This window comes from Maniola jurtina, chromosome 25 (assembly GCF_905333055.1).
Source record: "Maniola jurtina chromosome 25, ilManJurt1.1, whole genome shotgun sequence".
NCBI classification, from domain to species: Eukaryota; Metazoa; Arthropoda; class Insecta; order Lepidoptera; family Nymphalidae; genus Maniola; species Maniola jurtina.
The window spans coordinates 5,705,500-5,833,166 of NC_060053.1; the positions used below are offsets into that span (position 1 = coordinate 5,705,500).

At 36.8% G+C, this 127,667-nt stretch overlaps 8 protein-coding genes and 1 long non-coding RNA gene across 18 annotated transcripts in view; 4 read left to right on the forward strand and 5 right to left on the reverse strand.

Moving 5' to 3' along the window:
* LOC123878227 (homeobox protein 4-like) overlaps positions 1–4,510 on the reverse strand; it is an 8,989-nt gene extending 4,479 nt beyond the window's left edge. The window contains exons 1-5 of one of the 3 annotated variants that reach the window (XM_045925372.1): positions 4,348–4,510; positions 3,229–3,239; positions 1,751–2,409; positions 873–1,030; positions 280–409 (exon numbers count right to left, since the gene is read on the reverse strand). In XM_045925372.1, coding sequence (XP_045781328.1) covers positions 280–409; positions 873–1,030; positions 1,751–2,379 — 917 coding nt within the window. In that variant the 5' untranslated portion in view covers positions 2,380–2,409; positions 3,229–3,239; positions 4,348–4,510. Of the gene's footprint in view, positions 1–279; positions 410–872; positions 1,031–1,750; positions 2,410–3,228; positions 3,240–4,337 lie in introns of all 3 variants that reach the window. The other 2 variants (XM_045925373.1, XM_045925371.1) reach the window with 2 other exon arrangements.
* Positions 4,511–35,818: 31,308 nt separating this feature from the next.
* On the reverse strand, positions 35,819–54,428 carry LOC123878233. Of its 2 annotated transcripts, XM_045925384.1 has the most exons (7): positions 42,017–42,034; positions 41,922–41,964; positions 41,752–41,861; positions 39,978–40,109; positions 38,409–38,525; positions 37,388–37,590; positions 35,819–36,610 (listed from the first exon to the last, which is right to left on the reverse strand). In XM_045925384.1, the coding sequence occupies exons 2-7, from the start codon at positions 41,947–41,949 to the stop codon at positions 36,364–36,366; spliced, it is 837 nt and encodes a 278-aa protein (XP_045781340.1). In that variant the 5' UTR covers positions 41,950–41,964; positions 42,017–42,034; the 3' UTR covers positions 35,819–36,363. The 2 variants fall into 2 exon arrangements, with proteins under 2 accessions (XP_045781340.1, XP_045781339.1); XM_045925383.1 differs by lacking the exons at positions 41,922–41,964; positions 42,017–42,034 and adding an exon at positions 54,102–54,428 and having other exon boundaries at positions 35,821–36,610.
* Positions 54,429–56,156: 1,728 nt separating this feature from the next.
* Positions 56,157–69,558, forward strand: LOC123878215. Of its 2 annotated transcripts, XM_045925336.1 has the most exons (11): positions 56,157–56,289; positions 56,860–57,095; positions 58,048–59,392; positions 59,897–60,078; positions 61,101–61,286; positions 62,194–63,408; positions 65,300–65,617; positions 66,723–67,091; positions 67,661–67,848; positions 68,362–68,487; positions 69,248–69,558. In XM_045925336.1, the coding sequence occupies exons 1-11, from the start codon at positions 56,268–56,270 to the stop codon at positions 69,519–69,521; spliced, it is 4,461 nt and encodes a 1,486-aa protein (XP_045781292.1). In that variant the 5' UTR covers positions 56,157–56,267; the 3' UTR covers positions 69,522–69,558. The 2 variants fall into 2 exon arrangements, with proteins under 2 accessions (XP_045781292.1, XP_045781293.1); XM_045925337.1 differs by lacking the exons at positions 68,362–68,487; positions 69,248–69,558 and having other exon boundaries at positions 66,723–67,089; positions 67,658–67,828.
* A 2,342-nt stretch (positions 69,559–71,900) lies between these two features.
* On the forward strand, positions 71,901–89,817 carry LOC123878237 (cofilin/actin-depolymerizing factor homolog). Its single transcript, XM_045925388.1, has 4 exons — positions 71,901–72,396; positions 86,444–86,634; positions 87,246–87,377; positions 87,918–89,817. Exons 1-4 carry the CDS (start codon positions 72,394–72,396, stop codon positions 88,036–88,038), a joined length of 447 nt encoding a protein of 148 aa, XP_045781344.1. The 5' UTR covers positions 71,901–72,393; the 3' UTR covers positions 88,039–89,817.
* Positions 75,840–90,220, reverse strand: LOC123878241. Its single transcript, XR_006798799.1, has 3 exons — positions 90,210–90,220; positions 87,016–87,017; positions 75,840–76,081 (listed from the first exon to the last, which is right to left on the reverse strand). It is a non-coding gene; the product is annotated as an uncharacterized LOC123878241 (long non-coding RNA).
* A 4,953-nt stretch (positions 90,221–95,173) lies between these two features.
* Positions 95,174–101,151, reverse strand: LOC123878225. 2 transcript variants are annotated; one of them, XM_045925365.1, is made up of 9 exons: positions 100,825–101,151; positions 100,473–100,763; positions 99,893–100,059; positions 99,331–99,501; positions 98,734–98,916; positions 98,189–98,599; positions 97,479–97,715; positions 95,924–96,039; positions 95,174–95,271 (listed from the first exon to the last, which is right to left on the reverse strand). In XM_045925365.1, exons 1-9 carry the CDS (start codon positions 100,895–100,897, stop codon positions 95,178–95,180), a joined length of 1,743 nt encoding a protein of 580 aa, XP_045781321.1. In that variant the 5' UTR covers positions 100,898–101,151; the 3' UTR covers positions 95,174–95,177. The 2 variants fall into 2 exon arrangements, with proteins under 2 accessions (XP_045781321.1, XP_045781322.1); XM_045925366.1 differs by having other exon boundaries at positions 100,473–100,748; positions 100,825–101,149.
* Positions 101,152–101,309: 158 nt separating this feature from the next.
* LOC123878230 (leucine-rich repeat protein soc-2) lies at positions 101,310–105,343 on the forward strand. 4 transcript variants are annotated; one of them, XM_045925376.1, is made up of 6 exons: positions 101,310–101,882; positions 102,393–102,555; positions 103,042–103,137; positions 103,652–103,820; positions 104,336–104,448; positions 104,671–105,343. In XM_045925376.1, exons 1-6 carry the CDS (start codon positions 101,392–101,394, stop codon positions 104,740–104,742), a joined length of 1,104 nt encoding a protein of 367 aa, XP_045781332.1. In that variant the 5' UTR covers positions 101,310–101,391; the 3' UTR covers positions 104,743–105,343. The 4 variants fall into 4 exon arrangements, with proteins under 4 accessions (XP_045781332.1, XP_045781335.1, XP_045781331.1 ...); XM_045925379.1 differs by having other exon boundaries at positions 104,689–105,343; XM_045925375.1 differs by having other exon boundaries at positions 101,311–101,882; positions 104,333–104,448.
* A 5,201-nt stretch (positions 105,344–110,544) lies between these two features.
* LOC123878231 (seipin) lies at positions 110,545–118,146 on the reverse strand. Of its 2 annotated transcripts, XM_045925381.1 has the most exons (9): positions 118,000–118,146; positions 117,486–117,670; positions 116,731–116,876; positions 116,182–116,266; positions 115,158–115,275; positions 114,705–114,843; positions 113,092–113,177; positions 112,758–112,836; positions 110,545–111,733 (listed from the first exon to the last, which is right to left on the reverse strand). In XM_045925381.1, the coding sequence occupies exons 1-9, from the start codon at positions 118,033–118,035 to the stop codon at positions 111,666–111,668; spliced, it is 942 nt and encodes a 313-aa protein (XP_045781337.1). In that variant the 5' UTR covers positions 118,036–118,146; the 3' UTR covers positions 110,545–111,665. The 2 variants fall into 2 exon arrangements, with proteins under 2 accessions (XP_045781337.1, XP_045781336.1); XM_045925380.1 differs by having other exon boundaries at positions 117,486–118,135.
* Positions 118,147–118,753: 607 nt separating this feature from the next.
* On the forward strand, positions 118,754–125,274 carry LOC123878220 (valine--tRNA ligase-like). The gene is made up of 5 exons (XM_045925353.1): positions 118,754–119,100; positions 119,463–119,572; positions 121,346–121,691; positions 121,770–121,914; positions 122,801–125,274. The coding sequence occupies exons 1-5, from the start codon at positions 118,860–118,862 to the stop codon at positions 124,914–124,916; spliced, it is 2,958 nt and encodes a 985-aa protein (XP_045781309.1). The 5' UTR covers positions 118,754–118,859; the 3' UTR covers positions 124,917–125,274.
* The last annotated feature ends 2,393 nt before the right edge of the window (positions 125,275–127,667 follow it).

Consider the following 127,667-nt stretch of genomic DNA (forward strand, 5'->3'; position numbering starts at 1 on the left):
CGAACGTTACATAAATAGGCCACTCGGAGTCAATGCCACGTCGCGTCGCTTTGTAGGTTAGGTATAGATTCGAGTTTTGCACTCTATACATTGCGGGTTTGAAAAATACTAAATAACTAAAATTACAAGATAAGGCAAATGGTTATTGGCATTGTATTGTGTTTACATATAATAATAACTAGTAATTGGCGTTCTGGTTACACTTTGTCTTATTACTAGCTGATGCCCAAAACTTGTCTGTTGCCTCGCTGTTCGCTTAGTATGGACCCCGCTACTCACCTATTCCTATAGTAACAGTCTCGGAGCGCAGTCCTACTCTTCTCTTTGAAGCAATAAACAGTCTCTTCTCCGTCCCATATTGTCTTTGGTAAGGGATACTTCTTGCGCAGTCTGTATTTATCTACCGCACCTATGAATAAAAAAAAACAAAAAATATAATTGCATAATATACAATGACTATGAATATGAATATGAAACACCTATGAATATTTATAATTAAAAAAAATACAAAAAAAAATACAAGACTTTTTTATACTTATAAAATTGGTTAAGTGCGAGTTGGACTCGTACACGAAGGGTTTTGTACCATCGTACAAAAAATGACACTTTCAGGGTTCCGTACCTCAAAAGGAAAAACGATACCCTTAAAGGATCACTTTGCTGTCTGTCTATCTGTCTATCTGTCTATCTGTCCATCTGTCCATCTGTCCATCTGTTTGTCTGTCGTATCTGTCGAGAAAACCTATACTTAGGGTACCTACTTCCTGTTAACCTAGAATCATGAAATTTAGCAGGTAGGTTACTTAAAGCATAAGTAAAGGAAAAAATTTTAAAACCGTGAATCATAATATTTAGAATAGATAGATACGTACCTAAAGGCCTTCCCCGAACTTTCTCAGCCTCCTTATAATGAGCTTCCATCCATAAACTCTGTAGCTCTTTATGGTGATTCATAGAGAACTTATGGGTTTCCAATATGGCGTATAGTTCTTGATAGATGCCGCGGTGGTACGCCACTAACGCGCGAGCTCTGAAATTATCTATGGTTTCAGAAAATGTGAAAAAAATTGAAATCGAGAAAAGTGTGTTACATCTGTGCTGCGAATTCAAGCCTTTTTCCAAAAAAAAAAAAAGGTTTTTTTTAGCCTCTGTACCTACTGTTAAAGTATACCTAATAATGTCGAATGTTTTCAGGAAGGTCCTTCCGACGTCCGTGTTTAGTGCCACGTACCTATGGTCTATAACTCTATAACCTAAATATCTTCAAGACAAGACGCTCCAACCTAAACCTCATCGTTGTTTTTTATTATTATTCTTTCATTAAAAAAAACGTGATTGTCGGCAAACACAAGCCTCGCATCTCGCAAAAGATATCAAGTCAAGAGTGAATAAGCATCTTCTAGTCTGCATCATCACTTGCCAGCAAGTGTGATAGGAGCCAAGAGCTTGTGTATTAATTTAAAAAAAACATTGAAAAATGTTTGTGATAAATGAGGAAATAATAAAGTGTCAGTTTTAGGGGAAGTGCCTATGATTTCGCAAAATAACTGTACATTATACCTTTACCTTTATGAACCGAATTTTCAAATATTCACCTTCAATCAATCAATCGTTTATTTGCTCTAAATCGGGGCTTCTGCTTTTCGGGACTAACCTTCGAAAAGGCTGAACCGATTTTGACGGATCTTTTGCTGGCAATTAGAAGCCTATTCAAAGGGTGATGTAGGCTAATCGCGGAACAAAAATTTACCTCAATAATGTTTCATTTCCTCTAAGTAGCTCACTTTCAGGCAGCCTCCATAAAAAAGTGGTCAACTTTTCAATGTCACCCTTTTGCAACAAAGCCTCACAAACGCACAAAACCTGTTCCGAATTGAAATTCAGAAACCTCCTCATATTCGTATTGTCATCAGCAAAATACGACTGCCTCGCTCTCTCATTAACATTTTCGAACTGATTATTTATTTCTATCTCAACTAAATTCGGATTGTTTTCGTTCTGAATACAATTTTTTGTCGCTTCATTAAAGTATGGACGCGTTCGGTCTTCGTTCACAATTTGGGAGAAAAAATTCGGGTCATTGATAGGCGGGAGTTTGAGTTCGAAATTCAAATATTTCTTGCTTCGCGGACACAGATACGAGTAAGTTTCGAAGGAGTTTTTATTGCTTTCCTGTAAATAAACCTCTTTTCTGTCATCGCTACGGGGCGACTTTTGCTTGTTGCACGAAAAATATTGTTTTTCGCTGATTTCTGGTTGGTAGAAGTTGCCGTTTTGCTGTTCGTATGTAAATGATGGTAAGGAGGTTTCAGATTCGCTTGTGAGGTCGCTTGAAGGGCTCAGGCGGTCCGAACATGACTCCATGTTAGTGGATTTCATTTTTGAAACTTATTAGGCGGCTCCTGAAAAGAAAAACTTGCATAGGACAGGGACGCAAAACAAATACAGTGCCTCGGTACCTACTTACCTACCTACTGTTTTGCGATCTTATTTTATGCTTAATCTTAGTCTTAATCTAAGCTTAATCTAAGCTTAGAGATCCTATATCCAAACTTACAACTGGGAGGTTCGATTCCCGGCAGGCGCAATTTGGGACTTTATAATCTACTAAATTGTCTCTGGTCTAGTCTGGTGGCAGGCTTCGGCAGTGACTAGTTACCACCCCACCAGCCATCCCTATCATCCTATTCCTAAGCCGTGGTCCGAGCATCACAGGAGGCCCCCGACCGCTCCAATTATTTCTTCGAGGCCTAGGGCTCAGTCCCAGTTGAATCTTTGCGCTAACCCTACCCGGTGACGCTGCAGCGGCCAGGCCTACCTAGGGCTTACGAAGCATACTTACTCAATACGAAAAAACCTAAGTACTAAGGATGATATTATAAAAGCTTAATTTGCTATAATCCGCCAAACCAACGAAATCTGTATGTTACGCAGCACCACACAAATTCCAACACCACTCGACGCGCGTTTCGCCCCGACACCGGGGCATCCTCAGGAGATGTAGACCTTACAATAGACCTCACAATGTCTAACTGAAATTGTACATTGTGAGGTCTACATCTCCTGAGGATGCTCCGGTGTCGGGGCGAAACGCGCGTCGAGTGGTGTTGGAATTTGTGTGGTGCTGCGTACCATACAGATTTCGTTGGTTTGGCGGATTATAGCAAATTAAGCTTTTATATCATCCTTGTATATCATGGACTTCCGCAAAATAACGCCTGCTTCTATAATACCTAAGTACTGGTTAAGTATTCTTAAGCCACTCAGAAGGTGTGTAGGTAATTCATTTGTTTTTAAAGTGTGTCCGGCACAGAATTCGAGTGTCATAGGATGTTTTGTAAACAATCTAAGTATATTTTCACTTTTTCGCTGGAACATTTTTTAAATAATGATTGCTTTTACTTAAATAATATAAGTAAAGGATATCCGATACCTAAATATGTATCATAAAAGGAAAAGGTGACTGAATGACTATTCTATCAACGCACAGCTCAAACTACTGGACGAATTAGGCTGAAAATCATGCAGATAAGTAGGTATAGCTATTAGGTAGGTACCATTATGACGAAGACATCAGCTAAGAAAGGATTTTGAAAATTAAACTCCTAAGGGCGTTTGTGCACTCACTCCTATTCGGTTCGTTTTCGTGATTCGTGAAAAATTGATAATTATATAATCAATAAAAAATTGATAATACAATCGACTCAATGTGAAAAAATACAAAAAATCATAAACACACGAATAAAAACACGAACAGTACTTAACAGGTACCTATAGCAGCAAGTTTTCAATACAAAAATTATAATATTATTATAATTCTATATTCTCTACTCTCACGCTTGTGTACAAGATAATTATTATTAACTAGCTGATGCCCGCGACTTCATCCGCGTGGATTGGATTAGGACTCTTTGATTTTCCAGAGTACCCTAAAAACCTAAATCCTAAAAGTCGCGAACATCATCTAGTATAGAATAAATCACATTTTACTACTAATAGATATACGAACAGATCATGAAATAAATTGACACAACCAGGACTAGATCCCGTTACATCTTATGAGAGTAACAGCTCTTACATCGCTGTGCCAGAGGAGTCCATATAAAAATCTATCTACCAAGGCATTTTGGGTTAGGTATAAGTACCTATACCTACTAACAACCTACTTTGTAATAAGTATTCTTGTTTTTAAAGGTGATATAGGTAAGTATAAAGTTATCTAAATCACCGAACCAGTGATAGTTATGCATTGACGATTCAAAAGTTAGTTACTTGTAAAAGTATTTTGCATAAAAATATTTTGATTTAGATTTTTTTGAATTACATAATTATCTTACCTTAAGAAACACTAATAAATTCACTACACTGTAAAAAAACAATCACTAAATGTTCTAGTTTTCATTCACAAAAAAACAAAATAAATCACTGAAAAAATACACCTATCTTAAAATATATAATAGCACATCCTCCCTGAATGGAGTCAAGGGGTCAAATAACAAATTATTTCAAACTTCGAACGATCGGGGAGGCGGTGTGTGGGAGAGAGATAGAGAATGGGCGGCGCTTAGAGCCCGGTGTTGGGTATAATTTTCTTTTTGTTATTTTTCTTTAATAAAGGTATGCGACCTTTTTGGTGGACCGCCTTTTTACGACCAGGTGTTGCTATTTTTCTTATATTTTTTGTGATATTTACTATTCTAGCAGACTTAGTAAAAAAAACCGGCCAGGTGCGAGTCAAACTCGCGCACCGAGGGTTCCGTACTCTACTCGCGTATTTTTTTCGACATTTTCCACAATAAATCAAAAAAGTTCCTTTTGTGTATAAAAATAAATAAAAATCTGTTTTTGAATGTACAGGGAAAACCCTTTCATATGATATCCCATTTGGTATAGTTATCTCACTTTGATTTAAACACGTTTTTAATTTTTTTTAATGATCTAACCACAAATTCATGGTTTTCAGATTTATTCCTTTACTTGTGCTGTAAGCAACGGGAAGTATCTTATAGGTTTTCTTGACGGACAGACAGACAGACAGACAACAAAGTGATCCTATATGGGTTCCGTTTTTCCTTTTGAGGTACGGAACCCTAAAAATAAAAAAATAAGTATACCTAGTATATATTATAGTATCACAGTTTTAATAATTACAGTGGAATGCATGCACTAAAATAATGTTAGGTTGTGAATGTTAATGAAGGTTACAGTAACTAGAAAAGAGCTGATAACTTTCAAACGGCTGTACCGATTTTTTTGGATTATAGCTAAGAACACTCTCGATCAAGCCACCTTTCAAATAAAAAAAAACTAAATTAAAATAGGTTCATTGGTTTAGGAGCTACGATGCCACAGACAGATACACAGATACACACTTCAAACTTATAACACCCCTCTTTTTGAGTCGGGGGTTAATAAAATGAAGAAATGGGATAGTCAGAAATAAGATTTATTTCTGACTATCCCATTAGCAAATATTAAGTATATAATTAGCAAATAGCGCCTAAAGACAGTCATCTTTCAGATGCAATGCATTATGCAAAGTATACCTGAAAGTTTTTCCGGATTTTTCCTTTACTTGTGCTATAAGACCTGGCTAATACCTGCTAACGTGATTCTAGGTCAACGGGAAGTACCCTATAGGTTTTCTTGACAGACACGACAGACGGACAGACAGACAGACAACAAAGTGATCCTATAAGGGTTCCAGAGCGGAGGAGACGGGTTTTTTAGTCAGTAAGCTTAGACCCACCACGTCGCTCCACGGAAGCGCGCCAGGCGTATAAAAGTACCCACAAATTGCATAATTTCGCATAAAAATAAAGTTCTGTGTACAATTACAGTATCAGGTGTCGAATCGGACACTTTTCCTTAGAAATGTATTCGTGAGAACAAAACAACGCGTGTACCGCGAAACTGATTCTTATGTTGATGTTGACGCCGACAAACGAGCATTAGCTGGTTGACTGCTTTGATACCTTGGGGCTCGATTATGGTATGAAAGAGCACCTCTGATTGGTCGACCCTCGCTCACTATAGGCTATAATACATTGTTACAACAAGAATACCAAGTTTTTTTGCGCAACGGATCAGCTTGGCTGTCCAACGCGGAAATGCAGCCAGTATTCTTGGCAAAATGTGAAAATTAAATAAATGAGCGATAAAAAAAAGAATACCATAAATTCAACCAACCACCTACCACCATGCGTTAAGTTCATGATATACAAGGATAATTAATCCATATCCATACTTAATATAATAATTTGTGTCTGCCTGTCTGTTCGTCTGTCTGCTAGCTTTTCACGGGCCATCTGTTTAACTGATTTTGACGAAATTTAGTACAGACATACTCGTAGTTTGCATCCCGGGGAAGGTCATAGGCTACTTTTTGACCCGGGAAATCAAAGAGTTCCCATAAAATCTAAATTCGGAAGTGGGGGGTTCGATCCCGGGCACGCACCACTAACTTTTCAGTCATGTGCATTTGAAGCGATTAAAATATCACTTGCTTTAACCACTTAACTGTGAAGGAAAACATCGCGAGGAATCCTGCATGCCTGAGAGTTCTCCATGTTGTCAAAGGTGTGTGAAGTCTGCCAATCCGCATTTGGGCCAGCGTGACAGACATTGTCTATGGCCGCCTATAAACCCTTCTCACTGTGAGAAGAGACCCGTTCTTAGTAGTGGGCCAGCAATGATCATAGAGTACATAGGTAGAGAGTAGAGACGATGCCAGCAACTTCGTTCATGTGGATTTCGGTTTTTAAAATCTCGCGGGAAAGACACACTTTCGAATTTATTATTAGGTATAAAATAATACTTATTAAAGTACATATTTACACTACCTATGGATATTAGTGAGGGTGAAGGAAAACATCTTGGGGAAACCTGCATGCCTGAGAGCTCTCCATGTTTTCAAAGGTGTGTAAAGTCTGCCAATCTGCACTTGGCTAGCGTGGTGGACCATGACCTTAGTCCAAACCCTTCTCATTCTTAGAAGAGACTCGTGCTCAGTAGTGAGACGGCGATGGGGAGAGCCATGGTGATGATGGATGTTAATCGGGATCTGTATAGTCCAGTCATTTGGTATAGTTTTAGATGGAAAGTTTTCCGGGAGTTCTGAAAATTGGTGGTTTTATAGACTTCGACGTGCTCTTTCCCAATTTTTACCAAATGACTGGACTATTTATGAATCACACTAATATTATAAAGGCAAAAGTTTGTATGTGTGTGTGTGTGTGTGTGTGTGTGTGTGTGTGTGCTGTGTATGTTTGTTACTCCTTCACGCAAAAACTACTGGACGGATTTGGCTGAAATTTGGAATGGAGATAGATAATATCCTGGATTAGCACATAGACTACTTTTTATCCCGGAAAATCAAAGAGTTCCCACGAGATTTCAAAAACCTAAATCCACGCGGGCGAAGTCGCGGGCATCAGCTAGTTTTATCTACTTTGTTCGATTTATTATAAGTGCTTAGGTACTTAGAGCTTATTTTTTCGCTACTGTGGGAATTAAAGTTGTTATCGCAGAAAGCAAGCTAACCTGGTGACGACTGCGATTTTTTATAAAAAACAAAGATAGGTAAATTTCATAATAGGCATCTTTGCCGTGAGAAGAAACTTGATACAGATTATAGTAAGTATCTCCAGAGAAAAAAAAAAGCCCTATAAGTAGAATCACTTCGTTGTGTATCTATCTGTCTGTATATCTGTCTAAAAGTAGGTACCTATCTGTATATCTGTCTATACTCTATAAGTACTTAGTGTCTATCAAGATCCGTCAAGGGAATCAAAAGCTACGTAAGTACTTTTTTTCTCTCTCTCGTCTGGCTTTACAAAGATTAGCCAATGTCAAGTTTGTAGTTATTTGTAACAAGTTAAACTAAGTATACAAGTGTGGACCCCGTCTGTGCCGGCGCTCGCCGACATACCCACGGCACCCCCTTAGAGCGCTTTCCAGTCAGTTTTAACAAAAAAAACACTCCAAAAAAGCAGAGCACGCTCGCCAGCTAACACCAACACAGACGAAGTCAGGTAAGTACTTCTCGTTAATCTAGTTTTTTTTTTTTTTTAAAGAATATTAGTCATTTTTTAATCATGACTAACATTCCCCTTTCCCCTCCAACTAAGCGTTAAGCTTGTGCTAGGAGTGGGTACGACAATAGTGCAACGGTTTGAACCTGCAACCGTTCGGTTTTCAGTCCGCTCCTATAACCGTTGAGCTATTGAGGCTACGAATACGAGACTAAGGCTGAAATCTATAGAGCGCACTTTGACTTTGCTTAGACTTAAGTTTCAGTTAAAACGAGACAGATTCATGCAAGCGGTATAGCGCTGTCTCGTTTTAACAGTGTCTTAAGTCTGAGCAAAGTCAAAGTGCGCTCTATAGATTTCAACCAAAGGCTGAAATCTATAAAGCGCACTTTGACTTTGCTCTGACTTAAGATTGAGTTAAAACGAGACAGATTTATTTGACAAAGACAAAGGCAGAGCGCGCTCTATAGATCTCACATCTCACCCTAAGGGTGAGATCTATAGAGCGCGCTCTGCCTTTGCTTAGACTTAAGACAGAGTTAAAACGAGACAGAGCTATATCTCTCACATAAATCTGTCTCGTTTTAACTCAATCTTAAGTCAGAGCAAAGTCAAAGTGCGCTTTATAGATTTCAGCCTAAGAATCGTGAAATTGGGCAGGTAGCAATGTCATATTTGGTATAGCACAATTACCTACTACTAAAGGGGAAAATCCGAAAATCGTGAATTTGTGGTTTTATATCACAACAAAGAAGAACAAGTGTAGGTAAATTAAAAATTTATAACACTCCCGACAAGTGATAGTTACAGTAGGTAACTAGAAAAGAGCTGATAACTTTCAAACGGCTGAACCGATTTTCTTGAATTATAGCTAAGAAAACTCTCAATCAAGCCACCTTTCAAACAAAAAAACTAAATTAAAATCGGTTCATTAGTTTAGGAGCTACCGTCGTAGCTCCTAAACTAATGAACACACAGACAGATACACAGATACACACGTCAAACTTATAACACCCCTCTTTTTGGGTCGGGGGTTAAAAAAAAATTTAATACCTAAGTACATAAGTAGGTACTAGGTACCTATCTTAGAGCGCAACTGTTTTGTAACAGGATCCGATAAATACAAAACGCAAGCTAACAAAACAATTATTGTTTAATTACAAAACGTCTTTGATATTCGATGCATGTGAAACTCGCATATTGGTTTTACAAGAAATGGGGCGAAAATGCTTGTTTATGGTTATTTTTCATTATTTTTACATGGTCATGGCGTACGTGCTTATATTATATTCCATCGACTAAAGCACTTTTTTTACCTAAATACCTAGTAGTTGTTGTTTACGCCTTATTACAGTTTATTCAACTTTTTTTGAATCCCGCACTTTTAAGTTTTCTGATAAAATAAAACAATGATTATTATTATCTAATAATAAATAATTAAAGTATGAAATAATCACTTTGTTTTCAAAGTAAATAGTTAGGCGGTCTTTTGTAGAATTTTCTTTCCGAATTCAATGGTAGAGTAAGATAGAACTTTTACTTGAAAACGGAAAGTCGAAACAAAATTTGGATTACCCTCATATCATAACTACCTACGGAATCCTATCTCATGAACGTTCAAACTCGCACTTGACGATTTTTTTTCTTTATCCTTTCTTTAATTCTTAACATAGAGGGGTCTCTCCGTCACTCGCTCCATACAAACGTAGTTCCAATTTCATTTGAATGAAAGCAACCAAAGTCCATGAAATGCAGACCTATTCTAGAAACTAATATCTATGTCTGTGGTTTTCCAGATTTCCGTTAAAATATTCGGTTTCAAAGTTACGTGGTCTTATAAATTCACTTACAAATCTTTGAGCCCTTGTTATTTTATAACTACATATTTAAAAAAAAATCTAAAACACCACAGACACAGATATAAGACATTAACTCGGTATGCGATTTGGTGTTTGACTGTAAGCATGTGTATTCTGCATCAATAAATCAATAAATCAATAAGTTTCTAGAATATGTTTGCAAAATTTCATGGACTGTGGTTGCTTAATATTAAAATGAAATGGGAACTACGATTGTATGGAGTAAGTGACGGAGAGAGCCCTGTTAATAAATAATAAGATAATCTTAAATCTTCATAATATTATAAAACCTAAAAGTCAATGCCAGTCAATGCAATGCAAACAGATTGTACCTACCTAGATAAAATAAAATAGTCATCAATGAAAACCATGAATTGCAAAATGGCGGAAATGATTTAATGAGAGTGTGAATGAACGATAGATTCGTTGTCCTAGATATAGTTTGCTGAATCAGTTTTGGTAGAGTAAATGGATTTTTTCTGATACTGGACTAAAATATTTATTATCATTTTTCATTCAGATACAAGTTAGCCCTTGACTGCAATCCACTTGGTGGTAAGTGATGATGCAGTCTAAGATGGGAGCGGGCTAACCTGGAAGGGGTACGGCAGTTTTTCATTAAACCCATACTCCTTTGGTTTCTACACGGCATCGTACCGGAACGCGGCGGCATGGCTTTACCGGTAAGCTCCCAGCAGACCAGACCAAAGAGAAAAATCTCAAATGTCCCCTGCCTGGAATCGAACCCGGGATCTTCCACTAATAAGACCACAGCGCTCACCACTGCGCCAGAGTGGTCATCAAACGCACTATTCGAAGACTGGTCTTCAAGCACTGAGGAATCCTGGACGAGAAGACATTATTCCCAAACTAATATTATAAATGCGAAAGTGTGTCTGTCTGTCTGTCTGCTACCTTTTCACGGCCCAACAGTTTAACCGATTCTGACGAAATTTGGTACAGGGTTAGCTTATATCCCGGGGACGGACATAGGCTGCTTTTTATATCGGAAAATCAAAGAGTTCCCACGGGATTCCTAACCATCCGCTCAACCGATTTGTATGGGTACCGAGGTACTAAGCTTGCATGCATGTTATTGACATAGACAACCTTTTATCCCGGAAAACGAAACAGTTCTCACGGGATCTTCAAAAACCTACATCCACGCGGACGAATTTGAATTCACAAATGAATTAAATCTGGATTGATAAAATATAAACATTTAAAAATTCGACAAACACATTACGGTTCCGCACTGACATCCGACATCTATAATTGTATTTAAGACTAAGCTGAAGCCGGCAGCTTCGCCCGCGTGGATTGGTCAGATCCCCTGCAGCATCAGAATTGAGGAGTTGGAATCCAAATTTTTTTATGGAACAATGTCGCAAAGTTCCCCTAACGATAAAAAAAAATTACGCAAATCGGTTTAGAAATCTCGGAGATATTTATCAGTGTACATAGGTAGAAAAACACAACTCCATTATTCAAAGTCGGTTAAAAAAGTAGCCTCTGTTACTCCTTGGTTAATCCTCTACTTGTCTGTGAAAGTCCCGTCAAAATAGGTTTAGCCATTCCGAAGATTAGCCCGTTCAAACAGACACGACACTCCAATTTTATTTATTAGTATAGATATAGATATAGTATAGAGTAAGTTGGTATTATTAGATGTCGGTGGTTCCTTATTTCAAATTCAAATACACATATTTTTATTCAATTAAACTTTTACAAGTAAGTGAAATCGAACTTTTGAATCGTCAAATGCATCTACCAATGCACATTTCACTATGGGACCCTAAAAAAAATGTAGAGCTACTTAACCAAATCAAATTTCATTGAACTTTGCACTAAATGAGATCATTTGATAACAATACATAGTTTGCGATGCCGTTTCGCCTTATTCGACATAATGTGTACACAAACACTATGCTATGTTTACAATTGTACAATTTAATATGGCGGGCGGTCCCTTTGACGATTGCAATCGCTATGGGAGGTCATTTTGACCTGGCGCCATTAGTAATTGAACCACTGAACCTATAGTAGTTTTAATGCCGATTCACACCAATTGCGTACACGTGACACGTGCGTAGTGACGCGCGTAAACCCCTAACACACCGGGTTACACATACTTCCACGGTTTACGCAAGCGGTGTGCCATGTCTCATACAGTTCCATACATTACAACGCAATGGTACGCGCTACATCAACGCTTACGCAGCCTGTAGGAACGAGCTATTAATCTGTAGGTGTATTAAACCGATTAGTGATGCCTGCGACTTTGTCCACGTGGATTTAGGTTTTCTACAAATCCCATGGGATCTCTTTGATTTTCCGGGATAAAAAGTAAAGTATGCTGTCCCCGGGATGCAAACATCTCTATATTACCAGTCAAAATCGGTTAAATCGGAACGGAATTCTTTAATTTTTCGGGATGAAACGTACGTAGCCTATGCCATCCCCGGGATGCAAGCTATCTCTGTATCATGTATCGTCAAAAAAGTCAGCAGACAGACAGACAGAAAATATAATGTAAATAGTATAATTAATATTAATATATAATACCTATAGAGTAAGTATAATTAATGATTTAGATAGAATCATATTTTATGCATGGGTTTTCTCTAACTTGTAATTAATAACTAACCTGATATTATTGGCTAATCTGTGTAAAGCCAGATGAGAGATAAAAAAAGTATAATTAATATAATATAGTATCAGAATAATATTAGTAGGTATGGATGGATGGGAGTATGATTTGTAACAAGATTCCAGTGGTGTAGCGGTGATAACTTAGTGGTTAAGAAGTCAGCCTCCGATTCAGCCGGTCGGGGGTTCGATCCCGGGCATGCACCTCTAACTTTACAGAGTTAAGTGCGTTATTACTTTTAAGTAAGTAATAACGCATAATATAAATAAGTAATATCACTTGCTGTAAAGGTGAAGGAAAACATCGTGAGGAAACCTGCATGTCCGAGAGTTCTCCATAATGACCTCAAAGGTGTGTGAAGTCTGCCTATCCGCACTTGGCCAGCGTGGCAGACTATGGCCAAAACCCTTCTCATTCTGAGAGCCCGTGCTCTGTAGTGAGCCGGCCGTGGTGGGTTTGATCGCTGTTCGCAAGATAGGTACAGCCCGCTTACAGACGGACGGACGGACGGACGGATAGACAGCTGAGGCCTAGTAATAGGGTATTAGGGTATAGGGCCTAATAACCAGGACCCTATCCTTAGGATACGGAACCCTGAAAATGATATATAAATAATTCAATAATAAAATAACAAAGTGCGTTTATCCCTCAAACGGTGCCATCATCCCTAAATCACTGGCTTTAATAAGCACCAAGTAACTTGAAACCAAAAGCAATGAGCTCCTCCTCATAATGAGGAGTAGACATACTTAACAATCCCTACTGCCAGAGTACCGGACCACTGGGTCCAATAATATAAACGGTGTGATCGTTCTCAAATAAACTGAAAGTAATTTGAAATCAGAAATCAACGTACTCTCTGAAAGCGAAAAGACATAAATGATCTGGATCCTTTCCAGCGAGAAAGGTCGAGAGTTTAAATATCCTGCAATACAAACCCTGTAAATGTTTTTTTTCGAAATGAAATGAAATTATTTAATAGTTTGAATATCGCAAATTCATTACATGCTTTTTTAAAAAAAGACTTTACGAGCTGCTTAAACTGCAGTCAATCAATCAAATATATATAGATACCTTTACTATATTGAAATGTTATTCATATCTATATGAAAACTTAAAACTACGACAAGTGTCGTACGACCAAACGATGAAATGTCATCGTTTCCTCTTCTACTCTCGTGCGTTTTGTATCTTCCATCTAACTTATCAGCACGCACGTAACTTGCCATACAATGCCATTGATTCTAAAGCTTCATGTATCAGCCAAGAGCGCTATGTCTACTCCTAGGTAAAATCCCAAGCGTGCTACTTAACGAGCAGTGGTAACGTGAAACCTAGATTCACATCCATAGAGATAATATAACTCGGTCTGCGACGTTTGCATTGATCGATACAATCACACTAATCACACTAATATTATAAAGGCGAAAGTTTATATGTGTGTGTGTGTATATATGTTTGTTACTCCTTCACGTAAAAACTACGGGACGGATTTGGCTGAAATTTAGAATGGAGATAGATAATATCCTGGATTAGCACATAGGCTACTTTTTATCCCGGAAAATCAAAGAGTTCCCACGGGATTTCGAAAAACCTAAATCCACGCGGGCGAAGTCGCGGGTATCGGCTAGTATAATATCTACCTAAATGAAAGGAATGGCGAATGGGGATGACTATTAGTCAAATCAGTGACTTCTTATCAAACGTCAAAACGCTTGCGTAAAGGGAGCGTGTGTGAAATTCACAGATGTAACGTCATAGACATTTGACATAATTTATGTATTTTTTTAGTTAAATCGGTAATTTAAAATGGTTAGCATACTCAAAACAAGCAGCGGACGTGGATTTTACGAATTTTGGAAGAGCCTCTATTTAATCATACTTAAGAAATAACTTATTTTTGACATACCTAGGCATCATCCCGTGATTGATGCAGTATTTCTGTAATCGATTAGACTACTTTTTATAAGAAGCTATTGTGGCCGGTATTTTTAATCGATTAGGGCAACAAGAAGGGCAAGCCAACCCATGCTGGAGAAAAAATTTCAGTTTGCCTTAAGCCTGCTTTATGGTGGACCATGGTAGTGTTTGGCTGCAATCAGATCTGCCAGCAAGCAGATATTGTGGCCGAAGGTGGAACGCGCTTGAAAAAATCTGTCTCTTTCCAACATTACCTGTAACAAATTCGACAAATTTCCGAGTCCATACTATAAACGTGGATACACCCCTAGATTGAATTAACCAATCAAAAGATAGCCCTCTCACCCTCGTTGAGATTTCCACCAATCAGACGCCAGTTAGACTGTCAGGTGTGATCAATATAGGTGTTAAATTACAAAGGATGTGCTAAAAAGGAAATTTCGGTTAGTTCAATGAGATACTATTTTATTAACCGACTTCAAAAAAGGAGGAGGTTCTCAATCTTCGGAATCTTTTTTTTTTTTTTTTTGGTCTAGTATAATTGTAAACTAGTTTTTTTACCAGGCTCTACCTACTTAAAATACATATCTACTATAAGTGTAAATTAAAAATTTATAACACCCCCGACAAGTGAAGGTTACAGTAACTAGAAAAGAGCTGATAACTTTCGAACGGCTGAACTGATTTTCTTGGATTATAGCTAAGAACACTCTCGATCAAGCAACCTTTCAAACAAAAAAACTAAAATAAAATCGGTTCATTAGTTTAGGAGCTGCGATGCCACAGACAGATACACAGATACACACTTCAAACTTATAACACCCCTCTTTTTGGGTCGGAGGTTAAAAAACGGCAAACACAACATGCCTAATATCGTATCGAAACGCTCTAAGCGTATTTAAAGTAAGTACCTACTTGCGTTATAGGTAAGTAGTAGGTAGGTATAACTACTAAGTTAGAATTCTGGAGAAAGAGAGATGGGATAACTCTAAAATACTTCCAATTCTGTGAGGAGACCCGTGCTCTGTAGTGACCCGGCCAGTGTTCCGTACCTCTACAAAAAAGTCGAAAGTCTTAGGCTGTTTTTTTATATCACAGATGTTAGATATATTTAAGGATTATGGATTATCAGAATCTGATAAGAAAACACCTAGTCCTATTGTCAAAACTCAAAATGGTCCGTTCTCACGAATTTTTTTTTAGTTTAAGTTTTTGTAAGCTTTGCAAAGTTATACTACCTACCTACCTACCTTTTTTTCTTTTTTTTCGTGAGGAAAATCCGTCATGGATACCACCGACCACGCTCCCCACAGTGGTTATGTCGGACTCCTACCGACTAAAAACTTCACGAAGTTCCATCCCACCGCTGACGACGGAGCACAAGGGACCGACAACGCCTCGTTACTCCGCCAACGGATGTCCACCTCAGCAGACCCACCACTTGGACATTACGTGCGCCTTAACACCGTTAGGGGCATTCTGGAACCACAGCACGCCAACCAACCCGAGATGTATCTAGCTAGCTAATGTCCGCGACTTCGTTCGCGTGGTTTAGGTATTCTAAAACTCTTGTGGAAACTCTTTGATTTTCCGAAATGAAAAATAGCCTATGCCACTCTCCCCAGGTCTCCAGGTCTTTAACTTTTCATATACACAAAAGGTTGAAAACTAAAACCCGACTGCGATCGTCTTAGTAAAAGCTGAAATACCATTGAAATACCTATTAGAGTAAAATTATTGTTATCCGTCGCTTGGTATAATATAATGTTGTTGTTATACCTATTCATGAGCTCAGAATTTTCTCCTCTTTCATTTGACATCCAACTCGATACAATAGCAAAAATAATTTTGGAGACCTCATTTTTGGAGACCTTTTCATATAAGTAAAATATAACCATGTCACTCGGATCTGTACAACGAATCAATTGACACCTCATTCATCAAAATCGGCTCAGTAGATAGTTTAGGCACTACGGCGGAACACACAGAATCTGGATACAAACATACATAGACTGCTAAAATCATAACCCTTCCTTTTGGCTTTGCCGCAGTCGGGTAAAAAAATCCCGGTAGATTAAATTGTAATTATTTTATGTAGTCTACAGTACCAGTACAATGCGCAACGCTCAATAGGAGCTGTGATGGGTATCAAAGCTCACATTGAGCGTTGCACATTATTATTCAACTGTGTAGTGCACAAGCCGCAGGGGATTAAATGCGCAATAGATGTATTGTTGTAACCAGATTGTGCGACAAAATTCACGCCATTGATGGCATGAGAGCCGATGAGCTGTAACTTGTAAACTTCGTAGTAAACTACTATAAAGTCTGATTACACTGGAGGGTTTTCAAGTCGCGTTTCAATTTACCTTAGACGCGTTTGCTAACTAGCAAAAGCAGACGTCTGGGTAATCAGCTCACGCCTCTAAATAAATAAAATAAAACGAAAATAAAAAAGCCTTTTATTTCTTCTCTATCTTACAATGGCACTATTATACTACGTAAAATACTAAACATTAAAGTAATTAAGTACATAAATTTTTATTATAATAATATTTTATAAAGAACCCTTTTCAGGTCAAGGCCTCTTCCAGAGAAACCCACTTCCTCCTGTCTTTGGCTTTGAGCACCCAGTTTGTTTATGCCACTTTTTTATGTCGTTGTCCCAATGATAATGCGGCATTTCTCTACAACGTGTGCCTTTTGGACCCGGCCAGCAACATAGCCGGCCAATTTCCATTTCAATTTAAGTGTAGTAAATGCATCAATCAGTTGGGTCTGTTTTCTGATGACAGAATGGCGAATTTTATGTGTTCTTTTAATTTTCAGTATACTTCGTCCCATTGCTCTACTAGCGCACACCTCTAATGCAAATTAAATGCTAGTTGGAAGCACACCAGTCTAATCAAACCTGTTCATCCACTAAAGACGTAAAGACGTTTCACTTCAAAAATAATAAATCTCAAAACGAGCTGCAACGCTACTGCAATCATTCAACCAAGTGTGGCCAAAAATTCGATTGCGTATGCGCACAGTGTCAACCAACAATGGACGCTGTTCATTTTGCTCTCGAACCATTGTGTCCTTTGTTCGAATCCTCGTAACTGAGGATTAATGTTGTCACGCCTTTGCCGTCGCTCCTTCACTTTATTAAAAAAAAAAACACATGTTCCAAATTCAAACTTATATCTAGAGCGTGTAGTTTCTACTTTGAAATAATTTTGAATTTCGAGTGCTTATCTCTTTAGGGTTCCATATCTCCAGAGAAAATAGGAACCCCACTTCGTTGTCTGTCTGTCTGTCGTGTCTGTCAAGATCCGTCAAGAGAATCAAAACCTATAAGTTACTTCTCCTACTTCTCGTTGACATAGAATTAAGAAAGGCAGGTAGCTATAGCACAAGTAAAGTGAAAAAATTTAAAATTCAAAATATTTTTATTCGATTACACTTTTAGAAGTACTTTTGAATCGTCAAGAGCATCTACCACTGGTTCGGAATGCCTTTCCTACCGAGAAGAACCAGCTAGAAACTCGGCGGCGGGCGCGGTCGGAAAAATCCGAAAAGCGTGAATTTGTGGTTACATCACAAAAAAACTGAAAAGAGTTATTTCTTGTACGATTGTACAGAACCCTTCGTGTGCGAGTCTGTCGCGCATTTGACCGATTTTTTTTCTACATAGATGTAACAACGTAGAAAATAAGGTTGGATTTGAAATGAGTTTCCAATCAGACACATAATAATACCACTCATCGTTATTTAAAACTAAACTGTATGTCAAAGCAAAAAGGTGGATTTTGAAATGAGTTCTCTTTTTATTTCAATTGAAGTTTTTTTTTATTAAAAAAAAAAGGTTTTAAGGATAATTTTGTCGGGATTAGCGAACTTTTGTGTAATCCAGCGTGGAATTTGTTTATTTTGAGAAGATTTTGAGATAATGAAGTGTAGATAATGTGATCAGTTTTAAACTTTTAACACCATGCAAACATTCTTTAGAATACTTTTCTTTTTATTAATATTATGTACATTAGTCCTATTCTGCCGAGCTTTAGCTCTAGCAACCGCCGAGTTTCTGGCTGGTTCTTCTCGGTAGGAACGGCATTCCGAACCAGTGGTAAATTATTTTGACGATTCAAAAGCACTTGTAAAATTTTATTTGAATAAAAATATATTCTATACTGTCTATACTATTCTATTCTGTGTATTAGTCAAGTAAAAGCACTGATTAGGCCCTGTGCATATCCAAAAATAGTTATTTTTTGAAGTAAAAAGGCGCAATTTTGTGATAGGAATCAAAGTTTTGTACTCAAAAGTACAAAAATTCTTGACTCACATATTTTCTATTTCTATAGCGGTATGATTTCATAACTTTGACCTTTCCATGAAAAAAAATTAAAAAAAATGTGTTGGAGTTCAAGTGCGAGTTGGATTCGCACACGAAGGGTTCTGTACCACTGCACAAGATTAGGTACTTCTTAAAACATGGCGACATTTTGAATTTTATATTATTTGTTTTTATAGCGGCAATAGAAATACACACTGTAAAAAATTCTACTCTCTGAGTCTCTACCTACTTATAGTTCATGAGATACAGCTGACAGACAGACATACTGACTGAAAGAGGACGAGGATGGACAGCGGCGGCTTAGTTATAAGGTCCCATTGTCAGGTCAGGTATGTTTGCGATGCACAGGGTTGACGATTTCTACGCTATACATAATGCGTACAAGGCCAGGGCGAGGTTCTTGTCCCGACTGAATTATATAAACATAATACTACAATCTTTAAAATGTTATCATCATAATAACACAAAAAAAATTCACATCTGATAATTTTATTTTATTTTGTTTTATTTTTTGGTGCAATTATATACAAAACTTTTACTATAATAATTATTTTAATTTTAAATTTTAATTATTACATTTTAATATTACTTTTAATTTACGTAATTTAATTTGTATAAAATTATGGACACAATTCATTATTGTCTGAAATAAAATATTTTTATTTTTATTTAGTATTTTATTTAGGTATTTATTGACACCCTTCATGTACGGAATCAAGTTCCTAAAGTTACCTAAAAAGTGAATCGCTTCTAAGAATACCTTACCTTGAAACAATACCCGCGGTGTTCCACTTCAGGGTACCGACGGCCCGTGAAATACAACTGTCACAAGATTCTATTTGTTATATGAAACGCCTATTTATGAGGGCTCTCTCCGTCACTCGTTTCATACAATCGTAGTTCCAATTTCATTTGAATACTAAGCAACCAAAGTCCATGAAATTTTGCAGACATGTTCTAGAAACTAATATCTATGTCTGTGGTTTTCCAGATTTCTGTTAAAATATTCTGTTTCAAAGTTACGCGGTCTTTAAATTTTCATACAAATTTTTGAGGCCCTGTAATTTTAATACTACATATTTTTAGAAAAATCTAAAACACCACAGACACAGATATTAGTTTCTAGAATATGTCTGCAAAATTTCATGGACTTTGGTTGCTTAATATTCAAATGAAATTGGAACTACGATTGTATGAAACGAGTGAAGGAGAGAGCCCTCTTAAAACTCATTTAGCAGTCATCATACTATAAATAATACTATGTATGTAGGTTACTATGTAGTATACTCGTACCTAATGCAAATCCGTGATAGAACCACAGAATATGGATAGTTGGTTCTGAGTTTGTTGTGGGCTCTTCTCAGACTTGGGCGCGTTTGAAACCCTCGTAACTTTAGTTTTAAGTTACGTAATTAATTATCACTACTATATAGTATATCGTACAAATTTAACAATTTCGACCATCAAAAGGCGTACAATTGTACCTACTTTGAATAAATGATTTTGACTTTGACTTTGATATCTACTCATGTGATAGAACCACAGTAAAACCAAAGGTATCAAAGAATTCGTTTGTAACTCATTTTGTCTACGAGCTAAAAACCCGTGACACGCAGACAGACAGACAGGCAGGCAGCAGAGTGACATTAATATGGGATTCGCTCCATACAAACAGTTTTTTTTTAAATAGCGAGCAAAGCAAACGTTTACGTAACGTGGGTCACCTGATGTTAAGTGATTATCGCCGCCCATGAACATTAACAGCACAAGAACACAACACAATTTGTTGGTCCGCCCCTTGAATAACCACATTCGTATTTTTGAATAAGTTACAACCAATCAAACTCTACATTTCATTGAGTTTGGTTAGTATTCAAATGAGGGCTAAACTACGCTTGTATGGAGCGAGTAACAGAGAGATTAGGTATGGAACCGTGAAAAGACTACGCCTCGACTTAGCTCCTCTCTGCAGGTGTGCGCTGCGCCTAGGGTTCCCTAGTAAACAAGGAACTCATATAGATTTCCAAGTTAGTTACTTCAGTAGGTGTTCCTCAAAATGTCAATTAAACGCGTCATATGACACAATCGCATACCGATCTCATCACTAATAGGTACTATCTCAGTAACCTGATGCGGACAGATAAGAAATATACCTATAGGTTAGTACTTATATAGGTAGGTATACTTGGTAACAACCAGGTAATGAGAGACAACGCTTTGCTTACCTTACAGGCAACTAGCTGATGCCCGCGATTTCGTCGGCGTGGATATAGGTAGGTTTTTTAAAAATCCCGTGGTAACTATAATTTTCCGGAATAAAAAGTAGCTTATGTGCTAATCGAGGGTTTAATATGTCTCCATTCTAAATTTCAGTCAAATCCATCGAATAGTTTTTGGGGAAAGAGTAACAAACATACACACATACACACAAACTTTCGCCTTTATAATATTAAGTGTGATGAATACGATTTAATTTATTTATTGTAATTGTTTATACGTTTTTTAGGGCTCCGTACCTCAAAAGGAAGAACGGAACCCTTATAAGATCATTTTGTTCTCTGTCTGTCTGTCTATCTGTCTGTCTGTCCGTCCATCCGTCGTGTCTATCAAGAAAACCTATATAGGGTAGTTCCCGTAGACCTAGAATCACAAAATTTGGTAGGTAAGTGTGTCTTATAGCACAAGTAAAGGAATAAATCCGAAAACAGAGAATTTGTGGTTACATAACAAAAAAAAATCTGTTCACGAAAAAATAACTATATCACATATAGATGGCGCTGTTGTCATTAACTAATTGCTGTGTTGCATAAAAAAAATTTAAATATCTTGCACGACGGTACGGAACCCTTCGTATGCGGGTCCGACTCGCACTTGACCAGTTATTTTGTGTCTTATTGTGGAGTTCGTCATAAATTCAAATTCAAAATATTTTTATTCAATTACACTTTTATAGTGCTTTTGAATCGTCAAAATAATTTACCACTGGTTCGGGATGCCGTTCCTACCGAGAAGAACCACCAAGAAACTCGGCGGTTGCTCGTTTTAAGTATTCAATTTACAATAATATGCCATACTGTACTATACAAGCAATTGCAGCCCGTGTATTGCTGGAGATACCAGATGATCCACTCGGTCGAAACGCGGGCATCATCTAGTTACTATAGTGTGTTCATAAAAACGTCAGTAGGTAACTCCTTTATCCAGTAGCTATTTTTTACCAAAAAAGAACACTAATTAACCCTCGGGTTAATGTAGCGAGCGCGCGTGTGACAGCGTGACGCCCATGACAGATTTATTGACACAAAAACTGCTCATCCGCTATTGAGGAGCACTTACCTAACAAACTCCTTCACTAGTGTTCGGTTGGAAAGAATTGGCAGGATATCTGCTCTGCGCTCTTATTTCTAAGTAGCCACAATCACACCTGATGGGAAGTGATGATGTGGCCTAAGATGAGAAACGATTACCTTGAAAATGCCTTGAATAGGATTGGATCTATTCCTTTATTCGTACTATAAGACTCACCTACCTACCTCGTGATTCTAGGTCTACGGGAAGTACCCTATAGGTTTTTTGAGAGACACGACAGACGGACAGACAGACAGACCGACGGACAGACAAACAGACAGACATACCTACATACAGACAACGAAGTGATCCTATAACGGTTCCGTTTTACGGAACTCTAAAAGTAGCAATAGCCAATAATGAGGTGTCATGTGACCTTAAAAATATGAAGAAAAAAATCTGAAAATAATTTTCAAAATATTCCCGGCACAAAAAGGTGTCACGAAAAGGAATGTCGGTGTTTGTTTTTTGGATACTTTTTGATGGCAATTTGTTATGTTTTTATCTCGCTTAAATTTTATAGATTTTTATTTCATGGGTTCTGTTACAGTTATGATTTTTGCTCTTTATTTTTCACTAGCGACCCGCCCCGGCTTCGCACGGGTGGACATTTATTTTTTCTATTTTCCGGGATAAAATATAGCCTATACGGATTCGGAAGAATCCCTCTAAGTAGGTAATGGTAAAAGAAATTTTGAAATCGGTCCAGTAGTTTTTGAGCCTATTCAATACAAACATACAAAAATACAAAGGTTTCCTCTTTATAATATTAGTATAGATAGATTAATTATAGATAGAGTTTCATTATTTTTATATTTTACTAGCTGTGCCCGCGACTTCGTTCGCGTGGAATAGTGACTTTTCGCTCTTTATACATATAGCCACGGACGCTCAGGCGCGAGGCGCCGTGATTCTTTAAATTGACATAACTTTTTTATTTATGAACCGATTGACATGAAATAAACACTAAATGCTAAGTGAAGCTTACTACAATATATTAGTGAAAACCGTATCTAAATCGAATAAGCCGTTTCTGATATTAGCGTGCACAAACACACAGACAAACAGACAAAAAAAAATTAATTACAATTTCGGGTTCGGCATCGATATAATAACAACCCCTGCTACTTTTTTTTATATATTTCCATTGTACAGACACCACTTTTCTACAATTTTATTATATGTATAGATAGCATTATATTTTAAAGCATGTTTCATACCATCGTTTGCTGGATAAATGAGCTATAAAGAATAACAAGCAAATTATAAGATAAAAAGTTTATCTAAAGATCAAAAGATATTAAAGTTAATTAAGTTCTCAAATCCGCAAAATAACACTTGATTGGAACACCCCCTCAATTATTTTAATAAGCTGCGAAGAAGGGTGCAAACCTAATAAAGGGTGAACATATGTCTGGAGAGGGGTGTAATGCCAAATTATCTGTAAAATTCCTCTCAATTATATCAATTTGATGCTGCGATTTAGATGGTTGTTTATTTTGTAGAGACAGAAGTTTCAAAAAGTCCTGAACGACGTAATTCTGCATTATTGTCCGAAAACCCAAATATCTTCATATAGATAGGTATAACTGGATTTTTTTTATTCAGATAAAAATTGACTGCAATCTCACCAGGTGGCAGCACGGCTTTACCGGTACGGTGGTAACTAGCCACGGCCGAAGCCTCCCACCAGACCAAACTCTCTCTCAAGGTAACTCTGCCTACAGATATCTACCTAAATAATAAATAGTGTAGCCAGGCCACCCTTTGAATTTGTGCTTATAATTGGTCCCTCTGGGAGAAGAGGTAGGTACCTAGCTGGTATCGGATTTTATTATAAAGACATTCGTTGAACAGTTGGAATCGTTGTTATTTTTAATGACTGTCAAACTGTGCATTTCTGGACTTTTCTGCTTAATTTCATGTAAATGTGTCATGTCATACCTACAGTTCTAGGATCCAGGTTATGAATGTTCGTAGTTTTTTCAATTTCTGTGAAATATTTACTGTCAAAGTCACTTGGGCTCAAGGATTTAGGTACCTATACAAATCTTTAAACCTGTGTAACTATATACACATTACATATCATAATCTATCTATACATATAATAAAATTGTAGAAAAGTGGTGTCTGTACAATGGAAATATATAAAAAAATGTAGCAGGGGTTGTTATTATATCGATGCCGAACCCGAAATTGTAATTAATTTTTTTTGTCTGTTTGTCTGTTTGTCTGTGTGTTTGTGCACGCTAATATCAAAAACGGCTTATTCGATTTAGATACGGTTTTCACTAATATATTGTAGTAAGCTTCACTTAACATTTAGTGTTTATTTCATGTCAATCGGTTCATAAATAAAAAAGTTATGTCAATTTAAAGAATCACGGCGACCATTTTTAACGTACATGCTGCCCGAAAAGTCACTATTCCACGCGAACGAAGTCGCGGGCACAGCTAGTCATATCTAAATTTGACAAACCACAGACGGTGTAACTAGGACGCAATGGACCCAGAACGCTAGCAAAAGCGGAGACAGGTGGTACCTACCTACTGATGATTACAGAGATACCATATAAAAACTACGAAAAAATACTTAAAAATCCTGTATGTTTTAAAAGTTCACACTTTATTGCAAATATAACATCTGACTGACGCCAGAGGTCAATGACGTTTCGCAAGAGGTCATTTGAAGTCAATTCCGCGTCGTAGGTGGCCATTGACCCGAGTTTTGCACGCTATAAAATGCGGGTTTGAAAAATAATAAAGCACTAAAACTACAAGATATGGCCAATGGTTATTGGCATTGGATTGTGTTACAGTAATATAATAACGTTAAGTTTTAGCTAGCGTTCTAGTAAAAACCTCTAGATAATATATTAGTTCCTAAAACGTAACTACAAAAATTAACTTAGTTCAAATGAGAACAAAACTACGTTTGTATGGAGATACTGAAGAGCGTGCTATGCAAACTTCTCTTGAGGGAATTGATAAGTGCAGAACCTATTGTCTTATACACACTTTCAGTGATTTTTTAACCCCCGACCCAAAAAGAGGGGTGTTATAAGTTTGACGTGTGTATCTGTGTATCTGTCTGTGGCATCGTAGCTTCTAAACTAATGAACTGATTTTAATTTAGTTTTTTTTTTGTTTGAAAGATGGCTTGATCGAGAGTTCTTAGTTATAATCCAAGAAAATCGATTCAGCCGTTTGAAAGTTATCAGCTCTTTTCTAGTTACTGTAAACTTCACTTGTCGGGGGTGTTATAAATTTTTAATTTACACTTGTCAGGTAAATAAGATGAGGAAATAAAATAGACCAGCTCATTTTGACGTCATTTATTCATAAAGACAATTGTTAATAAATGAACGCACTAAATTACAATAATTTGAGATATGTCTTACATAGTACTCGGTGGTGGCATTATGTACTCACTCAAATATATAGTTAAGTATATTATATATCAATTGGTGTTACCATTCTTAATTTTACCTATATATCGTTGTATAAATAAATCAAAGTCTTACATACTTGTAACTAACTCCAGTACGGTCAGAATTAATAAATGGGTAAGAAATATTTTCTATTCCATTCCATTCAATGAGCCTGTATGCGTCCACAGCTGGACATAGGCCTTTCCAAGAAAGCGCCACCAAACACGATCCTCTTGAAAACCTGAATTACTGATCGGTAGGAAATGTTGTTATAAGTATTATGTCAAAAATAGTATGGTATGGGTTTTTGTGACAAATAACAACGTTGCTTATTAACCTATCAGCAGATTACAAATACCTAGGTTGTTTAACGGCCAAAATAATACTCAATCTATCTTTAACTTGTCGATAAATCACCAACGCTGTTATTTGTCAAAAAGACTTTTAACGAATAACAACATTGCTAAGCAACTTATCGACAGATTACAGATAGATTGATTTTAATTTTCGCCGTAAATGATTAAACCCGTGAAAGATTTGAGATAAAGTAAAGACAATTAAATAAGATATCACAAAAGTTTTAATGCAAAGTTCCAGAATCCACAATAAGTACTTAAAGATTAATTAATTTAAGGTGATTGATTTCTTACCCAAATCGATCTTACAAAACGTGTTTTTCGCAATAATCAGAAATAATTAATTACAGCGAAAAAAATAACAATATTCCATCAAATTATTATTATTATGTGGCCATGCAAAATTAGTACCTAATTTAGCCGAACATGGTGGTAGGGAAAAAATAATTTTCTGCTGTAATATCCATACCTCATTCTTCATTCATCTTTCTCCAATAATCTCCAATTGGGTGCTGAATTTGGGATAGGATCCCAAGGTACTGGAATTGCGACCTTATACCACTGGAAAAGTTAGCATTGGTGGAGCCCCCAAATAGACCTTGATCAATGTATCATAGAAGCAGGCGTTAATGCCTGATTGCAAAGACTTATTCGGATTTGTGTGGTACTGCGTGGTGGTGGTGCGTGTGGCTTGCTTGGTAGCTGGCTTTTCCTGCATGTTTATCAGTGGGAGGGAGGGCGGTGCATGTCGCATGCTGCATGTTGCACCATACAGATTTCGTTGGTTGGCGGATTATAGCAAATTAAGCTTTTGGTTCCTTGTAGACCTTGATCATATAAGTAGATACGTATTAAAAGTTTCTTACATACAAAAATCACATTCAACGATATACAGATAAGTATTTGGCTGTACATCGACGTCACATTAAATCACATTCATTTTAACAAACATTTACAAACATAACGCCACCACCTTTTATTTTGGGCGCGCATAACCGATTTTGTAATCAGCCGATTTCATTAGTACGCTGAAAGTGCAGTCCGACAAGGCTCTCTTGGCACTTGAGTGAGGACGCTGTTGCAGCTTATAGTTACCTTCAAACTACGGAAATATAATATAATATACAAGTATCGCACACTTAGATGTAATATAATATTACATCTAAGTGTGAACAGTGACATTTCAAAGTAGGGTGAGCGATATTTACCTATATATTATATTATATTTTCGTAGTTTGAAGGAAACTTCTATGGGCAACTTTATGCCGACACAGCGAACTATCAACAAGTGCACAGAAGTGCACTTCTCAAGATGGCGGCTTTAGTTCCGATTTTGGGCAAGCGCCAAAGAGCCTTGTCGGACTGTACCTGTTTTTGGCTTTACTTCTTCGTAAAAAAAGCGTAAATGTAAGACAGTATTTTCGCATTTGGTAAACTCTGTTTTACAATAATTAATTTATGTTTTACATTTTTCTTTCTTAATTTACAATAACCATAATTGCAATTGCAATTGTACGCGCAAAATGAATGCCACCCTGAATGCGTTAGTGATGTACCTACCTGTGACTAAGTTATGACGAATTATCGATAAATTCACTCAGTTAATATATTGCGATAACTCGTGCCAATAAAGAAACGAAACGAAAAAAGCGGCGTTAATCATTCCCTCTCACCTAAACACTATGTTTGTGTATAGTGTGCGAGTGAGAAGGAGGTAATAACCGCTTTTTGTTTTCGTTTCTTTATTGGCACGAGCTTTAGTTAGCTCAATAATTGTTCGAAATTTGGATTACCCTTTGCTAACATATTAACAGGGCTACGATTATACGAACTACGATTGTATGAAACGAGTGACGGAGAGCCGTCACTCGTTTCATACAATCGTAGTTAGTTCCAATTTCATTTGAATATTAAGCAACCAAAGTCCATGAAATTTTGCAGACATATTCTAGAAACTAATATCTGTATCTGTAGTGTTTTAGATTTTTCTAAAAATATGTAGTTTTAAAATTACAGAGGCTCAAAGATTTGTATGAAAATTTTTAAGACCTCGTAACTTTGAAACCGAACATTTTAACAGAAATCTGGAAAACCACAGACATAGATATTAGTTTCTAAAATATGTCTGCAAAATTTCATGGACTTTGGTTGCTTAATATTCAAATGAAATTGGAACTAACTACGATTGTATGAAACGAGTGACGGCTCTCCGTCACTCGTTTCATACAATCGTACCCTCTTAATATTAATTTTACGATGGCAACCTTTTCACGCGGCAACAGTAGGTATGAATGCTGAATCGGCCGATTGCAAAATCAACCGTACGCGCCGATTTCTATGACCATAATTATGTATAATTATAATAAGCTACAATACTTTACGCTATTGTTACAAGACCAATGTTACTGGAAGACAAATCGTATGGCATATAATATTAGAGTATAAAGTATAAGTAAGCTATAGAGCACTTACATCATTCAATGAGACATTAATTTGTAAGCAGATGTTCCATAAATGCTGACTAAGTGCATCCTTTCATCAAGATTTGCAACAATTATATCCGTGCCTACAACTCATACTCTCTAAGCCGCGCTATATAGCTAACTTATACATACTCTAAGCATATAATAATTTTTTAGTACATTATTTTTAATACGAATGCACCGATATGTACGTAAAGGTGATCGCATACCAAGAGACGAACTAGATTCGCGCGAGCCGCAAAAAGCCGCAACGCCCTTTGTAATACTGAAAATGCGTGTGAAAGCTTCAATTGCATCGAGCGGATCAAAATACTAATAACATCAGTACTTTTAGTACGAGTTTGCACATCTTGACATCGCTGAAACATAATCGATCATTGAAACACAATGACGTCGAAGTAAAATAAAACTAACTGACTGTTTTAAAGTTGGTTGTGCAGTACTATCGAATTTTTATTTCTGCATGCATGGACGATATGTGTGGACGAATATGAGCCTTAAAGCAAGGATTTTAGGTCCGTTTTATTTTAACGTTATAGTCTTTCGTGACTATCTATCAACTTTGTAGAGAAATCAAACTTGTACAACGACACACGCGTTTTTCTTGCGCGTCCTATGTTGCTGACATTTCTAGTAGGTACCTTTTGCGGCTCTAACGGATCTTGCGACCGTGTGCGATCCCTTTAAACTACCAAACTATTGAGGAAGAAAACTACGGGAGTTCCAATACAAAATATTAGGAAAATAGAACTTTTTATCATCTAACTACAAAACTTTTCAGAAATATTCAGAATTCTTTTCGAAAAAACGACTTTTATAGTCCAAGAACTCGTGGGGAGTTTTGCGTAGGTGCTTGAAACAGCTTAAAGTTTGTAACAATCTCCAACTTTCTTACCTCGACGCCTATTTCGTACCTCAGCTCAGTATCTATGTAATTCAATAATGGTACACTATGAAAGGAATCATGAAAGAAATAACAGTTAAAACTTTATTCGTCGTTGGCTCACTTCAAACCGAGATAACATCATAATATTCATATTATCATAAGCAATTACATTCTTTGATGTTATGCATACCGATTGAAATGATATGGGTACCGTAAAACATTGATTTTTTGGACACTTTTTATATAATTATAAACCATGATCAGGCAGATAATATGATCTATAATTCACTAATTGATTACCCTTATCCACCTAGATTTAGATTTTTTTAAATCCTATGGAAACTCCTTGATTTTCCCGAATAAAACATAGCCCGTGTAACTCTCTATGTCTTTAAGTATATTCATTCAGAAAATCACGTCGATCCATTGCTCCTGTGTGGCGAGATTGAAGGACAGACCAACAAACAAACATATGGGTAGTGATTATTTTTCATAGAACTTAGATATAAATGAAAGACTATTAACAATTCACGTCGTTCGAGTTTTCGAACCGAACATGCATTTTAACTACCAAGGTCAAATTGTTTACTAAGTTTTCGATCGCAAACCATAAACTTGTACCTAATGTAATAATATATTCCCGTCAGTCGCTTATAATATTTCATACTTAAGTAACCTGTAATATGATGAACTGTTAGGTTTGATCAAGCGCCTACTCAAAATCTCCCACCGCTTCTTTGACCATCATAATTAATTACAAATACATTAGATTGAAAAATCGAAACAATAGTGCAAGACATATTGAAAAATTTTCGTCTGAGGTGGCACGAATCACGATACAAGAAATATTTACATTTAGATAAAAACATTACCCTCCTGGCGCAGTCGGGTAAATAGTGCGAATTCACTCGTTCCAATCCAATTAACCGATTAAACAACTGTATGGTTAGTAATTGCTGAAATTAATTCTTAAACAATCTATTTGTAATGTGTGGATAAGTTGCTTAGCAACATAATGTTATTTGTCTAAAAACTCATGCAATTTTTGACAAATAACAACGTTGCTAAGTAACTTATCGACAGATTACAGATAGGTAGGTTTAATTATTATTAATTTCGGCCGTAAGTTAGCTCAACAAAAATAGATTGTAAGTTACATAATGCAAAAGTGATTTTCACATTTATTAAAGTACGTTTGCTCTTTATTGTAATTTTTAATGTAATTTGCTAACGTCCATTTTTTATATTCAAATTTGAGTTAGGTTCAGAGAAGTACCTATCTAAGTTAGATTTATTCCTTAGAAAAGTTGTTATTGTCAAAAAACGTCCATACAATTTTTGACAAAATAATTTTTAACAGATTCATAGTCGAAATTAATAATGATCAATCTATACCTATCCGTTACCTTGTTTGTTGATAAATTTTATTTAGCGGCGTTGTTAACAGGGCTCTCTCCGTCACTCGCTTCATACAATCGTAGTTCCAATTTCATTTGAATATTAAGCAACCAAAGTCCATGAAATTTTGCAGACATATTCTAGAAACTATCTGTGTCTGTGGTGTTTTAGATTTTTCTAAAAATATGTAGTTTTAAAATTACAGGGGCTCAAAGATTTGTCTGTAAACTTTTAAGACCGCGTAACTTTGAAACCGAATATTTTAACAGAAATCTGGATAACCACAGACAAAGATATTAGTTTCTAGAATATGTCTGCAAAATTTCATGCACTTTGGTTGCTTAATATTCAAATGAAATTGGAACTACGTTTGTATGAAGCGAGTGACGGAGAGACCCCTCCTAACTGTCGAAAAAGGCCATACAATTTTTGACAAATAAAATTGCTATTAGTAACCTATCCTAGATCTATCTAGATCCTATCGACAAATTACAGACAGGATTGATTATTAACTTCGGCCTTCAGTGTAAATAAATTGAATATAGAAAACGGACGTCAGAAACATAAAGAAAAACAATAAGTATATCAATGTAGAAAATGTGTGAAAATATATTTTTCTGTATATCTTCAAAATCTAAATCGGGGTTGCCAAAATACGCCATCATTCTCAAAATTGGACTAGAATCGATAATACGCATGCAAAAAGTATGCCTCCAAGTTAAGTGCCATTCGGAGGCTTGTGGAATGCGCTAGTGATGTGACTGTGACTTAGCGAGCAAATTGTCGATAAACAAAGCTCCTTAGATTCAGCTATGATTGTTTTTCCAGGACATTTGTTTCTGAAATATTATACAAACAAGTTTCACTGTGCAAGCAGCTGCCGTGAAAAGACTGTTATCATTCATTTAAACGCGAATATTCCAGAATAAAAAGGTGAAAAAAAAACTAATAATAAGGCGTAAACAAAATATTCCAGAAATCAAAGAAAAATCTAATAGTTAAATATTGATTTTTTTTTAGATTTCTGGAATATTTAGTTTACGAAACATTTTCTTCACATACTGTAGTTTACATGGGAGCCATCGAATTTTTTTTCTTGGCTGAAATATAACAAACCTTCAGTCCCGATGGCACAGAACCGGCGCTTCAATAGTAAATGTATCGAAAAATCCAAGTACATAAAGTAAAAAATATTTGAACAAACGCTTTCCTATATCACTCGGCAAAAACATAGCCATACTATATACAGCGCAAGCGAGTTAGAAGATGAAGGACTATATAACTAACTTAGGCTAAATTCAGCTTTTTTTGTAACTGAGCGCACGTGACCGTTTTTATAAACGACCGATTTTAAACCGGACCGGTGACCGAATTAAAATCGATTCAACACATCTTGTCGGCTGCATAAACACGTTTTGACTCAATTATGCTCAGTTTAGCCAGTTTTCTCAGCTAATAATTGGATCGGGTTGGCGGATGTTGACTACATTTACTCCGATTTTATTGGAGAACCATTTTTTTATAGTTATTTGCGCTAAAGTAAGCTAGTGAACGTGTTCTATTTTCGACAGACCGATTTTTGTAAAACCGATTTTTATTAGTCGTTCGAAAAAGCAGTCATGTACGCAAAGTCGAATCACTTAAAAATGATAATAATAATATAAACTTACGAATAAACCATGATCACATAACGCATTTTCACATTTTTAATAACAAGATGTTCTATTTGGAATGGTATGGGAAAATGTTAAACCTTACCAAGAAAACTGACTTTAGTAACCGATTTTGTTCCACAAAAAATAGATGTTTAATAATCGAGATAATTAAACTCTATTTTCGATCGAGAAATAAAATAACTTGTTAGAAAAAAAAATTGTGCATAGTATTACTTTTGTCTAAGGATGTATTAAACAGATAAGATAAGATAGCAAAGATAAATTATGAAAGCAAAAGAATCAACCAGAAACAGTTTCTTTGTATCTCTGGTTTAACATTTTGTCCATACTGTTTCAAACAAAAACATCCTGTATTTATTAACTTATTATTTACTTAAAACGATATGTAATAGTAATTGATGAGTATTAGATACATTTGAAACAAATCGAAAGCCTTGACTTATGAAAGCGTTAACACACAGCATCTTAACTAGCAAAACTTGGACACTAGTGTTGCGCACACAACTCACTTATCGGTATCGATGCTGTACAAAATAAATATATGAATGAATGAATTAATATACTTTTATCGTACACCACAAAATTAATACAGAGAAAACACATACAAACCAAAAAAATATATAGAGGCAGGTAGATACAATTTGGCGGTCTTTACGCTACCTAGCGATCTCTTTCAGGCACCAAATTGTACCAACCAAAATATATGTATTTAATTAAATTACTCTATTAAAATGGAATGAAATTCAAACTTATTCACCGACAAAATATATTGTATAAAACTAAGCTCTCAAACCACGATAATTACTATTTTTCTTCAGATTTTTTGGTTATAATTTTTTTTGTAACTTAAACCCCAGTAATAACGATCATGCTACTCTAACTTTTATATTTATCAAAATTATGATACAGAATAAAAAGTGACTGCTGGAAGTAAGAGGTATTGCATTAAAATAGGATTTCAGTGAATGTAGAGAAGAATGCTATACCTACTTAGAAACGTGTCAAGGACGCACGCACACTTTAAAATTTGTTTTTTTTTTAAATCCTTAAGTATATCAAAATGTAAAAAAAGGAATAATTACTTAAAATACTAACTTAATTAAAGGATACCAAAATACGGTTAGTTAAAACTCGGAAGCGTCTAAAAGTGGAAAATATATTACAACTTAGTCTGTGTTACTTATTAAAATATAATAGTTTACTTAACCTTATTACGAAAAAGATAAATAAGACAAACAGGACATTGTATTTGAAAATAACTAACAATATTTTATGTTATACATCCACACAGATCAACATTTAACATTAACATAGCAAGATACAAGATGACTGGTATACTGAAAAATACGTTATGGATGTACTAGGTGTGTCCTAATGAGTAGTAAAGAAGACATTGCTGGTTAGTTATTCACACTAAGTTCACCTGGTTAAATGGTTTGTATCATTTAATTCTTGGCTGAAATAACAGTATTACGCAGGTCCAGGTGGCATTTAAAACATGGCATTTATGAGTATTAAATGTCTAGCGATAATATCTGTAAATATATAAGGCTAAATTGACTAGTAAAATATCAACGGACAAGCACAAACCACTGAGTCTAGAGAATAGAGAGTTTGCAACTAGGTTCTTTCTATAACGTAGACCGATATTAAGAAAAAAAATTGATAAATTTGAAAGAAATCTTTTAAAACCCCTATATCCACGCAAATGAAGTCGTGGAAAAAGCTAGTATTTTATCATGTCGTAAATTAACCTAATTTGTAAAGAGTAAATTCTATATAATAAATGAACACTAGTTGCTCCAAGTTTTGCGCACAATACAACATCAAATTCTGCCATAATTGTCGTTACGACGGCTTCCAATAAAAAAGTACTTATTGCTTGTACACGTAATATCTTCATTATGTCCGCTATACCGCAAACAATTTAAAAATAAATTATATTATTCACTTCTCCCATATAATTACATATAAACTTCCATTTAATAAGTACATATAAATAATTAGTAGTCAATAAATTATATTATTATCATCTGATATGTTATGATTAGTCAACGACGAGAGTAATAATTTGTAATGTGTACATGGAAAATCATACATACATTTTCCCATTTTCTCCAAACTTCCACTCTTACAAGTAAAACCCAACACACAGTCTAGCCTACGGGATTAATGGGGGATTAAATACATTTTTTACATAATTTTCAACCTTCAACAACATTATGAAACAATTACATTTTTGTTACATGAAATTGGTTATTTATCATATACTTACCAACTCACAGATCACTTTTTATAAGTAACATTTTGATGTAATCATTCTCAAATAGATTAGCATAAAGATGTACTCTTTTCGCCGTACTTATATACATTTTCAAACATCATCAACAATTCCGAGTAACTTCTATTCATCGATACAATATATCGACATCATACACCACTATAATGGCCACTCTTCCACATATTATCTGATTGGAGAATACTTCAAACGACTCGCTATAAATAACAAATTAATCAAACTATAATAATACTTATCTTAATTAACACACTCTTTTCGCATGCATACTACGTGCATGAGTAACTATTTAAAATAATAATTTAAAAAAAGTTTTAAAGCTAATATCAATAATATTCTGTTGCAAGTCGTTTAAAGATAATTTTTAATGAAAACAATAGTACAGTAGATACCGGACTTATTAAAATTGTAGGTAGATCTTATTTTTATGTTCACGTCCAACAAATCAATGTTCATTCAATTATACTTAATTTAAAATGATATCTTATCTGAGTCGTTGATCCCACTGTCAAAAATCTTTCCGAGTTAATAGCAATATTATTTCCAAGAAAACCTTCACCATTAGGTTATTAATGGTAGGAGTTACGACTTTCAACAATGGGGAAAGAGGTGAGGTCTGCACACACAACACTTTTGTCACTTAATCGTTTGTTGTAGGAACGACAGGTCATTTTTAAAAAACTTGAACTTCTTTGCTCTTCCATTATTATTTTTATGTATTAGATAAGTCCGGAAATTACTGTAGTTCATTATATATCATTATGTACATTTTTAATGTACTGATTTCATTAAAATTATATACCTAAAGTATATAATATTCAACAACTTTTTGGGACTACCGCGCAGTTAATTTTATCGAAATTGGCAACACACGATTTTTTCAATATCTCGTTCCATTTAGGTACATGTGAAAATGCGTTCTAAACTATAAAACATAATAATGTGAAATTGATATTTTTTTGCTATAAGTTTTATAATTTTTTTAATTAAGCTTAGCTCTAGATCTAAGCTTGATTAAAAAAATCACTATTTAGTACGAAATCTATAAATTGGAATGGAAATAAAACGTTTCTGTAAAAAAAACAATTTCAATCAAAAAATATAATGAACTTCAATTATGGCATTACATTAAAATAAAAAATGAGTTTTCGAAAACGGACCTTCTACGGCATTTAATATTATATTTTTCGTATATTTTCGCAAAAACAAATAAATTAAAAATCTATCGATACCTTTTTTTCATACATCATCTTTTCTCTACCTCAACGTGAATTTTAAAAACGCAAATTGAATCTATACAATATTATTTTTTTGAACTCCAAGCAAATCAGCACAAAATTTAATTTTCCCACATTTTAGAGCTGCTAGAAGAAATCTCTCCAGTAGATATAAGTTACTTACATATAAGACGTCTGTCACGTCTTTGCGTTGCATTTTTTTCTCTATTTTACTTAAAAACATAATGACTAGGTTAGTAATATTTTTTCAATGATGACTGAGGAAGAATCAAATAATAATAATAGGTACACGGTGTAGTTTGTTAAATGAAAAATTAACCAGTATAGATGCATTTGAGGATTCTATACTTGTGAAAGTTTATTTGAATAAAAATCTTCCTGTTTTGTGTCTATTAAAATGTAATGCCACTAAAAAAAAAAAACAAAGTTCAGAACGCTTTAACCCTTTCATTCCATCGTGTCGTATTGCACCTTTTTCACTTTCAAATAACGCCAAATGGCATAACCTACGAGTGTGATGGCGGTTGCAATCGCCAGTGCGGCGCCCACCGCTACTGGTGCAGTTTCTGAACGGACGCGGTTGGAATCGGAGCAATGCCACGGTGGACCAAATTCACCATCGCGTTTGAACATGAACGCTTGTAAGCGCATTTGACGGAGGTAGAGTTTCGCGCGGTGGGCAAGTGTTGGGTTGCTGAAACAAAAATTAGCCATCGATAAAAACAATTAGCCAATCTATGTAAAAAGACTTATCTATACACGTTAAAAGCCACAGCCGTCACAGCCGAAACTCCTCGGAGAATCATGAAATGACGTTAAACTCCTTTTATGACGTACCTAGGTACCTACTCACTAAGCAAGTATTGTTAGAAATTCCACACAGAAAAGAGTTAAATAGTTGGTGAAATGTATGGAAGTCCACCAAGTTATGCCAGAAGGTATAACCTACGGGGCTACGAGTATGATAGCGGAGTTCCACACCCACCGCTATGGTTACAATTTCTGAACGAACGCGTGGAGTAAGAGCAATGCCACGGTGGACCAAATTCACCATCACATTTGAACATGAATGCTTGTACGTGTATTTCATAGAGGTAGAGTTTCGCGTGGTGGGCTAGTGTTGGGTTACTGAAAGAAAAGTTATGTTATCATTAAAAAGATTTAGCCAATCTATATAAAAAGACTTGACTTTATCAGGACAAACGGATGACTTGTCCACTGGAGTAGGGAAGAGTAAGGGTCCAGAGTACTCAACATCACCCATATTCCCTGTTTGGTTGCGTTTTGTTTGTTGACTCAGTGAACTAGAGAGAAGCTTAGCTCTCACAAAGAGATGCCACTCATACCTGTCTTAGCACTTCATTCCAGTTCTGTAGTAGTTCCAAGCAGGTAGGCCTTTACAAGTTTTTCAATCTATCGATACCAAGAACGAGGCTGGAAAGAACTACAAATAACTAAAAAAATGGCTAACCTGGGTTCGTCCTCCAGTATTTCTACGATAGTTTCGTCAGGGCAAGCGTAGGACTTGCCCACAGGAGTAGGGAAGAGTAAGGCTCTGGGTCCAGTAGTCAAGGTCACCCGTCTTCCCTGTTTGGCTGCGTGTTCCAGGATCCTTGCACTGGAGTTGTAGGTGATTCTTATGCTGTCCACGTACCAGCGCTCGCCGCCTGGTGTCTGAAATCGGATAATGGAATATTTTATTTAAGTCTTCTCTTTATCCTTGTAAGTACTTATATCTTACAAGGACAACCACTCCTTGTCCAGTCCAGTCAGTTATCGTGTGGTGGCGCGCTCTTGGGAAGGCCTATGTTCAGCAATGGACGCAAACAGGCTGATTGATTGATTGATTGATCATATTCTTATCTTGATCTTTTTGTTGGATACATAATTGTGGGGAATTTCTTGGGATACCTCATATGCAACTCGTAGGTCGACTCAACTAGAGTCGTTAACGATTCCAGCACACATCGGACCAATTATTACCTATTACAATAATAAGTATGAACTTATCAAGACGATAGCTTATAGTTATTCGTAATATTTTTTGTAGTTAATTACTTAATGCAATAATCCAGCATAGTAATTTGATGTAATATTTTGATGTCTAAAGAGCCAAACCGTTTAAACCAGCAGCTCTATTGCGGTAGAATGACAGCCACAATGTCACAATCGCAATCGCCTCTGATTGGTTGACGCTCGCTCACTATTGGCTACAATGCATTGTTGAAATTAAAAAAAAAATGAAATTTATTTATTTATTTGCTAAATATGTGTGGTTAACAAAGGTCTTATAATCTAAAATAGTCCCTGCATATTTACTGAAACTTCAGTATGCAAATATTAATAATATACTCTACAGGTATTTTTTACAAGAAGAATAGTATTTTACTCAATAACAACAATTGCGATTGTAATAATGATTGTAGAGGTTTTACGAAATCGAGCTAAGGTTTAGAACCTAGTTATCTAAAGAGTTTCAAGATTTCACTCACCTTAGCAAAGGTCCATTCTAATGCGAATTCCTTAAAAGATAGAACCAAAGTCTCCAAGTCATTCTCCTTACACGTACCCGCCACGTTTGCGTTATTGGGAACGAAAGTATTGGCATCCTGAAAAGTGAAAAAGGTGCTGATATAAGCCCGTTGGGATAGGTACAGTCAAAGGCCGTAAATCGTTTAGCACCTTAATGATCATATTCGGCTGGCACGATTATGTACACACCTAAGTGTGTGGTGTGTTTCTATCTTTATCTTGTTAAAACTTATACAAAACTAGCTGACACCCGCGACTTTGTCCGCGTGGATTTAAGTTTTTCGAAATCTCGTAAGAGTTCTTTGATTTTCCGGGGTAAAAATTAGCCTTTGTTTTAATCCAGGGTATATTCTATCTCCATTTCGAATTTCAGCCAAATCCGTTCGGTAGTTTTTGCGTGAAAGAGTAACAAATATACACACATATATATACAAAAACTTTAGCCTTTTTAAACCTTCCAATATCACATTTCACATCACACTATCACACTAATTCTTACAAAGGCGAAAGTTTGTGTGTATGTATGTGTGTGTGTGTGTATGTTTGTTACTCCTTCACGCAAAAACTACTCGACGGATTTGGCTGAAATTTAGAATGGTGATAGATTAGCCTGGATTAACAGATAGGCTACTTTTCATCTCGTAAAATTAAAGAGTTCCCGCGGGATTTTCAAGAAACTTTATATCCACGCGAACGAAGTCGCGGGCATCAGATAGTTTTTTTTTCTCTCTCGTCTGGCTTTACAAAGATTAGCCAATGTCAAGTTTGTAGTTATTTGTAACAAGTTAGGGAAACTATACAAGTATGGACCCCGTCTGTGCCGGCGCTTGCCGACATACGCACGGCACCCCCTCAGAGCGCTTTCCAGTCAGTTTTTAAAAAAAAAAAACACTCTAAAAAGGCAGAGCACGCCCGCCAGCCAACACCAACACAGACGAAGTCCCATCAGATAGTTATAATATAATAATAATCTTTATTCCAGATATTACATCCACTTTGTTAGTAATACAAACAATTGCTTAAGACTATGTTAGTAACTAGGTTAGTTTATTTATTATAATATAAATTTATTTGACTAGATACCCATCCATGAGACACTAAGAGTGCATGTGCAAACCAATCCAGTGTCTCATAAATGGATTATCTAGTTTTTCAGACAATGTCTTCAGAATGCCGTTTGAGCTACCACGGATTCTGCTCATCACCGATGCTGCTCTTTTTCTCATAATTGCATAAAAATCGTCGGTACGAGCCTCAGCAAACATCAGTGACGCACTGCAGAATCCCGGCAGCCCCATCAGCACCCTGAATCCATTATTATATTGGACGCGCAGGTCATTGTAGGTCCTCTGCGTATATGACACCCACAGGCTGCACGTGTAGAAAGTTTGGCAATATGCCTTAAAGAGAGTTATTTTTACTTGTTTGTTGCAACGTGCAAACCTGCGAGCTACCATATTGCATCGGACTGCCAACGCCCTGCGCTCCCTTTCTATATCTTCTATCTCCCTTTCTATAGTTATACATACGGCGCGTTCATTAAGTTTGGTGACGTAAGAGATGTCCAGCAACGCGTCCACTGTCAGCTTTATACAGGTCTCGCCGCTGCCGCTGTACAGCTGGTACGTCGCCGTCATCAGGCTGCGTTCCGTGGCTGGCTCCTGAAACACAGGGGCGGATCTACTTAAAGGCTTTTTGGGCTGCAGCCCAGGGCCCCGCGAATACAGAGGGCCCCCAACCGAACTGATACCAATAGATGATATTGTCAATAATAAAAATTATCTAGAATCAAAAAAAAATCCGATCATAAGGTTGGCAACACTACGACCAATCAACCCGTGATTCAAACAGAAAACAGTTTCTTGTCAAAATGGCAATTAGTATGCAATTAGTTGAGTAATTAGGTAGGGCCCCTAAGCAGTATTAGCCCAGGGCCCCACAAATTCAAGATCCGTCCCTGCTGAAACATGAGAAACTGGAGATAGCCCATTTTTTTTTCTCTCTCCTCTGGCTTTACAAAGATTAGCCAATGTCAAGTTTGTAGTTATTTGTAACAAGTTAGTTAATCTATACAATTAGGGACCCCGTCTGTGCCGGCGCTCGCCGACACACGCACGGCACCCCCTTAGAGCGCTTTCCAGTCAGTTTTAACAAAAAAAAACACTCCAAAAAGGCAGAACACGCCCGCCAGCCAACACCAACACAGACGAAGTCCTAGACCATTTCACACGTAGCATGTGAAAAAACCAGCCAAATGCGAGTCAGACTCGCGCACCGAGGGTTCCGTACTCGGGTATTTTTTCCACGATAAATCAAAAACTATTATGCATAAAAATCTGTTTTAGGATGTACAGGTAAAGCCCTTTCATATGATATAGTACCCCACTTGGTATAGTTATCTATGAAAATTGAAACACGTTTTAATTTATTTTTTGTGATGTAACCAAAAATTCATGGTTTTCGGATTTTTTCCTTTACTTGTGCTATAATACCTATCTACCAGTCAAATTTCATGATTCTAGGTCAACGGGAAGTACCCTATAGGTTTTCTTGACAGACACGACAGACGGACAGACGGAGACAGACAGACAGACAACAAAGTGATCCTATAAGGGTACCGTTTTATCCCTTTGAGGTACTGAACCCTAAAAATCACGTGAAAATAGCAACCTTCAATAACACCTTGCTACCTTACTCTGAAAGTAGCCTCTGAAAAATCACGATGCGTAAGTTTGAAAATTCTAAATATTTTTTTTGAAAATTATTACATTTAAACTCCCGCTTTATTGTTTAGGTTTTATCATTAATCACATTATGGTAAGAGCTTTCTTGGGATAATAATGCGGTTGGTTCCCAGATCCTTCCGCAATCAGGTTTTTACAGATTAGATACTCGCGTAGGTAATACCTATCAGATACTAGCCGATGCCCGCGACTTCGCCCGCGTGGATTTAGGTTTTTCTAAATCCTGTGGGAACTCTTTGATTTTCCGGGATAAAAAGTAGCTTATGTGCTAATCCTGGATATTATCTATCGCCATTCCAAATTTCAGCCAAATCCGTCCAGTAGTTTTTGCGTGAAGGAGTGACAAACATACACACACACACACACATACAAAGTTTCGCCTTTATAATATTAGTGTGATTAGTGACAATAGCCGGGAAAGTGAAAAGACCAAATTCGGATCTCCAATGTCGGTCACCCAGTCACTTACCGATTTGAACCAACGATCGATTGGGAACGATCGGATCGATCGAACACACATCCATTGAGTTTCTAGTAAAAATAATACTTTAAAACTAACCGTTGATGCTCCAGGCACGGCTGTAGTTTTGCTGTACTTCGTCACCCTGGGTTTCCTGGTAGACGCCTGGCTTTCAAGTTGGAGACTCTGCACCGAACACACCACCAATACTGCCAAAACACACCACATGTAGTCAACATAACACTTCCAATCTAAAGTCAAAAATCTACCTAAAATATTCGTATGAATACAATTCATAACACTTTCAATGAACTAGAGTGAAAGAACGATTAGTTTGAATGCACTTTATAACACTTTCATTGAACTAAAGTGAAAGATCGACCAATTTTAATGCACTTCATAAAACTTTTGTGATACTAAAGTGAATGTTCGTTCACTTTTGTCTTATACCTATACATTTGCTGCTGAAAGGATACTTTCAAAAAGTTTACTGGATGACCTTTTAGATAAAAAAATTTAAGCCTTTAATGCCTAAGTGAGCGTCACTTTAGGTTTATTAATAGGTTTCTGTCATTAAAAAAAAAATAACATTAAAATAACTCTCTTCACTCTTTGTAAATATTATTTGTGTAGATGTTTTGTGAATTTTCCACTTGACTTTATGATTATAAAGGTTCATTCAAGTGTTTTAAAGTGTAGCCTGTGCTGTAGCTATACAAAAATGCCACTTGACTGCAACGTGAAACAAGTGTAAATTAAAAATTTATACTTAACACCCCCGACAAATGAAGGTTACAGTAACTAGAAAAGAGCTGATAACTTCCAAACGGCTGAACCGATTTTCTTGGATTATAGCTAAGAACACTCTCGATCAAGCCACCTTTCAAACAAAAAAAGGAAAATAAAATCGGTTCATTAGTTTAGGAGCTACGATGCCACAGACAGATACACAGACACACAGATACACGTCAAACTTATAGCACCCCTCTTTTTGGGTCGGGGGTTCAAAATTAAAATCACAATATAACCGGCAACAAAACTCAATACAGGCAATATAGGTCACGGCAATAGTGACCTAACACTCAATAAGTAATTTATGTAATTTTGCGTAATTTAAAGTCACTTTGAGGTCAATCATTAAATTCACTTCCTCCCCCCCATCAGTGGGAAACACTTTCCGAATTATTATTGCTTTTTAATTCAACGATCGCGCGCTCTTAAGAAATATTGCTTTGCACTCAACTCGCGCCGTAAACAACTAAGTACATAATCTATCTAGAGACTCACGTTAAACTATCGATACTTTTTAGAGTTCGATATAAGTCAAAGTAAGTTTATTTTATTTTCATACTAGAGGATGCCCGTGACTTCGTCCGATTTTTTAAAGATCCCGTGGGAACTATTTGATTTTCCGGAATAAAAAGTTGCATATATCAATTAAAGGGATGTAAGCTACTAAGGTACCTTTCATACGAATCGGTTAAGCAGATGGGTTTTTAGGAATCCCGTGGGAACTCTTTGATTTTCCGGGATAAAAAGTAGCCTATGTCCGTCCCCGGGATATAAACTGACCCTGTACCAAATTTTGTCAGAATCGGTTAAACTGTAGGGCCGTGAAAAGGTAGCAGACAGACAGACAGACAAACCTTCGCATTTATAATATTAAGTACTAGCTGTCGCCCGCGACTCCGTCCGCGTGGATTTAGGTTTTTCGAAATCCCGTGGGAACTCTTTGGTTTTCCGGGATAAAAAGTAGCCTATGTGCTAATCCAGGATATTATCTATCTCCATTCCGATTTTCAGCCAAATCCGTCCAGTAGTTGTTGTTGTTGAAGGAGTAACAAACATACACACACACACACACACACACACACACGCACACACACACACACATACAAACTTTCGCCTTTATAATATTAGTGTGATGGATTTATTTTATTGAAAATATTACAACAAAACATAAAGCTAGCCTTATCGAATTACTGTACAAATCATACCCGCATGGAATGGTGCCAAGAACACTAGCTGGATTTCCGCGTTGGATAGCCAGGCTGATCCTTTCCCTATTTTATTTAATTAGGATCTCTGGATCGCCTTTGAAAGTCAAAAATAATATTTTTATCATTGAAGTGAAATGAACGAAGTATTGTTTATCGATTTTTTCAGACCTAAAGTTCTAAGAGCGCCCTAGTAAAAGCTCTGGCAGCGCCCTAAAGGTTACTACTGGTACTGGTACCTCGTATACTAGTAACTAGTAGATTTTCCGGGATAAAAAGTAGCTAATAACTACGTTTTATCCCGGAAAATCCCACGGGACTTATCAAAACCTAACTAACTCCATGCGAACAAAGTCGCAGGCATCAGCTAGTGCTTTCTGTTTATACAGAAAACTATTGAAATGCGGATTTATTGGTGAATTGATTCATTTTACGAGCCATCGCACAAAAAACCAATCAATCCACAAATATACACGAGCTAGCCTCAGTAAAAGAGAGCAAAAAAAAATGAAACTGGTACCTATACCACACATACATGTGTAGGTGGTGGTGTATATACAGATTCAGATAACAAGGGAGGTTCCTTTAAAGGTTTTTTTTTAAAATTCAGATTCAAGTTAGCCTTTGATTGCCATCTCACATGGCCGAAGGCTCCCACCAGACCCAGACCCGAGGAAAAGAAATTATAAAATTCTAAATTTCCCCTGCCTGGAATCGAACCCGGGACCTCCCACTAATAAGACCACAGTGCTCACCACTGCGCCAGAGAGGTCGTCAAAACAGGGAGGTTTTTTGATACAGAATTATAACGAGTGTAAATTAAAAATTTATAACACCCCCGACAAGTGAAGGTTACAGTAACTAGAAAAGAGCTGATAACTTTCAAACGGCTGAACCGATTTTCTTGGATTATAGCTAAGAACACTCTCAATCAAGCCACCTTTCAAACAAAAAAAACTGAATTAAAATCGGTTCATTAGTTTAGGAGCTACGATGCTACAGACAGATACACATATACACAGATACCTACGCACGCTAAACTTATAACACCCCTCTTTTTGGGTCGGGGGTTAAAAACGAACTAATTCTCATTGCCCACAACGCCCACGGAACATAAAATCCACTGTTACAACGAATAAATTATAGCATAAGCGTAGGCGTGATACTCCGAAAAGAACATGAGTCTCGAATAACCGACCTTTAAACTTATTTTAGACGCTGCTGTTATTTCAAAATAGGTCTTAAAATATCTATAAAGTGACACCTAATTACTATCAAGTGTTAAATGGTAATGGTTTTCAAGTATTTTTTATCAAAACAATTAAAAAACTAAAATTTCAACATAAATAGGTAGTATTTAAAGAATTTTTTAACCCCCGACCCAAAAAGAGGGGTGTTATAAGTTTGACCTGTGTATCTGTATGTAGCTTCGTAGCTCCTAAACTAATGAACTGATTTTAATTTAGTTTTTTTTGTATTTTTAGCTATAATCCAAGAAAATCGGTTCAGACATTTGAAAGTTATCAGCTCTTTTCTAGTTATTACTGTAACCTTCACTTGTCGAGGGTGTTATAAATTTTTAATTTACACTTGTAATGGATAAACTTTGCACAGTTGTTGCAGTAAGTTTTCTGATGCAGTATCATTAACTTTCCGTATGTGACGTGGTAGTATTCATATTCATACCTTTATTTCCTCAACTGTGGTTCATATAATACAATGAGATATTCAACATCGTCATCAACCGATATACGTCTACAGCTTGGCATAAGTCTCTCGAAATTTCTTTTTTTTTCAAATAAAAAAAAGATTCTGGCGATTTGAGAACCTCCTCCTTTTTTGAAGTCGGTTCAAAATAGCGAGCAAGCGAGCAGGCAAACCGACTCACCAACTCCAACCTCGGCTAACTTTTATCAGAATTTAAAAAGAAACCTTGGAACTATCGGTTTTCCGAACTAGGTATGTCGGGAATTACCTAGTTTTAATATTTGTCCTATCGACCCATATCAAAATGAAATCCTATTCATCTAATATCCATTACAAAACAAGATTAATGGATTAACTTTTGTGTTACATGATTGCTTGAGTTAAAGGATTATTAAGTGAAATAATGGATTTTCCATATTTCGTTATTGCATAAATTATTGCATAATATTAACAGGGCTCTCTCCGTCACTCGTTTCATACAATCGTAGTTCCAATTTCCTTTGAATATTAAGCAACCAAAGTCCATGAAATTTTGCAGACATATTCTAGAAACTAATATCTGTGTCTGTGGTGTTTTAGATTTTTCTAAAAATATGTAGTTTTAAAATTACAGGGGCTCAAAAATTTGTATGAAAATTTTTAAGACCGCGTAACTTTGAAACCGAATATTTTAACAGAAATCTGGATCACAGACATAGATATTAGTTTCTAGAATATGTCTGCAAAATTTCATGGACTTTGGTTGCTTAATATTCAAAGGAAATTGGAACTACGATTGTATGAAACGAGTGACGGAGAGAGCCCTCTTAACAAAATCATATTCCATCATAATCATCATCATGATCAACCCATCGCCGGCTCACTACTGAGCACGGGTCTCCTCTCAGAGTGAGAAGGGTTTTGGCCATAGTCTACCACGCTTGCCCAGTGCGGATTGGCAGACTTCGCAAACCTTGGAGAACATTACGGAGAGCTATCAGGCATGCTCATTCACGATGTTTCTTTCACCATTAAAGCAAGCACATAATATGAAAAGTTACAGGTGCATGTCACATCGTTGCTCCGTTGAAACGTGATTGAAGGACAAACTGACAAACAAATGAAAAAACAAGTAAATACGCTTTCTCATTTATAATATTGGTTTTGATTTATAATTTGATTCACATTAATATGGGTAGGTAAGTACTTGATAAGGGCCTTACTATGCATCACAGAGAGTTCTCTATACCTAATGTTCTCAAAGGTGATTAAAGTCTGCCAATCCGCACTTGGCCAGCGTGGTGGACTATGGCATTAACCCTTCTCACTCTGAGAAGAGACCCGTGCTCTGTAGTATGCGCCGGCGATTATGATGATGTATCACATCACATCACACTAATATTATAAAGGCGAAAGTTTGTATGTGTGTGTGTGTGTGTGTGTGTGTATGTTTATTACTCCTTCACGCAAAAACCACTGGACGGATTTGGCTGAAATTCAGAATGGAGATAGATAATATCCTGGATTAGCACATAGGCTACTTTTTATCCCGGAAAATCAAAGAGTTCCCACGGGATTTCAAAAAACCTAAATTCACGCGGGTGAAGTCGCGGGCATCGGCTAGTAAGTCATTACACATCACCTGTGGAAAAATAAATGACTATACCACAGCAATAATGATTAGTTAGTAACTATGGACAAAAAGTACGATATCGATAAATGAATCGTGCACATCACTAAACGTATTACGAGTGGAAAATAATATATGGCCCGTACGCCACAGCTAGAATATTAGTGCTGAAGCGGTCACGCGCGAATGAGGACATATATCTAGACTAAAATCTAGATTTAGACAATCTAGGCATTTGTTTAGACTTAGAGTCTTGGTTGTTGCATTATTCAGTAGTTTTCCCGAAAAGTTATGTAACGCGCTTAGGAGATATAAACGGTACTATTATGTAACTACTATGTTATTTTTAAGACTATTACTAAGCCTCCGCTGTCCGTCCGTCTGTCTGTCAGCGGGCTGTATCTCATGAACCGTAATAGGTAGAGGTGAATTTTCACAGAGTCTGTACCTATTTCTAAAGTCGTTATATACCTAGCAACAAATAATTAAAAAACCATCAAGTGCTAGTCGGACTCGCACACAACGGGTTCCGTACCATCGTACAAGATAATAGTATGTAAATTTTTATTTTATTTTTATTCAGATACAAGTTAGCCCTTGACGGCAATCTCACCTGATGGTAAGTGATGATGCAGTCTAAGATGGAAACGGGCTAACCTGGAAGGGGTATGGTAATTTTTACTAAACCCATACCTACCCCTTTGGTTTCTACATGGCATCGTACCGAAACAAAAAAAAATTGAGTTCATAAATATTAATTACTAGAGGATGCCCGCGTCTTCGTCCGCGTGGATGTAGGTTTTTAAAGATCCTGTGGAAACTGTCTGGTTTTCCGAGATAAAAAAGTTGTCTATGTCAAAAACATTGACGCAAGCTACCTCGGTACCTTTCAAACAAACCGGTTGAGCGGATGGGTCTTTAGGAATCCCGTGGGAACTCTTTGATTTGCCGGAATAAAAAGTAGCCTATGTCCGTCCGCGAGATATAAGCTAACTCTGTACCAAATTTCGTCAAAATCGGTTAAACTGTTGGGCCGTGAAAATGTAGCGGACAGACAGACAGACACATTTTCGCATTCATAATATTAGTATGGATATTATTATAGTACAAGCACAAGCGACAAAAAAACAATTTTATACTATTATCAATCCGTATCTATCGGCAGATTGCAGGTGGTAGTCGAGTTTTAATGTTGTTTAACTTAATCTTGTTTTCTATCACACCAATTTCAAAGAGTATGCCAAAGAAATCCTTACAGACTCATCTACCTAGCCCAGAAAGCCTTGTTGCTTAGGTAAGTACTTAACTAGAAAACTTTTCCCCGAAAATACTCCAAAAACCAGGTCGTAACTCCGAATTCCACAAAATCCTTACACGAGATAGCTCTGCTAATTATACGAACTTGTATACTTGATTAACATTCTGTGCGTAGTACTTTGCCCAAGTTTTTAGGGTTCCGTATTTCCACAGAAGAAAAGGGACCCTTACCTCCCGTTGACCTAGAATCATAAATTTTGGAAAGTAGGTAGCAATGTCTAGCACAAGTGAAAGATAAAATCCAAAAAACTTGAATTTGTGGTAATAATTTAGATAATGTATAAAAAATTTGACATAAGTTATTTAATAATCCACATTAAACATGTTTCGATTATTAACTAAATTTTGTTATGGACATCACAACATAAGAGATTTCTTATACTTAAAATAAACTAAAACGTGTTCATAATTAAATAATTAGTTTATACTAGGAGATGCCCGCGGCTTCGCCCGCGCGGATTTCGATTTTTAAAACCCGTAGGAACTCTTGCCTATGTCCTTCCCCGGGATGTATCCCAAGTCTGTACCAAATTTCATTAAAATCGGTTCAGCGGTTGAGCCGTGCATAGCATATATAGTAGATATACAGACAGACAGACAGACACACTTTCGCATTTATAATATTAGTAAAAGTATGGATTACTAAATCACATGTAAGTATTAGTTTGTAGATGGCATGCAAATAAGTGTTATAATATATCTAGTACGATGGTATGGAACCTTTATATGCGTGTCCGACTCGCACTTGGCCGGTTTTTCTTCTAAAGAAAGCATCCAACTAAAGTTGTGTAATAAAACGAACTCTCAGTGGGGTACCTACCTAAATTGCTGGCTATATCTTTGAGGTCTAGTCTAGCCATATTGCCTGTTCTTTCTAAATGTTCTAGAATCTAGACAAATAAAATTATATTAAACCTAAGTGGGAAAACAAGTGTAAATTAAAATTTATAACACCCCCGACAAGTGAATGTTACAGTAACTAGAAAAGAGCTGATAACTTTGAAACGGCTGAACCGATTTTCTTCGATTATAGCTAAGAACACTCTCAATTAAGCCACCTTTCAAACAAAAACAAACTAAATTAAAATCGGTTCATTAGTTTAGGAGCTACGATGCTACAGACAGATACACAGAAACACACGTCAAACTAATAACACCCCTCTTTTTGGGTCGGGAGTTAATTATGGAAAATCATTGTAATAATATAGATAAAAGCAGGCATTACTTTGCACAAATCTTAAAAGTATGGCAAGTACCCTAAAAATCATTTTTTTTTAAAGAATATTGGCTCTTTTAATCATGACTAACATTCCCATTGCCTCTCCAACTAAGCGTAAAGCTTGTGCTAGGAGTGGGTACGATAATAGTGCAACGGGTGGGGTTTGAACCGTCGACCTTTCGGATTTCAGTCCGCTCCCATAACCATTGAGCTATTAAAGCTTATTTTTTTTAACCCCCGATCCAAAAGAGGGGTGTTATAAGTTTAACGTGTGTATCTGTGTATCTGTCTGTGGCATCGTCGCTCCTAAACTAATGAACCGATTTTAATTTAGTTTTTTTGTTTGAAAGGTGCATGACTTGATCGAGAGTGTTCTTAGCTATAATTCAAGAAAATCGGTTCAGCCGTTTGAAAGTTATCAGCTCTTTTCTAGTTACTGTAACCTTCACGTATCGGGAGTGTTAACACTTGTACCACTTTGTCAGCGTAAGCCAAATTACAGCTTTCTAGGAGAGCCACGGACGGACAGACGGGCGGACATGGCGAAACTATGAGGGTTTCTTCTCGACCACGGAACTCTAAAAACCACAGATTAGGGAAATAAAAACCTGAAAACCTAGCTATTTCGTATTCACAGACAGACACTTCAATATTTCAGCTTAATCTCTTTGCATAGATAGATATCTGACCTACATTTTACAGTTTTCAATATCGCTTTTCGAAGTAGGCTTGGTGTAGCAGATAGGCAATTTTATTGTTGCGCCAAGGCTGGTTTTGATTTGTGCTTTTGTATTTTCCATCTTTTGTGCAAAGAAAATGGATGGATTTTCCGATGATAATTATCAACATGACGGAGGTAATTTGTTACCTGCAGCAACTAATAACTCAAAATTTAAAAATCCCCCGACACAGAAACCTCTATAAGAAAACTAGAAAAGAGCTGATAACTTTCAAACGGCTGAACCGATTTTCTTCGATTATAGCTAAGAACACTCTCGATCAAGCAACCTTTCAAACAAAAAAAAACTAAATTAAAATCGGTTCATTCGTTTAGGAGCTACGATGCCACAGACAGAGACACAGAGACACACGTCAAACTAATAACACCCCTATTTTTGGGTCGGGGGTAAAAAATAGCCGGCTATCGTCTACATGCAGCAGGCTACCACGAATGCTGAATTATTTCCTACAATTGCTTGTATAGTATGGAATATTATTGTAAATTGAAGAATTGAAAAGAGCAACCGCCGAGTTTCTTGCTGGTTCTTCTCGGTATTAACGGCATTCCGAAACAGTGCAAAATTATTTGACGATTCAAAAGCACTTGTATATAAGTCTATTTGATTAAAAATCTATTCTATTCTATACTATTCTAGAAGTCTAGAAGTGGTGATGGCCTTGTGGTTTAGACCTCGGCCTGTTAGTCGGGAGATCCAGGGTTCAATCCCGAACATGCACTTCTAACGTTTCGGAGCTATGCGCTTTTTAGCCAAACAAGATAAAGTTGAAAACTAAAACCCAACTGCGATAGTCTTAATAAACGCTGAAATATTAGAGTAAAATTGTTTTTCTGTCGCTTGGTATATTTTAATGTTGTTGTACATTAATTATATTCATGAGCTCAGAATTTTTTCCTCTTTCATTTACTCGGTACAATAGCAAAAAAAAAACATTTCGGAGACATTTTTTAAACTAAACGGTCTGAAAGATTTATCCTGATTGGGAGAAAATCCGCAGATTTACGCCAACGCACAATAAGTTAGGTCTATTAACTATACTTAGTCTTAGGACCCATCGCACGCAGAAATCCTAGAAACTAAACTAAAGTACAGACAAACTTCAAAGCAATTGATTTCTTAGGTAACATTCTGTTTTATTCTATTAGAAACGTCTCGCGTGTCTTAGTTCTCGTGTCTTGTTTAGTTTAACTCACTTGGGAGTTGAATCTTTCCAAACTCAATTCGAAACGTGTACCTTGTCAGTAGGTACATCACTTCACTAGTCACTAACTGTGTCACTACTTGCCACCTAAGTAGGATAAGTAAATTCCTTCTACATTTGCTCACTAGGACCATAAATTAAAGTTTCTCGCCGATCTAATTTCGTGTCGTGGCTCGTCTATACTAATATTATAAAGAGGAAACCTTTGTATTTTTGTATGTTTGTATTGAATAGGCTCAACAACTACTGGACCGATTTCAAAATTTCTTTTACCATTACTTAGAGGGATTCTTCCGAATCCGTATAGGCTATATTTTATCCTTCGTCCACCCGGACCTTTACAACGAATCAATTGACACCTCATTCATCAAAATCGGCCCAGTAGTTTAGGCACTACGGTGGAACACACGGAATCTGGATACAAACATACATACATAGACGACGCAGTCGGTTAAAAAAAAATGTAAGTCGGAAAAATCGTCACATCTCAAATGGTACACGATTTTTTATTGTACCTAGCTGAGAGCTTTCCTATCGTAGCGTAGGTACACTGCAAAAATAAGTAGTTAAAGATAGACAAAAACTATGTATAGAGAGTAGTGAAGCCCTTCCGGCATCTGTTTTCCCTTCCACCTATAATATGGGTACCTTCAAGTCAAGAGTGAATAGGCAACTTCTAGGCAAGCGCGCTCTATCTTAGGCTTCATCAGATACTCGCTATAGTGCGTTTCATCGAATAGTACCTATGGCGTTATGTTGGCTCCCCTGTCTGTTGGGTGGTCATTGGCACCATATTGGCATGAGAAGACGCAGATTTTGTTTATTTTCAGTTAATTTTCATTTCATTCATTCAGGAAAATCAAATGAAAATAAACAAAATCTGCGTCTTCTTATGCAAATATGGTGCCAATGACTTGGACAGACAGGGGAGCCAACATAACGCCATAGGTACTATTCTATGAAACGCACTATAGCAGGTCTGATTACAGCCAAGCGCTAGTCTATATCATTTTAAAAAAAAAGTCTCTCCCGTGGAAGCCTGGACGAATCGCTAGTACCCATTTGGTTTATATTTCTGTCATGTCGAAGGTCGTCTGTAAAGTTATGGAAGGCATTAGGAAATTAGATAAAAAGTTGCCAAACAAAAAGTCGCTCTCTTTACCTAATGTCTGTATGTGCGAGTAGGTAGGTATCTGCGATTTGTATTTTAGATTGAATCCTAGTATAAATTCTCAAGAGGATAGTGTAAGTGGGTACTCTCTTCGAATACTAATGGAATATTATTTTGTAGAAGATAACTGACACGCTCTGGCTTTGCTCGAGTGGAATTTTTGAAAATTAGCGAGGCTGTGGAGTTTCCAAAAATCCGAAACACGTAATATTTCTTCATTCTTAATCGAAAGCCCAAATAACAATTTTCATGGATTTATAATAACTAAGATATAATTTGAACAAGTGTACTTAAATTAAAAATTTATAACACCCCCGACTAGACGTGAAGGTTACAGTAACTAGAAAAGAGCTGATAACATTCAAACGGCTGAACCGATTTTCTTGGATTATAGCTAAGAACACTCTCGGTCAAGCCACCTTTCAAGCAAAAAAACTAAATTAAAATCGGTTTATTAGTTTAGGAGCTACGATGCCACGGACAGATACATAGATACACACGTCAAACTTATAACACCCCTCTTTTTGGTTCGGGGGTTAAAAATGTCTTAGGGACTGTGTCCTGGAAAATAAAAGGGGACCCACGGGATTTTTAAAAACATAAATCCATTCGGACGAAGTCGCGTCATCTAGTCAATCACTATCGGAGAGTGACTTTTTATCCCGGTAGTAAATCAAAGAGTTCCCACGGACTTTAAAAAAGGAAGGGGCTTTTATCAGTGTAAGTATAAAATCTAGGTAAGAACATACATACATACATACATACATATAGGTACAGGTCAAAGTCAAACACATAAGTAGGTACATACTTTTTGGGTTTCGCCCCAATCGAGTGAAAAACGTACAGCTACCACCATCAGTATATCTATCACCATTCATTAAATCTCTATAGTTAACATAACTAAATATTCTTAGGTTCTAAATTTTATTATAATATAGCATAGACCTATAATAGGCTCTAAGTTGTAATAGGTAAAGATTATAGGAAAAATCTCATTTTAATCTAAGTTTACGATCGGACGTTTACCAAAGGTTCCATGTCACTTTTAAGGGAGACAATAGGCCCTACTACGCGTCTGCTGAAAGCTAGGTCAAAGCCTTTGCTTGGCCTTTGTAGAATTTATCTACAGCGGTAATATTGCAGTCAAGTGTGATTTCCTAATAAAATTATAAAGTATCTTACGTTTTTTTTTTTTTACAAAATAGGAATAAAAAATGTTAGCAGTCGTGTTCTGTTTTTAAAATTTAAAAAATGATGTTGTTAATTTAAAATAATTCCTATTTTTTAATTTGCTAGTGTTGCCAATATAAAAATCTTTTTATTGGCTAAGTGAAAAAATATAAATTATGAATTTTTAATTTTGTTGCCGCACATGATTGAAAATAATACATTACTTACAATAATATAACGACAGCTTTCGTTACACAAAACAAAACACAGATTTAATTTACAAATCGAGATGTTAAGTAAAAGATTGTAGGTACTCACGTAAACACAACAATTTCATCGGGAATCTCATGCTTGCGTTTATGATAGAAGAAAATTTTCTAACCGCCTCACGGAAACGCATATCGGTTCACCCCCTACTGGCTTACTGAAAGCCTTCACTGTTAAATATTGGGAATTTGTAAACGAATTGTGTGCTAACCGGTTTGAGAATTGAAAAAACTAGGTATATCTGCGATCCATTTGGGCGAAACTAGGGGTGTTTCTTGTTTTTTTTACTTTTTATACCGACCGATTCGGTGGAGCGGCGGACATTTTGTGACGTCACGGGCAAAATCAATCCTTTCGGACATGCGCAAATTTTCTCCTTGGCCCACTTTATAGCGCGTCGGCTTGTGACTGTGACGCCATATTTAATTTTATCGTCATTCCAAAATGGCTATCAATTTTTATGAATGAAACTCGTTTACCCATTCAACCGTTATTTTTGGATATTCCATTATTGAAATTGGTTTTGGTGGAACACCCACCTCGATATTCATAGTACTGAGGTAAATAGATACCCGTTCGAATTAAAACGATTGCAAACAACTCTATTTTAAAAATTCGCAAAAATCAAAAAAAAAAAACTTTGTTGCAGGTAGAAACGCAACATAACTAACTATTCTGACTCACTCTTCCTTATTCTACTCGTTTATATTTATAGAAACAAATTGGATCCTACTTATAACATTTTTTTTTTTCATAACTTTTAAATGTGTCTGTAATACTGTAACTACTGAAAAGATTTTTAATATCGGCCACGGCCAGTCTTCTAGAGATTAGTCAACTGCGTGGCTGACAGTATAATGTCTAGGCGCAAACACAGGTGCACTCTCTATTCCCTCACTCTGAGGCTGAGATCTATAGAAAGCACTTTGACTTTGTTCAGACATAAGAGACTGTTAAAACGAGACAGCGTTATACCGCTGGCATAAATCTGTCTCGTTTTAACTAAAACTTAAGTTTAAAAAAGTCAAAGTGCGCTCTATAGATTTCAACCTTATAGCCCGATGGGACGGACGGAAACCCGACACGACCAGGCGCAGGACTGACGACTTTAAGTGCTCTCCGATGCACGCAGGTGACAAACTGCCAACTCCCTAACTCGGGCCTTTGGGCTAGAACAGAGAATTTCAACAGTTTAACCCCCAAAACCTATTGATATCTGTATATGCAGTAGACCCACTCATGCGAAGCGAAGATCTAGCTGTTATTACAATAAGAACTAACTAGGAATTTGCACCCAGAACTTAGAAATCCCATAATAAATTAGTTTTCCTACGTTCAGCGAAAACTATACTTTTTAACCCCCGAACCAAAAAGAGGGGTGTTATAAGTTTAACGTGTGTATCTGTGTATCTGTCTGTGGCATCGTAGCTCAAAAACTAATGAACCGATTTTAATTTAGGTTTTTTTTGTTTGAAAGGTGGCTTGATCGAGAGGGTTCTTAGCTATAATCCAAGAAAATCGGTTCAGCAGTTTAAAGTTATCAGCTCCTTTCTAGTTACTGTAACCTTCACTAGTCGGGGGTGTTATAAATTTTTTATTTATACTTGTAACGTAAATAACTAGGTGACTAAGTCCGCGTGCGACGATGTAGCACTCAGTAGCTTCAAAAGTACCTACCTTTTTACACGGCTACGCAACGCGTTGTACCTTTTCTAACTCAGTATTCAACACTGAATCATAGCCAACCTAGCCAACCATCTCATTTGACGTTCCTGCTTCGTAGCTTCGATTAATAGAAGCTCCGTAGTAACTTGGTTGATTTTTGGTTTAACTGTGCATTTTTTGAAAAGCAGTTAAAAAATTTAAAGCAGAAAAAGGTATGAACCGTCCAGAAGGTATAAACTTAAAATAGGTTTATAATAATTATAATGCGAGAGTGGTTTTTTTTTGTTTCCAAAAATAAAGCACTTATACTGTTTAAAAAGGCCTAGACCCAGTGCCGGAAAGCCAGTTAAAAAACGTCAGCGTGTCACAGACCACGAAGTGTCAGTGTCAACGGTGTCAACCGTCACTAGTGTACTGTCAGTCTGTCAGTGTCAATAGCTGTCAAATAATACGACGAAGTATTTTGAATTTTCAAAGTTTTTATAATTTGAATTAATTAATATAAAAGAAATATCTAATCTATAAATATATATGAAGTAATTAAGCAACAACATGAATCAGTTTCCTTTAAAAGGTAAATAAAATGTACATTAAGATAAATAATAACCTCTAATAGTGTAAACAAAACAACACATTTTCTAACCTAAACACATCCTTAACATTATATTTTTAACCGCTTGCTTGAAATACTTATTACATATAATATAAATAACAGTGTAATATACATATTAAAAGGTTTATTCTTTACGGACAAACATTTTTCAGTTAAAATAGGCATTGTTGCATACAAAAGTATACATAACACATATAATATTTTTTATCCTGGAAAATCAGAGTTCCCATGAGATATTTGAAAAACCTAAGTCCAACTAATTTTTAATCACACTAATATTATAAAGGCGAAAGTTTGTGTGTATATTTGTTACTCCTTCATGCAAAAACTACTTGACGGATTTGGCTGAAATTTGGAGAGCACATAGGCTACTTTTATCCCGAAATATCAAAGAGTCCCCATGGGATTTTGAAAAACCTAAATCCACGCGGACAAAGTCGTGGGCATTGGCAACCCTTCAGAGTCAATCTATTCATGTTTATTACAGTCTAGTAAAGGTGATAAATGAAATAAATCTATTTTACTCTACAGAACTAAAACGTCGGCTCTCCGACGATGCCATACCTCTGCCAAAGCGTATCAGGCTAGCAAGAAATGTTCTCCAATCACATCACTTCCCCACCGTACCTCAGGAACGTGTGGTAGCAGAATGGGTGAATGACTTGATACACGGTGATAAGATCACTAGTAGAGGGCTGAAAGATATACTTGATTGGTTAAATGGAGATACTGATTTCACTAATGAGCTGAAGTATAAAATAATCAAGGTGAGTTACCTTTTTTTTACCCAACTACGGCAAAGCCAAAAGGAAGTGTTATGATTTTAGCAGTCTATGTATATTTGTATCCAGATTCTCCGTGTTCTATCGTAGCGCCTAAACTACTGGGCCGATTTTGATGAATGTGGTGTCAATTGATTCGTCGTAAAAGTCTGGGTGACATAGGCTACATTTTATACGATAAAAATTGACCTAACAGATGTAACATCAAAAAAAGTGGGGGTCTCGAAATTTTTTTTTGCTATTTGGAGTGGGATATCAAATGAAAAAGGAAAAAATTCTGAGTTCATAAATATAGATGTAACATTAAAATATACCAAGAGACAGAAATACGATTTTACTATTATACTTCAGCGTTTATTAAGACAATAGTAGTTGCATTTTAGTTTTCAACTTTATCTTCTTTATCATCAACAAAAGGAATATTGTAAGTACAAGTCTGCTTTTGACACTGAGCAACCGCAAAGGTTTACACGATGTGTGTCATTTATACTTGTTTTCTAACTATAATTAATAGAATTCCAATCAATCAATCAATAGCTCCAATCCTGATGCTGCAGGGGCCACCAAAACTGATGGGAATTAGAAACTGTCGGTTATAAATTCATATTGAAGGTATCTATACCAAGTAAAGACTTTGTACCTCGAAGACCCAACTCCTCAACCCTGATGCTGTAAGAAATTGCATTCCTCAATCCTGGTGATCCCACAGGATTTTTAAAGGATCACATGTTTAATTTTTTTACGAAAGGTACAGAAATACCTTGCATCCCGGGGATGGGCTATTGCGGATAGGCTACTTTTGTTCTGGAAAATCAAAAGTTTTTTTTTGGGGATTTTCAAATGATCAAAAGGGATTTTTAAAAACCTAAATCCACGCTGGCAAAGCTGCAAGCACCATCTAGTATACAATATTAAGTATATTTTTTATACATTCCAGGTTGTGACCCGATATCTTCATAGCAGCACATTACATGACAAAGACATAGGCAACATTATATTGTTTTTAACAAACAAGAAAACTGCCCCACAGTTAAACTGTCTACCAGATGAATTCCTGTTTATAACCAAAACTCTATTAAAAACTTTACACCCCATTTATAGTGAAAATATCCAGAAAATTCAAACTATTTTGAATAACATAATAGACTATTATAAGGGATCAAAAAAGAAAGTGGAATTTATTGGAAAATTTATGTTTGGTGAATGCATAGAACAAATTATCAGCTACCTTAAAACGGAATGCCACAGCGCTGTTATAAATGTATGTCAAAATATACTCTTTCCGTTAACTAAGAAGCAGACCTTTGCACATTTCTTCAATCATATGATCAAAACTGACAATGTAGATGAAATATCATCAGACAAAAGTGAAAATATGCAAATCGTTGTCACAATCATGCGTGGATTCTTCACATTTCCAAATGGTAGAGTACAAAAAGACCCTAAATTTTTAAACTGTTTTATTAACATATTCGTATCGTGTTTTCGGAACGAAAGCCGTATAATTTTTGCGTTCTATATAATGGCTGCAAGCGTTTTGAACATGCCACAAAACTATTTAATCCCAGCTATGAAAATGCCACCAATAATGTTCGTAGAGAACGACGATAAAATAAAACGCACTATTTTCTTGAATATGCTTGAAGTTTTATTAAAAAATGAAGTTGATATTACTGTACGTTTGACTGACACGATAGGTGAAAAGATTTCTAAAGTAGAAATCAAAAAGACGTTCATGTCCTTCCTACAAACTTTAATGCTAGGACAGTTAAAATTAGAAGGAAAGATGGATAAAACTACGCTAAAAATAATTACAACAGCAATCAAATTAGATCCGAGTTTGGTAGAACAAAAAATGGATCAAATTCTTCCACACATTATGACAGCGACGAAAAATAATGCTGATTTCTTAAACTCATATATAGAAATGATGAATTGTTTACTGGAAACTTTGTTCAAATTGAGCCACGGTACAGATTTTCTTAATCAAATGATACCACATCTTAAATTAAGCTTAGAAGCTAGTAATATTGAACAGTTTGAGTTAAAACAGAAACTGAAAGAAGCTACAAATAATATTACCGAGTATTTTGACGAGATTAAAGTGGAAACGATTAAAGCGAAAATAATTACGGGAAAAGATATTTTCCCTCCAGAATGTGTTGAAATGTATGGCAAGTTGACTTCGGAATTGTTATTCAGACAGAGTAAAGATCTGTTGGTGAGTTTACAAAAGGATTTTGAAGAGAGCTGTCTAATGATGCTTGAAGAAGGATTCGTTAGTATGTATTTGAACTTGTTTAGCTAACTTAGAAACGGGAAGTACCATATAGGTTTTCTTGACAGACACGACTGACGGACAGATGGATGAACAGACAGACAGACAACAAAGTGATCCTATAAGGGTTCCGTTTTTCCTTTTGAGGTATAGAACCCTAAAAATCAGTACTCTTGTTAGTTTTGAAAGAAAAAGAAAAGATTAATTATATATCCATATTCATATTAATATAGTATGTCTGTCTGCTTGCTTTTCACTGCCAATTAGTAACCGATTTTGATGAAATTTGGTGTAGTGATAGCTTGCATGATGCATCCCAGGTATGGCCTAAGCTACTTTTTATCCTGAAAAATCAAAGAGTTCCCAGAAGATATTTGAAAACTTAAATCCAGTTGCTATCCACGTAGTTAAATTTCAACGCTTTTTGGTAAAGATCGCCATTATAGCATCTTGAGACCCCAACGTCTAACATTTTATGAACTTCTATGTGTTTAATTTTACATTATAGGTCCATCAATAATAACGCTAGCGGAAACTCTGGCCGCCATCTTGTCGAGTGTCCTACGTCACAGCAAGATGGCCGACCACACAGTCCCACAGAATATAGCCGAGGAGTTCTGGGCGGCTTTCCAAAACTTTGAAGACCAGTGTTTGAATAAATTTGGAGAGTGCATTCTGAAGTTGAATTATGTAAGTATTAACTGACTTTCAAAGAAGATTCAATGCGAATTCTTTTCTAATTACCCTCAAATTCGAACCCATTTCTATAATAAGGATAAATAAACAATAGTTCTATTAGTCTATAATCTTACTAATATTATAAATGTGAAAGTTTGTATTTTTGTTACTCCTTCACGCCACAATGACCACTGATTTGGCTGAAGAATAGAGATAGCTTATAACCTGAAAAGGATAATGCATAACTGAGTAGGTTCCAGAAACCAAAGGAGTATGGGTTTAATGAACACTGCCATACCTGTTCCAGGTTAACCTGCTTCCATCTTAGACTGCATGATTACTTACCATCAGGTGAGATTGCTATCAAGAGCTAACTTGTATCTGAATAAAAAAAGATTCCTGCGCGATGCGGGAGGGGTGTGATGACGTGACGCGAGAGCTCAGTGATTTGCAACTTGTGTCTGTCTGTCTGTTACCCTCCCGCACTGCTCCACTATCGCCGGAGCCTCCTCAGTTACACGCTATACCTATAACACACACACACACACACACACACACACACACACACACACACACACACACACACACACACACACACACACACACACACACACACACACACACACACACACATGCAACAGGACCTCAATGTAGGGAGGAAGGGGATGGAAAGATGTCCCATCCATTACTGACTGATTTATTTGTTCTGAATGTCTTAAGTGGTAGAGTTTATAAGCACCACCCACCAATGTAGACATTTCGTTATGCTATGGTTAATATTTCTATGCTTTGTCATTCATTGAATACCGCCCCTACATCCTATTTAAATATTGTACAAACCCCATATGGGTCAAGGCCTGAAATGATAAAATCTTCTTTATTTTATTTATTTATTATTAAGTAATTATTAACTAAAGGATGTATTCATCATCATCATCAGCCTGTGGACGTCCACTGTTGGACATAGGCCTTCCCTATAGAGAAAGATGGATCTTACCTAAAAGATGTATTGTATAAAAAAAACTTTATTTCAGAATCCAGTGCTAGTTCTGGCCTTTTTGAAACTTAATTTGAGCTTTTCCCACTTGAAACTATTGAATCTTAAGTATAGCAACACTAAACTAAAGATTGTGGATAACAATTTACTCCCATTTCTGTGCAAAGAGAAATGGATTTCTTTTGCGTCGAAGATACAAGAAGAAGAAGCGAATTTGATATGGGTAAGAAATTCATACGAATATTATAAATGCGAAATAGTGTCTGTTTGTCTGCTTAACCAGTTTTGATGAAATTTGTTACGGAGACAGACATAGGCTATTTTTATCCCGGAAAATCGAAATATTCCCACGGAATCAGTCAACGGATTTTTCAAAACCTAAATCCAGGCGGATTAAAGCTGCTGACATCGTCTTTTTGGTACAGAGACGCGTGCATCCTTAATCCATAGACTAAGCTAGAGTGGGTCAGCCAGTTCTTTAGTAGACTTTTACGAAGTGTTTTTTTTTAATTAATTCGAGAATTTATAAGCCGTGATAACCTGATGGTTAAGATATAGACCTCACTTTACTGCACAGCTGAAAGTTCTCCATAATGTTCTCTGCCAATCACACTAATATTATAAAGGCAAAAGTTTGTGTGTGTGTGTATGTTTGTTACTCCTTTACGCAAAAAACCACTAGACGTATTTAGCTGAAATTTGGAATGGAGATAGATAATATCCTGGATTAGCACATAGGCTATTTTTTATCCCGGAAAATCAAAGAATTCCCATGGGATTTTGAAAAACCTAAGTCCACGCGGACGAAGTCGCGGGCATCCTCTAGTTCCCACTAAGCCGGAGTGGTAGACTGTAGTCAAACCCTTCTCACTATGAGAGGAGACCCGTGCTCAGTAGTGAGCCATGATGGATAATGATGATGTGCGTTTATAATGCTAATTAACAAATTAGTACAAAGAAAAGCTGGTACATTTTTGCGCAACGGATCAGCCTGGCTGTCCAGCGTGGAAATGCAGCCAGTATCCTTGGCACCATTCCACGCGGGCATAATTTGTATAGGAATTAGATAAGGCTAAAAATCGTTTATTCAAAAAAAATTAACAAATTTTTATTTTAAATTTTTATTTCAGATCCAAATACTTCTGACAAAAACAATGACAATCGAATTGCTATCAACTGATAACACTGACGAACATACATCCAACTTACTATCCGAGACAAAGACAAATATAATCAAACAAATCTCAGACCACCCTCAAATACTTGCGTACGATAACTACATAACTAGCAACTTATTCAGAAATCTGGATAGAAATCAATCGAAACAACTATCAAAACTATTACTAAAATCTGGCACACATGATCCGGATATGAAAATATTTAATACCAACGCAATAACTGGTAATAAAGTAATATTACAAACAATACTATTAAAAGTTACTAAAAATATATGCGATTGTATTGAAAATACTAGTGTTTTATCCAAAGCACTTAGCAAAACCAATTTTGATGTTACTTCTTTCACAAAAGAAGTCAATATCAAAGAATATTTCTATAATACATTGATACAAAATCAAGATGTAATAGAGAACTTGATTGAAGTTTTGAAACAATTACAAATACACTACATGGAAGAAAACTATCAATTGACGGCCATCTTTGTTTTGCTAATAACAAAGAAGTGTTGCCAGACTAAAAAATTGAGAAAAAAAATAGATTATATATTGCAGAGTATTTACGAATTGAGTCCTAAATATCCAGATTTGTACAAAATATTCTCAGTCGATTTTATATTCGATTTTGATAACAATACTTTGATCGATTTATTGAAGTTGACTAATAAAACGCCTAACAATACACTTGTACTGAAAAGTGTCTTAGAAACAGCAGTGAAGAAAGTGAAAACTGACTCAGAAATCGTAAAAAACATCGTCGAAATTCTATTAACCAATCATAAAAGTAAGGGTACACTGTCTAGTATTGAATACTTTAAAGAACCAGTTTTTCAAATCATTTGTATAATACTACCTTTAATAGCTAGAGAGAAAAAAGCTATAACGACAAGTGCGTACAGATCGATCCTAGCAAATTTACAAGAAAAACTAAATAAAGCAATGCTAGATTCGTTTAAAAATATCGATTTCAGTAAAAACAGTAGCTTTTTAGTCGATGAGGCGGGCAGCACTGATGATAGTGTGGTAGTTTCGGAGAATACAGTGGCAACACTGAACGCAATGGGCGCTTATACGTTGACACTGTTGAAATATTGCGAATCAAATGATGGACTAGAATTGAAGAATATGGAATGTGTCTTACTTGGGTTGGAACTCTTCGTACAAAGAGCTGTGAGTATTTATCAATAACAAGTTATGGACTAAGGGCCCGTGAGGGCCAGACTTTCGTTATTTTATAAAAGCTGATAGTTTCTATATGTATTGTCTCCAACATAGGTATGAACGATCAGCAACTATGAAGTTTGGATCATAGTGGCTTTGGCAGATAACAGGTAACAATTGTGTATAAAATTTTGCGCCAAAGTATAAAATGAAAATACTAAAAAAAAATATACTATACTTTGATGACAGATTTTATATACCTTTGTTACATGTTATCTGCCAAAGCCACTATGATCCTAAATTCATAGTCGCTCGTTCCTCCCTATGTTGGGGACAATGCGTAGAGAGACTTTCAGCTTTTATAAAATAACGAAGCTCCCCACGGGCTCTTTCTCTATTATTTAGCGCTTTTCTGATATAGTATAGTACCATCAGGACTTCGTCTGTGTTGGTGTTAGCTGGCGGGCGTGCTCTGCCTTTTGGTGTGTTTTTTTTTTTTTTTTGTTAAAACTGACTGGAAAGCGCTCTAAGGGGGTGCCGTGCGTATGTCGGCGAGCAACGGCGCAGACGGGGTCCATACTTGTATAGTTTAATTAACTTGTTACAATTTACTACAAACTTGACATTGGCTAATCTTTGTAAAGCCAGACGAGAGAGAAAAAAAATTAAATAGTACTATCAACATTCCATAGGTGGCGTGCGAGTGTTCATATAAAGAGGTATTGCAAATGCAACGCATGTAGGTCATCATCATCATCTAAATAGAAGCAGGCGATATTTTGCGGAAGTCCATGATATACAAGGAACCAAAAGCTTAATCGCACTAATATTATAAAGGCGAAAGTTTGTATGTGTGTGTGTGTGTGTGTATGTTTGTTACTCCTTCACGCAAAAACTACTGGATGGATTTGGCTGAAATTCGGAGTGGAGATAGATAATATCCTGGATTAGCACATAGGCTACTTTTTATCCCGAAAAATCAAAGAGTTCCCACGGGAATTTTAAAAACCTACATCCACGCGAAGGAAGTCGCGGGTATCAGCTAGTTTGCTATAATCCACTGAACCAAAGAAATCTGTATGGTGCAACATGCGGCATGCGACACCACCGCTATGTTGGCGGATTATAGCAAATTAAGCTTTTGGTTCCTTGTATATCATCATCGTCATCGTCGACTGATAGATGTCCATTGTCCACTGCTGGACATAGTTCTCTTGTAGAGACTTCCAAACTGACAGATGTCCACTGCTCGACATAGGTCTCTTGTAGACCACACGCCATGGTCTTGCGCCGCCTGAATTCAGCGGTTCTCTGCGTTTGACTCTGTCCACCTTGTGTGCTTTCTTCCAATATTACGCTCTCCGGTGCGAGGTCTACATTCTAGCAGCTTGGGACCCCAAAAAATTTATGGGTTTTTCGAACTATGTGCCAGCTGTCCATTGTCACTTCAGCTTCGCAAACCGTTAATCTATGTCGGTTACTCTGGTTATCCTAGAGATCTCCTCATTTCTGATTTAAATCATGTTTTTAGGGTTCCGTACCTCAAATCAAAAGGACTTTATAGGATCATTTTGTTGTCTGTCTGTCGTGTCTGTCAAGAAAACCTATATGCATAATAGTTTTTGATTTATCGTGCAAAATGTCGGAAAAAATACCCGAGTACGGAACCATCGGTGCGCGAGTCTAACTCGCATTTGGCCGGTTTTTTAATGTTACAAGTTAGCCCTTGACTGCGATCTCACTTGGTGGTAAGTGATGATGCAGTCTAAAGTGGAAGCGGACTAACTTGGAAGGCGTGTCAGTTTTTATTAAACCCGGTACCCCTTGTCGGTTTCTACACGGCATCGTACCGGAACGCTAAATCGCTTGGCTTGTATTAAAGTAATGTTTTTTTTTTCAGATACAAGCAATAGAAAATCCATCATCAAAGAACCAGCATATAGAAATATCAATACACTTAATCAATGTCACATTAAGATACATAAAAAAACTGGAAGCACATACAATTTTTAAAGACAAAGATAAACTATTCCATGAAATTTGGCTTAGTATTAAAAGTCGATTGTTACTAATATTTAGTGAGGGGGGAAAGGGGAAAGTTAGCAGTGCCTGTTTTGATGAAATTGCTATAGTGTTGAAGTTTTTAGCCGAATTATCTTCAGTTGAATGTTTTAGTACGCATTTTGTTGGTGATCTCGCGAATTTGGCTTTATTGAAGGTAAGCTGTGATAGCTTAGTGGTTAATACGTCGGCCTCATATTTATGGAGTCGGGAGTTTGATTCCGAGCACGCACCTCTTAACTTTTCGGGTAACGTATGTTTTAAACAGTTAAATATAACTTGTTTTAACGGTGAAGGAAAACATCGTGAGTAAACTTGCATACGGAGAGTTTAACGGCCGTATTCACAATCATTAGTATGAGGTCTCACAGTGCGCTCGAACGCATAGTGTAGGTTCCACCAATCAGATCATTGTAAATTGATGTGGTACAGTCATCTGATTGGTGGAACCTACACTGTGCGTTCGAGCGCACTATGAGACCTCATAGTAACAGTAAAAATATGGGTGCTAGTCTATAACCTGCGCTTGGCCAGCGTGGTAGATTATAGTCAAAATCCTTCTCATTCTGAGGGAAAATCCGTGCTCAGTAGTGCGCCGGTGATGGGTTGATGACAGACAAGGCCTCAAAAGGGGTTTGAATATTTTAGTATGGGGAGCCTGGCCTACCTACATGTCTGCCATTTCTTTTTCAAAATAATGGCCAGAATGGAGTCATCACTCATCATTACAACAGTCTAGCTACCAGTACAACTTTGATCACACTTAATATTATAAAGGTGAAAGTTTGTATGTGTGTGTGTGTGTGTATATGTTACACCTTCACTCACAAACTACTTGGCGGATTTGGCTGAAATTTGGAATGGACATAGATAATATCCTGGATTAGCACATAGGCTACTTTTTATCCCGGAAAATCAAAGAGTTCCCACGGGTTTTCGGAAAACCTAAATCCACGCGGTCGAAGTCGCGGGCATCGGCTAGTAGTTTATATCTTGGAAACGTGACATTTTGAAAGATTTTGTCTCATACAATACTGTTTTGTATTGATGCCAGCTATTGAGTAATGCAGGTTTTATGCGTGGCCGCTGTTTGCAAAAAATAAAAATGGCAGACTCCTATGTCGATCATGTCCCATACCTTTTTTTTACTCTTTTGAGCCTGTGCAATTTGGAAATTACACGTCTTACTACACATCAAGATAACCAAGCTACACTTGTTTAGAATGTGCCTTGAATAAACTTCTTACTTTCTTTTTTTCCAGAAACCGTCAATAATACTCAAAAATACAGAAACGACAAATCAACAATTAACTGCCCGAAAAGTGTCCAAATATCTTTGGCAAAATTGTCTTAAAGCGAACATTATAGAACTCAAATGTGTTGCCATGACGAAACTAATTGCGAGAACTACCAGAAATATCAAATTTTGGATGCAGCAACACTACGACTGTGTGCAAAATGGCGGGAAAAAAGATATTAATCAAGATGGCGACCAAGAAATGCAAATTGAAGAAAATACAAGCATCGGAAGAGATGAATCGTTAAAAATTCTCAAAATAGATGACTCAATCTGTGAGTTATTAAGATATGACTTGGACATACTGTCTGAAGTTATTTTGGCGGCAAAAAAGGTAGCATTCTTTTTACTATGCACACACATGACATGGAAATCGTAGACCCCCGCCAAAAGGAGTTGGTCCTTTTGGCGGGGTTCTCACTATATTTCAACGTGGGTTAATTTAAAAACACTGATTCTAAGCATGTTGATACTTAATTAACATAATATTGTAGCTAATTCTTTGCACAATCCTTAAACTAAACTGACAGGCCTAAATGTAATGCTATCCTTTTCTGGAGTGAGTATTATGAAAGGGATAGCAATGTATTTCGACCTGACCTTTTTGTTGAGAGATATGTGTACAATTGTGTGTGTGTGTGTTCTGTTGTATCAACTTAATATTAGAGTATTCACATCTTTTTCTTAAAAATGTAATAAGACAAGGATAATCTTATTTTAATTTAGAACTGTCTATCCTCGTGATTTTAGGTGCCAGTCGTGAGCCTATTGTTTAGTAGAGTAGCACTTAAAGCTTAAAATTCATATTCCATCCTTTTTTAGTAATATTAAAAAGAAAAAGATGCAGATACTCTAAATTTCTAGTTAACCTATGTTTTGTTGACTTGAATTTTATTTTTCAAGATTTCCCTGGACTACAAATTCCTAGATTCAATATTTGAAGTACATCATCTGATGCACTACATTCTCGGTCGTAAAACGATAGATATAAAGTGTAAAATCACTTGGCAAGGATTCGTTAGCATATACGACGGCTGTGTTGCCATATTAAACAATTTGCTACTATCAAGGGAGGAATTATTGGAAGATAGGTAATGTACTATTCTTTGTGTTACCTTTCATTAATTCGTTTTGATGATCTCTCTAGCGCAGTGGTGAATGCTTTGTCTTATCAGTAGGTGGTCTTGAGTTCGATTCCTGTCAGCGGCAATTTGGGAATTTATAATTTCTATATTGTCTCTAGTTTGTTCTGGAGGCGTCCGCCGTGGCCAGTTACCATAAAAACCGCGTCGCTAAGCGATTTAGCGTTCCGGTACGATGCCACAAAGAAACCGAGCAGGATTACAAATTTAATGAAATTTCCATACGTTAAGTTAGCCCGCTTCCATTTAGACTGCATTATTACTTACCACCAGGTGGATCATAGTCACAGACTAACTTGTATAGGATTAAAAAAAAAATTACCTCTGTTCCAAATTTCATCCAAATCGACTGAACAGATGGGGTTTTACATTTCTGTATGTCAGCCTATAGCAGACACTAGACAGACAGACACACTTTTGCATTCATAATATTAGTATGGATTTATTTATTGCTATTTTCAGATGGCCCTGTTACATACAATGTTACAAAGCATTAGTCCTATGCCTGTGCGAGAGATCCACGTCGCTGAGTGAAACGGACAAAGCTGCGGAACTCAAGCTAGTTGAGATTGCGCATTCTATTGAAAAGTATGTAATCATCATGATCAACCCAACCGACCCACTACTGAGTACGGATCTCCTCTCGGAATGAGAAGGATTTATGCCAAATCCGACACGTTGTCAAAGTGTGGATTAGCAGACTTTACACACCTTTGAAAAACTCTCAGGCATAAAGGTTTCCTCACGATGTTATCCTTCTCCGTTAGCAAGTGATCTTTAATTGCTTAAAAACGCACATAACTCCGTAAAGTTAAAGATGCGTGTCCGGGATCGAATCCCTGACTTCCTGAAAAGAAGGCTGACGTCCTAACCACTAGGCTGTCACCACTCGAAATTATGTATTTTATTTCATTTGTACCAAAAAACTAAAAATAATCAATGAAAGGATATGCACAAAAACAACAGTATTTAAAATACTTCTCTAATGCTTCCTGTGGAAAAGGACAGCACTAGATTTAGACATGATTTTTATTTTGTTTTAACTTTTGAGTTTAATTTTGTTAAGAGAAAACAAAATTAGCCACATTATCTCAAAAGAGCAAAAGCTGAAAAATAAGTGTCTACCTAATTTTCCAACACTTTTGTGTCTTTTACAATCAATTAAATTGGCTGTCTGAAAAAAGTGAGGACTGTAAGAAGTGAAAACTTAAAGCTATGAAATACGGATTCTTTAGACAAGCATGTCGGTGATGCGATCTTGAAGCTTCCTTGTAGTTTTTACCCATCCCAAAATCGTCCAACGCGCCTAAAGAAGTTTTCACTTTTCAAAAACGTTTTCTATTTTCAGATTAACCCAATCGATATGCAAGCGAAAAGCACACGTCTCCCGAATTTCGGCGTACGCGGTCGCCGATTTTTGCACCTGGTTGGAGAATAACCCTCCGCCGAAAGTCGTCAGACAACACATAGAAAACTCCATAGCTTTGCTCATACAAGTGTCGGATTCGACCTACGCCATGGCTTTCTTGAGGAGGGCTCTTGCGGGATCGGTCGGACAAATGACAATGATGAATATGTATACTATGTACAAAAGATATCATAAATATGTTGGAAATGCGTAAAATAATAAGACATTAAACATTTTTTAATATTTTAAAATTTTTGGGTGTTTTTTTTGACGTGACAACGTCTTATAATTCGATAGAGCCGGCTGCACGCACGAAAAAACATGACTCATGCGGCGTTACCTCGCTCTGAGGCGTTCCATGTAAGGCTTGAAGTGCAAGCGAGAGCGCGGAACGAGCGACAAAGAAGCACAATCGGCCTTTGTTGTCACGTTCAACTATCTTCAGTAAACCGACTTTATAGACAACCAATTTTTTTTTTTTAACAATTCCTTGCATCCAGTTAGAGAATCGTCCCACCGAAAATGATGCACCTAGCCTTAAATGCCTTTGATTTGTCAAAGATAAGTATTATAAGTTCCAGATAGGCACAGTTAAAACGAGACAGATTTATGTACTCTATATAAATCTGTCTCATTTTAACTCTGTCTTAAGTCCGAGCAAAGTCAAAGTACGCTCTATAGATCTCACTTATCATAGCGAAATAGGTCCTAGGTCCATGTATGGTCATTTTGAATGTTGATGCTGATTGGTTAAAATAGGGAAGTTATCTGTGTCGTTCAGATGTCAGTGCAGCACAATAAAATCTAGTTCATTTATTGTAATACTGTAACCACGTTTTGCAACTTACAACATACTATTTTTTTTTCTAAATGACTAATAAAGCTAGAAATTAAATTGAAGGGTGGCTCTTTTAAAATCAATGGTATTAAATCATATATGTATGTACCATATTGTGATATACGTGGGCGGTCCCAAAATGAATTGGCCTGATATAGTTCTAAGCAACATATCGATACATGTTATGTTATATCGGACAGTACGTTTATCGTGTTACTTTATATACTAACATGCATCGACATGAAAAGCGTAGTCTCAGCTCAGCAGTGGTTTGAACATCAAGATTCGCGTGTTTTTTGGAAATGTCGAAAACCGAATATCGAAGCGTCACAAGTTTCTGTTTAATGAAGACTTATCTCCCGCCTAAATAAAAGAACGATTAGATGATGTGTACAAGGAGTCTTTCCCCTCGTATAGCACAGTAAGAAACTGGGTGAAAGAGTTTCGCTTCGGGAGAGAAACGGTCGAAGACTTCGGCCATGACGGTCGACCGGTGAAAGTGTTCTCTCCTGAAACTATTGCTGTAATCGAAGAGGAGGTTTTAAGTGACCGCCGTTTGAAGATTAGAGTAATTGCAGCTAGACTTAGGCTCTCTAAAAGTACCATCCATCGTGCAGTCCATGACCATCTTCGTATGAAAAAAGTTAGTGCAAGATGAGTTCCGAAACTTCTTTCAGCTGTCCAAAGACAGGAGCGAATGCGCTGTGCAACCGAGTTTTTAGGTGTTTGGGACGAAAACCCAAAGAATGTAATCGAGCGGCTACTTACTGGTGATGAAACTATGGTCTTATATCATGATCCAGAAAGCAAGCGCGAGTCAATGGAATGGTGTTACAAGGGTGAAAAGCCATCTAGAAAGGCAAAGGTGCAAAAATCCACCAAAAATGTCTTGTGTACAATCTATTGGGATTCTCAAGGGATTTTGATGGTAGAATTTAAAAAACGTAATACAATCGTAAACGGCGAATATTATGCTTCATTACTATATAAACTGCGAGACACGATTAAGGAGAAGCGCGGAGGCAAGTTGTCTTAAAGCGTCCTGTTGCTCCACGACAACGCACCCGTTCACACTGCCGGTGTTCCGAAGGCTGCAGTTTGTGAATGCGGGTTCACGGTACTGGAACATCCACCGTATAGTCCAGGCCTGGCCCCATCGGACTATTATTTGTTCCCAAATTTAAAGCGGGGCTTAAGAAGAAGGAAATTTTCAAACGATGAAGAGTTGCAGGCGGCCGTCTTTAGTCATTTTGAAGACAAAGATTGAAGTCACTGTTATGAAGGTTTAGAGATGTTAGTTCTCAGATGTTAAAAGTGTGTTTATATTAGTGGAGATTACATAGAAAAATAAAATTGGTTTCATCTCATTTTGTTGACTATTTCATAGCTAGGCCAATTCATTATGGGACCGCCTAGGTACATGTGCAAATAGTCAAGTTTTCTTTACTATCATGCATCTTGCTATAAAAATTCTGATTGGAACCTTAGAAGTATAAATAAAGGTCAATACTCAATATTATCACACAAGATCAAAGATTTACATGAAAGCTTACATAATTAACATTACATAAAGTAAACAAAGCCAGTATTATATTAAAAAAAAATTATCAAGATTATCATGCAAAATTACCCGCGCTAATTCGAACAGCCATAGGATTTTCGCGGCTGTTTCCGCCAGTCCATATAAGGACATTTATTGAATACCCTACGCCTATTGGCTAAAATATTATCGTCATCAGTGACTCACTCTTGGAGTAGTTATCAAAATCAAACGTGAAGAGGTGTTTTGAAATAGTTGTTTCTCTACGCTGAAAAGACCGACGTATTTTATCTAATCTCGTCGTCACTGAAGCTCCTTTAAAATAAAATCATCTCTATTTATTTCTGTAGTAGTATTGCGTGCTGAAACGGAGCTACTAGTATTTTGAAAAGTTGTCATCTTGTGACATCTGCATATAAAAATAATAATACATTTTTGTTATTCTTCATCATTATTGTTTTTAAGTATAACTTTCAAATAAATTTATCAGTATAAACAAACATTCCATGAAGTTGTTGTGAATTTCCAATTAAAACTTAATCAAAAAAGTTACTGTGTTGACTCATTTTGATAATTTTGACACATGCGCTGATTGGCCGCCACGAAGTTGCGCTTGGCCAACGTTACAAATCAGTGTTGTTCCGGTCGCCGTTGTCGTGGAGTCAGTGAAGTTTAGTGGTGGAATTTTTACGTGCTTAACATCAAAAAATGGTAAGTTATGAGAATAAATTGCAGTGTTTCACGATTGTGCTGTGTTTTGTTAAAAATTACTGTGGAAAAATTCGTCAAAATGGCGCATTACGGCCCATCGACGACCGGCGCGGCCGTCGGCCATTATTTGCCCAAGTCTGCCGACTTCGCACGCCTTTTCTTCGAAAAAGTTGTCACCGTTCAGTGATTTTATGCCACGTGTTGTGTTTTTAGCTGGATAATTATGCCCCAAAAAGTGTTCGTAAGGACCCGGTCAGTCTTTCCGAATATAATGGTGTTAAATTTCACTTATTGTGAAAGGTTTCTGTATCACCGCCTTTTATGACGAAGTAGTCGGTGTTTACTCGTTGAATTTTCGTGGTTTAGCGGTTATCAGTCGCCAGCCGGCGAGAGCATTGAACCTGCGGCATTGCTATGCGCAGTCGCTTTACTACTTAACCATATAAGGCATAGTGTCTTGTACGGCGATTTCAAGTCTATTTTTGGGGGGGCGAATCGACTGGGCGTCTCCTTTCACCCTCCGTCACTGAAATAACCATTTATTTGCACTAAATTCCACTATCAATGCCAAGGTTACTAACCTACTATCTGTATCTATATAAGTACATAAATCCGTTATCAATTCTTATACGAATCGTATTGTAACATGTTAACTAAATGGTTTCCTTATGTGCTCAGTTTGGATGTTGTATGAGGCTTATGTGAGTCATAGGTTAAGATGAATCACCAGTTTTTTATCGCAGTAACTTTCACTACAGGTTACTCATTAGCGAGTCGCCGGTATGACGTATGACATCGAAATACGCTACCGTAGGACCGCCACATGCGACGTTTTACTGTGGTCATGTTAAACCCTTCCTTTACACTTTCAAAGGCCTCAATGCCTTCCAATTTGATTCATAAAGTCTGACTAGCTGATGCCCGCGACTTGTTCGCGTGGATATAGGTTTTTTAAAAATCCTGTAGGAAGTCATTGATTTCCCGGGATAAAAAGTAGCCATGTGTTAATCCAGGGTATAATCTATCTCCATTCCCAGCCAAATCTGTCAAGTAATTTTGGCCTGTTTTGTCGTGAAAGAGTAACAAACATACACACAAACTTTCGCCTTTATAATATTAGTGTCAAGTGTGATATACACAGCGCATAAATCAAGTAGTCCAATCTGAAGTTGTAACATCATGGTTTGTACTGGAAAAAGGCATAACATGAAGAAAATTGATAAACAGAATAATTACTAACAATTAACCATATCACATGCTTACTTTAAAAACTCAAGCTACAGATATTGCCCTACCAAGGAAAACTTACTCTATTTATTGATATAATAACAAGTGTAAATTAAAAACTTATAACATCCCCGACAAGTGAAGGTTACAGTAACTAGAAAAGAGCTGATAACTTTTAAACGGCTGAACCGATTTTCTTGAATTATAGCTAAGAACACTCTCGATCAAGCCACCTTTCAAACAAAAAAAAAACACCTCTATTTTCAGCTCAGGGGTTAAAATTGGCAGATCTCAATTGTATGCATTATACATAACATTCATTCAATACATTACATTTTCAGTTCCCAAGTAGTAACTGGTAATAAAATTGTCTGTTAAGATCTTAATAGTGACCTAGATATTATAATCCATCTTCTCATATACAAAACCTTGAATGTAAAACCTGTAATGTTATACATAAAGCCAATGTCAATACATACAGGGCACTTGTATATTGTCCATATAAGGAAAATTCTTATTAACCTGTAACAAGCCTGTAACTAGATGCAAACCACAATGTTTGGAATTATTATTATCTCAGCATTTTAATTTGTCACTGTTCCACTTTACAGAATAAGGATTCTTAAAATAATAAAAGGTATAACCATAGACTAACAAAAAGTTTCATCACAATCATAATCATGATCAAGCTATTATCGGCCCACTACTGAGAACAAAGTTTCATCACAATCATAATCATGATCAAGCTATTATCGGCCCACTACTGAGAACAAAGTTTCATCACAATCATAATCATGATCAAGCTATTGTCGGCCCACTACTGAGAACGGGTCGAGCAAAGGTCTACACTTTGTTGTTACAAATTCATCATCACCATTATCTACAAGGAACCAAAAGCTTATTTGCTATAATCCGCTAAACCAAATATATCTATATGGTGCAATATGCAGCATGCGACATGCACCGCCCGCCCTCCCACTGATAAACATGCAGGAAAAGCCAGCCATCAAGCAAGCGGTGTTGAGCTCGAGGCGAAACCCAAACCCCTTCTAATTCTAAGCATGGGGTGCTCAGTAGTGAGCTGGTGATGGGTTGATCATGATGATCATGTTACTGCAATAAAATCTTTTTTTTATTCACTATAGGTAAGCGCTTGACCACAATCACACCTGATGGAAAGTGATGATGTGGTCTAAGATGGGACGCGTTTACCTAGAAGGTGCCTATTCACTCTTGTTTTAAAGATACCCGGATTGTAATTGGTAGGAAACACAGATCGCGGAAGAGTATTCCAAACCTTAGCCATGCGTATGAGGAATGAAGACGCAAAACGTTTTGTGCGTGTAGATGGAATGTCAACGACATAAGGATGGAAACTCGCCCGACGTCTTGCGGTTCGGTGGTAAAATGGTGAAGGGGGGACAAGATCGAAAGATCTCCTTTAGATATTTTCTTTTACAGTTACAATATTAATTTGCACACAGCATAAACGTCTGTTTTTTCACGCTACATACAAAGTGGATGGCACTAATAAGTTTGCTTTCAATAATTCATTAACTTTTTAATTAACAGTCTGCAGCTTTTAATATTATGCGCATAAAATATATCCGTTACAAAGATAGCAAGTCTAGCCAGCGTGTGTTAATTACTAGCGACCCGCCCCGGCTTCGCACGGGTAGCTTACCCCCCCTTAGGGACTGAATTTTCAAAAATTCTTGGCAGAAATGTTTATAAGTATCTATACATGCCAAACAGCCTGGATCCGTCCAGTAGTTTGAGCTGTCTGTGTTAGATCAGTCAGTCAGTCAGTCAGTCAGCATGAATAGGTCTGCTTGGATGAGTGTTGCATCCTAGACTTGTATCATATCATCAATATTATAAAGGAGAAAGTTTGTATGTGTGTGTGTGTGTGTGTGTGTGTGTATGTGTATGTGTATGTTTGTTACTCCTTGACGCAAAAACTACTGGACGGATTGGGCTGAAATTTAGAATGGAGATAGATTATACCCTGGATTAGCACATAGGCTACTTTTAATCCCGGAAAATCAAAGAGTTCCCACGGGTTTTCAAAAAACCTAAATCCACGCGGGCGAAGTCGCGGCATCGGCTAGTATTTTCTAACAAGAATCATCAGCGCAACCTTTACAAGGCCTCTTAATTATGTCTCCTAGGCAGCTTGCATCATTATATTTATTTGGACCCTTACATACTATTCATTAAACTTTAGACTGCAGTGCTGTGGTAGCTGAATTGCACTTTATTGCATCATAACAAGTCGCTATTATTTAAAAGCCTTTGCGAAATGAGCCTTTGGTACATGCACGTATAGTACGCGACAGGTTTAGATGGCAAACGGGGTATGAGGAGGCGGGACGCACACCCGCAGCGGGTTAGCGCAGGGGGTGTGCGGGGTTTCCCCACTCCGGTTGCCATCTCAACCAGTCGCGCACTATACATACTTCCTACACATAACAAGTGTAAATTAAAAATTTATTACACCCCCGACAAGTGAAGGTTACAGTAACTAGAAAAGAGCCGATAACTTTCAAACGGCTGAACGATTTTCTTGGATTATAGCTAAGAACATCGTAGCTCCTAAACTAATGAACAGATTTTAATTAAGTTTTTTGTTTAAAGGGGGCTTGATCGAGAGTATTCTTAGCTATAATCCAAGAAAATCAGTTCAGCCGTTTGAAAGTTATCAGCTCTTTTCTAGTTACTGTAACCTTCACTGGTCGAGGGTGTTGTAAATTTTTAATTTACAACACGAGGGTATACGATAAAATAAATATTATAGAAGTTTGTACGCATAATTTTGAGAGCTTTGCCTATTTGAAGACCCTAGACTTTTTTCAAAATACACACAAGCGATCCCATAAGGGTTCCGTTATTTCATTCGGAGCCCTAATAAAAAAGATTTTTTCAGTCAGAGTGCTGCAGTTTTCTTCAAAGTTAAAACAAGTTTGACAAAGTGCCGCATGAAGGGCGCAATATACCCGCAGAGTTAGTATCGATTTCCTAGACAACATGCAACATTGGGGAAAGAATCAGAACCTAGTTTTTAACCCCCGACCCAAAAAGAGGGGTGTTATAAGTTTGACGTGTGTATCTGTCTGTGGCACGTAGCGCCTAAACGAATGAACCGATTTTAATTTAGTTTTTTTTTGTTTGAAAGGTGGCTTGATCGAGGGTGTTCTTAGCTATCATCCAAGAAAATCGGTTCAGGCATTTGAAAGTCCGTTTTGCATTAGAATATTTTATTGTATACAATTTTAATGAATAATTATACCTTTAGACTTTTTTGAATCGCCGACCTTTCGGAATTCAGTCCGCTCCTCAACCGTTGAGCTATCGAGGCTCTAAAGCTAACATGTTTTAAATCGCCAAGAACTTTCGGAAATGCATAGCTATCGAACCTCGTCATGAAATGTTGTCAGAATGAAAATCAGACTTGAATAAAATATTTGTCGTTGGAGACAAGGATTTCCTTTGGGGACACATTGGCCGGAAGGCCCTGTCCCAACGGGGATGGACTCTGTTATCGACTGACGATATATAAATAAAAACCGACCAAGTGCGATTCGGACTCGCGCACCGAGGGTTCCGTACTCGGGTATTTTTTTTGACATTTTGCACGATAAATCAAAAACTATTGTGCATAAAAATAAATAAAAATCTGTTTTACTGTCTGACTGATCTGACTTTGGTTGCTTAATATTCAAATGAAATTGGAACTACGTTTGTATGAAGCGAGTGACGGAGAGACCCCTCTTAAAGACAGTATGTTTAAGGGGCATGAGACGGGTATGCCCGCGAAATTCAAATTTAATTTGGTTTTTCGCAATATGTAAACTAACACGACAACGTAGGCTTATTGCATCTTAGTCAGTCCATACTAGAACTAATTTCTTAAACTGGACCCTTTCAAGTAAAGATTTTTATATAAACCTGTGAGGATGATACTGCCATAGGCGCAAATAAAATGCCACAAGCCTACGTTCTATTAGTTTACAAATTGCGAAAACCAAATTAAATTTGAATTTCGCGGGCAGGCCCGTCGCATGCACCTTAATTGACAATATCGTTAGAAAATCTAGTCTTTACCCTACACTTGAGCCTTAAAACAAGCACAGATCACAGCATCCCTCCACAACATGAAACCAGCCCTCTTATTAAGATCGAAGGGTGAGAGGCGAATGACCTCCGCCGCTCTGACGTCAGGTCAATGACTCATGCCAATGACATCGATTCAGCCGCGAAACTTCATTGTCAAATGTACTGTGAGTGATCGCGAGTTTATTGCAAAGGTCAAGAGTGGTATTCAAGTACCGGCTTGATGCATTGGATTCGGCGGATTGTTGATCTAGTAGACTCATAGAAACGAAACGTCGCGTTGGTCAATTCTAAGGTCCAAAATTTAGATCATATCGGTTCAATTTTGTCTGTCTGTTAGTATTGCACAGGATATTTTTCAGAAGTTTTGTAATTTTTAACCCCCGACCCAAAAATAGGGGTGTTATAAGTTTGACGTGTGTATATGTCTGTCTGTCTCTTTTTGGGTCGGGGGTTAAAAAAAGCAATACTGCTGAAACGGCTCGTTGGGATTCCTATGCAAATAATAATATTTCACATTAAGTGAAACCATACCAGTACGTAAGTAAACGTTGTTTATTTCGCTAATAGCGAAGCCGACGCCATTATCGACGTAACAAACTTTTAAAATACCAACTTTACCATGGGATATGTTTATTTCATTATTCTAGGTCAACGGGATTATCTAATAGGTTTCTTGACAGACACAACAGACAGACAGACAACGAAGTGATCCTGTAAGGGTTCCTTTTTTCCTTTAGTGGTACGGAACTATAAAAAACCACTATGAAGAAGCCTGTAGATTAATTATAATAGAGCATCTTTGTAAGCAAACTCTACCAAATGTCCAGAACGTAGAATTTATCAAAGACTACATATCGCGTGGGCTTGTCCGTTTGTCGTCACACGGTTCTAATATTAACCGTCGGCTATTTACTAGAATCTCATCACCAAGCTGATTATAATCTTTCCACATTGTTTTTTTTTTTCGTCGTTTGTAAACTGTTCGTGTTATTGAGAAACTAAAACGCGTGTGTTTATTGGAAACAAATTGGTTACTCTTATAATCTCTTCTGCTTGCCTAATATTTGCGGTTAGATGTAACAGATAATACTCATAAATCTCACCATCAGGTAATTCTCATCATCATTATCATCATCATCAATGATCAACCCATTGCCGGCTCACTACTGAGCACTGGCACAGTTCACGAGAATGACAGTTTGGGAACTTCTAACAAAACGTCGAATAGCAAGAAACAGTTAAAATTATTTTGCTATAATCCGCCAACAGAAAAAATCTGTATGGTCAAACATGCAGTTACAAGCTAAGCACCGCTTACCTCCCCAACCAAGCAATAAAGCCAAGTTCCCAAGCAAGCACTGCCACCACCACTCACATGCACCACCACACAAGACTTTTCCACTACTCTCGACGCACGTTTCGCCCCGACACCGGAGCATCCTCATCCTCTATTGTCAATGACAGTACAGCATTGTAAAGTCGAAATCTCCTGAGGATGCTCCGGTGTCGGGGCGAAACGTGCGTCGAGAGTAGTGGAAAAGTCTTGTGTGGTGGTGCATGTGAGTGGTGGTGGCAGTGCTTGCTTGGGAACTTGGCTTTATTGCTTGGTTGGGGAGGTAAGCGGTGCTTAGCTTTTGTAACTGCATGTTTGACCATACAGATTTTTTCTGTTGGCGGATTATAGCAAAATAATTTTAACTGTTTCTTGCTAAACATGAACTTCCGCAAAGTAACGCCTGATTCTATCCAAAACGTCGAATATTCCACGTTACTGGCAGGCGTCATCATTTGACGAAGGCAACCCTAAAGTAGCTCTTATTATCTTTGATTTTAAGTCACCATAGCCTATTATTAGACATATTGTCGATTCAGGATCAAACCGAGAGTTCCCTCACTCTAGTTTACTCTGGCACGGGTCTCGTCTCAAGAGTGAGAAGGGCTTACGGACTAAACCCTTTAGGCCATAGTCTGCCACGCGCAAGCCCAATGCTGATTGGCAGACTTCACATACCTTTGAGAACACTGAAGAACTGTCAAGCATGCCGATTTCCTCGCGATGTTTCCTTTCACCGTTAAAGCAAGTGATATTTAATTGTTCTCACAACACATAAAACTCCGAAAACATAGAGAGAGGACCGAACCTCCGACCTCCCGGATAGGAGGCGGACATCTTGCTACTACTTTGTATGACATTGCTATAATTTGAAAAAAAAAAATGTAACGCGCATATCATTTGCCCCTAAACAGGTCACCTCGTGATGACCATGACCTCTGTGTCAAGAGTGGTACGACGAAAAAGATATGACGGTATGAATAACACCACCTTCCATCATCACTTGCCATGAGATCACATCTAAGACCAAAGTTATGGACAGAAAAATTCTTAATGAATTACTCATGTGTGAATTTTCTATTCACAACTTTGTGCTTGGATGTGATAATGCAGTCAATGATGAGAGGTAGTAATGACTTATTTTTGCATTAATATTTAATCAATTACTAATTCCTTCGCGTCACCGTTTAAGATGGGTCTCTCCGTCACTTGTTTCATACAATCGTAGTTCCAATTTCATTTGAATATTAAGCAACCAAGGTCCATGAAATTTTGCAAACATATTCTAGAAACTAATATCTGTGGTGTTTTAGATTTTTCTAAAAATATGTAGTTTTAAAATTACAGGGGCTCAAAGATTTGTATGAAAATGTTTAAAACCGCATAACTTTGAAATCGAATATTTCAACAGAAATCTGGAAAACCACAGACATAGATATTAGTTTCTAGAATATGTCTGCAAAATTTCATGGACTTTGGTTGCTTAATATTCAAATGAAATTGGAACTACGATTGTATGAAACGAGTGACGGAGAGAGCCCTCTTAATCACTCGTACAATCTGTAAACTTACGATAACTTTAAGATAACTATAATATTATCTTCAATTCAATGTCATTATCGCACGTATTTTATCTAGATGATACTTTATTACAATCACAATCTAGTTATTTGCTATCCAATTGTGATGTTACAGATATTGCAAGCGCATTGTTCAAGGCAAGGCTACGTCGAAAAGGCGTGTCAACAATTCCTAGATCTAGGACTTGAAATTTTCGAAGACGAGTACATGCGACCGATATGCGAATGTTGAGATGGATGTGTGGTGTGACAAGAATGGATAAGCTAAGGAATAAATATATAAGGGGAAGTTTAAAAGTAGCGCCAGTGGAAGAAAAGATGAGAGGTAATAAATTGGCATGCTATGGGCATGTAATGCGGAGGGGAGAAAATCAGGTCATTAAAAGAATGTTAAATATGAATGTGGAAGGAAACAAGTGTAAATTAAAAATTTATAACACCCCCGACAAGTGAGCTTGACAGCTTGACATTTGACAATTGACATAATATTATGAACCTAACGGTTATCTAACCATCTTTTCTACAAGAAAACTAGAAAAGAGCTAATAACTCTTAAACGGCTGAACCAATTTTTTTGGATTATAGCTAAGAACACTCTCGATCAAGCCACCTTTCAAACAAAAAAAAAATAAATTAAAATCGGTTCATTCGTTTAGGCGCTACGATGCCACAGACAGATACACAGATACACAGACACACAGATACACACGTCAAACTTATAACACCCCTCTTTTTGGGTCGGGGGTTAAAAAGAGGAGAGGATGACCAAAGAAAAAGTTTGAGTGAAAGAGTATATGTGTGCAAAAGGGGTGGCAAATGCGTTGACGTATGACAGAAGTGAGTCGAAGAACAAGACGTGTAAATTAAAAATTTATAACACCCCCCACAAGTGAAGGTTACAGTAACTAGAAAAGAGCTGATAACTTTCAAACGGCTGAACCGATTTTCTTGGATTATAGCTAGGAACACTCTCGATCAAGCCACCTTTTAAACAAAAATAAACTAAATTAAAATCGGTTCATTAGTTTAGGAGCTACGATGCCACAGACAGATACACACGTCAAATTTATAACACTCCTTTTTTTGGGTCGGGGGTTGAAAATACATATTGTGACCAGACGAATTTGGACATTATTTTTTTAGTCTGGGGTGGAAATTCTTAAACTGAACACTTTCAAGTAAAGATTTTCATATTAACCTGTGGAGATGATACTTGTTACTACCATTGGCGCTATTAGAATGCCATAAGCCTACTTTGTCGTATTAGTTTAACAGGGCTCTCTCCGTCACTCGTTTCATACAATCGTAGTTCCAATTTTATTTGACTACTAAGCAACCAAAGTCCATGAAATTTTGCAGACATATTCTAGAAACTAATATCTGTGTCTGTGGTGTTGATTTATTATAGATTTTTCTAAAAATATGTAGTTTTAAAATTACAGGGGCTCAAAGATTTGTATGAAAATTTTTAAGACCGCGTAACTTTGAAACCGAATATTTTAACAGAAATCTGGAAACCACAGACATAGATATTAGTTTCTAGAATATGTCTGCAAAATTTCATGGACATTGGTGCTTAATATTCAAATGAAATAGGAACTACGATTGTATGAAACGAGTGACGGAGAGAGCCCTCTTAATGAATTTCGAAAAACCAAATTAAAAAATTTCGTTGGCAGACCCGTCTAGTGCACCTTAAAGATTGTGTTGTGAATTAGCCAGTATTGTTATTTTTTGTTTGAAGCAACAAAAAATGCCGACAATTTGTGCATGTCTGTCGATACATCTCCTAGGCAGACGCACGTGTTGGTTATGCGTGTCTACATTTAGACGTCCGATGCGTCTATTTATACACGCCCATGCGGGTGGGTACACCGCCCGATGCGACTCGCTTTCGTCTGCAGATAAATAATGAACAGTTCAATTCATTGATAGAGTTTAGAAAGGGAAAATTGAAACAAGCATTGAAACTTTTTAGGGTTTCGTACCTCAAAAAGGAAAAAGACTGACTGCTCTGCTCTGTCGTACAGACATACGGACATCAAAGTGATCCTTTATGGGTTTCTGTTTTTCCTTTGACTGCTCTGCTCTGTCGTACAGACAGACAGACAACAAAGTGATCCTATAAGTTCGGTTTTTTCTTTTGAGGTACGGAACCCTGAAATCAAATCCACATGGACGAAGTTCCGGACATCTACTTGGTACAGAAGGTACCTTGCATAGGCAGGATATTACCACAGGATTAAAAAAAAAACAAAATTCATGCAAATGATTTCGCTGGCATCATCTAGATTCTTGTAAGTAGTAACTAGGTATCTATAAGGACTTCGTCTGTGGTGGCGTTTGCTGGCGCGCGTGTTGCGTCTTTTTGGAGTGTTTTTTTGTGAGAAGTGGCCGGTTTTTGTGTTCTGTTGGTGTTTATTGGTGGTGGAACTGACTGGGAAGCGCTTTAAAGGGGCGCCGCGTGTATGTCGGCGGGCGCTGGCACAGACAGAGTCCATACTTACACATATAGTTTCCCTAACTTGTAAATAACTGCAAACTTGACATTGGCTAATCAGTGTAGAGCCAGACGAGAGAGAAAAAAAAGGTATCTATAAGGGGTATAAGGATTTCAATTATGAAAAAGTCACCATCTATATTGTAGTGAATACCCGTTCAAGTCTCTGGTCAATATTTTGAACAAGTGTAAATTAAAAATTTATAACACCACCGACAAGTGAAGGTTAAAGTAACTAGAAAAGAGCTGATAACTTTCAAACGGCTGAACCGATTTTCTTGGATTATAGCTAAGAACACTCTCGATCAAGCCACCTTTCAAACAAAATAACTAAATTAAAATCGGTTCATTATAGTTTTTGAGCTACGATGCCACAGACAGATACACAGATACACACGTCAAACTTATAACACCCCTCTTTTTGGGTCGGTGGTTAAAAATAGATGTCTTGCATTCCAAAGAAATTATTGTTGTTGTCCCTTTCAACCTGTTTGTTACTCCGCAGTCTACACACAGTAAAGTGCTCTTAATTTATTACTAAGCCAAGCATCCCACAATATCGTTTTGACATTAGTAAACAAATGGCTCTCTAATACAGAGCACTAAAATAGTAAGATGTGTAACGCCAGCTGCTCATTACGTGAACGCGACGGGAAGGATTTATGACGAACGAAATAGTAGGTATATTCTGACAGAGTACCCTACTTAGGGTGACCAATCAACACCAAGTTCGCTGTGCTGTCTTATGGTCTATCGCTCCTCTTAGATTATAACTAGACTAGAGGATGCCCGCGACTTCGTCCGCGTGGATTTAGGTTTTTAAAGATCCCGTGGAAACTGTTTGATTTCCCGGGATAAAAAGTTGCCTATGTCAATAACAGGGACGCAAGCTACCTCTGTACCAAACATACAAATCGATCAAGCGGATGAGTATTTAGCAATCCCGCGGGAACTGTTTGTTTTTCCGGGATTAAAAGTAGCCTATGTCCTTCCCCGGAATGTAAGTCCTAAGTCTGTAAAAACATAAAAATCGGTTCTGCGGTTGAGCCGTGAAAGCGTAGCAAACAGTGGGAACTCATTGGTTTTCCGGGATAAAAAATTATCCATGTCAATTTCCTTCATGCAAGCGACCTTTGTACCAAAGTTCATATACGATTAACGGATGGGTATTTACTATTTATGAAACCTCTTTAATTTTCCGGGATAAAAATTAGCCTATATCCGTCCTTGGGATGTAAGCTAGTTCTGTAGCTTTCATCAAAATGCTTAAACTGTTGAGCCATAAAAAGCTAACAGACAGACAGACACACTTTCGCATTTATATTAATTAGTATGGATGAAGATACAAACAAGTCCTGCTGTCTGCGCTTTGTACGGATGCTGTGTTTAAAACATAGCAAGGATCACACGATAGTGCTAGCTCGCTCGTCATAACATTGCCCATCTCGCTCAGTCTTCCGTCTATCTCGCTTGCACTTGTGCGCATGCGTATCGCGCTGTCTCAGTCGCGCAGCACACCATGCAGCTCAATGTTCTTTGTAAAAATACATCGCACCAGCAAGTTAGCTTAGGTGAGCACAGCACAGCGCAGCATAACTTAGGTTGAATCCTGTAGAGGGACTTCATCTGTGTTGGCGTTTGCTGGCGCGGGTGCTCTGCCTTTTTGGGGTGTTTTTTTTTTGTTAGAAGTGGCCAGGTTTTGTGTTTTGGTGGTGGAACTGACTGGGAAGCGCTCTAAAGGGGTGTAGCGCGTGAGTCGGCACAGATGAAGTCCATACTTGTATAGTTTCCCTAACTTGTGAATAACTACAAACTTGACATTGGCTAATCTTTGTAAAGCCAGACGAAAGAGAGAAAAATAAACCTGTAGAGGGCACTGTGACTTTGCTTAGACTTGTTTCAGTTAAAATGAGACAGATTTATGCCAGTGGTATAACTCTGTCTCGTTTTGACAGTGTCTGAGCAAAATCAAAGTGCCTCTATAGATCTCAGCCTAAGTGTCGATTGGTCACCCTTACTTTAAGCTTTTAACCTAGTATCATGTACCAGTGTGTCTTGGAAGTCGTTAGTCTTGAAATACGGAATAATTAAATTGATTAAAATATTCGGTTCAGCCAAGCAGTTTTGAACAGCGTTGCCAACTACTTTCTGCACTAAACTAACCTCGAAAATGCACTGGATAGTGATGATTTTGCTAAAAAGCACTAAAATTGTTAAAAACAAGTGTAAATCAATAAAATTTTAACACCCCCGACAAGTGAAGGTTACAGTTACTAGAAATGAGCTGATAACTTTCAAACGGCAGAACCGATTTTCTTGAATTATAGCTCACTCCATCAATCCACCTTTCAAACAAAAAAAACTAAATTAAAATCGGTTCAATTAATTTAGGATTTACGATGCCACACACAGATACGCAGATACACAGATCAAACTTATAACACCCCTCTTTTTGGGTCGGAGGTTAAAAATTATTTTTAGGAGTAAAACAGATATTCTTTCCTCTTTGATAAACCAAACTTGGATGTCTCATTTACTTCCTACTTCCCATTGAAATGACGTCACTTACGCAGTTAAGGCTGTCATGTAAACATGACAAAGCAGTGATGACGTCATATACTTCAAAACACTAGAAACGCCAGGACAAACTAGCCACCTCATTAAAATCGAATGAGTAGTTTGGTTTGTAAGGAAACCTATAAACTATAAATAAAGATGATTCAGGCTATGTTATTATATCCCTCACATTGGATCAGTCGTGACATCAGCCCACTGATATCATAGAAATCAGTGGATATGATCGGGGATATAATTTTTATCTACTGCCCATGCTAGCCGGGCTGATGTTTGAGAATTTTGTAGACTCAAACTCAAATCATTTATTTGATTGGGTACCATTGTAGGCATACTTATTGATCATCAATTGTGGAATTTGTAAGAAATGTAATGGCAACAATTTATTACATAAACTCAAGGTGGAAGCGACGGGCCTGCCCGCGAAATTCAAAAATTTGGTTTTTCGCAATTTGTAAAATAATACGAGAACGTAGGCTTATGGTATTTTAACCAAAAAAAAAAACCAAATTAAATTTGAATTTCGCGGCCAGACCCGTCTCATGCCCCTTAAAACTAAAGCTATGAGGGTCCCAAACGCGCCCTAATCTGACAAGAAGCCCACAACAAACTCAGCTGGGTATTCTATTTACTAAAGCCATTTTTCCATAACTTAAAAACTGAATCACTGTATGTATTATGTACGTTACTTCACAGTATGTTTCATCTCTTTTCCAGGCGTCTGGTGTAACAGTCTCGGACGCGTGCAAAACCACGTACGAAGAGATAAAGAAAGATAAGAAACACCGCTACGTGGTGTTCTACATCCGCGACGAGAAGCAGATCGACGTCGAGACCGTCGGCGGGCGCAACGCTGAATATGACCAGTTCCTCGAGGATCTGCAGAAGGGCGGCACCGGCGAGTGCAGGTGACTTCTTATTTTTAACCGACTTCCAAAAAAGGAGGCGGTTCTCAATTCGTCTGAATCTTTTTTTTTTTATGAAAGTTTCCCGATTACTCAAAGACCCCTGGGCCGATTTGGAAAATTATTTTCTTCTCTCTGGACTGGTTTCTGTTTGTTGTGCGTGCATTGCCTCTCCCCGCCGAAGTCTTCACTCCAGCCATCCAAGCTCGCTCCAGTAACCGAGTAGTCTGCCCATTCTGACTGATTCACTAACTGAGTGTCTAACAATAATGAATGGATAGTCACCGAGCTCATTAATCCATTGAAGGTTTTCTATGAAACAATATTTTAATGTCACTCAAAGAGTTAGAGGTGCCCAGGCGAACCCAGGATCCCCATCTTAACCACTAGCTTTTTTTTCAGATCGGATAATTTACGTTGCCTTTTCCGGCCCATTCGTTTAAATGATAATATTTACATTTGGTATACAATATAGCTTGCATCCTGGAGACAGATATAGACTACTTTTGTCCTTGCAAATCAGTTCCTACAAGATTTAAAAAATACTATATTCAAGCAGCCATCAGTATAGTAAAAATATAAAAATTACAACATGTTTGTATTATGTATTCCAGATATGGACTCTTCGATTTTGAATACACACATCAGTGTCAAGGCACGTCGGAGGCGAGCAAGAAACAGAAGCTGTTCCTCATGTCGTGGTGCCCAGACACTGCCAAGGTCAAGAAGAAGATGTTGTACTCTAGGTGAGTACTGTGACACACTTGTAACCCCACCCCACTGCATGCCATGCCACTACGGCACGCCACGCCACTCTGTGTCATGCCACGCTACCCCACGGCATGCCGCGCCACTATGGCACCCCACTCTACGGCATGCCTCGCTACGCCACTCTACGGCATGCCACGCCACGCAACTACGGGATGCCATGCCACACCAGTACGGCATGCCACCCCATCCTATGGCACGCCACGCTTATTGGAACATAATCTTATTTTCTACTTTCCTCCTAAGTTTTATTTTATTTACAAAATTAGGGATACCAAGACCGATAGTATTATTTAGGGCAGATTTTTCAACAGCAAGATTTAGGGCTTTTTAACAAAATTAATAGGTATGCATTTTAGTTGTTTCGTGGAAAGCAGTTTGTAACAGCACATTTCTTGGAAAACAGTTGGCAATATTGGTGCGTATGGACCAGTGTTGCCAACTGTTTTCCAAGAAATGATATACTTCAAAAAATGCTACCTCCTTTAAGGCTGACATTTACTTTTTCTTATCCACAGCTCATTCGATGCGCTGAAGAAGTCGCTGGTAGGCGTACAGAAGTACATCCAAGCGACCGACCTCTCCGAAGCCTCCCAAGAGGCCGTCGAAGAGAAACTGCGCGCCACGGACCGCCAGTAAACGCATTTACCCGCAATGTTCGACCACGCACCGCTGTGCTACGTTTAGCCGCAGTCTAGCGACCGTACAGTGGCGAAACGACTGTATCACATACCAAGTGATTGTGCAGACTTTAAAATATCTCTAAATATGTTAATTTGCTTAAAAGTTTCGACTAGAAGGGTATTAATAGGTGGTTGACGTTTCGATGGTCGATGCATAGACGAAAACTAATTCAAATTCAAATTATTTTTAATCAATTAAACTTTTACAAGTGGTTTTGAATCGTCAAATTCTATCACTGGTTCAGAATGCCGTTCCTGCCGAGAAGAACCAGCAATAAACTCGGCGGTTGCTCTTTTCAAGTTCAATTTTAAATAATATGCCATACTGTACTTATACAAGCAATTGCAGCCCCATAAAATGATGTAGATAACGGGTACATTGCGCGGTTTAATCGAGGTATAGTATGGTTATCTACATTATAGTATGTCGTTGTACCACAAAATAACCTTAAAATCCAACAAAAGCTTGAAATTTTCTACTTTTTTATGTGAATAACTGACTGAACAGCGTTTACAGTTGTGATTCAAGTAGAAGTAGCGATTATCGCTCGTCGCGTCGATGTATGTCGTCGATTGCAAAACGTGATGCAAAAAATAAGTAGGTAAACAGTTCATTCATTGAAGTGAACATGATTCTATTCTTGGGGCTTGTTTTCATACAATTTCCATTACTTGACAGCGGCTGTTAGCTGTCAAATCGTGAGTTTTGTATGAGGATGGTAGATTCTTTGCATTGGGTTTGACTTGTTACATATTTACTCATAGAGCAAAACGCGTAGACGACAAATTTTGTCGGATACTGTAGAGTTTAGTACTAGTAACTTTTATTAAAACAGTTGATGAATCGAGTTTGTGAAACGTCCAACCCTGTTTGCTCTGCCAAAGTACGCTCGTTATTTGTCTGTATGGTCGCTAAACTGTGGTTTTATTATAGTCGCGCAAAACCAGACTGACTGACGTTAGCGTTAAATGAAAAAAATATGTATTTTTATTAATTTATTGATTTTTATTATTTTTTAATAAAGTAGGAAACTGATTAAGAGGTTATTCGGATTATAAAATTGGCGATTGTGTAATCTGTATAATCGAGTTTCTAGTGAAAACATTTACATAATTTACGTAGTTTTAGATATGTAAAGCTACAAATAGAAATTGAACAGTATTGTTAATTGTAAAAGGAGGGTAGTTAGTTACCGGGTTGCATTTCAAAACAGTTCTATATTTGAATTTTGCGCGACTATAGTAGTTTTAAAAACAGGTTTTTTATAATCGAAAGGAGTAGAGCTCTCAGTGAAATAAAGGGTTCTTTTATACTGTCAGTTGTCCTTAAGCTTGATACAAAAAACGTACGGTCTATGTCGGCATATTTGTACAGATATAGTGAGTTAACTATATTTACCGACTGCGCGGTGTAGCATAAGGGACGATTATGTAATAATTTAAATTATACTAATTATTATATATATTTTTCCTATAAAATAACTAAAGAGTAAGATAAGCTCAAACTAAATTAATTCATGCACGACTATGGGCGTGATTTCTTTTTTTTTCTACTTCAGTCCGGCTTTTTATACATTACTTAGATTGTAAATGTGAAGGAACTTCATCAAAATGGCTAACTTATGGTTTTCATTTGATCTTTGCTACTACAGATAGCTTGTAAATGCGGTCCCAGCGGCCGGTTGATAAGTATTTTGTAACCAATTTATCCAGAAATACACTCGATATAAGTGAATATTGGTGGTTTTATTGAACTGAACTTTTGACTTTAAGCCTGAGGTCTATAGACCGCACTTTGACTTTGCTCATATTTAAGACACTTAAGAGGGCTCTCTCCGTCACTCGTGTCATACAATCGTAGTTCCAATTTCATTTGAATATTAAGCAACCAAAGTCCATGAAATTTTGATTTCAAACCAAAAGATTCAAACCTCGGACCTCTTGCATCACAATGATATATTAGAAGACGGAAGTTTGTATGTATGTTCTCCTTCAAGCAAAAACTACTAGATGGATTTGGCTGAAAAGAATGGAGATAGATAATATCCTGGATTAGACAGACTACTTTTTATCCTGGAAAATCCAAGAGTTCCCACGGGATTTCTAAAAACCTAAATCCACGCGGACGAATGTAACCACAAATTCACGGTTAATTCGGATTTAATCCTTTACTTGTGCTATAAGATCTATCTACCTGCCAAATTTCATGATTCTAGGTCAACGAGAAGTTCCCTATAGGTTTTCTTGACAGACACGACGGACGGACGGACGGACAGACAGACAACAAAGTGATCCTATATGGGTTCCGTTTTTCCATTTGTGGTACGGAACCCTAAAAAAGTCTGCCTGCATTCGCCGACTTGTCTTCCACTAGGTAGTTACGTCGCTATTTGGTCAAGGTGTTTGCCGATGTTAGTATAGGCCATAGGGTTATAATAAAACAGCATTGAAGTAATGAAAACATTTAATAAAACTCTGTGGCAACTTTACTGCTTTCACAGCGAACTATTATATCTAGATCACAAGTTAAGTGACTACTATAGATATTTTTTTTCAACAACAATAGTTTTTTAAAATACTTTTGTAAGTTCACTAGGGACCGTGCACATTCAAGCGGGCCGCATGCAAAAAAAAAGGAAATAGCTTCGGTAAATCGGTAAAATTTTCCTAAGGTGGATCGCCCACGTCAGACTTTGTAAGTTCGAAATAGGGCGCCGACTTATTTTTATATTATATATTATATTTTATATTATATACTTTGGGTGTTTCGTATGTTTCATCTTTTGCCGAAAAAAAAATCGGTCAGATTAATATTTATCGGACGTGGGTGGAGCGAGCGCCTAAAGCATAGTATACCTAAAGTTAACGCTATACAACTAGCTTTTCATAAAACACGGTTATGCACGGCGATTTTTTTATCTTTTAAAAATAAATCATTGAAAAGATAAATTAGTAATAATAATCAAGAGCAGTCTTTTTAAAAAAGTTACCTTGGTACTTAGTTTGTGCGCAGTAAACAGCTATCGGTTCCTAAGTTGCTCCGCCCACGTCAGACTTTGTAGATCGGTAATCAAGCCGATAATTTCGCCGATTTTTGTCATAGATTATTTTCTGACCGATTTTTTGGAGAACATGATTGTTTCAATATTGCAATCTGTTTGTTTCATTTTTTGCCGACAAAAATCGGTCGAGGGTCGGATGGACAGAGCGTAATAGGCTGAGATCTATAGAGCGCACTATAACTTAGCTCAGACTTAAGACACTGTTAAAACGAGACAGCGTTATACCGGTGGCATTAATCTGTTTCGTTTTAACTGAAACTTAATTCTAAGCAAAGTCAAAGTGCGCTCTATAGATTTAATACTTAGAAGGAAGCAGAAAAAGCGGATGGATGAGGAAGGTGGAGAAATGCCCTATGTCCAGCAGTGGACGCAATCAGGCTGATTCCAGAGGTCAGGCCCACCTAAATGTGCACCAGCCTTTACAATAAAACTTTCTTTTACTTATAAATCTATTAATGCATATCCCACTAGGAAAAGTTCATAGATTTTTAGTTCTACGAAATACAATTCAAATTCAAATTCAAATTATTTTTATTCAATTAAACTTTTACAAGTGCTTTTGAATCGTCAAAATAATCTACCACTGGTTCGGAATGCTGTTCCTACCGAGAAGAACCAGCAAGAAACTCGGCGGTTGCTCTTTTCAAATGTACAATTTACAATAATATGCCATACTGTATACAAGCAATTGCAGCGCCGTATATTGCTGGAGCGAATCAAATCCAAGCTTTTTTGTCATTTACATAATCTTCGATTGTATAATAAGCTTTTTCCAGGAGCATACTTTTAATAGATTTTTTAAACTTGTGTAAAGGCAAGTCTAAAATTGATTGTGGAATTTTATTATAAAATATTACACTCATTCCCACAAACGATTTTCCCACTTTCCTGAGGCGGAGCGTAGGATATGCGAGCCTATTACGGTTTCTAGTTTGCCGGTCGTGGAAATCACCGATTTTTTTGTAACTATGAATGTTTTGTCGTACAAAAATTATATTAGCGTAAATATATTGAGAAGCTACTGTAAGAATACCTATTTCCTTAAATTTCTCTCGTAGGGAATCGCGCGGTTTTAAATTATAGATTGCGCGTATTGCCCTTTTTTGTAATACGAAAATTTTTCCAATATCTGCCGCTTTACCCCATAGTAAGATTCCGTAAGACATAATACTGTGAAAATAGGCAAAATATACAATTTTTGCAGTTTCCACATCAGTTATCTGTCGAATCCTTCTAACAGCGTAAGCAGCAGAGCTGAGTTTACCAGCAAGTGTTGATATATGGGCGTTCCATTGAAGCTTTGCATCTAAAGTTATCCCTAGGAACACGGTAGTTTCTTCTACTTTCAACATATCATTATTTACCATTAAATTAAAATCATTTGCCGTCTTAGTATTGGGCAATGCGAATTCGACACACTTAGTTTTCTTTGCATTTAAAAGCAAATTATTAACAGTAAACCAATGAGTAACCTGCGATATGGTTCTATTTACATCGTCAAAATTATTATAATTTCTATCGACTTTAAAAATCAAAGACGTATCATCAGCAAATAGTACAATATCGCAATCATTTTGGACGAAATATGGTAAATCGTTTATATATACCAAAAACATGAAGGGACCTAAGATAGAGCCTTGTGGAATAAAAATAGTTTGAACTAAAATCCAAGAGGAACATTCGCCGTTTTTAGTAAATCTACGTCAAGTTATACAGAGCCTGGGTGTTTATGTTAAAAAACGTGACAAAGGAGTTAGGCAGTTGTCCGGTGGCCGACGAGCGAGAAATGAGTTGAGTGAAAACTAGAAACGAGTTGGCGAGCAACGAGAAGCGATTGTGTAGTTGGGCTAATTTGTCGCTGGGCTCTAGCGAGTATACCAATGCGACGTTGCCGAACGGATCACCTGTCACATAAGTATATTACCTAAATAATTAATCCTTACGCAAACTGCGCGAGTGTTTTTCCGTCAAGAGAGTGTCGCTGAGCGAGTTTTTCAGTAATGGCCTGGTCGCTGCGACAAACTAGTGGAAAACGAAGTTTTGTTGGGAAAGTACGCCGTCAGCGATCAACTATTAATGTACAATATTTAGCTGGGTTTGTGTATTTAATCCTTAGTTTATAATCTGCGCAAATAGCCATGTTGCTACTTTAAGATTGGATTAATTTTCCGAGCATTGTATGTCCTATATATTGAGTCCCTTCAGTTTCGATCTGTCATAGCATAAGCATATTAATCTGCAAACTGCAAAGTTAATTTCATGTACCCAAGTGCCGATGTCTTTGATTTATCTCGAATCACCAAGTCGACATCTAACCTTTGCAAAATGGTCCTTCGAACCGAATCTGACCTAGTTTCAGTGACGCCGTTTGTTTACTCGTTCATAATTATTATTGACTTACTGCAACGCCCATGTCACGTTTTTGGCTTCAAGAACTCAGCAAAGTAAAAACATTTTCTTTCACATTAATAGACAAGTTAGACATTAGTAGACAAGTTTTGGATTTACGCATGAGAAAATCTACCATTTGATTGTAATTTTCTTAAAATCTGTTCTATAATGTTTATGACAATATAGAAACACGAGAAAAATATACAATTAATACAAAGACATAACATTGTATGTTCCATGGTACTTACAATAGGGTGGCTATCTTTGGAGATGCAAGAAAAAAACTATTGTAAGTAACCTAATAGAAGTTATTATACGCTACTTTCAGTGTGAAAACTACGGTAGATATTATTTCGAATACTTTATTATTATTTTCTATGATTTTTTTACAAAGTCAGATCATTTTGCCCAAGTTTGACGACAAATACGAGTATATCAATAGATTTTTCTTAGACAAAAAGTAGGTAAGTAACAACAAATTTTTCCTCAAGACAAAAGTACCTACCATATCAACTAAGTTTCATTCAAGAAAGTATCATTTCATTATATCTAAAAAGAATTTTACGAAATCCAAAGGATTCTGTCAACTGTGAACAATCAACTTTATTTCACTAAAATAATTTTCGCGACAGATTTCAAAAGAGAAGAGTTAAGTACGGAATAACTTTTCTTATATATTCAAGACTTTACAAGTTGGCAAAATTTATATTTATATCTTTTTTTATTAAATAGGTCACACTATAGAATTGATCAAACGAGAAAGTTAACTATTAAAAATGTTTTTTTTTTTATTAATTCCTAAGCAATTCCAATTACTGGGCACAATTTTTTTTTTTTTCATTTTATTTGATTGAAAATTAGCAGCTTAGTATTGAAGAAAAAATAGTATTATTATAATATTAATTAAATAATGTAAGGTCCATCGCTCACTGCGATTTTTTTCTGTGATAGAGCGATGTCCTTAACTTTTGCCAGTTTAAACTTTAAATAGGGAAAATATTAATTTCCCCATTTCAAGCCTGTCCGACCTTTCAACATGTATAAATACTTGCGCTTTAGGTCTATTGATCTAATTCATACTTACATTGTTCAAACTTCCCCAAATCTGTAGAAACTCTGTTTGCCCTGGAATTCCCGAACCATTTATTTTGCTTGAGTGTCATTATAGTCTGTATACCTATATTAGCTTATTATTTAAGTAACTACTTAAATTTTTGTCGCATTTTTTACCTTAATTGGCGCCAAAAACCATAACAAGTTATCATGGAAAGTGCTTGTCTCGTATTGTTGAGATAATATAATGAATCAGTAGGTATTTGAAAGATTGATTTTTCACGGACTACCGCCCCGTTGGTTAGTGGCATTCACGTTCAGTAACCAAACGATGGATTGTCAGTTTAATATATTTCTTGTTGCCTCCAGTTTTGTTTATTTATAAAACAGCATATACGCAATAACCTGAAAGATATCTTAAGCCTATTTATGTTTGCACTCAAAAAACCGCCAAGAAAAGTTCCCTTTTACTCGAATTACCGCCAAAAAACAATGGCCGCCGAAAGGCGTTCGAGTTCAGAAACTAAACGATGAGTGTTGCCAGTTTAATATTTCCTCAAATATTACCAATTGGTAATTTTTTTCCGGTTTAAATACTGATCGTGCTGATGGTGTCAGCTGGTGCCGGTGTCACGATGGCTTGTTGTATCCCGGGGTCCAGAAGTGGAATGCTATCAGTGGTCCTGTAAGTGTTTAAAAAAAATGTTTTTAAAAGGCTTTAAAACTACTAATTACCGCAAAGAGGTTTCGTGCATCGTATAACCAGTGCAGCTGATAAATTTCAACAGATATTTTACAGCTTGAAGATTGCCTATTAGACGGCGGCATGTGTTTGAAAATGGCTATGTTTGTGTGGACCATAATATTTTATACTAGCCGATTGCCCACGACTTCGCCCGCGTGAACTCTTTGATTTTTCGGGATAAAAAGTAGCCTATGTGCTAATCCAGGATATTATCTATCTCCATTCCAAATTTCAGCCAAATCCATCAAGTAGTTTTTGCGTGAAGGAGTAACAAACATACACACACACACAGTGTGATAGTATGAAGTGTGATGAGCCTGTCTTTTTAACGTGTCCAGTACGTCGATAGGGATGATAATTTTATTCTGAGTGAATTCATACATATGGGCATCTGTCGAAACTTTTTATCAAACAAAATATTAAAAAAAATACATTTTTTCCTCCAATTTCTTGATTTATCCCAGTGAAAAACGACACCCTACCTAAGGAAATCTTTTGTTCCAAAACGCAGTATTTTGCACTTTTTCGTCATGTACAGATAGGAACAGGCTTCAGTGTTAAAATAATAATTATTTAAAACATCAAAATACCTTGTTCGCGCGAGAGTAGGTTCTGTAACAACCTCCTCACAACACGGCGCCGCCGGTGGTGTCTTATTGCAAATTACCGGTAACGTAGTACAAATTGTGGCCGCAAAGTAGATGTGCTGCAAATTCAAATGCAGGTATAAATGTTTATTGCGCGCAAAACAAGTAGTCCAATCTGAACATGAGGCATATGACTCCAAACTGTATAAAACCAGATTTCATCCACACTCGTGTACCTTTTTAGTATTTGGTCTACTCCAACCGCCACGATGCAACTTCAAATAAGACTAATTAACTAGTACTTGTTTTGCTATTACTGTACACTTTTCGAATGTCTTTAGGGAGTATTAGAATAAGTATTCTATGAATCCTGAAATAAGTCATATAGAGGCTGAGTGGAGCGAAGAGGGGAGGGGATGAGCGAAGGGAGCTGGTGACCTCCGTAGCGAAACGAATATGTGAAGCTGAATGAAGTGGCGACCGCGACGGAATGAATGTTCTTGAAAACTTGATTTCGTGATTCTAGGTCAACGGGAAGTATCATATAGGTTTTCTTGACGGACATGGCAGACGGACAGATAGACAGACAGACAGACAGACAACAAAGTGATTCTATAAGAGTTCTGCTGTTCCTTTTGAGGTACGGAACCCTAAAAATCAAAAATAGGTAACTAGTTGTTACATATTTAGGAAATTATTTCACTTAGAACAACTAGTAGATGACTATTTTGTAAAACCTGTTTCGAAACTAGGTAAAAATAACATAAAAAAAAAAAAAACTAAAATAAGTTATTTTTATCGACGAGCTGCGATAACCAAGCGCAAAAAACTGCGCTTTGTATAAATTCTATTTAGGGTAAACGTGATCAGTCTAAGGACACCTACTTATTTATTGACCAGAACGATTTTTAATGCAAATATAATGATGGTTCCGTAAACTGGAATGAAACAAACAGTTAATATAATCTGCCGTCTCAAAAATGAATATGTTTTACTTGGGGATGCAAAACTAAGTTTGTTTGTAAAGTTTTATTGATGCAATTCATTATGTCAAATGGCTATGACTATTATATATTGATTGGTATTGGCCGTTGGGGCAGACGTGTTCTGGAGTGGAGACCGCGTACCGGTAAGCGCAGTGTGGGACGACCTCCTGCCCGCTGGACCGATGACCTGAAGAAGGTAGCAGGGAGCGGGTGGATGAGGAAAGCGGAGGACCGTGTATGGTGTCGCGCTCTTGGAAAAGACTATGTCCAGCAGTGGACGCTTACAGGCTGATGGAATGGAATGGAATCTATTGTACGAGTAGGTATGTATCATCCCATGAGCCGTAGGACAAAGGTGTTAGGACTAATTAGGGACGATTTTCTACCTAAACTTCAAACTATTTGGCGTTACCTATAATATGCGCTTTAAGCAATTAAATATCTCTTGTTATAACGGCGAAGGAAACCATTGTGAGGAAAAGACTATGGCCTAAAGTCTAAACCCCTCTCGTTCTCAGTGGGCCGCTGATGGGTTGATGATGATGATGATCTTCCTAAAATTAATTACTAACCATAGATACAACCAGTATCAAATAAATCGTCGGCGTCGACCAATGAGCAGCGTTTTCAATAGCGACAACTCCCATGACCCAGTTGATCGCGAAAAATGGCTCCAAAACAAGGCATAGGTTTAGATATGTCTTCAACTCATTGCCTTCCGTATTCCAGCTCCATTTCCACGATAAGTTATCCATGTATAGCATGTTTAATAAACCTTTATCCATATTAGCCTTCATCTGTTCACTGGCCTAGAAATAAAAATAATGGACTTACAAAAGTTACCAAAATGGTAGATTTTTGTTATGAGGCAACATTATCTTTCTGTGTATTGGAATTAAATCTCAGGTGAATCAATAAAGGCGGTACATTGTATTAATTTTATTCATCTACGTTCGTTAGACCTAAGACTGGCCCACTCAATAACAAATATTTATTATTATAGTAACTAAGTATAATAAGCAGACAGAAAAAACGATTATATTTAAAAAAAATTACTCTCAATGGGTGTTAAAAATTGACAATCGTATTGTGATTTCATGTTATAAAATTACTGTATTTCAATAATAACCTTTTCGATGAAACTCATACCTACGCTGCAAAGCAGAAAAATTAAGTGAAAGTAGAGCAAAAAAAGTTAAAAATAAGTTATAACGCAGCCTTAAAAAAATTCCTGAGAACGAAAAGAAAAGACAGAGATAATAAAATATATATTATGAGTTACCTCTCTTCCTCCTTCATTAATATCATTGCTTGACGTTCCAATATTAACGTAGTTATCATCGTCATTATAGTTGTATTCCTTTTCCAACGTATCAGAGCTGTCCGTATTCTTCCGACTACTTGCAGGAGTGTACATATTATCGATATTTTCCAAACTGCCATTGGCATTGTCTTCAACCCTATCATTTCTGGGCCAGTTAGCGATATGATGGTCAACTAGTTCTTGTATTTTGGCCGTAAGCATTTCAGTTTGCTTTTGATTTACGCTTTGCAAGCCCACGATAATGATTCCCGTGTTTATTAAGATCAGAATCATGGCCGGTACCATAAAACCCATAACCATCCCTTTTTCTATAGACATCCAGCAGTAATGCTTAATTTCGTAATGTTCCATTGATAATGCATAATTGAACTGTAAAAGTACAACAGGGTAAAGTAAATTTGATTGATAAGTTAAAGATTAGGTTAGTAAAAAAATATTAAGGTACCTAATTCGACTATTCTTTAATAGAGTTAAGTGAAAAAATACTTATTTTAAAAACTCACCATCACAACAATGCCTGGAATGCCATAGGCCAGCAAATAGTTGTATTTCAAAGGTAACAGTGTATCACACACGCAATACTCAGCGACTGCAGCCGCCAAAGCAACGATCCACATTGCGCAAGATATGTGCGTATAATGCAGGACCAGTGCAATTCTTTCGCATTGTGAGGGTGAAGACGCCCCCTATACACAAAAGTAACATATTTATAACCGTCCCAACTCTGGGTGTATGCTCCAATTAATATTATGAAGTGCAATTAATATTATGACAGCTCAATGCTGGGTAAATGATTTTTCTATCATGTGATTGAAAATTAGATCCACAGTATTTCGGCACTCACCTAGCCCAGAAATTCCCCTTACCATCATTTGCAGGTCATGTTTTTCTTCACCAATTATGTTTTGAAGAAAATGAAAATTTTGTAGAAAAAACACTTCAGAGGGTTTTCACAAAACGATTAGCAGTTACAAATAATAGGTACAAAAATTTTCATGTATCTACTATCTACCTCGTTCCTATAATTAGATGGGCAATGTCTTTGAAAGACGCTTATAAAATTAGAAATACATTATTATAGATTTAAACATTATTATTACCACAATAGCTTGTATGTAAATCATGGTACAAGCAATAAGACAGCAGCACAAGTTGATTACGATTGGATAGAGCTTGCTGTTACGTCTGAACTCAGCTGCATATTGACTCCACATCAGCCAGATTATTGCAGACACTGGCAAAGCTATTGCAAGTCCACTTGTGACAAATATCTGTATTGAAAGATAAATTAAGTCATTATAAACAGTAAAGTGCATATAAAACTAGTGATATAGTGGTTTAAGTTAAACAAGCACCAAAAACGAATATTGTAACAAAAAGCGTCGATGTACAACTTTTAGCGTAGAGGATCTCAACTCCCAGACTGCTAGAATTACGTTGACCTCGCTTTGGCAAGCGCAGCATTGGCAGACTCTTCAATGAGTGGAAGGAGGTTATCAAGTGAATCTGCAGCAGACGCTGAATGACAGCGGCGCAAGATTATGCCGTGTGAAAGTTTCTACAAGATACCTATGCCCATCATTCCATGACGTGTGGAAGTTTCTACAAGAAAACTACGTCTAGCAATGGATGTTGATATTGATTGACGATAATCTGACTTACCAAAACCATCCACTCGTTTCTAACGCCATGGCAATTATTAAATCCGTATACATAAGTGACACTGTCTATAATGTTGTGCTCTTTTAGATCGGCATCTGCAAATGACTCCTCAGCGGCTTCCATGTCTTGCTCCGGTATCCTATTCTCATTAAACTTGATAACTTGCGCTTGGAAATAAAAATATCACTTAACTATGTACTGTAAGTTTATTTTATTAAATAATAGCAGCCCGCTCCGTTTTCGCCTGGGCTGGATAACAGATATATTTAGAAGATACATAACATATTATCATGTTTTTCATGTTGTAATTCAAAAGAATTTTTGAAATAGGTGCAGTGGTTCCAGAGATTACTCTCCACATACATACAAACTAACGAAATTCACACTCTTACAGATACTATAGATTTTGAAATAAACCTAAACATTTTAGTAGCACTACAAGAGCACTCTGCTTCGCGATGAGTCTTAATTTAAAGCACTGGCAAGTTCATAATCTGTTTGGAGAGAAGATAGCAAAAATATAGGTACTATGACTCTAATATAAGTAATTACTAAAATATAGGGATTTGTGAATAGGTACCTTGATTATTCCTTGCTATAACTTCTGGATTCGGATATAGCGGTGGATTATCATCATAAATGGAAGACGTAAAGTTAGAAACTACCCCACCATACTCCGTATCGTACGAGTTAATATCATAGTCAGTCCGTTCTTGAACCTTTGGGTATTTTGATTTATGATAATTAACCGATATCGGTTGAAAAGAACGATATGTGGCAAGCTTTTGATTCTTGAAAAAGCTGTCGTCTACATTCGCTCTTCGTATATGATGAGCAGTTTTGTTCTGTTGAAATGCTGTAATAAAAGTTTCTTAATAAAGCCGTAAGAATAATTAATGTTAATTAAAAAACCTTAATGCATACTGCCTTACCTTTACAATCACATACAGAGCACAAAATCAAAGCAAATGTGTAAAACACAAACTTAGTATTACTGCAACTCATTTTTAGAACAATCTTAAAAATCTTTTTATTTTATAAACGAACACTTAACCACTATTTGCATATTATATGTTGAATTTATCTTAAACAAAGGGCAAAGTTGTTTATTTTCAGTAATGCCGATTTTATTTAAACTCATGTTCGTCTCCAAAAAATCAATAACGCTTTTACGTTTCTCCGTACGTAGATAAAATAACTTCTGATGCGCTTCAAAAATGATTTAATTTAAAATTAAATTGATTTCATTTATTTAATTATATAGCCAACAATAATAATTGGCTTTTCTATATCAAAATTGTGTAGGTAAATACTATTTAAAAATTCTTAATTAATTTGAAATGGTAGAAATTCTGATTCATAAAGTGGCAACATTATTTTTTATGATCAGCAGGTGATTGTCAAATGTCAATGTCATTTATGTCACTTGAATTTTCATTATTCCATTCAAACGCAAATTCGCATCAATAGCGATGTGACCAAAAATAGAATACAATAAAATGAGTGCAATATTAAAATTCATCCGTGAAAACCACATACTGGCGGTCATAGAACAGGCTATCGCGAAAAAGAAGTCCCGGTTGAGTTTAAATTCTTTCGAAATCAGTGAAATACCATCGCTACTTTACTCGTGTTTGGAAGTTGAACATCTTTATTTACACATAAATAACATAACAAGTGTGCCAGTGCAGATAACACAGCTATTAAACTTAACTACGTTGACCCTGGATTATAATAATATAAGTTCTTTGCCCGCGGAAATCGGAAACTTAAAGAATCTTATCAATCTAAATATAAGTTATAATCCCTTGCATATTTTGATACCAGAGATCGGTGATTTGGAGAATTTGGAAGCTTTCTGGTGTAATAGGATAGGATTGAGGGAAATACCAAAGGAAATTGGCAAGTTATCGAAACTAGATACTTTCGGAGCCCGTGGAAATGAGCTTAAAACTATTCCTAAAGAAATGACTGTACTTACTAAGTTGAGGTGAGTTTTGAGTGATTTGATGACTTCTTAACTTTTATGGATAGAGAGAAATTCTGTTGAGAGTGAGTGAAAACAAAGTGAAATTATGAAACAAAATATTTTATTCTTTGAATTATAGTCCATGAAAAAAAAAAAAATTATTGATGTTGTTTCTCAGTTATGTAATTTAATCCTTTACCAGTGGTAGATAGATAGACGCATTTGACAATTTAAATTTTTTTGTAAAAGTTTAATTAAAAAATAATTCTATTTTATTTTTAAACCGGCATGCCTGAGAGTTATCCATAATGTTAAATAAAAGTGAAAATCCAAAAATATTTTTTTTGCTATTGTATCGAGTGGGGTGTCAAATGAAAGAGGAGTAATTCTGAGTTCATGAATATAAATGTACAATAACATTAAAATATACAAAGCAATAGACAAACAATTTTACGCTAATATTTCAGCGTTTATTACAATGATCGCAGTCGGGTTTTAGTTTTCAAAATCTTATTCTTTGATTTTTAATAGATGGCTGACCCTAGAATACAACCAAATAGAATCTCTACCACCCTGTATGGATAATATGGAGTCTCTGGTGCACTGCAACATTAAACAGAACCGTCTCAAGGAGTTCCCAGCATCCTTGCTCAAGTGTCCCGAACTTATGTACCTTCAGTTGAACCACAATCAGGTAAAATTACCAAACAGTTTTACACGAATCAAGTGAATTACCAAAACATAATAATTCCTGACTGTGATCTGTGTTTTCTTCCTATTACGATCCGGGTATCTTTAAAACAAGAATGAATAGGCGTCTTCTAGGCAAAGTGTCCCATCTTAGGCCACATCATCTCAAAATGTGGAGTCTTTAATACACTGTACATTAAACAGAACCGTCTCAAGGAGTTCCCTGCATCTGTAGTCTATACTCAAGTATCCTGACCTTATCCTGGAAATTAACATAAGCTACTTTTTTATCCCACAAAATCAAATATTCCCATGGGATGTTTAAAATCTGAAACTCGATTGAAAACAAAATTCCAGGTATAATCTAGTTGAGATATATATATTTTTTTTAAATCTTACATTTTTTTAGCTTTCTTTTTGACATAAGCAATATGCCAATATGCCTATTAACAGATTCAAGTATTAAGATATATATGGCTACTTATTTCAGATAACATGTCTACCAGATGGTTTCGACGTGATACCAACAATGGCACTAGAAATGATCGACCTTAGACATAACCCGATCTGTGAACTTCCACACCCGGTCAGTATTAACTTATTAATTGATTGTTTTTTAATAGTGGTTAACCCTGTGGTTAAGATGTCGGAATCCTATTCGGAGACAGGGGATTGATCCCGGGCATGCACAGCTTATAAGGCTGAGATCTATAGAGCACACTTTGATTTTGTTCAGACTTAAGACACTGTTAAAATGAGACAGCATTATACCGCTGGCATAAATCTGTCTCGTTTTAACTGAAACTTAAGTCTAAGCAAAGTGCACTCTAATAATAAGTCTATAGATTTCAATCTAATTTTCAGAGTTGTGTTTTAAGCAATTAAATGTCTCTTGATTTAATGGTGAAGGAAAACCTTGTGAGGAAACTTGCATTTTGAGAGCTCTCCTCTCAAAAGATTGTGAAGTCTGCCAATCCACATTTGGCCACAGCAAGGACTATGGCCAAACCCTTCTCATTCTAAGAAGAGCCCTGTGCTCAGTAGTGGACCGGCAATGGGTTGATCGTGATGATGATGATGATGACATTATTTATTTATAGGAACATTCCCTAGTACGCTACACGGAGGAAATCCCCTCAGTCGTAGTCCAAGAGCTAACTCCTTCATCAAGCAGTCGAGGCCACGCCGCTCAAGCGCTAGCAGCCAACGCCACAGCTCTTAGACTACCCGCAGTGCCCGCGCCCAGACACGCCGACCCTCTGATGATAGGTATTTAGATATCTTCAAGAATATAATATAAGAGCAACCGCCGAGTTTCTTGCTGGTTCTTCTCGGTAGGAACGGCATTCCGAACCACTGGTAAATTATTTGACGATTCAAAAGCACTTGAAAAAGTTTATTTGAATAAAAATCTATGCTATTCTAATGCACATAAACAAAAACCATGTAAAAATCAAAGGAGTATAGGTTTAATGAAAATTGCCATATCCCTTCCAGGTTAACCTGCTTCCATCTTAGACTGTATCATCATTTACCACCAGGAAGGAGATTGCAGTCAAGGGCTAACTTGTATGTTAATAAAAAAACATCATTTATAACAGTAGAATTTTAATTGAATAGCAACACTGTAAAGGTTACAAACAGGCCTAGTTGTAGATAATCTGTGGTATAAATCTAGAGTCAAGTTGTCTATGTCAATATTGTGCTGTCAAACGAAAACCCAAACGAATTATTTTTCCCTACATCCAAGTGAAAACCTTATTAATCTTTTTTGATTATAGCAGACATAGAGATAGACGGTTCCTCGATTGAAGATTCGGAGGATTGGGAGAATAGCGTCAACAGCTCAGAACTAGATGTTCAGTACCAGAGCGATGATGAAAGGGCTGATAACGAGGTAAGATTCACTCACCCTCACTCTCCCTTCTCCTCTCCCTCCCTTCTTATTGTTTTACCTCTTGTGTAGTATGGAACCATCAGTGCGCAAGTCTGACTCTCACTTGGTCGGTTTTTTCCATTTACACGTACAGAAGACAAAATCCTAAATTAACCTATCCATACTCCCTTCCATACTTGTTCCACATATTTTGGGGCGGTGTTGTTATCACGCTAATAATAGGTCGTAAATTTTTTTCAGGCGGTCGGGATGGTGTTGCCAGAGCTATCTCGATATGCTACCACTGCGAGTTAAATTCCACTGACAACACTGAACAGCGACCAAACAAATACAAGCCAGGAGAAAATTACCACGCGATTGAAAAAATCCAAAAAATAGAGCCAGATTAGAAACTTGCAAAAAGCTTACAAAAAATTACTCGATGATGTACAAGATTTCAGAAAAAAAATCTGAAAACTACCACTACAAGCAAACTTATTACCACTGGCAACACTAACGCACTGGGAAACAAATGAAAGCTACCATTCAAAATAAAAAATTGTATTACCACCACTAAAAGTGGCCAAACAAAAAAGACCAAAAATGTTGATATCCAGATTATAATTTAATTAAAATAAGCTATTATTTAAACAAAAAACGTTTTTTGTTTTAAGTTATTTTACATGTGATATCTTAATTTTTTCAGTGAAACCAAAATGTGAATAGGTGATTAATCATATTTTTTTCTTTCTTTAGACACTTGTCCCACCGCCGACGAGGAAGCGACTAGCTATCGACAATTTTCTCGCTCAAGAAACGTACAATCGATGTATGATGCTGTGTCAGAAAAAGTGATAAATATATTAATAGTTGATATCTGAGTGTGCATATTATCGTGCGAGAACTCTCTTCTATCTTCTATAAAAAACTCGTTCAGCAACTCTCTTAGAGGTCAAAACACTCGTAGTTTGCACAGGAATCAGTATATTTCAGACGCCTATCCGAGCTACCAGCGCGAGTAATCGCCTGCCATGCTCGCACACACTCGCTCATAGCCCAGCGACGAAACTATCCCAACTACACACTCGCTAATCGTCGGCGGTGCGGCAAGTGCCTTAAATTATTTAAAAAAATGTACCTAATATAAAACCATGCTCCAATAGGCTTTACGTAAATAATATGACAATAAAATCTTTACTATTTAAGTCTTTTGCACAAAACATGCCCATATTCTTTTCAGACTAACATATTATTTTGAATTTTTTTAATTGAAAATGTAATAATAAAGCTTATCTTAGCCTTATCTAATTACTGTAAAAAAATGGCCGCGTGGAATGGTGCCAAGAATACTGGCTGAATTATTATTGTATGTAGGTATTGGATTAATAATATATTTATATTTTCTTTACAAAGTGATTATTTTGAAAAAGTAGGTTTATCTACGAAAATATCTTCGAATGAAATATCATTTTTGAATAGGTAATGTAATCTTTTGGATATAATGTAATAAATAATAATCATAAGGATTTACATATTATGTAATTGCCGACTGAAAGTATTGATCACTCAGAAATCGGAATACAATAAAAAAAATCTTTTTTGTGTAAAATAATTCAGATCACAAATTTTGTTTAAATAAAATCTTAGGTCCCGTAAATAAATAAAAAATGGCGTTTTATTTAATCTATAGGAACTGGTTATTTCATATTTTAAGAGGGCTCTCTCCGTCACTCGTTTCCACTCGTTTCATACAATCGTAGTTCCAATTTCATTTGAATATTAAGCAACCAAAGTCTATGAAATTTTGCAGACATATTCTAGAAACTAATATCTATGTCTGTGGTTTTCCAGATTTCTGTTCAAATATTCGGTTTTAAAGTTACGCGGTCTTAAAAAATTTCATACAAACCTTTGAGCCCCTGTAATTTTAAAACTACACATTTTTAGAAAAATCTAAAACACCACAGACACAGATATTAGTTTCTAGAATATGTCTGCAAAATTTCATGGACTTTGGTTGCTTAATATTCAAATGAAATTGGAACTACGATTGTATGAAACGAGTGGAAACGAGTGACGGAGAGAGCCCTGTTAACATTAAGCAACACCTAATATTTTATTTTGTTATTATAGTTCTTGCAATTCATGAGCTCAAGTAAACTTTACAGGTAAGTAAAAGAAAGCTGGCATGTTAACACTAGTTCAGTTTTCCAAAATCTTATTGTTTCTCCGAAAACATAACTGTTTTATGAAACACACACACACGCAAACTCGTGAAATGCAAGAACTATAATAATAACTATTGTGTCTTGTAACATAATAGTACTTTTTAATAATTAGATAATAATAATTAATAGGCTTTATTAAGCCTCTAAATGTTTAGATTATGATAAACTATTAATTAATAATAATTACTAATTCCGTTCTTAACTTTTTCAAACCTACTGCCAAAATGAAATGTATGGAAGAATAAATACCTGGGTATCTATCAAAAGTTATTAAAACAAAGCGGAGTATGAATTGCCGTTATCGGTACCTTATCACTTTGGGTCTTCGACTCGCTCCGTCGCCCCTTCTTTCAGCTTCTCCTACTCGATCTTGGTTCAAAACCTTAGCTTTCCTGACTAGGGGTAGATTTTAACAGGGCTCTCTCCGTCACTCGTTTCATACAATCGTAGTTCCAATTTCATTTGAATATTAAGCAACCAAAGTCCATGAAATTTTTCAGACATATTCTAGAAACTAATATCTGTGTCTGTGGTGTTTTAGATTTTTCTAAAAATATGTAGTTTTAAAATTACAGGGGCTCAAAGATTTGTATGAAAATTTTTAAGATCGCGTAACTTTGAAACCGAATATTTTAACAGAAATCTGGAAACTACAGACATAGATATTAGTTTCTAGAATATGTCTGCAAAATTTCATGGACTTTGGTTGCTTAGTATTCAAATGAAATTGGAACTACGATTGTATGAAACGAGTGACGGAGAGAGCCCTTTTAAACAATTGCTAAACAAATAGTCCAATCTGAAGATACAACACGGCGCTTTGCGCAGGTCATAGACTAAGGTTGAGATCTATAGAGCGCATTTTGTCTTTGCTCAGATTTAAGACACTGTTAAAACGAGACAGCGTTATACCGCTGGCATAAGTCTATCTCGTTTTAACTGAAACTTAAGTCGAAGCAAAGTCAAAGTGCGCTCTATAGATTTCAACGTAAATAATTAAATAAACAAGGTCAGCTATAATATGTTTTTCTACCATGTGCAATACGGTATTCAGAATGAACTATTAATTGTTTTGTATGGACTATTATAAATTAGATTACTTAGGCGCCATCTCCACGGACGAGAGAAACGCGACGATAGTCTCGCCGCGCCACCAAATGCGATGCAATTCTTATTAAGCCAATATCCACGAAGTGAGGGAATTCTCGGTTTCATTCTGAATCGACGACATGTCAATTATTAGGCTATGGTGACGTAAAATCATACAAAAATAGGACTACATGAGGGCTACCTGCGTCAAATGTAAGTAACATTTGACGCCTGCCAGCGATGTCGAAGCCTCGACGTTTTGTTAGAAGTTCTCTAAATGTCTGCAACTGTGGCGATACTACAGGCGCGGATCCAGGATCCAGACCTCAAAAAATGATGTGGGCACAGCCACCAGAAAACCGGCCAAGTGCGAGTCGGAGTATGAACTGGCTCATGATCGACATAGTGAATTTCTACAAAGGAGATGTTTACAAAACACATGGCGCCCTGACCAAGATTTTGTACAGTACATCGCGTTGGCAAAGCCGTGGAACGAATACTAGTAAATTAATGAACCTCTAAAATATTAGTTTTCACTCACAAAAACTACATAAGAAAATGTCTTTGTTTGCACACTTTTAAAACACGCCGAGTTTCTTGCTGGTTCTTCTCGGTAGGAACGGCATTCCGAACCAGTGGTAGATCATTTTGACGATTCAAAAGCACTTGTAAAAGTTTAATTGAATAAAAATATTTTGAATTGTTTTGAATTTTGACCAAAAAAAAAATCAGTGTCACATTTAGACTCTTTTAACTACTAAATTGATTTTGATGAATTTTTAAAAACTTTAAAGCCGACCGTGGAAATATGACGTCACAAGTCTATTAGGGTTGTGGGCATGCCCATCGTGCCCACAATGGTCCGCTATTATTGCTATACTATCGCTGACGATAGTAGGTCAAACTGATTGCGATTTTCTCGCTCGTGGAGATGGCGCCTTATATTATGGTAAATGGTTGTATATTTATACATTATATTGTTATTGGTATACTATTGATGGTGTAAACGGGTCTTCGCGAGAAACAAAATTATTATTACGCAAAATAAAAGTTATTACTATTATAATTAAAGTATTTTTATTTAAACCTTTTAAAATTAATATAATATATTATGATAAGAGCCTCCTTTAAAAATAATTTAATTGAATTTCTAATACAATATTCGGTTTTGGGTCAACACCAAATACCAAAATTTCAGGTTTGTAACTCATTTCGTCTATGAGCTAGAGATCCAGACAGACAACAGGGTGACATTAATAGGGCTCCGTTCTACCCTTTCGTTAGGTAACCCTAAAAACTATTGCTCCCCAAGGGGTTCCGTGCTTCTAAAGGAAAAACGGAGCCCTTATAGGATCACTTTGTTGTCTATCTGTCTGTCAGCCTGTCGTCTGTCAAAAAAACCTATAGGGTACTTCCGTTGACCTAGAATCATGTTTGGTAGTTAGGTAGGTCTTATATCACAAGTAAAGGAAAAAATCAGAAAACAGTGAATATGTGGTTACATCACAAAAAAACTTAAAATGTGTTTCAATTTTCTAAGTAAGATAACTATACCAAGTGGGGTATCATATGAAAGGACTTTTCCTGTACATTCTAAAACAGATTTTTATTTTTATGCATAAAAGTTTTTGATTTATCGTGCAAGATGTCGGAAAAACCCGAGTACGGAACCCTCGGTGCGCGAGTCTGACTCGAACTTGGCCGGTTGCCAGTTTTTCTAGCTAGTTAAAATAAAAAACTTGAAATAATGTACGAGTTAATTTATTTTATCCCAAAATAAAATTAATAACTACAATAAAAATTAGTAAAACTTAAAATAATTTGTACAACATTTATTTAAAGCTTTGGTCATACCAAACGCCCCCCGGTCAACGCTAAGTTTGGTTTGATCAACCCTTAGTACTTTGGTATAGCATAGTTGATCATATTTTACTAAGTTAGTTTCTAAACCACCACAAACGGTCATTGGATTTAAAAATATACGGCAACAAATGAAGTTATTTTATTAAAAATTGTACCTTAAGGGGCATGACGGTCTCATGCCCCTTAAGGTACAAATGCCCGCGAAATTCAAAATTAATTTGGTTTTTCTGCAGTTTACGAACTAATACGACAAAATCAACTTTATGGCATTCTAATTCCGACAATGGCAGCAACATCTTCACAGGATTATATCATAAAAATCTTTACTTGAAAGTGTTCAGTTCAAGAAATTAGTCAAAACAAGTGTAAATTAAAAATTTATAACACCCCCGACAAGCGAAGGTCACAGAAACAACTAGAAAAAAGCTGGTAACTTTCAAACGGCTGAACCGATTTTCTTGAATTATAGCTAAGGACAGTCTCGATCAAGCCACCTTTCAAACAAAAAAAAGTAAATTAAAATCGGTTCATTCGTTTAGGCGCTACGATGCCACAGACAGATACACAGATACACAGATACACAGATACACAGATACACACGTCAAACTTATAACACCCCTCTTTTTGGGTCGGGGGTTAATAATGAGTTTGACATGAGTTACTCACAAATTTGACGGTTCTTTAATTTATTTCTTAAACTGGACCCTTTCAAGTAAAGATTTTTATATAAACCTGTGAGGATGATACTGCCATTGGCGCAATTAAAATGCCTTAAGGTGGAAGCGACGGGTCTGCCCGCGAAATTCAAATTTAATTTGGTTTTTCGCAATTTGTAAATAAATTAAAGTATCGACTATTCTCACAAATTTGACGGTTCTTTAATTTATTTCTTAAACTGGACCTTTTCAAGTAAAGATTTTTATATAAACCTGTGAGAATGATATTGCCATTGTCGCAAATAAAATAACCATAAGCCTACGTTGTCGTATTAGTTTACAAATTGCGAAAAACTAAATTAAATTTGAATTTCGCGGCCAGGCCGGTCTCATGACCCTTAATAGTTTGTGTTAAGGTACAGATTTTAAAAGCTAGTATGTAACTTGTGACGTGATAATTTTTTTATCATAGAACGACCGCTTGTGGCTGTCTAGACTCTTCCTTAATTTATTAAGCCCAAGTTTAAATTATCAGTTATTACCTTTGACCTCTAGTAGCTAGATACCGTACACGGTGTTCCGGACGTGCCCAAAAGAGCCTAAGTGCCAAGCGTCCGTGGATATAATATACTATTACGTAGTCTATTTTTAATCCCAGAGACTAAAATGACAAACTTAAAAAAAAATGATACCAGCTTAGCAAAAATATCGTCCTCTTGGTTCCAGTTCAGATAAAAATCGTTAGTAAAATAATATTTCGAACATATCGAGTTAAATACACATATGAAATGTGTATTACTAAACGTGTATTATGTGTAAAGGCATCACTAATCACATATTATTTGAAAGACGAAGAATAAATAAATAACAAAAGCTACAAACATAATTAACCTAAAGAATTTTTCAATAGTATGTAAAACTCATAAATTGAGAATCAAGCCCATATTTATTTCACATGCATCTGAATTTTATTTAGTACATTTTGTTGTCTCATACATACCTACAAATAATCGATGTGTATCGATTGCACCACATCACTATCAAAGAGCCGTAAAAACAGGCAACACACGAAACGTCATTTTTGTCTCTGGGATTAAAAAATGGACTATAGGTAAGATAAAATAGGCATGGTTAGTTTTCATACTATTAAATGAACCTCCAGCACGATGGACCGACGATATAAAGCGGCTGGCTGGCAGTGGCTGGATGAGGAAGGCTAAGGACCGGGTGTGGTGGCGCTCTTTAGGGAAGGCCTATGTCCAACAGTGGACGTCCACAGGCTGATGATGATGATGATGATGAAATGAACCTCCAGCATCTAGCTATTATAAGTCCGTGGTTATCACAATTAAAATATTACACATTACTAATTATCCTAGATTACTAAATAAGTATAAACAGTCTAAGTTTTCTTCTCTAAGCGTTGAAATTCTTCTAAAAGTGATTCTTCTTCTATAAAAGGAAACGAATCTGAAAGAAATATTTTTTTCATCAGTATATTCCATTTACTAAAAACAGTTCAAGTCCGAGTCGGACTCGCATGCGAAGGGTTCTGTACCACTGTACAAATTTTGTAATGTTTTTAAAAAAAAAAAAGAATATTGGCCATTTTTAATCATGACTAACATTCCTCTTTCCCCTCCAACTAAGCGTTAAGCTTGTGCTAGGAGTGGGTACGACAATGGTGCAACGGGTGGGGTTTGAACCGCCGACCTTTCGGATTTCAGTCCGCTCCTATAACCGTTGAGCTATTGAGGCTTTAATGTAACCACAAGTTTTCGAATTATTCTCTTTACTTGTGCAATAAGACAGTGCTACCTGCTCAATTTCATGATTCTTGATGAACAGGAAGTACCATATAGTTATGATTCCCTTGATCGGTCTTGACAGACACTACAGACAGACAGAAAGATATGTGACTTCGTCTGTGTTGGTGTTAGCTGGCGGGCGTGCTCTGCCTTTTTGGAGTGTTTTTTTTTTTTTTGTTAAAACTAACTGGAAAGCGCTCTAAGGGGGGTGCCGTGCGTATGTCGGCGAGCGCCGGCACAGACGGGGTCCATACTTGTATAGTTTAACTAACTTGTTACAAATATCTACAAACTTTAAATTGGCTAATCTTTGTAAAGCCGGACGAGAGAGGAAAAAAAGGAAAGATAAGTGTAACGGTTCCTTTTTTCCTTTTGAAGTACGGAAACCTAAAAAGCGGTGATATCGTAGTGGTTAAGACGTCGGTCTCCTAGTCGGAGAGCCCGGGATTCTATCCCGGGTACGATACGCACCTACTCTTCAGAGTTATGATCGTTTTAAGCAGTTAACTATCACTTGCTTTAACGGCGAAGGAAAACATCGTGAGGAAACCTGCATGCATGAGTTCTCCATAATGTGTCTCAAAGTCTGCCAATTCGCACTTGGCCAGATTGGTGGACAAAAGTCTCAGTACTCAGCAGTGGACCGACAATGATAATGATGATGATGAATTTGAATTTAAAAATACCTTCTCGTTCCAATTTCATTTTTGAGATTATTTTTGTGTTGTCATCTTTTTCTGATTTCACCTCAATTCCTAGTTTAGACTGTAAAAGAAACAGTAAAAATGAGAACCTTTTAAAAAAAGTAAAAATGAGAACTTTTTAAAAACAGTTAAAATTAGAACCTTAAGGCCTCATTCACACGAGAGCGTTTTTTTACGCGCACTTTCTACTTTCAGCGCAACGCCGGGTTTTAACGCAACGCTAATAAGGGCTAAGAAAGGAAATATGTACTGTTTTGTTACTTTAATCTAAAAAAAGAATACAAAGGCATGAAAAAAAAATTAAAAAAAAAAATACCTTGAGAAATTCGGGTAAGCCATCTTGCAAATGATACCAGCTCAAGATGAAAATTAGTGACACCACAAATAAGTTTGAGCAGATACCTGGAAAAAAATTAAAACAATAATTAATTATTATTATAATCACACTACCACACTTAATATTATAAAGGCGAAAGTTTGTATGTGTGTGTGTGTGTGTGTGTGTATGTTTGTTACTCCTTCACGCAAAAACCACTGGACGGATTTGGCTGAAATTCGAAATGGAGATAGATAATATCCTGTATTAGCACATAATAGGCTACTTTTTGTCCAGGAAAATCAAAGAGTTCCCACGGGATTTCGAAAAGACTAAATCAACGCGGACGAAGTCGCGGGCGTAAGCTAGTCACAATCTATACTAATAAATAAAATTGGAGTGTCTGTCTGTAATTTCGAAATAACTACCTCATATTAAGCTCATATGGTTATTTGAACGATACCATAACTGAATCACACGTTTTTAAAATTTTTGTCTGTCTGTCTGTCTGTCTGTCTGTCTGTTTGAAAAGGCTAATCTTTGGAACGGCTGAACCGATTTTGACGGGACTTTCACAGGCAAGTAGAGGATTGACCAGGGCGTAAAATAGGCTACTTTTTTAACCGACTTTCAAAAAGGAAGTTGTGTTTTTCTACCTATGTACACCGAAATCTCCGAGATTTCTGAACCGATTTGCGTCATTTCTTTTTTAATCGATAGAGGAACTTTGCGACATTGTTCCATAAAAAATTTGGAGTCCAACTCCTCAATCCTGATGCTGCAGGGGATCTGACCAATCCACGTGGGCGAAGCTGCGGGCATCAGCTAGTATCAACTATATGTCCAAATGTTAGGCTATGGTGACGTGAAATTACACATAAGAAGTGTGTTATAAATGGGAGGACTGCAGCCTTATAACTGGGGGCTCCCGACTTATAAGGCTCAGCGCTCTCACCACTGCGCCAGTGAGATCGAGGGTTCCTATAATGCGCGACAGGTTGAGATGGCAATCGGTGTATGTGGCGGAGGGACGCCCCGCATACCCGCGCTATCCCGCACCGGGTTAGCGCGGGTATGCGGGGCAAACAATACGTACCCATGCATCCCAGTGTGTTAGGGCCCTAAATATGATTTTTTTCCCAACTGAGTCCCATCGTTACCACGACTCATCCAACTGAGTCGAAATATCGCCAGATAAACAAAACAAATTAATCGTGGTATGTGCCCGTTGAAGCTGTGATAGCCTAGTGGTTAGAACGTCCGCCTCCTAATCGAAGGTCGGGGGTTCGAGCCCGGGTCCGCACCATTAACTTTTCAGTTATGTGCGTTTTAAGCAATTAAATTACACTTGCTTTAACGGTGAAGGAAAACATCGTGAGGAAACCTGCATGCCTGAGAGTTCTCCATGTTCTCAAAGGTGTGCGAAGTCTGCCAATCCGCATTGGGCCAGCGTGGCAGACTATGGCCTCAACCCTTCTCATTCTGAGAGGAGACCCGTACTCGGTAGTGGGGCGGAAATGGGTTGGTCATGTTCATGTACCCGTTATTAGTAATATAAAATGTTAAACCACGAAATAAGCTTAAAATCATTACTAAATGTGAAACTTTCTTACCAATAAGTGCCGACGTTTTAGGCCAGTAATACATGACGTAACGTAGACCCGTGAAGTGCGCTTCGATGTGTAACTCAGATGAGAACACTTGCACGAATCTTGACTGCAGTTCCACGTATGCATCTGTTACGGGCCGTGCCTGAAAAATTCACATAAAAATTCATAGAGGCCTAGAGTTTAAGGTAGTCCTTCTTTCGCGCTCCTCCATACAAGCGTATTACACCTATTATTCTATTTTTTGTTGTTCTAGACTTGAACCGATGTTCGTTGGAACATGTTGTTACTAAGAAAACACCAGGCTCTAAAGGGCTAGAACCCAGAGCCGTAAAACCAGTAAAAAAAATAAGAAAACGCCGCATCTAGTGGAACATTGATATCGCCGCAAGAAAGGTTTGAAACGCGTCCCAGTTTGAGAAGAAGCTTACAATAAAATGAACCAGGCACTATGATCACCTGATCGTCTTCAAAGTCGCTAAATAGTTCGACTTGTAAGAACTGCTTTTCTTCATTGACACCCGACACTAGCAGTGGCGCGTAGAACAACGTGCGCATCACTGTATGTAACCGCGATCTGAAACAAGCAACAAGGTATTTTTTTTAACCACTGACCCAAAAAGAGGGGTGCTATAAGTTCAATGTGTCTATCCGTTTACACTATTCTTTGTACAATATGTGACTTTCATATAGCTGTTTCTGTTACCTATAGCACTCCCCTGACGCGACGAGCGCTTGGATAAAAACTTTACTATTTATATTAAACTTATAGGGCCATATATACTTATCATAACATAGGTATGTATTATTTTAAGGGTCCCGTACCTCCAAAGGAAAAGCAGAACCCTTATAGGATCACTTTGTTGTCTGCTTGTCGGTCTGTCTGTCTGTTGTGTGTGTCAAGAAAACCTATACGAAATCCGACCGAGAATCATGAAATTTGGCAGGTTGGTAGGTCTTATGGCACAAGTAAAGCGAAAAATGTGATATGAACAAATAATTATTTTCAGTTTGCAAATTAAAATAACTATACCAAGTAGGGTATCATATGAAATGGCTTTACCTGTACATTCTAAAACAGATTTTTATTTATTTTTATGCATTTATTGTGAAAAATGACTGAAAAAATACCTCAGTATGGAGCCCTCGGTGCGCGAGTCTGATTCGGTCTTGGCCGGTTTTTCTGTATATATATATATACATACTAGCTGACGCCCGCGACTTCGCCCGCGTGGATTTAGATTTTTCGAAATCCCGTGGGAACTCTTTGATTTTCCGGGATAAAAAGTAGCCTATGTGCTAATCCAGGATATTATCTATCTCCATTCCAAATTTCAGTCAAATCCGTTCAGTAGTTTTTGCATGAAGGAGTAACAAACATACACACACACACACACACACACACACATACAAACTTTCGCCTTTATAATATTAGTGTGATATATATATATAAGCAATAAAGATTTCTTATTTAAAAAAATACCTATGCCTGAGCATGGCGGATCTGCAAGACGCCGACACCAGCGCGCCGCCCGCCGCGCGCAGCTGGGCGCACACCATGAACATGCCTGCCACATTCATATGATCCATTTATAACTAAACATGAGACCACCTTTTGTCAGTATTCAGCAAATAAAGAATTTGATTGATTGATTGATTGATTGATTGATTGATTGATTCATTTACAAGAAGCTGTGACATCTGCCTCCTAATCGGAGGTTAGGGGTTCAATCTCGGACTGATCCCTGGGATGGACATAGGGTAGTTTTCATTTAGGAAAATCAGAGTTGTTAAAGACATAGAGATACTTAACAGATTTTTATGAAATTTGGTTCAGAGATAGCTTGCATTGTGGAGCCTGATGTGACATTCATATGAAAGTCTATCATTTTTCCAGTGATACATATAAAAATTTGTATATGGGCTTTCAAGATAAAATGAAGTATGTGTCCTAATCTTATATACTTAATACTAGCATATGTCCATGGACTACACACATATATTGTGATCGAAGAAATAGCAGGAAAGTTACCTATATCTTTATTGATCTGTGACTCGGGCACCTCCAGTATGAGCTTGATGCGGTACGGCTGGGCAGCCATCAGCATCTGACTGCGCTTTGTAAGTTGGACGTGTGCTGATGGGAATGAACACACACCCATGTTCTCATCGCATGACCTGGAATGATAAAAATATTTCCACTGGGATTCTTTCTTCTCTCTGGGCTGGTTTCCGCACTTAAACGTTTCCATCTGTTGTGTGTGCGTTGCTCCTCCCCGCAAAAGTCTTCACTCCTACCATCAAAGCTCGCTCCAGAAGCCGAGTAGACCACTGGGCTATTACCTCTTGTGGTGAGAGTCTACTGGTTAAAACTTCAGCCTCCTATTTGGGAGGTTGGAAGGTTGATCCTGGGCACACCACCTCTTAACTTTTCAGAGTTATTTGCATGCTAAGCAATTAAATATCACTTGCTTTAACTGTGAAAGAAAACATTGTGAAGAAACCTGCATGAATGAGAGTTCTCTTACTTGACTTATGCAGAAATAGAAATATAAACATTTTTTATTCAAATATATTTTTACAAGCAACTTACACAAACTCTGCTTACAAATTAACATGAATATAATATGCTAATGCTAAACTTATGTTACACCAAGCATTATGAAAGGGATACTTAATTACTTAGAAATATATAGAGCCGACCCCAATTAACATGGGAAAAGGCTAGGTCTATATATAGAAAGTTGTATCTCCTTCATTAAATATTAAATGCTGTAGTCAACTTACTTGAACTGCAAATGTACAGGCCTCACGTGCGTGACATTAGGCATGTATGTGTAATAGAAAATCACGTACAAAAAGATAGAAATCCACAATAAAGCCGATAAAAACACCAACACTATTGCTGCTCGATAAACCAACTCTTTTAGAGTTGTTAGACCTTCGTTAGTCTTTTTCTTATATCCTGTATACTGATCGGAAACAAAAACTTCGATAGGTAGACGAACAAAATCACGAAATACATTAAAGGGGTTCATATAAGTAAGAATAGCCATTTTTGTGTTTAAATTGAATAAATAGCATTTATTCCAACTTGTTACCACTTATCGCTTAATTAACGGCCAAAGAAACGGATCTTTGATTGCATTTAAATATTTGTGGCGTAGATAACGTTAATAATGCGATTGTTTTGTGATAATCTCGTTTCAAAGTTCCGGGGGCCAAAGTTGACTGATAAACATCTGTAATCTGATAAGAAGCGAAAGTGCATTAACGTTTAAATCTATATGAACACACATACACTATTACGAAACGCTGTTAAACCATGTGTAATCATAGTATTTAACCAACACTGTTCTTTTTCTCAATTTCACAAAATAAGATTAAATAAAATTAAGAACACTGGACCACAACAAAATTATTTAAACAAATCTGTCGTGAATCTCACAGGTGAATCTGTCATTTTCACAGATGACTTTGACGCTTGACATTGGTTATTGGGGAAGTGCATTGTACTGGGTTGGCACTACAATAAGCCAGCCAATCAAGTGAAGAAGAAGACAATCAATTTGACAACTCTACGGTACTCTATGGTAGTGTTTCCACTATAAGGGATTTCCCTATTTTAGAGCTAAATTACTAATATTAGGCAAGCCTTAGCTTATGGTGTTGTTGTTATGATGATGGGATTCAGAGAGGGTAAAAAGGCTTGAAAGTACAGAATGAAAAATTATAATTAAAAGCTTCTTCGACACATGTCATAAGTTTTAGGATTATGGATTTAGGAGGATTCGACACATGTCATAAGATTTAGGATGATATTTCATTAACGTGAAATAAATGTTTCTTCCTCTAAATCGAGGTAACTACCTATTTTAAAAAAATTAGGGTAAATTAAGGCAATTTCCTACAAAAACTAGGTTAAAAATAAAATCGTAAATGGAAGCACTGCTCTATGGTCAAAACTCGAATCTTCTGTCAACTCAATTGTCAACATCTAATTGTCAATCTTTTATCAAGACTTTATTTATCTTTTTGGTGTCTTTTTGACTTTTGTGTGATTGTTTAGACCACTTTAGACTTAGAGGCTAGTTTTCTTTTAATTTAAGATGTTTTACAATGGTTATTTTATAAGTGAAAAGTATATTCAAAAGTGATAAAATGATGCGATTTGGCCGCAACTTACCCATGTTAAAATCGTCAAATAGATATGTTTGTAGCACAACTAGAATTGTGGAAAAACCGAACTTATCATTACCCGCTTATAAGCCGGAATTTGTCGAAAAACGTAAATATGATGAATGGGAAAAGAAAGGAATCTTTGTGGCAGACTCTCAGAGTGATAAACCTGCCTTTAGTTTAGTGCTACCACCGCCTAATGTTACAGGAAAACTTCATTTAGGTTAGTTCTAAAGATTCGCAGTAAATTCTTGAATCCACAGTTGAATCACTATTAAAACTAAACTAGTTGCTATAAAAATTATAAAATAGCAAAAACCAGTGATTGCTTTCATGTACTGGTCAGATAAGAAATGGAAAGAATTTTTACTTGTATTTTATAAAGATATGATTTCTTTCCTTATGGAAGGTTGCCTGTAAGAGATTGCTTTAGCAATAAGATTCTGATTATGTTTGTGTGTGCAATAAAGATTTCTACATAAATAAATACTTATTAAACCTGTATTATTCAATCAATCTGTTTCAGAATGTTCAGAATTTATGTAAAGTTATCTATAGTTATACCAAGATTTTTTTTAATTTCAGGTCATGCTTTATCATGTACAATCCAAGATGTGATTGTCAGAAGAAAGAGATCAATGGGTGTAAATGTGTTATGGGTACCAGGCACAGACCATGCTGGCATAGCTACTCAGGTAACCTACTCTTCTAAAAAAACTGCTGATTTTCTTGCCCGCTCTTCCCAGTAGAATTTGCTTTCTAAACCAGTGGTAGAGTCTTGACATATCATAAGTGGCACATGCTGCCCCACATGCATTTCAACATATTAATTCTAGTGACCCATACAGACATGGCCTAGTTGTGACAATGCATATAAATCAATTGCAGTTGTCAAGCGAGTTGACCCATGTCAGTAACTGGATGGGTAACTAACTTTGTAGGTCCAAATTTTGCCCATTCGCTTTCTCCTTGTCTGAAAGAGCATGTTAAGCAGTCCTGGTTATTATCACTAACATATTATTGTCATAACTAAAACCTTCTTCTTCTTCTTCTAGTGCCATCTCCTATCGGAGGTTGGCAATCATTAAGGCTAACTGGATCTTGTTCACCGCTGCTCTAAACAGTGACCTCGTACTCATGTTAAACCACTGGCGAAGGTTTTTGAGCCAGGATGTTCGTCTACGGCCGGGTCTACGCCTGCCCTTTATTTTCCCTTGCATTATGAGCTGCAGCAGGTCATATTTTGAGTTCCGCATTATATGTCCCAGATATTCGAGCTTTCTCCTTTGCACACATTTGAGTACTTCAGTAGACTTCCCCATTCTCTGCAACACGGTGGTATTTCGAACACGATCTCTCCATGAGATTCGCAACATTCGCCTGTATACCCACATCTCGAACGCTTCCAGTTTATTGCTCATCGCCTGCGTTAACGTCCAGGCTTCTACCCCGTACAATAAAACTGAGAAAACATAGCACCGTGAATAGAGAAAACTAAAACCTAAGAGTGGTAATTTAGTTCTTGTAATATTATAATTGCATGTGGTATGATTTGGGAACCCATCCCATTACTATCCCAAGAAAACTCCTACCAATTTTTTTACCTATTAACAGGGCTCTCTCCGTCACTCGTTTCATACCATTTCATACAATCGTAGTTCCAATTTCATTTGAATATTAAGCAACCAAAGTCCATGAAATTTTGCAGACATATTCTAGAAATTAATATCTGTGTCTGTGGTGTTTTAGATTTTTCTAAAAATATGTAGTTTTAAAATTACAGGGGCTCAAAGATTTGTATGAAAATTTCTAAGACCGCGTAACTTTGAAACCGAATATTTTAACAGAAATCTGGAAAACCACAGACATAGATATTAGTTTCTAGAATATGTGTGCAAAATTTCATGGACTTTGGTTGCTTAGTATTCAAATGAAATTGGAACTACGATTGTATGAAATGGTATGAAACGAGTGACGGAGAGAGCCCTGTTAATAGGTAAAAAAATTGGTAGGAGTTTTCTCTTTTGTATTGGTAGGACCTCTTAATGGAAAGGGGTGATGATCATGACTCTTGACAATGAGTATTATGACACACAAAGTAGCAATGCTAGGTCAAAATTAGTTACTATCTAAATATGCTTTCTCTTCTCTTTTAAATTATCGTACTTTGTACTTCAGGTTTCAAAACAATGGTATAAGTACTTACCTTAAATAACAATGTGTCACATTAGTACCTACTTATGCCTAGTAACAAAATGTTTGCCTAAATTTATGAATCTTACAATTTTGTAAGGTTCCTTTGACTATTTTCTTTCATTGTTAAAGTAACTAGATATAATTACTTAAAATACACATAACACTAGAAAGTAGAGGTGTTTGGTAAATTTAAATTTAAATTTTTGGGTATGTGCATCTACAATGTAGGTATATAATATGTGAATACAAAAAGTATTCTATTTTTATTACAGGGTGTAGTAGAAAAGTACCTGAAAACCACACAAAACATCAACCGCCACGACATAGGCCGCGAAGAATTTATCAAAAAAGTGTGGCAATGGAAGGAGGAACATGGCAACACCATATGCCATCAACTAAGAATACTTGGCAGTTCTCTAGACTGGTCTAGAGAATTATTTACTATGGACAAAAACCATACTTATGCTGTGAACAGTGCATTTATTGAGCTATTCAAAAAAGGATTGATTTATAGAAAGAAAGCTCTAGTCAATTGGTGTAATGCCTTGAACTCTACTGTATCAGACATTGAAGTTGATAATTTGAGTATAAACAGTCCAACGGAAATTAAGTTGCCAGGTAACTGAAACATGGTTATTTTTTTTTAAATTCACAAACAAGTTAGCCCTTGAATAAAAAAAAACTTTATTTGCTTAGGTTACGACAAACCGGTGAATTTTGGATTAATATACGACTTTTCATACAAAATACTTGGGAGCGATGAAGAGATTGTGGTTTCCACAACCATGCCTGAAACTATGTTGGGTGATACCGCTATCGCTGTGCATCCTGATGATAACAGGTAAATGGTATACTATCATCAAGTAAGAGTGACTCCTTTGAGCGCCATAGTGCCAAGGTGGAGGGTACCAGAGGGCGGGGCGGGTCACCTACGCGATGGACCGACCAAGACTATCGGCCAGCAAGGAGAAGGCTCGTGAGGTCCATAACATCTACCCCCAAAAACGTCACTTCGTGATGACCACGGCCGCTCTGCTAAGTGTTACGACGAAGATCGTAATCAACCCATCGCCGGCTCATTACTGAGCACAGGTCTCCTGTCAGAAGGGTTTAACCATATTCTACCAAACTGGCCAAGTGAGGATTGGCAGACATCACACACCTTTGAGAACATTATGGAGAACTCTCAGGCATGCAGATTACCTCAAGATGTTTCTCAACCGTTAAATAATAAAACCGTTAGGTAAGGCTTAAAACACACATAACCCTGAAAGTTAGAGGTGTGTGCCCGGGATGGAACTCTGGACCCTTGCCTAGGAGGCCGACCGCGACGTCCTAACAACTAGAACGATATACTACACATACCGTAAAAAAATTTTTGACCGTTTAACCTTGACTTCACTTAATTTATCGCGATCTATTTGGTAGTAAAAAGCGAATGTGTCTGTGTCGCCGCGTGATTGGTTCGTCAGTCAACATTTGCAACAACTGCCGCGCAGTGGGAAAGTACAGTAGCTATGCGCACATCCCCTCCACTCGTCCAGAGTTCTTTTTACATACGCTAAGTGCGTATCATTATTGCAAATAATGATACGCACTGAATGCTACTGCAATGAATGATAAAAAAATTAATAATTTAAAAAAAATATTGATGGAACTCATTAGGCGGTAGAATGTAATACTAGTTTTCTATCAATTCATAAAGATCGTATTAAATTCCATTTCAGGTATAAACATTTGCGAGGCAAAAAGATACTCCATCCATTCAGAAATACCGGAATCCCAATTATTTTTGACAATTTCGTCGATATGTCATTTGGTACGGGCGCTGTAAAAATTACACCCGCCCACAGCAAAGTCGATTATGAAGTTGCAAAAAAACATAATCTACCACTCCTGCAAGTTATAAGTGAAAATGGCTTGATAATAAATTCTGGAATTTTTAATAACATGAAAAAATATGACTGCAGAGAAAAGTTACTCCAAGAAATGAATGATTTGGGTATTCTCAAAAGCGTAAAACCACATCAAATGACTTTACCTATATGTAGTAGAACGGGAGACGTTATTGAATACTTACCAAAAGAACAATGGTTTCTGTCGTGTAGCAAACTCAACAAAAGAGCAGCTCAAGTCGTTTCAGATAAACAGCTAGTAATAGAACCAGACAAGTTTACTAAAAACTGGCTAAATTGGACTAGCGATGATAGAGATTGGTGTATATCCAGACAGCTATGGTGGGGACACCAAATACCAGCGTACAAATGCTGCGCGAATAAGAATTTAATTTGGATCGCTGCAATGGATGAAAATTCTGCTAAAATCGAAGCCTCTAAGATCCTTAGAACTTTGCCAGAACACATAATAGCTGAACGGGATAGAGATGTTCTTGATACTTGGTTTTCTTCAGGGATTTATCCGTTTGCAAGCTTAGGTTGGCCTGAACGACACAACGATACTTACAAAAGATTTTATCCCTTAAGCTTGATGGTGACTGGGCATGATATTCTAGGGTTTTGGGTGCATAGAATGGTTATTTTAGGTCTGGAATTAACCGGGCAGTTACCATTTAATAAAGTATTGTTGCATGGAATCATATGCGACAGTAAAGGAGCGAAAATGTCCAAAAGCAGAGGAAATGTTATAGACCCGATTGATGTTATAAATGGTATTACACTAGATGGTTTGAAAACCAAAGCTTTGAATATGCATAATGATGGAATATTGAGTAAAAGTGAATTAGACAAAGCCATTGCTTATCATAAATCTAATTTCTCAACAACAAACGGCATACCAGAATGTGGGGTAGACGCATTAAGATTCACGCTTCTATCCCAAGATATCAAATCGCATTTCGTTAATTTCGACGTCTACCAATGCCATGCGAACAAATTGTTTTGCAACAAAATCTGGCAAAGTATCAAATACATGCAAATTTCTTACGCCAAACTAAAAAATATCAATGATGAAATAACTATCGAAGATCTAACTCATTTCGATAAATGGATTTTGAGTAGATTATCTAATATGGTTGAAAAAGTTAATACGTCTATGGATGCTTATGAATTCCATATAGCGACGAAATCTTTAAGAACTTTGATATACAATGAATTTTGTGACGTTTACTTGGAAGCTACGAAACCAGGTTTTGATAGTGATAAACCAAAAATAGGTTATGCTCACGCGCACACTTTATCAGCAGTTTTGAATGTGTCCTTGCGATGTCTCGCCCCATTTATGGTATACCTTACAGATGAACTAATTCCGAAAATACCCGCACTGGAAAAAAACATTATACACAATTTTACCGACATTGAAAACGATTATTACAACTTCCCAAAAACCGAAGATTTTGAAGCTTGGCAAAACGATGATTTAGAAATGAAAATTAACAAAATACTTAATACTATCTACCTTATACGGGAATTAAAAGGTTTATACGATATGCCTAATAAACTGAAACCTTTAGTTTTTGTTAAAACGACTAATGAATCATTGGTAGACGATATTGAAAATAACATGAACATTGTACTCAATCTATCCAAAAGTGCAGCTGTCATATTTAATAAGGAACCAAATAAAAACTGCGCGAACGCTATTTTAGACCAAGATACAGAAATAAGCGTCGAAATTATAAGCAACAATATGGAAGATACAATTTTATCAGCCAGAAAAAAATTGCAAAAGAAGATAAAGAAATTAGAGCAAAGTCTAATGCAGTTCGAAAATAAAATATGCAGTGTTCATTATATGAATAGTGTACCAGAAACGACACAAATTTTAGACAGAGAAAAACTATATGTAAAGAAAGAAGAACTAAGAAGATTGCAAAGACTGATTTAGGTTAAGAGTCAGACTGCTTATACTCTATCCACGGAAAGAAGTTAATATTCTCTCTGTCACGTAATCCCATACAAATGATAGAGACAAAAATCTGAGTGGGCGTTAACCATTTTGAGTCATCAACCAATCACCAACGTGCACGAGCCCGATTCGCATTTGACCGGTTTTTTTATATTATGACCAGAGAGTATTTATTTAAAATAATGTTTCTGTCACACATGCAAAAATCTATTGTGTTAAGGAGCATGCGACAGGTCTGCCCGCGAAATTCAAATTTAATTTGGTTTTTCGCAATTTGTAAACTAATACGACAACGTAGGCTTATTGCATTTTAGTCAGTCGATACTAGAGCTAATTTCTTAAACTGGACCCTTTCAAGTTCTTTACTTTTTATATAAACCTGTGAGGATACTACCATTGGCGCAATTAAAATGTCAAAATGTTGTCGTATTAGTTTACAAATTGCGAAAAACCAAATTAAATTTGAATTTCGCGGGCAGACCCGTCGCACGCATCTTAAGTAGTTTAAAGTAATTAATTTTGTGATTAGGCTATAAAAATAAAAGATTTTTGAAACAAACAATAGATTTATTTGCTTTCACGTGACTGATATGTGGTGGTGCCGATTTTTTTTTTCGGAAAAGTTCTAGTTACCCACTGACATCTAGGTAGCTATAGTTCTAGCAATTCACGGATGCGTATGGCTCTTGCTTGTGTTTAGTTGTATCAGTATATAAAGGGTTTAACCAGAACGCTAGCGAAAACTTAGCGTTCTTATTTATACTACCTTATCACAATCCAATACCAATAACCATTTGCCTTATCTTGTACTTTAGTGATATAGTATTTTTCAAACCCGCATTGTTTAGCGTGCAAAACTCGTGCAATGCCCCATTCTACGCGCAGCATTGACTTCGAGTGACCTATTTACGGAACGTTCGTTGACCTCTAGCACCAGTCAGATGTTTTATTTGTGATATACTTATTGTGAACTTTTAAAAAATACAGTATTTGTTTATGGTACTTTATCAGTAATCATCAATACTATCACGTGTCTTCGTTTTTGCTAGCGTCTTGGTTACACCCTGTATTATAAAATGAAGTCAAGTAAATGTGTGCGCTTGCTTGCGAATTATTGGTCGGACAAGCACGCACACTTACGCAATGTGCGTAACCACAAGTAAGTTCACCCGCGTTCATATATTGCAAGAACTATACGTTTTTTTTTTTTACATAAATGATTAGTTATTTATTAGACCATATCACAGATCCACCACATCTAGAAAACCTTAAATTAAAAACGACAAATTTAAAAATACTAAAAGACTTGGCAATTAAAGTTGTGCGTTTACTATTAACTAGCGCGTGGATTTAGGTTTTTCAAAATCCCGTGGAAACTCTTTGATTTTCCGGGATAAAAAGTAGCCTATGTGCTAATCCAGGATATTATCTATCTCCATTCCAAATTTCAGCCAAATCCGTCTGGTAGTTTTTGCGTGAAGGAGTAACAAACATACATACACACACACACACACATACAAACTTTCGGCTTTATAATATTATAGTGAAGTGTGATAGTAGAGGTACAGTAGGCACTATTATCCACACTAATATTATAAATGCGAAAATGTGTCTGTCTGTCTGCTAGCTTTTCACGGACCAACAGATTGACCGATTTTGATGAAAGGTTCAGAGTTTGCTTACATCCCGGGGACGGCCATAGGCTCCTTTTTATCTTGGAAAATTAAAGAGTTCCCCTAAAGCCCACACATCTAACCGATTTATAGGAAATTTGGTACAGAAGTAGCTTGCGTCCCGGAAATTGACATAGACAACTTTTATCTCGGAAAATTAAATAGTTCCCACGGGATTACCAAATCTTAATCCTCGCGGACGAAGTCGCGGGCATCATATTTGTTAAGAACTATACTAACAGTATTATATCACAATATACATCAAAGAGAAAAATTTGGAAAGAAGAATAATGGTATTGATAAATGAAAATATATCGCGCTTGCTCTGGCTTTCTTTTGGGCACGCCGGATGAACGGCTTGCGGTATCTATCTACTCCAAGTCTGTTGAACAAATGATATATAATATGATACTAGCTGACGCCCGCGACTTCGTCCTCGTGGATTTAGGTTTTTCGAAATACCGTGGGAACTCTTTGGTTTTCCGGGACAAAAAGTAGCCTATGTGCCAATCCAGGATATTATCTATCTCCATTCCGAATTTCAGCCAAATCCGTCCAGTAGTTTTTGCGTGAAGGAGTAACAAACATACACACACACACACATACAAACTTTCGCCTTTATAATATTATAAGTGTGATAATGATAATGCATTGCATTGCCAAGTATATTCTAGTATAAATGAAATCCTTTGGATCATCCCCTAAACGCTACATCTATAGCTATTAGATAACCAGTAGCCCTAATTCGCACGAGCGTTAAAAAAGCGTTGCGTTAAAACCCGGCGTTGCGCTGAAAATACAAAGTGCGCGTTAAAAAAGCGTTGTCGTGTGAACAGATACTTTGGAATGCATTTGTTCTATTTGAACGCTTTTAAACGGACGTTAAAAAAGTTCCCGTGCGAATGAGGCCTTAAACTAACACTTTTTAACGAAAATATATCAACATCTTTTTAATCTAACTTCTGTCTCACATACATAGACTAAAGGAAAACGTCAGAAAGGTCTAAAAAGTAAATGTAATAGCTTTGCAGCAGCAAGCTAACCAGAAAGAAGTAGG

What these genes read in the sequence shown, in the direction of transcription:
- LOC123878233 (XM_045925383.1), bottom strand. Translation starts at nt 54,183, where the DNA reads ATGCGTTTCCGTGAGGCGGTTAGAAAATTTTCTTCTATCATAAACGCA. An exon ending in GATGAAATTGTTGTGTTTAC is followed by an intron (nt 41,862 to 54,101) that starts GTGAGTACCTAC and finishes GTGTTTTGGCAG; the next exon opens with TATTGGTGGTGTGTTCGGTG. An exon ending in CCGTGCCTGGAGCATCAACG is followed by an intron (nt 40,110 to 41,751) that starts GTTAGTTTTAAA and finishes CCTGTGTTTCAG; the next exon opens with GAGCCAGCCACGGAACGCAG.
- LOC123878237 (XM_045925388.1), top strand. An exon ending in GGCGGCACCGGCGAGTGCAG is followed by an intron (nt 86,635 to 87,245) that starts GTGACTTCTTAT and finishes TATGTATTCCAG; the next exon opens with ATATGGACTCTTCGATTTTG. An exon ending in AAGAAGATGTTGTACTCTAG is followed by an intron (nt 87,378 to 87,917) that starts GTGAGTACTGTG and finishes TCTTATCCACAG; the next exon opens with CTCATTCGATGCGCTGAAGA.
- LOC123878215 (XM_045925336.1), top strand. Translation starts at nt 56,268, where the DNA reads ATGAATCAGTTTCCTTTAAAAG. An exon ending in AAGAAGCGAATTTGATATGG is followed by an intron (nt 61,287 to 62,193) that starts GTAAGAAATTCA and finishes TTTTTATTTCAG; the next exon opens with ATCCAAATACTTCTGACAAA. An exon ending in TTATTTTGGCGGCAAAAAAG is followed by an intron (nt 67,092 to 67,660) that starts GTAGCATTCTTT and finishes TTATTTTTCAAG; the next exon opens with ATTTCCCTGGACTACAAATT.
- LOC123878225 (XM_045925365.1), bottom strand. Translation starts at nt 100,897, where the DNA reads ATGAGTTGCAGTAATACTAAGTTTGTGTTTTACACATTTGCTTTGATT. An exon ending in TTCCAGGCATTGTTGTGATG is followed by an intron (nt 98,600 to 98,733) that starts GTGAGTTTTTAA and finishes GTACTTTTACAG; the next exon opens with TTCAATTATGCATTATCAAT. An exon ending in TGATACTGGTTGTATCTATG is followed by an intron (nt 96,040 to 97,478) that starts GTTAGTAATTAA and finishes TTGAATTTGCAG; the next exon opens with CACATCTACTTTGCGGCCAC.
- LOC123878220 (XM_045925353.1), top strand. Translation starts at nt 118,860, where the DNA reads ATGATGCGATTTGGCCGCAACTTACCCATGTTAAAATCGTCAAATAGA. An exon ending in ATGCTGGCATAGCTACTCAG is followed by an intron (nt 119,573 to 121,345) that starts GTAACCTACTCT and finishes TTTTTATTACAG; the next exon opens with GGTGTAGTAGAAAAGTACCT. An exon ending in GTGCATCCTGATGATAACAG is followed by an intron (nt 121,915 to 122,800) that starts GTAAATGGTATA and finishes ATTCCATTTCAG; the next exon opens with GTATAAACATTTGCGAGGCA.
- LOC123878230 (XM_045925375.1), top strand. Translation starts at nt 101,392, where the DNA reads ATGAGTGCAATATTAAAATTCATCCGTGAAAACCACATACTGGCGGTC. An exon ending in TTCAGTTGAACCACAATCAG is followed by an intron (nt 102,556 to 103,041) that starts GTAAAATTACCA and finishes TACTTATTTCAG; the next exon opens with ATAACATGTCTACCAGATGG. An exon ending in CGCCGACCCTCTGATGATAG is followed by an intron (nt 103,821 to 104,332) that starts GTATTTAGATAT and finishes TTTTGATTATAG; the next exon opens with CAGACATAGAGATAGACGGT.
- LOC123878231 (XM_045925380.1), bottom strand. Translation starts at nt 117,754, where the DNA reads ATGGCTATTCTTACTTATATGAACCCCTTTAATGTATTTCGTGATTTT. An exon ending in GCGACTTTGAAGACGATCAG is followed by an intron (nt 114,844 to 115,157) that starts GTGATCATAGTG and finishes TGAATTTTTCAG; the next exon opens with GCACGGCCCGTAACAGATGC. An exon ending in AATGAAATTGGAACGAGAAG is followed by an intron (nt 111,734 to 112,757) that starts GTATTTTTAAAT and finishes TATTTCTTTCAG; the next exon opens with ATTCGTTTCCTTTTATAGAA.